Raw genomic sequence first — 118,026 nt, 5'->3', positions numbered from 1 at the left:
AACATAATATATAGTTTCCAGGTCCATCCATGTTGTCGCAAAAGGTAAGATTTTCTTTTTTTAAATGGCCCCATAGTATTCCATTGTATATATGTACCCAAGCTTTTTAATCCACTCCTCCATTGACGGACACTTGGGCTGTTTCCAGATCTTCGCTATTGTGAACAATGTTGCCATAAACATGAGGGTGCATTTCTCCTTTTGAAACAGTGCTATGGTATTCCTGCTATAGGGTATATTCCTAAAAGTGGGATAGCTGGATCAAAAGGCAGTTCAATTTTTAATTTTTTGAGGAATCTCCATACTGTTTTCCACAATGGCTGCACCAGTCTGCATTCCCACCAGCAGTGCAGGAGGGTTCCCTTTTCTCCACATCCTCGCCAGCACTTACTCTATGTTGTTTTGTTGATGAGCACCATTCTGACTGGTGTGAGATGATATCTCATTGTGGTTTTAATTTGCATTTCTCTAATGAATAGTGATGTAGGGCATTTTTTCATCTGCCTGTTGGCCATCTGTATGTACTCTTTGGAGAAGTGTCTATTCATTTCTTTTGCCCATTTTTGATTGGATTGTTTATCTTCCTGGTGTTGAGTTTTACAAGTTTTTTATAAATTTTGGTTATTAACCCCTTATCAGATGTATTGTCAAATATGGTCTCCCATTGTGTAGTTTGTCTTTTTATTCTTTTCTTATTGTCTTTAGCTGTGCAAAAGGTTTTTAGTTTGATATAGTCCCATTTGTTTATCCTGTCTTTTATTTCCCTTGCCCGTGGAGATAAATCAGCAAATATATTGCTGTGAGAGATGTCAGAGAGCTTACTGCCTGTTTTCTTCTAAGATGCTTATAATTTCACGGCTTACATTTAAGTCTTTTATCCATTTTCAGTTTATTTTTGTGAATGGTGTAAGTTGGTGGTCTAGTTTCATTTTTTTTGCAGGTAGCTGTCCAATTTTCCCAACACCATTTGTTGAAGAGGCTATCTTTACTCTATTGTATGCCCTTACCTCCTTTGTCAAATATCAGTTGTCCATAAAGGTATGGGTTTATTTCTGGGTTCTCTGTTCTGTTCCATTGATCTATATGCCTGTTCTTGTGCCAGTACCAAGCTGTTTTGAGTACAATGGCCTTGTAGTATAACTTGATATCAGGAAGTGTGATACCTCCCACTTTATTCTTTCTTTTCAAGATTGCTGAGGCTATTCATGTTCTTTTCTGGTTCCATATAAATTTTTGAAATATGTATTCTATATCTTTGAAATATGTCATTGGTATTTTAATTGGTATTGCATTGAATTTATAAATTGCTTTGGGTAATATAGACATTTTAATGATGTTTATTTTTCCTAACCATGAGCACGGTATATGCTTCCACTTGTTTGTATCTTCCTTGATTTCTTTTATCGATGTTTTATAATTATCTGAGTACAAGTCTTTAATCTCCTCGGTTAAATTTACTCCTAGATACTTTATTTTTTTGGTTGTAATAGTGAAGGGGATTGTTTCCTTAATTTCTCTTTCTGACAGCTCATTGTTGGGGTACAAAAATGCTTCTGATTTCTGAGTATTAATTTTATATCCTGCCACCTTGCTGAATTCAGTCTGGTAGTTTTTTGACTGAGACTTTAGGGTTTTCAATATACAATATCATATCATCTGCAAATAATGATAGTTTTACTTCTTTTCCAACTTGGATGCCTTTTATTTCTTCTTCTTGTCTGATTGCTTTGGCTAGGACTTCCAGAACTATGTTGAATAAGAGTGGTGAAAGGGGGCACCCCTGCCTTGTTCCTGATCTTAAGGGGATAGCTTTTAATTTTTGCCCATTGAGTACGATGTTGGCTGTGGGTTTGTCATAGATGGCCTTTATCATGTTGAGGTATGTTTTCTGTATTCCCACTTTGCTGAGAGTTTTGATCATGAATGGGTGCTGGATTTTATCAAATGCTTTTCCTGCATCTATTGAAATTATCATGTAGTTTTTTTCCTTCTTTTTGTTTATGTGATGAATCACGATTGATTTGCAAATATTGTACCAGCCTTGCCTTCCCAGAATAAATCCCACTTGATCATGGTGTATATATTTTTTAAATATATTGCTGGATCCGGTTGGCTAATATTTTATTGAGTATTTTAGCATCTAAATTCATCAGGGATATTGGCCTATAATTTTCTTTTTTTGTGTTGTCATTGCCTGGTTTTGGAATCAGAATTATGATCGCCTCATAAAAGGAGCTTGGAAGTCTTCCTTCCTTTTGAATTTTTGGAAATAGCTTGAGAAGGATAGGAGTTAGTTCTTCTTTGAATATTTGGTAGAATTCACTTGTGAAGCCATCGGGCCCCAGGCTTCTGTTTGTTGGGAGTTTTTTTTTTATAACTGTTTCAATCTTATTTGTTGTAATCAGTCTGTTTAGGTTTTTTGATTCTTTCTGATTGATTTTTAAAATATTATGTTTCAAGAAATTTGTCCATTTCATCTAGATTGTCTAATTTTTTGGCATACAATTCTTCATAGTATTTTCTTACAATCCTTTGTATTTCTGTTGTGTCAGTTGTTATTTCTCCACTCTCATTTCTAATTTTATTTATTTGAGTCCTCTCTTTTTTTCTTAGTGAGTCTGGTTAAAGGTTCCTTGATCTTGTTTACCTTTTCAAAGAACCATGTCCTGGTTTCATTGATCCTCTGTATTGTTTTTTTAGCCTCTATGTCATTTATTTCCACTCTGATCTTTATTATTTCCTTCTACTACCTCTGGGCTTTACTTGCTGTTCTTTTTCTCGTTCTTTTAGATGCAGAGTTAAGTTGTTTATTTGAAGTTTTTCTTGCTTCTTAAGGTATGCCTGTAATGCTATGAACTTCCCTCTCAGTACTGCTTTTGCTGTGTCCCATAAATTTTGAGTTGTTGTATGCTCATTATCATTTGTTTCTAGGAATTTTTTAATTTCTTCTTTGATCTCATTGTTAACCCATTCGTTATTTGATAACATGCTATTTAGTTTCCAAGTGTTTGAGTATTTTTCAGTTTTTCTGTTGTGGTTGATTTCTAGTTTCATGCCATTGTGATCAGAGAAAATGCTTGATATGATTTCAATCTTCTTAAATTTGTTGAGACCGCTTTTGTGCCCTAACATATGGTCTATCCTAGAGAATATACCATGAGCACTTGAAAAGAATGTATATTCTGCTGCTTTAGGGTGAAAGGTTCTGAAAATATCTACTAAATCGAGTTGATCTAGTGTGTCCTTTAGTCTGCTGTTTCTTTCTTAATTTTCTTTCTTGAGGATCTATCTAGTGATGTTAGTGGGGTATTGAAATCTCCTACTATTATAGTATTCTGTTGATCTCGCCCTTTATATCCATCAAAGTCTGCTTTATATATTTAGGTACTCCTATGTTAGGTGCATAGATATTTATAATGGTTATATCTTCCTATTGGATTGCTCCCTTTATCATTATGTAGTGACCTTCTTTATTTTTTACTATAGCCTTTGTTTTAAAGTCCATTTTGTCTGATGTAAGTATTGCTACCCCAGCTTTTTTTTCATTTCTGTTTGCATGAAATATTTTTTTTCCATCCTTTTACCTTCAGTCTATGTGCATCTTTTGTTTTAAGGTGTGTCTCTTATAGACAGCATATGTATGGGTCCTGTTTTCTTATCCATGCAGCTACCCTATGTCTTTTGATTGGATCATTTAATCCATTTACATTTAAGGTTATTATTGATATGTAGTTGTTTATTGCCATTTTATTCTTTAAAGCTGTATTCCTCTTTTGCTATATTCTTTTCCCACTTTGATCTGTTTACAACAGGCCTCTTAACATTTCTTGTACCATTGGTTTGGTTTTCCTTGAGATTTTTTTGTCTTGGAAGCTTTTTATTTCTCCTTCAATTTTAAACGATAGCCTTGCTGGATAAAGTAGTCTTGGTTGTAGGCTCTTGTTCTACATTACTTTGAATATTTCTTGCCATTCCCTTCTGGCCTCAGCTGTTTCTGTTGAGAAGTTGGATGTTATCCTTATGGGGGCTCCTTTGTAGGTGATAGCCTTTTTTTCTCTAGCAGATTTTAATATTTTCTCTTTTATCTCTTAGCTTTGGTATTTAATTATGATGTGTCTTGGTATAGATTTCTTTGGGTTTCTCTTTAATGGAATTAATTCTCTGTGCTTCTTGAACTTGTGTGACTTTTTTCTGCATCAATTTAGGGAAGTTTTCAGCTATGCTTTGATTGAACAAAATCTCTATCCCTTGTTCTTTCTCTTCTTCTTCAGGAACCCCTATGATGCAGATGTCATTTCTTTTTATGTTGTCACAGAGTTCTCTTAGAGTTTCCTCAAACTTTTTGAGTCTCTTTTCTTTTTGCTGCTCTGCTTCCATGTCTTCGTTTATCTTGTCATCTAACTCGCTGATTTGATCCTCAGCTTCATCCATCCTGCTTTTAATTTCTTCCATTGTGGTCTTCATTTTTGATATCGTATTTGTCATTTCTGATTGAGTCTTTTTTATTATTTCAATATCCTTTTTTATACTTGCTATCTCTTTATTTAGTTGTTTGTTATTATCATCTATTGTTGTTCTAAGATCTTTGAGCATCCTAACAATCATTATTTTAAACTCTACATCTGGTAATTTGGTTATATCTGACTCATTCAAGTCCTTTTCTGGGGATTTCTCTTGATTCAATTGGGTTGCATTTCTCTGCCTTCCCATTTTGTCTATGTATAAGAAGGGTTTGGTCTCTGTGTTCCCTAGGTGTAGTCTGTCTGCAGGCCCACCACCCCCTCTGCCGCTGCCTTGGGTATTCAAGTATGGGCATTGCCGGCACTGGCCGGCTCTGACTGTTGCTCCGGTTTCCACCTCTCCTCTATGAGAGAGGCTTTGTTCATGTGCCCGGGTCTACAAGCCTCAGCCTTTACCCCGCCACCGCAGGTGGGGCTGCACACTATACCCGGGCCACAAACCTGAGTACTGTGGGCAGGGGTGAGCAGCTTTGCTCAGCTGCGGGTCTCCACCTATTCCCAGGCTTTTTCCCCGCCCCCATGGATGGAGCTGTGCTCACACGTCAGGCTGCAAGTCCCAGCTCAGTGAGCTGTGCAGGGCTGCGTGCCCACACTCAGCTGTGGGTCTCTGCAGATCCCAGGCTTTCACCTTTCCCCTGTGGGCAGGATTGCAGGCAGGCCCTCAGCCAGTCAGACCACTTTTGTGTGCCCCTTCTGCCCCTGCCGGACAAGACTGAGCTCATGCCAGGCCTCAGTCATGGCTGGCCTGTCTTCAGCCCCTGCCGACAGGACCACGCTTCTGCGTCTTGCCACCTCCTACCTTCCGGTGAGCCCCCAGCAGTGTGGTTGGGGGCATTGCACCTCAGACCCTAGCACTCAATACTATATTCCTTAAGGCTCCCTCCTTCTAAGCAATTCTGTTCTGAGTGCCATGGAAGAGCTTGTTTGGCTGGTGTCCTGCTTCCCTTTGCTGGTATTGCTGGTTCCAGGGGAAATATTCACTTCAGATTTGGGGAGTGACTCAGCCCAGGGGTTAGGGTGGCTGTCCCTCAAAGTGTTTATGCCTGTGCCTCCTAGATTACACTCTCTTCTTGCTACTCTGGTCTTCTCCTCTCTCCCCATCCCCCAGAGCCCCGGGCGAGTGGTTGTGAAAGAGGTTTTCTGTGCAATCCCTTTAAGAAGAATCCTGGGTCTGAGAAATCTGTCTCTTTCTCACAAACAGTATCCTGACTTGTTTCACAGCTAAATACTGTCCATACGCTTCTTCTAGGATCTGGGGCTGCAGGCTGGGGCTTTGTTCTTGAGGCCCAGGACCTCCTCTCTCCATTAAACTCTCTTCCCACCACGGGAGTCTCTCCGGGCTGCCGTTTTCTCTGAAGAGCTGGGAAGCCCTCTCCACATTTCTGCTTTTCCTACCAGGCTCTGTGTGGCTTCTTTGGTGTTCCTTGGTTAAAGAGTCCTCTTAATTTAGTCCAAAGTTGGTTTTTCCAGATGATGGTTCTTAAAATTAAATTGTAATCCACTTTGGTTCTGGGAAGTGGAAGTTGGTACATCCGCCTACTCCATCACCATCTTGCCGCTCTCTCTGAAGGAAACTTTTGGGGTCGGCCAGCAGTGTGTGGGTTCCTGACTTTGTGCAGGAAGGATTTCACAACACAGTCCAGGTGATTCTGAGAGGATGTCTGTAAAGCCAGTATCTTCAGCCACCATCACAGCCGCCTGGCCCATGCAGGTCACACTTGATTCGGACAGATGGTAATGAAACAATGGAGCCAAGAACTAGTGGGCCATTAGCTTCAATCCTAGATTGCACCCAGCAGGCAAGAAATACACACAGTGGGAAAACACTTCCCTTTCCATTCAGGGCTCCCAAAGTCACTGACTTATCTGAGTTTCCTAGAATCAAAGGTTTCTACCTCACCAGCCTTACTCACCTCTATTCCCCATCTCATTCTGTATGCACAAAATCTGCATAAATTGGCTTCTCCTTCAGTAGTCCACCATCTTGGCTGCTTCTCCTTTCCTCCATGTGGCCTTTCTCTGCTCTCTTCCAGCATGGGCTCCTCTGCCCCATTTTATAGTATAGAAATCAAAACTTTTAATCCAATATACAAATAAGGAAGTCTCTGATACAAAGTCACTTATCTGAGGCATAATTGGGATTCCTCATGAGAGTGCACAACCCCCTATCAAGCAGCAGTCAAGGGTGTGAGGAAAAGCTTAGTTTTAAAACTAAGCCTTAAGCTATAACAACCATGCATGTTTACAGCCTGTTCCCCATACCCAGTGTAAACTATAAGCGAGCAAACATATACATATTTGCAAACTTATTTGACCCACATTCCACCACTTTTGCTTGCTTACAATCTAAAGCACAGGTATTCCTGCACAAGGAAATTAGGCACATTACACAAATTGCAACAACAGCACAAATCATACAGTTTCAACAATTACAAAGGTACATTTCACCAGTCTCTGAGCACTTTGCCAAAAGCGCAAAATGTTCTCTGACTTCTTTCTAGCCATGGGAAAAGCTTCCCAGGGCAGGAGGAGGGCCTCCAACAAAGCCGCCCTCTATCCCCATTAGGGTATTTCACATTGTCCAAAATCCATAAGTCCATTCCACAAAGGAGCCAGTGCCCACTCTGGTCATAGTCCAGGAATCAGTCCACGCACATGGGGCCTCAGCCACCTCCTTCATCCCTGCCATCCTGGCAGGTCTTACACTGTCCCAAAGAGGAGCATGTGGCAATGGCAGTCAGCATTTCCATCTCTGCTCCAGAGAGCATGATGCACCCACCCCTTTGTTCCAAAATCACAGACCCACCAGGGGCATAGTAGGTACTCCTTGCTGCTGGGCTCTCACCTTCTGGAGACTGCAGATCACAACTCCAGCCCAATTCTCCTCATCCTTCAAAGAGGAACTGAAAACATCAGTTTCCGCTGATGGGCCCCTGGCCTCAGTCCCGGCCTCCTGCCGCTGCTGGCTCTTCACAGCATCCAGGGCAATTTGCAACTCATGAACTTGTGATTCCTTCTCCAGAGGCTGCTCCATTTCCAAGCGAATTTCACGAACCTGGTTGGCCTCCTTCTCTGGTGCTTGCTCCAGCTCCAGGGTTGGCATCTCTTTCTCCCATGTTTGCTCCAGCTCCTTCTACTGCTTGGTTTGCAGGTCCCGGGCAGCCTCTTTCACAGAGCTCTCGGTTTCCTCACCCATGCTGTAAAAGTCAGCCAGCCTACAATCCCCAAAAGGACAGCCATGGGGAACCATAACAGCAGCCAGTCCTCTACTCCACCGCTCAAAGGTGATGGTGGCTCCATACTCATCTGTATTGAATTCTGCCACAGACTATGCCAAATGTAAAGCCAGTAGCCAGGGCCACCATCACAGCCGCCTTCTGCTCCATGGGCCTTGCAACCCCAGCCCCAGCCTTAGCCCCATTTTTATAGTGTAGAGATCAAAACCTTTAATCCAATATATAAATTAAAAAGTCTCTAATACAAAGTCACTTATCTGAGGCATAAATAGGATTCCTCATGAGAGTGCACCACCCCCTATCACGCAGCAGTCAAGGGTGTGGGGAAAAGCTTAGTTTTAAAACTAAGCCTTAGGCTATAATGACCCTGCATGCTTACAGCCTGTCTCCCACACCCAGTGCAAACTATAAACGAGCCAACATATTTATCATATTTACAAACTTATTTGACCCACAATGTCTATTAAAGCTGGGGTCAGGGAAACAAGGAGGGCTTGCGGTGGAAGAAACAATGGGAGAGACTTAGGCAGGGCTGCTTTACAGGCTCTGAGCAATGCCGGGACTAACGTAAGCTTTGATATGGGCTAAACCAGGATGCAGAACATCTGGGTTTTGGGTGTTATGCTGGGTTTATTGAAGACAAGACTGGACTTTTTAACTTGGCGGGACAAATGGAGCCAAGACACAGAGTACCTGTGAGCAACCTTCTATTTTAACCTCATATAAATCTTACTGCAATAGCCTAAGCTTCTTAAAAAAAAAAATTAAGATTAAAAAGTGAGCCAAGGCAGGGCTGCTGTCAGGTCACAGGAGAGTCTGAGAATGGGGGACTTGGGGACAGGCTCAGGGGACTAGCCCCCATCGAGCTCTTGCTGTCTTCTGATCCCCTGGTCGCAAGTCTCATGAACTTAGAGCTTAGGACAAAGACAGGTTACTCAGAAAAGGAGACCCAAGGAGGGCACACACTGGCTTCCCTGTCTCGAGTGCTCTTCTCCACTTTCTAAAGGTGGGGTTTTACGGGGAGGTCTTGGAGGGATCTCAATAGGGTCTTCATCAGCTGTCCCAGGTGAGTCCTTTCAGGGCTGTGGTCTCCGCGAATTGGTCAGAGCCGTGGCAGGGGGTCATGAGTCACTGCAGCTGGCACCGCTGCCTGGCCCACCTGGTTCTGCTGCTTTTCTAGGCCTGGAGCTAAAACCCAGGGCTGGCTGACACGTTATCTCCGGGGAGGAAAGGGCAGGGGAGGGTCTGGATGCCATGAGCAGGGAAATGCTGGGGAGGAGAGGCCACGCTGGGGGTGAGGTCTGGCACCGGTTCTGCCATTGTTCGGACCTGGGCTTTCTGTCCTGGTGACCTGGTTCTGGCTGGAGACTGCTCGGCCAGTTTTGTCAGCCCTCTGTCTGTTTCCCCGTTTCACCTGCCAAGGACTTTTCCTAGCACCACCATCACCGGCGCACAACCAGATCACATTTCCTGGCCTTCTTTGCAATTAGACTTGCCTTGCGGTTAAATTCTTTCTTCCAGTGGAATGTGAGTGCAAATACGGAGTGCCACACCCAGGCCTAGCCCAGGGCCCCGGGCCCCCACGGCCACTGCTCCATGCTCCTCTCCCCTCCAGCTGACTGCAATCAATGCCCACGACATTTGACACCAGGAGGTAAAGGTGGCAAAGCCACCACCATGTGGAACAGGGATCAGTAACCTCTGGCCCATGTGCCAAATCCAACCCAACACCTATTTTTAAAGTAAAGTTTTATTGAAACCCAGCTCTGCTCATTTTCCTGGTATCGTCTCTGCTGCCCTTGCTACAATGGCAGAGTTGAGTGGTTGCCATAGAGCCCCTATGACCCAAAAAGCCTAAAACACTCTTCTGTGAAGAGCTGGCTCTTCACAGAATAAAGTCTGCCAACCTCCTGGTAGATCCCTGAGTGACCATATGGAGAAGAGCCACCTGGTTGACCCGAACAGCACCCCGGTTCTTTTCATATGCAAAAAATAAACCGCTGAAATCCTGGGGCTGTTGCTACCATCACTTACCCTAATTTCACAATACATGCTTACATAGCAGGAGCTAAACAGGGAGGTTGCACGTGATGGTCCGATGGAGATGGCACGAATGCCAGCTGTGTGTGCCATGTCAGATGACCATTTATGCCCGTGGAGGGAGCAGCTCTCTTCCCCAGGACCTAACCTCAGTCCAAAATTTCCTACAAGGGCTCTGTCTCAGCAAGTCCTAGGGCCAGATCGTCCCCAGGGAGTTACCATTGAATTACAACATAGCATCAAGTTCCTTGAGATTTGTGAACAGAAAGTGATTTATGCCCAATAATCTGACTGTCAAAAGGAAACATTCTCTGAAGCTCAATGAATTGGCCGCAGTCACATTAAACCTCAAGCCAGTCAATGCCTGGCCGCCCAACTAGTGATCATGGTGGTGAGCAAGGTGTCTCTGCCCTTATATTACTGACCACTCGCAATCTACTTTTCTCATTGAAAAAATTATTTTCGGGTACACACTGTTGTAAATCAACTAGAGGTGTTATTACTTATATTTTCACATCCACTTTTTATTTTTAACATCACTTTAATTGTTAAAAATGCAATGACACACTTTTCCATGCCTCCCTTTATTCGTAGCAAGTTATACAGGTCTTCCATTTATGGGAATAATATAACATTTTCTTTTTGAATGAGGGGTATTAAAGAGAATTACCCATTGAAAGAAAACTGCTAATAATAGTACAGATGGTATGCTGATATGGCAAAATAAAAAAGTGTAATGGTAGCATGAGAATAACCGAGGTTCCAGAAACTTACCTGTGTCTAGGCTGCGCTGGAAAATGTCGTGGAAATCTAGAGTCAAAGAATTTTGAGTGCACGAGAGATCACCTGTCCTGTAGCTCCTGTCTGCTTCTTCTTCTTCTTTTTTCTTTTCCTTTTGTGACAGAGACAGAGAGAGAGACAGAGAGAGGGACAGACAGACAGGAAGGGAGAGAGATGAGAAACATCAATTCTTTGTTGTGGCACCTTAGTTGTTCATTGACTGCTTTCTCATATATGCCTTGACTAGGGGGCTACTACAGAGTGAGTGACCTCTTGCTCGACCCAGCGACCTTGGGCTCAAGCTGGTGAGTGTTGCTCAAACCAGATGAGCCCACACTCAAGCTGGCGACCTCGGGGTTTCAAACCTGTATCCTCAGTGTCCCAGTTTGATGCTCTATCCACTGCGCCACCACCTGGTCAGGCCCCGTCTGCTTCTTACCACTACCTTTCCAGAAAGAAACCCCTAATTTCAACCACTGGGCTTCCCAACCTCTGGTCTCCTGGTGTGCTGCTCTCCACCATGACATCTATGCCGATTAACGCCATGATGAATGGCCCGAGCCGAGGGAAGGGCCCAGGGGGACACGGACTCACCCTTGTCCAGGGCTTGCTGGAGTCCATGCTCTCCATATCCCAGCTGAGTAAGTTGATGGAGATGGAGAGGTTGGGGAGCGGATGTGGAGCCCCCAGGGGCGTCTTCTCTTCTAGGACCTGCCCGACCACTTGGGAATTAAGGCCAGTTCCTGGGATTTTACTCTCCAGGTCATCTCTTTCCGCCTGGGAAACCTTGGGGAGTTGCCCAAAGGAGAAGCCACATTCCCCCAATCAAGTGCCACTGAAACAGCAAGCTCTGTATCGCTGACAGCTAACGTGACACAAGGGGACTGTGCACGTGAGCAAAGCTGAGGTCTGGCTTCGGGCGTGGGGGACTGCACCCTCACCCGTCACTTCTGTAGAGTGGCCGTGAGCCAGGAACGGGCTTCCCGGCTGCAGCCAGCCACCGTGAGGTCTGCAGGGGGCTGCCTCCGTATGCAGAACAGGTTGGTGTCACAAACAGGCGTGTGATTGAACAGTGGGGTCGGAAGAATAATTCATCTTCAAATTCTCTGTTTTGCTAATACAGCACCCTATTATCTTTATAAGCTAATAATAGCCAGGACTGTGTTTCCAGGTTACAAAGGCCAGTGCATGTGTGTTTGTGTTGTGATGGTATGTGTGTGTGATGTGTAAGTGATTAGAAATAGCCTCTTTGCTTAGACAACAACCCAGTTGTCTCATGTGGATAGACTAGAGATGTGGGTGCTCTTTATGACCCGAGTGTCTTTCTTAGACAGAAGGGAGGACTCAGGCCCAGGGCAGTTTTTAGAGAAGCGCTCATTTCTGGGGACTGACTCTCACGCTGTCACAAAGTCCACACCCCAGGAAGTTAAAGGACTTGTCCTAAATTCCCTGGTTAGGCTGCTGTGGGACTAGGACTTGCTCATGAAGTTTTCAGGCTGGTTCTGAGGGTCGTCAGACCAGAGCTTTGCCTTGTGTACAGGCACCTGCTTGTGTCAGCCTTGGGACGTTCAGTGCGTAGTAAGAGTGATGTCCCCAAGGGAGAAAACCTTATGTAACAAAGTTGTTTTGACAACTCCCGGCTAATGGTAATCTGAGCGCTCTGGCTGGTTCAGTGAAAAGGGGCGTGGCCTCGAGGCCCCAATAGCCGGCCTGAGCAAACTTTAGAAGAAGCTGTGCTTTTCTGCTGGCTCCTGATTAGGCTAAAAGGTGGCAGAGGCAAGAACGGGGGTGGCCAGGAGCTGAGAGGCGGACTGCACAGTCCCTCAGAGCCGCACAGAGACTTGCAGGCCCTCCAGGGGTTGCTGTCCCTCCACGATGTGGTTCTGCGTTCTGGTCCTGGCTTCTCTCGCCACTTCCAAGGCGTGGGGTGAGTCCTTCCGAAACACAGACCGTGGGGGCACATTTGGAAATCCGTGTCTGGTGACTGCTAGGGCGCCAAAGCGGGGTCACACACAAGGCTTGCTGAGTTTCATAGGAAATTTATTTATGCATCTTTGAACGGATGGGCTGAGATCCTCCTAGCCTCATCCTACGTAGGACTGAGTTTGGCTGTATTTCTCTCTGTCACCTGTAGCGGCGGACCAGTCGGGGGAGGGCGTGCTGAGGAACAGAACGCTCAGATAAGAGGTGGACTGGAGCAGGCACGGGCAGGCTGCCCCAGGGCCTGGCGGATTGCTCAGGTGGAGAGCTGTGGGACGGCCCCGGAGTGCCGAGTCACCTCAAGTTCAACCTGGCTGGTTGTGGGTTTTGGTAGAGGGCCTAGGACCCGGACCGAACTTTCCAGCCTTTTGTTGTTGAAGGAAAAGGAGCAAAAGTTTCTTCTTCCAAAGCTACTTCCTGCTGGCGAGGGTCTTTGAAGCATTTAGGGGGAGGGGATGGATGGGAGTCAGCTGGTTGTCCATGTCGGTCCTCTGAGGACCCTGCTCGGGTCCGGCATGAAGTAGGGGACTGAAGCAGGGCTTGACGTAGCCTAATCTCTCTGGTGGATTGGTTTGTAAATGCCCTAAGGCGGTCCTGGAGAAAAGAAGAGGGGGAGGGTCCCCCCCTGGCGTGCAAGACAGGGTCCAAAAATTAAAGCGAGGAAGAGGAGGGTTACAGGACCTGTGGGGGGTAGCCGTGCATTCCAGTTGGTTTTGTCTAACCCCGGGTCCCAGGTGTTGGACTGATGTCAGCCTGTCGGGATGCGGTCCCTCGGGGAAGAGACCCGACCTCAGTGGTCTGGTGGAGGGAGGCCACGGCACACCCAGCTGCTCACATTCTCTGGTGTGTGAGGAGCTGCCACGGATGACCAGGTGTGGTCCGCATCAAGCACGGGTCGGTCTGGGATGTGGGGAAAAGAGAGGCGCTCTGAAATAAAGAATGTCCGAACACGGACGGGCGGTGTCTTGGTCAGGCAGAGGCCAGGACAGCGGCAGGACTCGGTTTGGTGCTTTTGGCCAGGGTGACATGTAGAGGCGACAGGAAAGGCTTGAGTTCGGGAAGGAGGGCGAGTCCGTGTCGCTTGGTGAGACAGCGAGTCAGAAAGGTTGTGGGGGGAAAGAAGCTGTGGTTGGCTGAGCGTTTTGCTGTCTTGGGTGAGGAGGGCGGCTGCTGCTGGAGCCCGCAGGCGGGTCGGCCATCCCTTCACAGGAATCTCAAGCTGGTTGAATCAGTAGGTCAGGACTTGCAGGTTTGGCCCTAGATCAGGGGTCGGGAAACTTTTTGGCTGAGAGAGCCACGGACGCCACATGTTTTAAAATGTAATTCCGTGAGAGCCATACAACGACCCGCGTACATTACGCATGATCCAATAAAAATTTGGTGTTGACCCGGAGGACAGCTGTGATTGGCTCCAGCCACCCGCATCCATGAACATGAGCGGTAGGAAATGAATGGATTGTAATGCATGAGAATGTTTTATACTTTTAACATTACTATTTTTTTTTTTTTTTATTAAAGATTTGTCTGCAAGCCAGATGCAGCCATCAAAAGAGCCACATCTGGCTCGCAAGCCATAGGTTCCCGACCCCTGCCTAGATCTTGTCCTCAGAGGCTGCAGCTATTCCCTGCCTTTCATCAGGAAGGGCTTGGTGAGATCGGGGAGAGAAAGGGCGGGAGCTGAGACTAGGGCTTGATGGAGTTTTTTAAGGGTGGAGAAATACTTAAGGTGGGATCTAGGGACCCGGATAAGGGGCCCTTAGTCGCCTGATAGAGGGGCTTAGGTAGGAGGCCAAAGCCGGGAAATCCAGATCCAAAACTAACCTGCAAGTCTGAGGAAAGACGGAAGTTCTCGTTTTTGAGGAGGAAATGAGGTTTATTTCTGGGTCAGTTGCTGCCGCTCTGTGTTGAGGAGTGATAGTGAGTCCTCAGTAAGTGAGTTGGGGAATTGAAATTTGGGCCTTTTTAGGGGAAACTGTAACCCTTTTTTCAGCTAGGAGGATGAGAAGGGCGATGGTGTGTTGTTGTGATAACTGACAAGCGGGCTGCAGAGAAAGAGCTCGTCTACATGTTGGAGAAGCACACCAGGGTTTAGACCTGAAGCAGAGAGGTCAGAGGCCGGGGCTTGGCCCAGGAAGTGGGGGCTGTCTCGGAAGCCCCGAGGGAGGACTGTCTAAGTGAGATGGCGAGACTAGTGAGATGAGATCGCTCCAGGTAAAAGCAAACAGGTTTAGAGAGTCTGGGTGTAGGGGGTGGTGAAGACAGCGTCCTGAAGATCCAGGACTGTGAAGTGGGCAGTACTGGGGGGGGGGGGGGTGAAGGATAAGATAGCGTAGGGATTGGGAACAACCAGGTGGACGGGGAGAACCACCTGACTAATAACCCTCAGGTCCCGAACTAGGTGATAGGAACCCTCTGGTTCTTTGGTAAAATGTGAGCGTGGTCTGGTGGGTTGGTAGGCTCCAGGAGGTATTGTATGAGCAATAAGGGGCTGTAGGCCCTTCCGGCTCTCTAGGGAGGAGGAGTCTCATGGCTGACACGGGTATGAAGGAGGGTCTTTTAATGGAATTTGTACTGGGAGATGGTGGCGGGCTACCGATGGTGGCGGGGTGGGTGTGTCCCTGACTAGCGGATAATCTGGGGAGGAGCTAATGAGAACTCTTCATGTTCCGGGGTCCTGAGGAGGAGGAGGAGAGAGAGAGGGGTCTGAATTGAAGAGCTGAGGTGTTAGTATAAGGGAGGCTCTGAATTTGGACCAACTATCTCATCCTAGGGTGGGGGCTGGACAGCTGGGAATAATGAGGGGAGAGTGGGTAAAGGGGTGGCTGCCTAGACAACAGAGGAGGTGGGGGTGATCAGTGGGATGGAGGGAAGACTGTGGGCCCCAGTAATCAAGGTGGAGGAAAGAGACAGTGGCCCCCAAAATTTAGAGAGTGCCAAATTAGTGGTCCCCATATTTGATAGGAAAAAAATGGCCTTAGCTGCGACCTGCAGAGTTATCTGAGGCTCTGCTGTTGGGATGGTGATGTGGAGGCCTGTGTCCAGGCAGGGCCCCTTTGGTCTTCTTCCCCCGGGGCACTGCTGCATCCAGGCCCCTGCTGGGGAGAGGCCGGGGCTGGGGAGGGGCAGCCCCTCACCGCACCGCCATGAGGGGCTCCTGGACAGTCTGACTCCCAATGGCCCGCACCACCCCCGAGAGGGCCGGGGGCCGGGGGCCTGGGATTGGGACCGGAGTGGCTCCAGTTGTCTCCTGTCTGCACTTAAAGCAAGCTTCTGGGGGAGGGTCGGAAAGTCCCCGCTGAGGTTTTGGGGGCCTTTAGGGTCTTTTTGTGGTTTTACTCTCTGGGAGACCACCTTGGCCTGGGTGTGTGCTCTGCTCTGTTCCTCTTCCCGATTATTGAAGTTAGAATTCTCCTCCTGATGTCCCTTTTTACCGAAGTATTTTCCAGCTTCTCTGTAATAAAAAAGGCCGAAGTTAGGTGAACTAAAATTTACCTCGCAATTAGTGTTTCAGTATTACGTGTTATTTCAAAATATCTAGACAGTCAATAATTACTGTCAAAACTCACTAATTTAGAAAGGGACAGCAGATGTAAGCAGATAGATCTGCTCAGATGGCTACGATATTTTTCTCTTTTTTTTTTTTTGCATTTTTCTGAAGCTGGAAACAGGGAGAGACAGTCAGACAGACTCCCGCATGCACCCGACCGGGATCCACCCGGCACGCCCACCAGGGGGCGATGCTCTGCCCACCAGGGGGCGATGCTCTGCCCCTCCGGGGCGTCGCTCTGTTGCGACCAGAGCCACTCTAGCGCCTGAGGCAGAAGCCACAGAGCCATCCCCAGCGCCCGGGCCATCTTTGCTCCAATGGAGCCTTGGCTGCTGGAGGGGAAGAGAGAGACAGAGAGGAAGGAGCGGCGGAGGGGTGGAGAAGCAAATGGGCGCTTCTCCTGTGTGCCCTGGCTGGGAATTGAACCCGGGTCCTCCGCACGCTAGGCCAACGCTCTACCGCTAAGCCAACCGGCCAGGGCAATTTTTTTCTCTTTTAAATAAGATTTACCTTCCAAAAACTTGCATTTAAAAAAATGATGGCATAGATAAGATGAGATGGGCTTTGAGGTCCTGTAAAACTTGACTCATGAAACAAGGACAGTTGTCTTTAATACCTCAAGGACTGGGTTGCCACCCAAATGTGGGCAAAGTACTTACGAATTCATTCACCCATGTTAGGAGTATTTCTATCTGGATATATTTTTCTTTCAGGCTGTGTAGCAATTACACAGAGATCTGCACAGCTTAGGGTCCTGCCCAAGAGCCATAAAGCCTTGGGTATACGGCCCAGGACTGGAAAAACAGGTCCCGCTTCAAGTTGATCAGTCAGCTAGAGTAGGGCCGCATGGACTTGGGTGGAACCGAGATTAAGCCACTTATTTTAAAACAAAGTTCAAGACACAAAGTTCAAACAAATGAATATCTGCAAACTAGGTCCTCCAGAAGGAGGGACTGAGACACACAGCTCTTAGAACTGAGCTCACACCAACCAGTAGTGCAAATGACCTTTACAGGGACAGATGACACAAAGCCTAGGCCGCAGAGAGAGCATTCCCAGCGTGCAAAGAACCGCAAGAATTGCAGACAGACAGAGGGATGGATGAGAGCTCTCAAACCAAAATGAACTACATACAAACAAGTCAACTACAGTACAGAGACAGGGGCATGACACGCCAATAAAACCTGTTAAGCCTAATAGCAGAGTTGCAAACTTGGCCCTTATGGGATTAAGGGTGAGGTTGGTGATTGACTATGATCCCCGGAAGAGGCTCTCGATGGGCAGGTATCCCCAATGAGAGCCAAGCCACCTGGAGAGAGAGGGGAGTTCCTTAGGTCAGATGTCCCCGAGCCTAAGGAGTCCCAAGCCCGGAGGAGGATGAGTCCTCCATCCCAGCACTGGGAGAGAGCAAATGGGAAGACATGGCAGAAGGGATCATAGGGTACTCACTGGAATTGATGACCGGTGTGGACAGAGAAATCAGCAACGGAGAAGAGATATTCCCATATCTGGCGTCCTCCTTGGCTGGCTTGGGAGGGTCACGAGGGAAGAAGCAGGTGTAGATTGGGCCCATGACCCTGAGCAGGATTTGGAGGTAAGCCTGAGGTGGTCAGACACCGGGGTGCTGCTCACATGGGACCCTACCAGGTTTCGGCACCAAATGTTAGGTCGCCAAGGGGGTGGGGACCACACAAAGCTTGATGAGTTTTATAGGAAATTTATTCATGCACCTGCACACAGATGGGCTGAGACCTTCGTGGCCTCATCCGAGATAGCACTGAGTTTGGCTGTATTTCTCTCCACAGGCAGGAAACCTCTATCACCTATGGCAGTTAAACAATGGGGGGGGGGTGCTAAGTGATGGGGGGTGACTAACGGGCAGGCTGCCCCAGGGCCGGGCGGAGGAGAGGTGTCAGTCAGGATTGCTCAGGTGGAGAGCTGTGGGACTGCCCCCATGTGCCGAGTCACCTCAAGTTCAACCTGGCTGGTTGAGGCTTTTGGTAGGGGGCCCTGGACCCAGACCGACCGAACAGTAACAAGGTGGGGGAGATGCCTACAGGGCCAAGGTGTGACCGGTGCATGACCGGCAAGTCCCCAAACAGTCCCCAAGCCCTCAGGAGACGCAGGGGTGATGAACACTGGAGACCACACTGCCCACTGCCTGCACTGGGACCACCCGCTAACCGCGTGCCCCATGGACTAGGACTTTTAGGAGCTCAGTTTACTTCCCCACTTGCTTATGAGTCCAGATATGGCCAAATCGTGGCGAGTGGCTTAGCACAATATTAATACTGCCTCAGAGGGCGTGTGTTCCAGACGCAGCTCCGCGCTTGGTAGCTGGGTGTCCTTGGGCAAGGCATTTGATTTTCGGTGCCTCCTTCTCCCCTCTCTAAAATGGGGGGGGGTGCAGCAGTATTGCCTCCCTCCTGAGGCTCTTGTGAGGATGAAATGGGTTGTTTGTTTTCTAAAGAGCACAATGTCCTGGATGAAGGAAGGGCCATGGAAGAGTCCATAAATAAAGGGGCGGTTTTGAGGTAGAGCATATTCATAGCGTATTCATGGGAAGGCCAACCGATCCAGAGCCACTGTCATTGAAAACACAGCTCGTTCCTCCCAGTTCCCAAGAGGAGAGAGGGGGCCACACCACCGTGGTGGCCACAAGGTGGAGCGCTGGGTGAGTCGGGAAGCAGAGGAAGAACAGAGGAATTGTGGGACAAGAGCCTTTATAGTGGTTGCAGGGTAAGCAGGTTTAAGATATGCAAATAGGCCATTTCAATGGCCTTTGTCAGGTACCTGTCCTTGGAGGGATTAGGGCAGGATGATAGTAGCTTGGGGTGTGAGAGCCAGAGAACAGTGTTTGTATGTGGAAGGGAGGGGTGAGCAGTCACAGATTCTGGCGGCCGGAAGGGCAGCTTCGTGACTGTCGCTAGGGATTGGTTAACTCGGGCGGGGGTGGTGGCGGGGAGCCAGTCCCTGCAGAGTCAGCAATACCTCAGTGTCAGTCAGTGCATCAGAGTGCAGAGAATAAAGGACACGGTTAACACAAGGGACCTTAGAACACATCCAGGCCATTTTATAGATGCAGAAACTGACACTCAGAGAGGGACAGGCGCTAAGATTGTGCTCTGGGACCTTGTGAACTGAACTGAAGGGGTCCGTTTGCCTGTGTGCGTCTAAGCCCAATGAAACTGAAACGGGTGTTTGTAGCCAGGAAGGTAAAGGTTTATCAAGGGGATGGCGCCATGCCCAGAGTCACAGGTCGCTCATGCTCCGAGACCTGGCTCCCCAATGGCTTCCAGGGCATGGGTTATATAAGGGGAAAAAATCATTAGTCATGGTGACTGAGAGAGTCAGGGTCATGGTCTCTCCTGATTGGTGAGCACTAGGGTAGGGGCCGTTGATCCTTGCATTTGGTCTTCACGTCAGCCATGGAGTGACTCTGCCCAATTTCACAAGGATTTGTTCTGTGGGATCATTCTGCTTTCCTGGGTCCGGAGCTGAAACACAACTAAGGCCAAGACATTATGTTTGGTTTGATTGAAGACTCTGTCTCATTAGTCCCAGGACCATGTCCCTAAGACTTCTGGATGCTGACCAAGAACCCCGTTGTCCTGAGGGATTAATGATTAAGCACGGGGAGAGGGAGGGAGGTGAGTCAGGGCACTGGGTGAGGCTAGGTTGAGTCAAAGGGGAAAAAAAGGCCAGATTAAAGAAAATAAGGTTTCTGCGTGGTTGTACTCTCTCTGGCTCCTGGATCCACAGGGCGGCGGCCATCAGTGCCCCGGCAGCCCAGGCCCCGTGTAGATCTTCCCTTCTTCCTGTGGTGTACACTCTGAGAGGCCTGGGACGGTGCTCAGGGCAGCGTTAGAAGGGAGCCAGGTTAGGAGTGGAATATTCCCCACCTGCTGGCTGTCCCCTGGCAGGACCGTCCCATTTCCCTCTTTAGAAAGTCCATCCTGGTCCTGTCTGATGGCTCAATGGATAGAGCGTCAACCCAGAGTATGGATGACCCAGGTTTGATTCCTGTTCAGGGCACACAGGAGAAGTGACCATCTGCTTCTCCCCTTCTGTCTTCCCTTTCTCTTCCTCTTCCGGTCCCACAGCCAATGGCTCCATTGGTTTAAGCATGGCTCCAGGTGCTGAGGATAGCTCCATCAGAGCACAGCAGCTTCAGGCTCTAAAAATAGCTCAGAACTCAAGCATCGGCCCCTGATGCAGTTGCCAGGTGGGTCCCGGATGGGGCGCATGCGGGAGTCTGCCTCATTATCTCCCCTCCTCTCACCTAAGAAAAAAGAAAAGTCCATCCTGGCTGCCTCCATTTCCTCGGTTTCCTCATCTGTAAAATGGGCATATTAATGTCCACCTAGCAAGGCTCGTGGGAAGATTCATTGAACCAGAATGCCCATCTGGGACATAGGAAGTGCTCCACACATAGACATTGCATTACCCTGTCTGGTAACTGCTGCTGCTACCATTATTGTGTAGGGCTCCCAACCCACCCACCCACCCTTTTCACCTTTCCCAGTTAGGGGGCCTGTGCACTTCATGTCTCTTGAAAGTTATTACTGACTTCACAGAGGCTAGGCTTTTATCAAGGCTGGTTTCTTCTCAGACTTGCCCCCCCCTCCCCGCTTTGAAGCACTTGGTGCTCACCGCCACCCCACCCCCAGCACGGTGCCTCCTCCCACTGCTCTGATGGCTCTTAGTCTCAGCTGCAGCTTTCCCGAGATGTCTCCTCCTCTCTCGCACACTGGCCTCCTCAGTGACGTCACATACATCCGTGGTTTGCACCATCCTCTTCAGGTAGATGATTCCGCCCTGCCCCCTCACCCGGCCCCCTCTGGTCTTAAAGGGCCCACTTCCGGTGGCATCTTCTCGCCCAGATGTTTCCTGACCTCCCCTTTGCACCTGTCTGAAACGGACCTTACTCAGCATCACAAGTCAACTCTTTGATCTTCCCCTTTCCCTTCCGTGTCCCACATCTGGTCAGGGACCAAGCGCGTCTTCGAAGTTCCTTATAGACATCACTGGATTTACTCATAGAAGGATCCTTCTCATTATAAAAAAGAATCTCTGTTCAATGCAGAAAACGTGGAAAGCCACCTGCAATGACTCCGCCCCTTGATACCTTGATGTGCACACTTCCCAGGAAGTCCGTCTCGCTGCTCGTTGTAATAATCAGCAACCGCAGCGAAGGAGGACCGCCTGAATGGCCCCGGGGTGGGGTTGTCTGTTCAGGGCACCGGACGCGGATGCTGTGCGGCACCTGCGTCTGCGTGCGGTGTCTCCAGTGCCACCGGTCGTCTTCTGAAAGACCAAATCTGGGTTCTTCTTCTTTGTTGTTCTGGCTCCACGCTTTGAAGGAGATGTTGGCTTTTTGACCGTATCTGAAGGGGAGCGATTGGGAGGATGAGAGGCTAGAAACCGTTTCTGAAGGAGCGTGCTTGAACCACCGGGCCTCCTGGGGATGGACGGAAGGAGTGTGAGGCTGGGCACGATCGGGTGTCTGGAAGCTCGGGGTGGTCCCTGGCAGGTGGAACCAGGCTTGATATAGAAGCGGCAGGGAGGTAAACTCAGCTCCGTGAGGAAGAACCGTCTGCTCCAGAGGATGGAACAGGCAGGAATCTGATGCCTGCCCCCTCTCAGCGACCCTGGTCAGCGCCACCTGAAGAAGCCCTTCAAGCTGACCCTGTGCTCTCCTGCCTCTAGAGCCGTTCACTGCTGCTCACTTACCCACTCAGCGGAGCCCAACCCCCTCGCTTGGCCTGCGACAGCCTCCCAGGCATGAACCGCTCCTATTCCGAGGTGGTTTTCCAGGCCCCATAGATCCCTCTGGCCCAACCGGTCATTCTGTCTTCCTCGGGCAGGTCTTGCGTTGTGGTGTCTCAGTTCGCCTTGGCACATTCTTGTCTCAGCTTTAAACCTCTGTACCCCCTGTTCCGTCTCCTCTTGTCCAGTCCTCCCCACTGAAAGTGCCAGCACCCAGGTCACCGCCTCCATGATGCCACCAGTCAGCGGGCCTTGCTCCCTCTTCTACCTCAGGACACCGGCCACGGTCCTCTTCCTTCCCAGCAGTGTGGTCAGGTGTGTACGTGGCTCATTCTCCCTCTGAGGTCCCGACGTCTGAGAAGAGGGGCCGCCTCCTGTTCACCCCGTCACCCGGCGCGCTGCTCAGCGCCGGACTCGGGTGGGTAAGGGTCTGCAGGGGCTCCTGAGAGCGGGCACTGGGGGTCTCGTGCACGCCCGGCAGCGCCCCTTGCGCTGATGTTTCCTTTGATGCTCTTCTACCTCCAGTCCCCCTTTGCTCCTGAGGAGAACCCTGTGAGTCAGAAAGGACAGTCCCCACCTCATCTCCTCTTCTTGCCTAAGAAGACACGGAGGCCTAAGAGTTGAGGGGGACTCATTCAGGGTCACAGGTGGCCAGACCCTCCTGAACTCGAGTTCAAACCTTTCCCCGCTGACGTGTCCTCGTTTTTCTCTCGACGTCCGCAGGGCACCCACCTCCGCCGCCTGTTGTGGACACCGTGCAGGGCAAAGTCCTGGGGAAGTATGTCAGCGTCGAAGGATTTGCACAGCCTGTGGCCCTTTTCCTGGGAGTCCCCTTTGCCAAGCCTCCCCTGGGAACCCTGAGGTTTGCCCCTCCACAGCCTGCAGCACCGTGGAGCTTCGTGAAGAACACCACCTCTTACCCTCCTATGTAAGCCTTGGCGTCTCCGTGGGGTGCTTGCCTCCAAGGCAGGCAGGAAGCTGCCGCGGCAAGCCTCTGAGCGGCTTATCCAGCGTTCTGAAACCCCTAAGATCCGACAGGCCCTTGAGAACATTCCAGAGCCCTTTGTTCAACAATATTTATTCAACAGATATTTATTGAGCACCTACTATGGGCCGGGCATGTTCTAGGTTCCTGGGCCCCATTAGTGAATGAGACATTTCAACCTTCATGGAGCTTTCGGTCTAACAGGGAGAGTTAGACAATACACAAGATGCAAATTAATAAGTAAATTATGTGGTATGTTAGAAAATGATAACATTTATATAGAAATTTGATTTTCTGAAAAAACAATTGAAATGTTGAGCAGGTGACGGGAATCAGAAGTAACGATTCTATTTATTGTCCTGTCTGGAACTTAGCCGTATTGGGGGAGTGGGTGGGCCAGGGGGCGTGTGGGTGGGAGTGCGGTGGGGTGTTGACCCTGCACATCTCACTTCCCAGGTGTGTCTAGCTACCTGGTCGCAAGCAGAGCAATGGTTGGTGTGCCCCAGAGACTTCCGTTCTCTCTCTCTCTTTTTTTTTACAGGGACAGAGAGAGAGAGTCAGAGAGAGGGATAGACAGGGACAGACAGCCAGGAACAAAGAGAGATGAGAAGCATCAATCATTAGTTTTTCGTTGCAACACCTTAGTTGTTCATTGATTGCTTTCTCATATGTGCCTTGACCGGGGGCCTTCAGCAGACCAAGTAACCCTTTGCTCAAGCCAGCGACCCTGGGTCCAAGCTGGTGAGCTTTTTGCTCAAACCAGATGAGCCCGCGCTCAAGCTGGTGACCTCGGGGTCTCGAACCTGGGTCCTCCTCATCCCAGTCCAACATTCTATCCACTGTGCCACCGCCTGGTCAGGCGAGAGCCTTCCGTTCTCTTCTCCTTTCCCTTCTCTCGTCTTATCTTCTCTTTCTCTTACCCCCTTCTTCCTCCCTCTCTCTTCCTTCTTCCCCATCCCTCTCTCTTTCCCTCCCTTCCTTTCTTCTTTCTTTTCAAAATAATATTCCGTTTTTATTTTCCAACTGCCAATGTAATGCCTGCTTATTACAGACAAGTTAGGTAGCACAGGTAAGTAAACGTAAGGAAATGAAAGTCAGATATGACTCCATCACCTAGAGAGAGCGGCTGGGCAGATTTTAAATAGTTTTTTCCCGTTTCTTTGTTTTTTTTTTTTTGTATTTTTCTGAAGCTGGAAATGGGGAGAGACAGTCAGACAGACTCCCGCATGTGCCCGACCGGGATCCACCGGGCACGCCCACCAGGGGCCATGCTCTGCCCACCAGGGGGCGATGCTCTGCCCCTCCGGGGCGTCGCTCCGCCACGACCAGAGCCACTCTAGCGCCTGGGGCAGAGGCCAAGGAGCCATCCCCAGCGCCCGGGCCATCTTTGCTCCAATGCAGCCTTGGCTGCGGGAGGGGAAGAGCGAGACAGAGAGGAAGGAGGGGGGGGGGGTAGAGAAGCAAATGGGCGCTTCTCCTGTGTGCCCTGGCTGGGAATTGAACCCGGGTCCCCCGCACGCCAGGCCGACGCTCTACCACTGAGCCAACTGGCCAGGGCTTTTCCCGTTTCTTATCTGTTGCATATTTTCTCCCTTAAAAATAGAAGCACAGTACACAGATTGTTTGGATGCCAGCGTTGCTCATTTATAAGTAGTTTGTCATGAACATCATTCTATGTCATTAAATGTCATAGCCTGACATTTAATAGCTGTGTTACATTGGGTGTTAGACCGTAGTTTATTTACCCTGTCTTTTTTTGGGGGGAGGGTCTTAAGTTGTTCTTGATGTTTTTGATAATATAAACAGCCTGTCCCTAAATCTTGACACACATTTATGAATACTTCTGGATAAGTTCTAATTGACGAGATTTCTGTGTCAAAGAGTATGCACCTTTTCTTAAATGTTCCTCTAGAAATGTTCCAGCCACACTATTTCCATTGACATATGAAAACCTTCCTTCACCAAGTCTACAGCAATGCTTAGGGTTACTAAGAAAATGGCGTTTGGCTATTAAATAGGCAAAATAATTATGGCTATTATTAACACCTTAACTTATTAATTACTCAATTCTGATTAACATGATCAATGTCATTAATAATAATAATTATATATGATTTTGCTATTTATTCTGCAACTGAATACTAGTGAGGACCTCTTTTTCCCTTTTTTTTTGACATTTGAATTTGAATTTCTTCTTTATAGGAATATTACATCTCTTGCTCTTGGTCGGTACTGGGTACATTGAGACACAGAGATGTTGTTCATAATGGCCTTGAAAATATAAGCACTGTGTAGTATGGCTCTTACTGGTTGTGTGACCTCAGGCAGGTTTTATAGCCCCTCTGTGCCTCTGTATTCTCATCTCTAAAATGGGGATAATAATAGAACTGGTGTCATGGGGCTGCTGTGAGGACGAAATGAATTAGGACCTAAGGAGTCCTCTGCACCAGGCACACTGGGAGGACTCGATGGATGTCACCAGTTGCCATCTGTGCTGGCTCCTCACAGTCTGTTACCAGGGCAAGCCAAGGCGCTTGCCTGGGATGGACGGGTTGATGATAGAATCCTAGCATGTCAGCGCAGCGAGGTCCTTCCAGAAAGCACGCCCCTCACTTAGACCTGGCAGACTGGGGCCCGGAGCACCCAAGGTCACCCAGCAAATCAGTTCTCCTGACATTGCCCTACAAATATTTCACCCCTGACCTGTCACGGGCCCCAAATGTCTGCTGCCATTTGAGTGACTTCTGATGGTTAATGGGAGTCTCCTGTGGACTAGACCACCTGGTTTACCTGGTGGAGGAACATGATCACCCTGCACCCACCATGGGAGCCCCGCCGAGAACAGGGCTGCTCCCCGGGCACGCGGACTGTCATCTCCCAGGAGGGGCAGCGGCCAGGCAGCGTCCTGTCCTTGACCCAGAGCACCAGAAGGCTCCAGGACGGGGAGCAGAGCCAGGCCTTCTCACTGTGTGTGGTCCCGGGAGATTTTAGTGAACCCTCCCCCCCAGCCCGATAGCTTCCTGTCCACTCCAGCGCCTTCCCTGTGGTAAGAACCTCTGCCCAGGCCTCGAGCTCTTGGTCCAAGACCAGCCTGAGCACAGCAAACGGCTCTGTCTTAGCTCTGGTTGAACCTCAGGACTTGTCCCTTCTCCCTGCCCCTCCCAGGTGCTCCCAGGACACGGTGACAGCCCAGGCGATCTCAGAGATATTTTTCAACAATTGGGACCCCGTTCCTCTCACATTTTCTGAGGACTGCCTGTACCTGAACATTTACACTCCCGCTGACTTGACGAAGAAGAGCAGGCTGCCAGTAAGTGGCGCGTCCCGGCATCGGAGAGAACCTTCTGGAGTCGACCAGGGAGGAGGAAGGCAGCGTGGGGTGGAGTGTCACCATCATGGCTTTCTCAGGGGTCCAGGGCTTCCCTTACCCAGCACAGCCGGGCCGCGTGACCGCAGGAGCACAAGTTGTCCATACCTTGACCCAGCCTCCGCTCCGGGGTGATGGATCGCAGTCCCTCTGCCTGGTGGTGGACAGAGGCCAGAGGTTTAGGGGGAACAGGTGCTCTGGGAAACCACAGGCAGGAGAACCTCTATTAGGGACACAGGCTCTGGGACTACAGGCTCTGGGTTTTTGGGGGGGTTTTTTTGTATTTTTTTTTCTGAAGCTGGAAACGGGAGAGACAGTCAGACAGACTCCCGCATGCGCCCGACCGGGATCCACCTGGCACGCCCACCAGGGGCGACGCTCTGCCCACCAGGGGGCGATGCTCTGCCCCTCCGGGGCATCGCTCTGCCGCAACCAGAGCCACTCTAGCGCCTGGGGCAGAGGCCAAGGAGCCATCCCCAGCGCCCGGGCCATCTTTGCTCCAATGGAGCCTTGGCTGCGGGTGGGGAAGAGAGAGACAGAGAGGAAGGGGGGGGGTGTGGAGAAGCAAATGGGCGCTTCTCCTGTGTGCCCTGGCCGGGAATCAAACCCTGGTCCCCCGCACGCCAGGCTGACGCTCTACCGCTGAGCCAACCGGCCAGGGCCTAGGCTCTGGGTTTTAATCCTGGCTCCACCTTGGTTAAGTGCCTCAGTCTTCCTGTCTCTGAAATGGGCCAACAGTAGTCTACCACATGGAGGGTTTATTTTAAAGTGCTTAGAACAATATTTGGCCCATCGTTCTTGTTAAGAGGTTTTAATTTTTTTCATTAACAAAATAATCATGGAATTGTTATTTTAGCCACTCTCACTTCCCTGCAAAGTGAGCTCTTTAAATGCGAGAGCCATTCATTACAACTTCTTGCATCCACGCTCATCCTTAATTCTTATTGATGAAATTCTCTAAGTTTTAAGATCATGTTAGCCAAATGATTGAAGACTTCTTGGAGGAGGTGGCTTTTAGACTGGGCTTTGGAGGATGGTGGGGTTTGGGGATGCAGAGGAGGGAGAGGAAAGGATGTTAAGAAGTCCTGCTGGGGGCACGTATGCTTCTTGAGATAACCATTCAGGCGCACGAGAGACTAATTAACCACCCAGGAGGTGACCAGGCTGCCACAGAAGGGCTGCCACAGGCAGAGTGTACCGAGCTGGGCGTGGGGTCCAGGCATGAGGACGACAGGTGGGTTTGGGAGAGGGTGACAGCCTCAGCCCGGGCTGTTTCCATGACGGTGTTCTCGGCCTGCTCGAAGTTTCCTGGGCGCTGATGAACTTCGGAGAATGGCGTCCTTGAGACATGGTCAGGAAGTGGGTGACCAAACCAGACAGCGTCTTGGAGTCCTTCCCACGTGCGCTTCCTGTAACCAGCGTGGCTCTCTCCTTCCTGTCCAGGTGATGGTGTGGATCCACGGAGGTGGCCTGGTGTTAGGCGGAGCATCGATCTATAACGGGATGGTCCTCTCTGCCCATGAAAATGTGGTGGTGGTGACCATTCAGTACCGCCTGGGCCTCTGGGGATTCTTCAGGTAAGAGATTGGGCTCTCCTCACTGCACATGGGCCCCCCGAAGAGGGGGTGCTAGCACCCCGCTCTGGTCATGTCAGCCGCTAAGGAGATCTGCGCCAAGTTCTCCAGTAAGACATCCAGATCCCTTCAGAACTGCACTCCTCGACCGCCTCACTCCCCAGCCACACTGCTCCACTGGCCTCTGAGCTTTTGCCTGTGTCATTCCCTCTGCCTGGAATGCCTCTTCTAGCTGACGCACTCCTATTCATCCTGTAAGGCCCAACTCAAACATTACCTTCTCTGAAACACTCACCTCCGTTTTCCCTGTGCTGCCACAGTGCATGGCACACCTCGGAAATGACAGCCAGCGGCACGGCAGTTAGAGCAGCAGTTGAAACCTCTTACGTCTCGTCTCGTGGGGAAGTAAGGAAGGGCAGGCTGAGGGCGGGAGCCCCTGGATGCTTACGGCTGACGGGACGTGTGGCTGGAGCTGCGAGGCCTTCAGAGCGTCTGACTGCAGTGGACAGCCCTCCCTGGGGGGGTGTCGGGGTCACTCACCCCGTTTCCTTCTGCATTTGGCATATGCTGAGTCAAGGCTAGAGCCTCCTCCACCGAGTCTCTGTGGAGACAGGAACCAGGTTTCCTTAGGACACAGTGACCAGTAGAGTTTAGAAGTGCGCCGGCCCCAGGACTTCTGACCCTGAGATGGCGGATGGGCGGGCTGGAGGTGGTGTGGGGGTCTCCCTGGAAAGACCCGCTGGGCTGGAGGAGGGTTATCCCGGGCGAGTGGAGTCCCAGGATGCCTCGGCTGCACTGAGACGCCGCCTGTCTCTCACCTCTGGCCCCCTTCCCTGCTCCCTGTGACGTTAAAGCTGCCCCATCTGCTCTTCACGCTTTCTCATCTTCCGGTCTCACCTCTGCCCACACCAGTCACACTTCTGCTCTGACCAAGCCCCTGGGCTGTCCTGGGCGAGGTCACTAGTGACACCCCAGCTCGTGCCCCAACCTGGGCAGCAGCCACACGTGGTCCCTCACACTTCTGCTCTGACCAAGCCCCTGGGCTGTCCTGGGCGAGGTCACTAGTGACACCACAGCTCGTGCCCCAACCTGGGCAGCAGCCACACGTGGTCCCTCACACCTTTGAAGTGCTTCCTTCTCTTGGCTCCTGGCCACCTCCAACCTCAGGGACTGTTCCTCCTCAGGACTCTCTCTGTGTCCCTGCTGGTTCCCTGAGTGACCTCAGGGGGCCTTTTCACACTTCCTATTTTTAGCCCCACCTTATCCTTTGAAACTCAAATGCACAAAATTAACTATTTCCTGCCACCTCCACCCCGCATCTAAAGAGCACCTCACACGTCACATGGAGACTGAACCCTTGACTCTTGCCCCAGCAGCACTCATTTCCCACAGCGCCCCCTGCTGGGCCACTGGCAGGTCCATCCTTCCCTTGCTCAGCATAAGAGCCTTGGGGTCATGCTGGATTCACATGGGCAAATCCTCTTGGCTCTACCTTTAATACGCGTTCAGAATCCACCTACTTCTCACCACCTTCCTTGCACCCACCCTACTCAGAGCCTTCTGACACGTGTCTCTCGCCTCGGTTGTTGTGATAACCAGTTACTTTTATACCATGTCCGATCCAGACAGTAGCCAGAGTGATCATTTAAGACAAACAGAATCATGTCATTCCCAGCTTCTCACATTACTTATAATGGCACCGAAGTGCTGACAGAAACCTACAGGGCACTCTCTAGCTGCATGTTCTATCCTCACACTTTCATTCACTGGACCCCAGGGCCTTTGCACTTGCTGTTTCTGTTGCCTGGAATTCCCTTCTTTGGGTATTTGCAAGGCTCTTGTGCTCATTCATTCAGACCTCTACTCAAGTGCTGCAGCCTCAAAGAGGCTTCCCCTGGCATGTGATCTGAAATAAGACCCCCACCCCACACCCTTTCCCGTACCCTGTTTTATTTTGCCTGAAAGCACCTTCACTACCTGGTGCTAAATTCTAAGCGTATCTGTGTATTTGTTTTTGACCTACTGTGTGAGCTCTGTGTAGTTAGAGATTTTGCCTAGTTTGTACTCAGATGTGCTTCTGGCTCTGAGAACAGTGGTTGACCCATGACAAATGCTCAGTAAGTAGACGCCAGATGAATGAATGTTGAGCCCTAAACAGAACCGTGCTATAGGAATGGAAGGCTGGTGAGAGGCTCCCGTCGGGGCTGGGGAAGCTCCGCTCGTTCCGGAAGGCTCACCCAGGGCCCCAGCCCCTCCTGTGGTCCCGGAAACCCTGCCATGATGACTGCCCCACCCTCACACCTCTCTCTCACTCACAGCACAGGGGATGAACACAGCCGTGGGAACTGGGGTCACTTAGACCAGGTGGCTGCCCTGCGCTGGGTCCAGGAGAACATTGCCAACTTTGGAGGCAACCCAGGCTCCGTGACCATCTTTGGAGAGTCAGCAGGAAGTGCAAGTGTCTCTGTCCTTGTAAGTGTTCCTGGCCCCAATGTGGCCGCCTCTGGGACCCCTCTGAGACCAGCGGGTCTAGCCATGGTCACCTTTCCTAGCAAGACCTGGATTCGAGGCTGGCCCTCCTCTGCACAGAATCAGATGATGGAGAGCTGATGACCAAACTCTCCTTGGCCCCCAGGAAGCGCAGGGCTCAGCTAGCCTCCTGGCGCCGTAATGACCTGCAGCATTCTTCCTCGGCTAACTTGGATGAGTTCTCTCTCTCTCTCCTTCCTAATCATTTTCACCTGAGGACTCACCTCACTTCCCTTGGGGAGTAGGGGTGGGCATAAATGACGAAGAAGAGGAGGCAACCCTGAGAGCTGGGCAGAGTGTCACTGTTTAGGTTAAAGTCAGGTCGACATGTCAAGAGGACATGAGCACTAAGAATAAGTCAGGGAAGGCAGCCATCTCTGCAAATGAGGGAGAGAGCTGGGTGGGGAGAGCAGGCGAGCGGGAGGAGGGGAGCGGCAAGGTGGGATGGGGGTGTGGGCGGGACAAGGGCCATGGGACACAGACACACCTGGGAGCCTGGTGTCGGGCTGGAGCCAGGGGAGACTTGGAGGGCAGCAAAGATGGAGAGCCAGATTAGGAGGTGCTGGGAGCTGGCGAGAACCCCGCCCACTGCCTCATGGTATTAGCTAAGTGCTCAGTGGAAACTTTTTATATATTGTAAAGTGGGGGAAAATGAAAAGTGCCAGTAAACCCAAACAAGAAAAAAGGGTCACCCGCAATCTCATTACCCAGGGACTAGTCACCATGGGCATTCTGACACTTACTTTTCTAGTCCTTTTATCGATGATTCACCTTATCATTCATTTACCTATCTATTTATTTAGCCAATCTGTTTATGATTCTATTAAACAAAAGCCTTCCTTAACATTTACTACATAAATATTTTCCTAACCATTAAGTACTCTTCCATAATTTTAGTTTTTACTAAACATTCTATGGTAAGAATTGGAAATAGCTTATACACCTGCTGTCATCGTTCAAAACCTCGAGTAATTTCCAGTTTTTCCCACTATAATTAGTACGAGCACTCCTAAAAATCATCATGCCTCCGTGATCATTTTTCTTAGGGTAACGGGAATGGAGACTTAGAACTGTATCTTTAAGAGGTTTCTTAGGAATTGCTAGACTGTCTTTCAAATACTTCTGATTGTTATAATCAGCGCTTGCCGCACACTTCCTGTTCCGTTCCTTACTCTGTGTACTCAGCTTTCACCAGCGAGGTTTTCTTGGGGGGCGGGGGTGAACCTTAGGGTCAGCCTGGGGGACAGGCCATGCAAGGACCTGTCCTGTCCACAGAGCCCACTGTTTCCAGGGGAATGGGCCAGGGCAGAGCCAGGAAAACTCTTGATGAAGACCCCCTCCCCATGAGCCTAAACTCTCTTCCTCTCCACTCCCCTCCCAGATGCTATCTCCCCTGGCCAAGGATCTCTTCCACCGGGCCATCTCTGAGAGTGGCGTGGTCCTCACTAGTGCCCTGTTCACGGAAGACGTTAAGCCCATGGTTCAGGTAGGTTTCATACGGGACAGCACTTACAGCCTTTGCTCTGCTGTCCTGGAGTTCTCAGGGGCCCCCACAGCCATAGGATCCAGCGGACATGCTCAAAGAACCTCGGAGGAATGGCTGAGCCGAAGAGCGAGGATGTGTCTCGCCTTCCTCCCCAACTTACTGCTGAGCACACTAAGCAAGTGACCCGGGCAGGGCTGGGACTCGAGCTCACGACTCTGGACTGCCAACACGGTCCGTGTCCACTGACCACACTCCCCGCAGTGTGCCCAGGGGGTGCCGGGCCAGAGCGTGGGGAGTCGACCGCCTTTGTGTCTCCTCTCCCTGAGGGCCCGAGTTCTGGTGCCCCTCCCCTGGCAGCATATGGACCTGCACTGGTTCCTTCCCGGGGCCTTGTGACTGGGCTGGGTTCTGGTAGAATTTACCTTTTGATTCATTTGTTCACTCAACAAATAGTTTTGATGTAGACAGATATCCAACAACCTCAGAAAACTTCCATTCTAATGGAGGAGATAGGTTAATGATTACATAATCACACAATTATAAAATATCAACGGTGACAAGAGCAATGAGGAGAGGTCCTTCATGTCATAACAGAATTCGCAAGGAGCACTTAGTCCAGTGTGTAGGGGCAGTTTTATCAGGAAAGACTTCCTGAAGAAAGGGATCAATAGACTGAGGTCATAAGGATGAGCAGTAATTTACTTGGTGAGGAAGGAATGTTCTAGGAAGCCGGAACAACATGTGCAAATGCCCTGTGGTTGGAGAAAGTGAGAGAGAGTGAGGAAGGCTGATGTGGCCAGAGCAGAAAGAGCACAGGGAAGCTGGAGTGAGCTGAGGATGGGGACCCTGGCAGGGGCCATGCTGCATAGGACCCTGGTGGGGACTGTGTCTTTATTTGGAGACTGTTAGGGATCTGAGGAAGGGAGAGCAACCAGGTGGGGTGGGGAGTGGGGCTCTGCTGATGGATGTCCCCTGCAGTTGGGGATGGGGAGCTTTGAGGTTGGCTATGAGACTGGTTTTGCAGAGCGGTGGGGGCAGCAGCCAGACTTAAAGGGGCTAGCAAGTAGGAGAGGAGGCAATGAAGACACCAAGAATTTTGAGAGTGTTTATCGGAACCCTTTGGTTGTAAACAACAGAAGTCCACTTGACCAGGCTGAAGTCAAGAAAGGGGGACTTTATTTAAAGGAAACGGGTGACAGCGATGGGGCTGGATTTCACTATTGAACAGGAACTAAAAATTGGTAAAATGGAGGAAACTTAAGATTTTTATTCTTGCTCTTGCACACCCTCCCCCCATGTATTTCTCATTCTTCTCTCTCCATGTCTCTCCGTATGGAGCACTGGTTCTGTGTCAGACTCTCGTAGGCTCTGGGGAGCCCGTGCGTCCTCTCCGCGGCCGGCCCCTCCGCTGTGGAGCCCTCTCCTCACTTTTCAGCTCCTCCTCTGACCCCACTTTGCAATTCTTGCGAGAGGCAAAATGCCAGTGAGAGGCTGTGCCCAGTTTGGAAACCAGCCAGTGTGGTTCTGGGTGCCCCTCTCTAGACGTTCGGCTTTGAGATCATTGTGCCCATTTTGAGAGAGACAAGGTCACTGAGACAGGTCATGTAGTGGGCGTGATGGAGCCTCAGGGCCCACACGTGCTGGTCTGGGGGACTTGCTGCCTCTCCCGCTGCCTTGAGAAGTTGAGGTTGGGGTAGAACCTCTCCTATTGATTGACAGAAGGTATAAATAAGGCCCCTGAGTCCTGCTGCCACCTGTGATCTCTGCAGAAAGTTGCTGCCCTCTCTGGGTGTAAGGCCACCACCTCGGCTGTCCTTGTGCACTGCCTGCGCCAGAAGTCAGAGGCAGAGCTCATCGAGATGTCTCAGAAGATGGTAAGTGCACCCATTCTCGGGGCCACACGGGTCCTCCTGCCCCCCGCCCTATGAACTTGACCCCAGATGTCATCACTGGGACAGTGTCTCACCTCTCAGGAGTAATGTCACCTCTCCAGCTGAATGGGGGGTTGCTTTTTCTTTTTCATTATGAAATATCTCAACTATTAGCAAAGTCAAAAACTACCATCATGGTCGATAGTGGAATCAACCCCCCGCCTTTGTCAAAATTTACTATTTTGTCATCCTTGTTTTCAGAGATAGCTTAAAGAAAGAAACGTTATCTAGTTCCAGAGGTGACTACCATCTTGAATTTGGGGGATGGGGATGTTAAAGAACAAACATTTGCAGAAGGGTTATCAAATTTATCTTTGTTAATTTAGAAATGATCAATTATAACTCAGTGGTGGCCCATTTTTTTTCAGATGTTCTGAGACCCTGCCTCAGTTGTGATCTTAGGATTACCATGTATCCACCCATCCATTCATCATCATATTATCTATTGATCGACAAATACATTCAATTCTTCAATATCCTTTTATCATTCTAATGTTAATCTATCCATAACCTTCATTCATCTATTATCAATCATTCATGCATCATCTCGCCTCTATATATCTTCACTCCATCATTTATCCCTCTAAAATCAATGATCCATCCATCACATATTATGCTCCTTACCACCCATCTATTCATTTAGACATCCAGTACACGTATGCTCCATGTATTAACCAAAGTCATCCATTTATCTAACTATTCAACCATCCATCCATTCCACCCATCCATCCATCTATCCATCCCATCCATCCATCCATCTATCCATCTATCCATCTATCCATCCCATCCATTCCATCCATCTATCCATTCTACCCATCCACCCATCTATCCATCCCATCCATTCCATCCATCCATCCATCCATCCATCCATCCATCTATCCATCCATCCATCCATTCCACCCATCCATCCATCTATCCATCCCATCTATCCATCCATCCACCCATCCACCCATCCACCTATCCAGCCATCCACCCATTCCATCTATTCATCTATCCATCCATCCATCCATCCATTATCCATCCATCCATCCATTCCACCCATCCATCCATCTATCCATCCCATCCATCCATCCACCCATCCATCCATCCATCCATCCATCCATCCATCCATCCATTCATTCCATCTATCCATCCATCCACCCATCCACCCATCCATCCATCTATCCATCCCATCTATCCATCCATCCACCCATCCAGCCATCCACCCATTCCATCTATTCATCCAGCCATCCATCCACCCACCCACCAGTGTGGTGAGAGTACAGAGAAGAGGCTCATTCATTATAGTCAGCAGGGATGCCTAACAGAGAAGGTAACATTTGAGGATTGATGGATAGCTATGACATGGGTCATCACAGGGAAGTTACAATAGGACAGAGAATAGAGCATCTAGGGCCAATGGGAACTATTTCCTTTTTGTGTGGGAAGGGTATGAAAGTGATCCCAAAAGTAACCTGAGTTCCTCGACCAGCTGTCTGGACCCTGGGCCCCAGAGGCAGGCCTCCACTCTGAACCCCACTCTCCATGGGTTGAGTCCAGGGCGGTCTTAGGGCTCGGATCCCGTTCCTCAGGCTTACATCAGGTGACCAGTGTATTCAAAGATGGACAACAGCTATTCTCTGATACACTTATCTCATGAGGCACAAGAGGACCCAGCTTACAAGGCTGTCAGGGGAGACCTGGTGACTTTGGGAAAATCTAGAAAACCTACAGCCCGTGTTACCCTTCTGAGATTTTCTGACATCATGTGGAAATCTTTCCATGTTTATCCACCCTCCCCAACACACACGTGTGCACGCACACACACACGCATCATGCACACCTGGCTGATAGAGCTGCAACCCATAACGGAAGGACTGTACTGGTTAGTTTCTGCCTGCCGGTCAGACCTGTTAGCTGCTGTGTAGTGTTCCAGTCAGTGACTCAACACAAAGAGAGGCAGGGGGTGGGGTGACTGTCAGCGAGGTTGAATGAGTCAGGCCTTTCTGCTGCAAGATGAGAAAACTCTTTGCAAAGTATCTTGAGCAGAAAGAGGGACGTGCTGTTAGAGAATCTTCAGGTAACTGACACATTCAGGAGTAGGTGGCTTCAGGCATGGGTGATCCAGGTGCACGTCTTACTGAGAGCCTGTCCCTACCCCTCAGGTTTTCACCTCGCAGTGCTGGTTCGACCCTCAGCCAGGTGTCCCCCTGGGGAGGTGAAAGACAACAGCAGCACTCTGAACATACATCTTATCTGCTTAGCCACCCCCTTTCCCAGTGATTCTAGCGGTAGTTTTGCAGCAAGCTGTTAGCCTGACATGAGCGCCATGCGCATTCAGGAACTAGTCTCTGTGCTTTGGAAGACGGGGTACCCCAGGTCTCATGGAGTGAGATTGGGGATGAGGAGGGGTCCCCCAAAAGAAAATTAGGATGCTGTTGCCCCGGGGGATACAAGAAGGGGAAATGTACAGAGGGTGGGGCGGGCACGAACAGCAGACATCTTCTCCAGGACCCCCACCCCCAGCCCCCGCCCAGCCTGTGCCCCTGCCCAGGGTTGGCAGTGCCCCGCCCACTTCCTCCTGGCCCAGCCAGGGTGGCACCAGTGGGGAGAATCTGATACTGTTGGCATGCAGCTGACCATGATCGCCTTTTCTCCAGGGAGACCCCTCACCCACATCCCCTGCCTTTGTTTTCACAGAATTTTTTCATCCTGGATTTCCATGGAGACCCCAGAGAGGTAAGGACATTTGGTTTCTTGATTACAGGTTTTATATTTTGACTCCTTCAAGTTCCTGTTAAAGGTGAATAAAATAACGCTCCCTGTGGACCCGTAGAAACTGCTGACACCCAGGGCGGGCTGGGACTTGCCTGGGTAGCACAGCCAGGGGGACCAGATGTAGGACTGGAACGTGCTGGAACCCGGTCCTGTGGCTCCCGATCCAGTGCTCCTAGTCATCCACTCCATCATCAAACTCTTTGGGGCCCATCCTACACCCCTTCTTTTTTTTTTACAGGAACAGAGAGAGAGTCAGATAGAGGGATAGATAGGGGCAGACAGACAGGAATGGAGAGAGATGAGAAAGCATCAATCATCAGTTTTTCATTGCAACACTGTAGTTTTTCATTGATTGCTTTCTCATATGTGCCATGACCGCGGGCCTTCAGCAGACTGAGTAACCCCTCGCTCGAGCCAATGACCTTGGGTCCAAGCTGGTGAGCTTTTTTGCTCAAACCAGATGAGCCCATGCTCAAGTTGGCTATCTTGGGGTCTCGAACCTGGGTCCTTCCGCATCCCAGTCCAACGCTCTATCCACTGCACCACCACCTGGTCAGGCAACCCCTTCTTGTTTTCACTTCCTGCTCCCAAAAGTGCTCCGGTGGGAGGAGGCTGGACTACAAACTCCCACCCCGGGCAGGTGGACGTAACTGGGTAGGGGTTCCTCAGAAGCCTTCACTGAGGAGCCCAGCTCTCCCACGAGGCCGCAGGGTCGATGAGCCACACGAGGCAGGCTCAGCAGAGAGGGAGCCCGGAACCTCAGTCCTGGGGACAGCACAGCGCCCTCCCCTTCTCCGTCCAGCCTCGCCTCCTCCCTCCTCCCAGGTTCCGAGGGCATTGCCTCTCCAAGGTCTCAGAGACGAGGAGACTGAGGCACACACAGGTGACATTGCTTTCCCAAGCTACGTAAAGGGCAGAGCCCGGTTCAGATCCCGATCTGTGACCAGAGGCACACAGGAACCGAACCCTGCACTTCCTCTGGGAGCGGCAACGCCGCGCTCACTAACTCAGCATCCGCAGTGACTTTACAGAAAGTCACCACCAGCAGTCATGAGAAGGGACTGGAGAGAGAAAGAGAGAAAAAGATACATGTAGCTATACGTGCCCTTCAAATTGAAAAAATACATAAAATATAAATATTAACATAATATTTTTATATATTTCAAGCTGAGGGAGGCTGCCCCCATCACCGGCTTACGGCTCATCCTCTGGGGACTAGTTCTGCCCTCTGGGGTCACAGACTCAGCCCCTTTGTTAGGACCCTGAGCTCTGTGGCGGCGGCTGGCAGGCACACGGGTGTGTGCGGCTGGCCTTGTGCTCAGACGGGCTGCGAGGGGGCCGTGGGTGTGACCGGTAGAGGGCCCGCTCACTGTTCCGTCCTCCTGCCCAGAGCCAGCCCTTCCTGCCCGCCGTGCTTGATGGAGTGCTCCTGCCGAAGTCACCCACGGAGCTGCTGGCGGAAAAGCAACTCAACCCCGTTCCCTACATCGTCGGAATCAACAAGCAGGAGTTTGGCTGGCTCCTACCAATGGTGAGCGTGTGCAGACCTCCTGGGCTCCCCGGGCGCCCATCCCATCCACCTCCCGTCTCCCGTCTCCTCTCGGGCTCTCCTCCTTCTCCAGACCCCCAGCTGGGTCCAGGGCAGCTGTCCCCTTCGCAGGAGTTGACGTTTCCATGGAAACATTCTCTGGGACAGCCCGACTGACACCGGCTGGTGAAACCCTGGGGAGCCCTTCTCCCAAACTCTCTGTCTCCAATCCAAGAAAGAACCCTGAATTGTAGGTGGTGGGAGGGCCTGTAGAGAGAGAATTATTGTGCGGATGGGAAAACCAGGGCCTGGGAAGGGCGAGGAGCTCGGGAGTCCGTGGAGTGAGACCAGGGCTCGGCAGCCTCGCCCCACCCCGCCCCGTCCCTCAGGCTCCATGCGTCGGTTTCTCAGTGGTTTCTCCTTACGTTCCCACGCATGCTCTTAGTCATTTATTAGGAAGAGTCAGGGGAGCTTGTGTTCTCTTGCAGTGAAAAGTTAAGATGGGCTTTCCCTTCTGTCAAAGACAAAGAAAGCTGAACACTAATTGAAGCGGGAAAGACAGGTTTTATTCAGTTATACCACGGCAGTGGGACAAGATCCAGTGTGAACTCAACTGGAACCCTGGAGCCAGTAAAGGCTGGATGTGCAGGGGAGTTGTCCATGTGACTAGGCCACCCGCGTTTGTTGAGTGGCGTTTAGCTGGGGGAGAAGCCAACCTGTCCCTTGAGTTTGTCACGAGGCAGTGGTGTGAGTGAAGCCCGGGGCCCACTTTGCTGGTAGGCAGTTCTCTTCCTACAGGGACGAGGAGAGAGAGAGAGAGCAAGAAATGTCCCCTGAATGTTTGCACTTTAGGGGGATGGCTCTCGGTATCCTTGACCAAACCGTTTGGGTGGTAGATTTACACCTCCAAGGACAGAGACAGATTCATAATGGCAGACAGCTCTAAGAGGGGCTTCAGGGACCTAGCTGCCTGTCACCAGGCTTTGGGACAAGCAGTAAATTCTCCTGGCAGCCCAGAGCTTTCTCAGGGAGCTGGGCTCCGTCATCTTAGGGACCCAGCCGAAGCTGCTCGGAGCCACGTTAGAGCTTGGTCAAGGCTCTTAGTGCAGAGGGTTGGATGGCAGCGTTTTGTGCTCAGTTCTGCAGCTCTCACTTGTATGGTTTTAAAGCACCAAAGCCACAGTGGCAGGATTTAGGGCTTCCTCCGTCATGTACGATGGGTGGGACTGCTTGTGAGGTTTGTGTCATCTTCCCCAGAGCTCTGTCCTTCAACACCAGCTTGCATCATCTTGCAAAAGGGCTGGGACAGCTTCTCTTAACCTTTACTTTATCTTCTTCGCACTTCTTGAGTTTTGGATATGTCTATTTCATTCATTGATCTTGCCCAACTTGTCAAAGACCCTGCCCTTCCAGACGTGACAAGCCGTCCCCCAGCCTGCAGTGGTTGGGTTGGTCGGTCAGTTTGGTTCTTCCTGTTGATTCCCAACGATTTCACAACTGCCGAACCGTTGTTTTCATAGATGATGGGTTACTCGATGACAGAAGACAAGCTGGACCAGAAGACGGCCACGTCGCTCCTGTGGAAGTCCTACCCCCTCGTTGTAAGGGTCTAGGGAATCCCGGGAACTGGCTGATACCAAGGAGGGACGGGACTGACCCAAATCACTGGGCGATTAAATCGCAGAGTGAAGACTAGGGCCAGAGGGTTTCTCCACATTTTTTTGCCTTTCCCACCTTGCCACCGGGGAAGGGAGGGGCTTGCACAGGACGTGAAAGCTTGACCGTAAACACAAGCCTTCCTCACTGGTTGGAGAAGCTGTGTCACTCATGGGAGGGGGGCATGTCTTCACTTTCACTTTTCTTTAAAGTTTTCTATGCATTTGAGAAAGAGAGACAGAGGTGGGGGAAGGAGAGAGAGAGACAGAGGAGCATTAACTCATTGTTCCACTTAGTTGTGCACTCATTGATTGCTTCTTGTCTGTGCCCTGCCTGGGGGTAGACCCCAGGTCATCAGCCACCCCCCCATGGCCCTGAGCCACCTTCACTCCTGATCTATTCCAGAAACTCCCCGAGGAACTGACCCCGGTAGCCACCGAGAAGTATTTAGGAGGGACAGACGACCCTGTCAAAAAGAAACAGCTGTTCTTGGATATGCTGGGAGATGTGGTATTTGGTGTCCCCTCTGTGATTATGGCCCGTGGCTGCAGAGGTGAGTCCCAGAGGTTGGACAGGAAGGGTCACCCCCCCCCCCCAACTCAGCTCTCTGTCCTGCTCAACCCTCAGCATAGACGTATATGTGCACACTGCTGCCAGCCAGCCCTCCTTGGTCATTTCCACACGGGTGGGGGGGGGGGGCACTGTCCTATTCTGGGATCTGCCAGAAGCAGACTCTGAGAAAGGAATCCAAACACAACTAGTTTATTGAGAGGTGACCCCAGAAAACACCAAACACCAGGCGGGAGTGGAGACGTGGCCCAGGAAGAGAGGGAGCTGAGCGTGCCGCACGGGCGGGGCTGGGGTGCCCGGGAATCCGGCGGAGCACGTGTCCCGGGGCGCTCATCCTCCCACACGCGAATCTCTGGGGAACGGCTGTTCCCACGGGCTTGTTCACTCCCTGGAGCTCTGTCCCTGTGGACAGAGTGGTCTCTGCTGGCCCAAGACCTCAGGCCAAGAGCCGCAGACGCTGGGGTCGTCAGGCTGGGGTGCCCAGAAGCAGGGCTATGGTGGGGCACCGACAGCACCTGCCCCAGGGGCCCCTCACCTGCAGGTCTGATGGTCTGGGGCCTCGAGGGCTCATCTTGGATAATGTGCCTTAGAAGGGTTCCAGGGGCAGAGCCAACTGTAAATGAGACTGTTAACCAGCGGAGCTGGGGAAAGGGTGAAACCCAGCTTAGGCTCAGAGGGTCGCCCAGGACCACGAAAGCTGAAAGGGGTGAGAAGTGGGAGGCGTGGGCGCAAGTGGTCTGGAGAGTGTGCATGCCTGTGGTTGGCTTTCGTCCGTCCCTCTGTGTGCTGGGTCTCCCATGGTCCCTGTCATTGACCCGCGCTGGTGTGGGTGGGGTCTGAGGCCAGGCACGGAGGAGCTCACCGAAAGAGGAGGTGTTCTCTCCAGGCCCCCCCTTTTCTAGGACCCTCCTTCAGCTGGTCTGCAAGCCGGGAAACGGTTCTGCGGTCCAGGGCGCTCTCTCTGACCGTGCTGGGAGGGTTGGGAAGTTGTCGACCTTCTAAGCACGAAAAAAAGCTGCCTGTGGCATTGCCAAGTGCTCAGTCCAGTAGCATACATTCTGGTTGCTCTTCTTCCTCTCGAGGGCGCTGCTGAGCGGGGCAGAGCTGTTCTTTCATGGACGTGGTCTTGCCTCTTGCTTCATGTCTAATCTGGGGAACCCCCTTCTGTGTTATTTGCTGGCCCCAACCTGGACGTGTGTTTTTTATCTGGTATTTCTTGGCTTTGACTTCACATTTTATTTTGTCTTTGGTTTTTTTTTTGTTTTTTTTTTGGCCAGTACTACACAGATTATATATATATATATTTGTCTCACTCTCTTTTTGATAAAAAAATAACTTTTTTTTTTCTTTGTGAGAGAGAGGGACAGATAGGGACAGACAGACAGGAAGGGAGAGAGATGAGAAGCATCAATTCTTCGTTGGGGCACCTTAGTTGTTCACTGATTGCTTTCTCATATGTGCCTTGACCAGGGGGCTACAGCAGACTGAGTGACCCCTTGCTTGAGCCAGCGACCTTGGGCTCAAGCTGGTGAGTCCTTGCTCAAACCACATGAGCCCACACTCAAGCCGGCGACAAAACTTTTCTGAATATAAAATTAATAGCTTACAGTTGTAAAAGTTTTGAAAATATAGGATCACATAAAAAGACTAAATATCACTCCTAATGCCTTTTCCTAGAACTATCTGCTATAAATTTTGATATATTTTCTTAAATAATCTTTCTATCTCTTACATATAATTTAAAAATTAGTTTCATATTGTTTTTGTTCCTAGAACACTATGTTGTAGGCATTTCCTCAATGCCAATAAAACATCATGATAAACATCCATTATTCTTTAAAAAAAATTTTTAATGTTTATTATATTGATTTTAAAGAACAAGAAAGGGAGAGAGAGAGAGAGAGAGAGAGAGAGAGAGAGAAAAGAACATCAATCTTATCCTGTGTGCCCTGACCAGGGATTGAACCAACAACCTCTGTGCTTTGGGATGATGCTCTAACCAACTGAGCTATCCAGCCAGGGCTAAAACACCCATTATTTCATGGATTAAATTTTACTTTAGCCTTTCTGTCTCATTGGATATTAAGGCTTCCTGTTCTTATTTTGATGCTACCCAAAACAAAACAAAACAAAAAACCACCAAAAACTTTTTGCTTAGTCATGTGTGCATACATCTTTAACCAAGTCTCTACTAATTTCCTGAGGACTGGTTATTAGAGATGAAATTAACCAATCTGGGCCACAGGAGCAATTCTGAGTTCTTGACATAGATTGTGAAATTGGTTTTCAGTGTATCAGAGTATGGATTTCTAAAGTATCTCCCTTGGTTTACTAAGATCGAAAAAATAAATAAAAATAATGGTGCCAATTTTATAAGCCTTTTCTCACCCGCAAAAGAATATCACACTGTTACAGTTTGCATATTCCGGGATAACTGTCTTCCTCCCTCTGCTTCCCTTCGCGTTCCTAATTCTTGTTTTCCAAATCCATGCCCTGCTTTCCTTCAGACTTGTGTTGTGATTGGAGGGATTTTACACGTCTCGGTGGTTTAAGGCAGAGGTGAAGAAGAGGAGTAATAATAATATCAGCATCCTCCTGCCAAAATTAAGTTTTCTCATTCACACTAGTTCTTTCCTTCATGGTTGGGTCCTGGGTTCCTGTCTAGAACCGCCGAGCGGCAGAGGCGAGGTTAAAGCCGGCCAGCTGGCGGGTTCTTCTCCTGGAGAGGAAGCCGCTCAGCCCAGGGGACTCTGGAACCACAGGAGGAGTGCTGCGTCCCAACAGCACCCGTTGCTAATCGAATAAGTTATTCTATGTCCTCCAGCTGGGATGGCAGGCCTCGTTAAACTAGTTTGCACGTGAACATTTAATGATGTAAGAAACGATCCGCAGTCGTTACAAAATAACACGTATAATATTATCCCAATTTTATTTCAATACAAGGGCTATGTGCTGAAATATTAACAGTGGTTTCTCTGAGTGGTGAGATTATAAGTGATTTTCTTTTGGTTCATTTTTCTTTTTTTCTGCATTTTTCATTTTTTTTTTTTACTCTCCCCAAGGGGTACCTACTGGGCTGCAGTCACTCCTCAAAGGCATGCAGAGCAGTCTGTTAGCAGTGAAATACACTACACTGTATACACACCGGTCCCTCTGCGCGACTGCATCGGGAGGCAAGGGTTTTATGTGGATTGGCCGAATGCCCCTGTCGTGATAGTTATTTTGAATGGGTCGACCCAAGATTTCATCATTCATTCATTCATTCATTCATTCAACAAACGCCTGGCTCAACTCAAGTTTGTTCCACCTCCACCAACTCCACACCCTTCATCAAGTCACGGAACTTGTCAGAAACTCCGTTTCTCTGTGACACGGGTGCCTGGCGCACAGGGACGCTGTCCAGCACACGGCCAGCACTCACCATGGGCACCCGCTGTTGATAGTGTTGATGTTTCGTGCTCAGGACCCGGGTGTGCCACTAGTTCCCTGAGTGCTCAGGGCTGCCCGGAGACCTCGATACCCTGCGGGCGTGTGTCCGGCGCAATGAACCGTGTGTCAATCGTGTCTCCTCAGATGGCGGCGCCCGCTCCTACATGTATGAGTTTCAGTATCGCCCGAGCTTCTTATCAGACTTGAAACCCAAGACGGTGATAGCCGACCACGGGGACGAGCTCTTCTCCGTCCTCGGGGCTCCACTCTTAAAAGGTGAGGGCCCTACAAGCGTGGCGCTGGGAGGTCTGGGGTCCAGGCTTGGTTTGGTGGCCTTGGGCGGGTTCCTCCTTCCCTCCAGGTCTTAGTGTCCCGAACTCACTGTAACAGGTTGAACGACAAAGGTCCCCGCCTTCCTCTTGCTCTGACGTGCATGATGGGGAATGTGAGACTCCAGACCTGGGCGTCGATAAGACAGGGCCCTGCTCAAGGGCCCTCGGGGCCATATCCTGAGTGGAGGCCTCCTCAGGGCCATTGCAGCTCTGTTATTTTTCAGAGTCTGAGGAATTGTGGGTGGGTGACAGAGATTGAGAACACAGCCGGAAAAGGACAGCCCTGGGAGGTGGGGTGGCTGTAGCGGAAGCCCTGGGTGTGGCGTTGTGACTCTGAAGGGGGAGGGGTGGGTGGGCATAAAACAAGGGCATCAGCCTGTGCGCTGACTACGGCGCTCCGCCGAGTCCTCCGTCAGTCACTCCCCAGCCTCAAGTGCACACACGTTACCCAGCATCTTTCTAAAATACAACTTTGGACTCAGGATGTCTGGAGTAAGGGCTCAGATTCTGAATTTCTAACAAGCACCTGAGTGATGTGGGTGCTGCTGACCCGTGAGCACACCTTGGTGGCAAAGGCTTTTTCTCTTCCTGCCTCCAGAGGGCGCCTCAGAAGAGGAGGTCAAGCTCAGCAAGATGGTGATGAAATACTGGGGCAACTTTGCTCGGACCGGGTGAGTGGGAATGGAGCACGGTCAGTCGGGTTGGGGCAGGGCCTGTCTGTCGGGAGGGGCAGCTGCTAATACTTACTGGTCAAAGTCCTGGCCCTGAGACCTCTGACAGAGCTCTAGAAAAAGGGACAGACTGCCCAGGAGATGGTGAGGCCCCTGTCTCTAGAGGTGTACGAGCCTTTGGGAGCGATGAAGCCGGGGGTGAGGGGTGGGGGGGCGAGTCCCTTTAAAACCTGAGAGTTGTGGGGACCTTACAGTGGCTTTGGAGCATTTCTATTTGATATTTTCTGTTCCCAGGAACCCCAACGGGGAGGGGCTGCCCCAGTGGCCCGTGTACGACCAGAAGGAAGGATACCTGCAGATTGGCGTCCCCACCCAGGCAGGCCAGAAGCTGAAAGACCAGGAAGTGGCTTTCTGGACCGACCTCTTCTCCAAGGCGGCCGCCAAGAAGTCCCACCGAACAGAACACACTGAGCTGTGATCGGCAGGCCCAGGCGGCCTCTGAGATCGGAGCGGGGTGGGGGCGGGCACTTAGAGCAATCCTACAGAAGGTGTTTGCGGGCCAAAGAAGAGTCTCGTTGTCTGCTGGGAGTGGGCGGAGGCCACGGAGAGGGAATTTCTGTACCTGTGGCCTCAGTCTTGGAAATAATGTTCTTTTGGTGACCAAGTCGGTGTCTGTGTCTGGGGTTGGAGACGAATCCATCCTCCCAGCGGGAGAAGGGTGCGGAGAGGGGCACCGTGGGCAGGAAGGTGTCTCTGGCGGGTGGTTGGGGTGTTCCCACTGTCACCCATCATGGGCATCTCCCCTCGGCACCGTGACCTGCCCCACGGAGAAAGGCCTCAGGTGGAGACTTTCACAGGTGTCTGCAGAGAGGACCCAGCAGTGTGTGTGGGAGCAGGGGGCACAGCGGGCACGGGAGCCAGGCACGGAGAGTGTCTACTACCCAATTCAAGCGAGAAGGGCCCCAGGGCGGGCTCCTGACCACCTCTGCGTATGGACAAAGGGAGGTCCAGAGAGGGCAAGGAACTGGCTCCAAGTCACCCAGAACCCAATTGTCCCAACGACCGGAACCAGACCAAGGCCTCTTCATTCCTGAGACAGGTTTTTCCCACCGCGCGGCTCGGCCATCCTCAGACTAGCGCCCTCCATGCAGGAATACCGTCCTACTCCTGACCACACCCTCCTCCGCTGCTCCCCACACCCGCCAAGCTCAGGCTGCGGAACCAACTCTTTCTAACACACATTTCCCCTCATTCCAGGCCGCTGTGAGGGGGCTGAGGCTTTGAGCAGGGGAGTAGGGGAGGGGCCGCCCTCCGGGAACCCTCCCTCCATCTGGTGGTAGTCAACACACACACACACACACACACACAACTTGTAGGGGAGGGGCCGCCCTCCGGGAACCCTCCCTCCATCTGGTGGTAGTCAACACACACACACACACACACACACGGGAACCCTCCCTCCATCTGGTGGTAGTCAACACACACACACACACACACACACACACACACGGGAACCCTCCCTCCATCTGGTGGTAGTCAACACACACACACACACACACACACGGGAACCCTCCCTCCATCTGGTGGTAGTCAACACACACACACACACACACACACACACACACACACGGGAACCCTCCCTCCATCTGGTGGTAGTCAGCACACACACACACACACACACACACACACACACACACACACACACGGGAACCCTCCCTCCATCTGGTGGTAGTCAACACACACACACACACACACACACACACACACACACACACACACACACACACACACACACACACACACACACACCCACCCCACCCCACCCCTCCCAACTTGTAGGAGTATCTAACTATCTCCCATCCCTGGCCAGAGGCACCGTTTGGCAGATGGTGGTTCTCTGCTGCCCTCTTGTGGGCAGTGTCTGTATAGCCACACCTGCTCCAGGGAGGGAGCCAAGGCCGCAACCCAACGGCAGAGCCGATGCCTGTGCGGACACATCCAGGAACAGCACTCAGACTGCTCTCTTGCAGATTCTAGAGTCGTAACCATGCAGGGGCTGCTGGGGCGAGAGCTCCCCAAATTTCATTCCTTCTCCAAACCGAGATTAAACGCCTTCTGGCCCACGTAGCCTCTCCAGCCCCCGAGACAGAACTAACCGCCTAGCGCCTGGGAGGTGCTCAGAGCAGACCATTCACACAGCATTTCCCTGCAAAGGCTCTGCCCTTGGCCTGTCGCTGGGCTGGGCTGAGACTCCTAACTGGTCTCCCTGGCTCCATTCTGCACCCGACGGGCCAGAGTGACCCACGTGAGTGGCCACCGTTGTGTTCACCCCTCCGTATGCCTGCTCCTTTGCCATGGGGTTTTGGCTGCGCTCATTCAGAGTCTGGGCCGGCCTCTTGACTTCTCTGACAATGAAACAGGGCGAGAGCGATGGATGGTGTGCCAGCCTTCGGAGCCCTGGTTTGGGGAAGTGAGGACGGTCAGGTAGGCTCTGAGAGGTTCCTGGAGCCCAGACCCCTAGCCCCGGCTTCCGTCTCCCTCTTCCTGGCCGCGGAAGTGTGTGGTGCTGCCACCTGGTGGCCATTCTGTTTTGTTCAGCTTCTTCCACTGAGGACTAAGGTGCTGTTGTCAGCCGGGAGAACGGGAGCGGCCACCGGAGGTGGGCAGAACGCTGGCTCAGCAGCCCTACCTACCCGCTCAGCCAGCTTCGAGGTGCCTCTGTGAATGCCAACCCCTGGTCTGTCTGTCCTCACTCTGCCAGGCCTCAGTCCTTAACCTGAGCCCCAGAGTAACTGGTCTCAGCCCACAGGACTGGGAAGCCCTTATCTATGGCCACTCAGACCATGGTTCTCTCTACAAGGAACCCCATTGTCAGCGGGTGATGGAACCAGGCATGCGGGGAAGCCAAGGGAAGGGAGGCAATGACCAGCCGTCCCAATATCCTCTTCCTAAAATAGCCCTGATTCTGCCCCAGGCAGCAATGTTCCCAGTAACCAAGTCTGGAGGTTGCCAGGTGACGTGAATCCTGCAGACAGGACGTAGACAGACACCTGGGTGGGGTTCTGAGGAAGCTGCTCTTCTCCAGAGGGAAAGACAGAGGGACTCCGCTGGCCTCTGCCTTTTCCCCTTTCTCTTTACTTCTGCTCTTCCTGCCTGAGCGGTGGGCTCGATGTCTGCAGGCGGCTTAGCCATTCTCTCTCTCTGAGCACAATAGTCACATGCGCTGGGTGTCGGGACCGTAAGCTAGGAGGATTCGAATCCCTGGGGACTTTCTGAAGCGTCTCCAGGGCCACCCCGGGCTTCCGGGCACGTGCCGGTGGAGGCCCTCACTAAGGTTCTTCCCTGGGGTCTAGGCTGGCTTGTCCCCCTGACATATGGATGCACCATCGTTCTACTTCTCGATGGGGAGCCCGGGTGGAACCTCTATCTGGCATAAAAAACCAGAGGGCATGGGATTGGGCTGTGTTTGCAGGAAGCCTGGGAAGGTGTTTTCCCTGGGAGACAGGCGACCTCTGTTCAGATGAACTTTCTCTTACTCTGTGACCCAGGGTAAGCCATTGGTATTCTAGCACACAGGAGGCACACAATGTATATATGCACATATATATGTATATTTACATGTGTATATGTGTATGCACAGATTACATACGTAAAAATAAATATAATAAAGAGGGTGCTGGTACTAGTTGAGGACCCATGGCCCGAGCAACGGGGCCGTGTTAGGCCGTTGTGTCTGGGGCTCAGGAAGATGGCATATCAGAGTGGCTAAGAATACAGACTGGAACCGGACTTCCAGGGTTCAAATCCCAGGCTCACCAACTAGGAAGTTGTGTCACTTGTTTGTGTCTCAGCCCCCTCCCCCACATTGTAATGGGGACAGTAATGCTGCCTCGATGAGACAGGTCTGTCGGGGGACTCGATGAGACAGCTGTGTGGGGCCCTGGGAAGAGGCCCTGGCGCAGGGGAAGCCGGGTGTTGGCTGGTGACGCGGCAGCCCCCTGCACTGGCCTTGTCCAAGGTGCTGATGCCCCTCGGCCCTCAGCCCTGCGAACCCCTAGCTCGCGAGACTGGCATGGCCTCACTCTCTTTGAACAAAGCCAGCTACTCCCTGAACGCTGTTTCCCTTCCAGTTCCACGCCTCCAGTGGGGGCCCTAGAAGTTTCATTGTCAAGCTAATTGCCGCGACCAGCTCAGCTGTGGGCGTGCACGAGAGGAAGGCGCTGCAAGACTTAAGAAAAATACACACAAGACACAACACACAGAAAAGATGGGTGCGGAGACTCCCAGACTCAAGGACTGAGAGCCCAGATCTCTGCGGCCTCATCATGTTTATCGGTCTCTTTGCTCATCAAGCAAGTTAGCAGAGCCTGGGTCAAATTAGTCTACAGTGGATTCAGGTGCAGAGAAAGATGACCAACCTGTGCCCCCCAGGCATGGAGGGAAATGGGTGCAGGGACCAGCTGCTTCCGGTAAACAATCACAGTGGTGCTTGCCGGGCAGCGTTCTGCCCCCGCAGGACTTGGCTTTCCAAAGTCCACACACAAGACCTGTCTCAAGACTGCAGTTTCATCTCTCAGCCATTTTCCTGCACTAATGATTCTGATCTTCCTCTTCTCGTCTTCTCTGACACTTCCTCTTTGTGCAGGTGCCCTTGAAATGTCAGCGTGGCAATGTCCTCACTCATCTCTGATGTGGGCGTGCCCAGATGCCAGCCCTGCCCCCTCCCGTTTCTCCAGGGATAGGGCATTGTTATCATCAAGTGAGGGGAGATGGGGGTCCAATGGCAACTGTCAGGGGAGTGGGGGGGGGCTGTGAGAACAGACACCTCGCAGGGACCTGGAAATGAGCTCGGGCTGGGCAGCGGGCAGGTGCCTTGTTGGGCCGACCGTGGCCTTCACGTCCGCCCCGGGCCCCCAGCACACGGGCTGGGCTGCTTCTGGCCTCTCCACTCTGGACTCTGAGTCTGCCCATCCTAGGCTGGGACCCTGGATAGAGCCTGAGGCCGCAGGGACTGTGGGGGTGGGCTGGGCGGGAAGGGGGGGTCTGGCCGCTCCATGAAGCCGTTCTCTGCTGCAGAGACTGGCTCTGTGGCTCCTGGGTATGTCCGGGCCATGACCCTTGCTGGGGTCTTCTTTGGGGACAGAGATGACCTTCCTGGATTTTCTGCAACCCGGCCCCTTGCCTTCACGCCCCCCAGACCCGAGGCTGAGGGAGGCAGCAGCGTATAAACAGGCGGCCGGAGGCCAGTTAGCTGCCAGCTCTTTCAGATGGCTCTGGTCACCACACTTCGGTCTCCTCCTCCTCCTCCTCCTCCTCCTCCTCCTCCTCCTCCTCCTCCTCTTCTTCCTCCTCCTCCCCCTCCTCCTCCTCCCCCCTCCTCCTCCCCCTCCTCCTCCTCCTCCTCCCCCTCCTCCTCCTCCTCCTCCTCCTTCTCTTCTTCCTCCTCCTCCCCCTCCTCCTCCTCCCCCCTCCTCCTCCCTCTCCTCCTCCTCCTCCTCCTCCTCCTCCTCCTCCTCCTCCTCGTCACAGCCTGAGATGCGGCCCAGCCGGAGAAGCCTCCCCCTGGCCAGTAGCCTGATGTGGGCAGCTGCGTCCCGCGGGAGGTGGGCTGCCGCTTAGCAAGGCCCATGGAGGCTGGCTGGTATTTCCCGAAGCCTGAACTTCCTGCCCAAGTGCTCACATGCCTCAGGCCTGGGGAGACTCAGAGCTGGCTACGGGACCCAAGTTCAAATCTCAGGGACACCGTCCCTGGGCTACCTTTGAAATGGGCTGACGTGGGTAAGAGGGAGGGGCAACAGACATTTCATAGCTGACAGGTACTAACCATATGCTAATGAGCTGTGTAAGCAGGTTCTATTCTGAATACGATACGAACCGCTCATCCTCCCCATGACCCCATGAGGTGGTCACTCTGGCCTTTCCCATGTAGCGACGACACCCTGAGGCAGGTAAGTGCCTTGCCCACGTTTTCACGCTGTGAGTGATGGGACCCGCTCGGACCCAGGCACTGTGTGTGGCCCCAGAGAGGCTGCTCTGTGTCTGACCGTCCTGACAACTTCCCCACGTGCTCTTATTCCCACCCTTCAGAAATAAGAAAGCCTCACAGGTCTTTTTTTTGTGACTTTCTCCAAGATTCCACAGCAGCAAGTGGTAGAAGGAGGGTTCAGCCAGGTCTCGTCTGACTGCAGACCCTTTGTTCTTCCTACAGAACCAGGGCAGACCGCAACCCAAAGTCCAGCTGCAGCCTCCTCCCAGCTGTTTGGTAAATACAGCTGCTTCCACGCTCCAGCGGCAGAGGGAGGTGGTTGCGACGGAGAGAGACCTGTGTAGAAAGCGTTAGCTGAACCCTGCGTGGAATCTGCAGGATAAACGGAAGGCAGCAACTCCCACGCATACCTCTCAGTGTCTGCCTAGAAAGGCAGTCATTCACATCTTAGTATGAATTGATCCATCTTCACTGTGCGAGCTCCCTGAGAGTATCTCAGAGTCAAACAGAGAAGGGACTTTACAGAATCACCTAGTCCAACCCCTTCAGTCTGCTGACAGGGAAACCTAGATGTAAGCTTCAACAATGCCTTTTTCAATATAACTCAGTCACGATATCAGAGCAGCTGGCCTCCCATGGGCTCAGGGAGTCCAAAACACTCCCCTAGCCTTGACTCCTAATAGCGTTGACCCATGCAGACTGACCTTGACTGTTCTATTTGTGATCTTCCCAGTCCCCTGCAACAAGCCCTCACTTGATGTCCAAGTCTTCAGAGCCCTGCTGTCCTTTCCAATGGCTCTGGGACACCCGAGGACTTAACTGACCCCATCTACCCACCTCATTTCCAATCATAGTGATGGGAGCAGGCACTTTGTCCCCCAGGGGCCCTGTGACCTTGGGTGGGTCACTTCTCAGACCCAGCCCTCAATTTCCTCATCTGTCCATTGGGCAAATTGGTCTTGGGGCTGCCTAGCTTGCAGGATAATTGTCAGGAAAACAAAGGATATATTTGACGTGGGATGGATTAAAGTAAAAGTCAGTGTAATCTGAGGAGATAGGGGAATTCAGTCCTAGAAATGTAAAAGCAAAGTGAGGTACCCCACCTGGTGTCATCTGGTGTCTACTTTCCCTTTAAATATAAGTGTGTCGATCTCAGAGCTAGGATTATAGATTTAAACCCCTTCAGTCTCCTGCAAAGAGTTATTTGTGTGAAAGGTGGGCCTCTATGACCAGAAGCTCTTCTGTGCTAGCTGGGGGCTGATCATAGTAGACAAGCCTATATAATTCGTAGCATTTTACCTTCATGGCAGAAAGAACTCCACTAGCAGACACACGGCACAGGAACACCCTTTATTATTCTGTACAGTCCTTTTTCCATGAAGAGAACAGCTTGTAAAATGAATCCACACCAAACGCAGACATCCGCATGACATTGGGACGGTCCGTGACACAGAGAGGGCCCCACTGAAACTGGTCCTTATTTACACAGAAGTGGAGAAACAGAGCGGGGAGGGCGGGCATCCCAAGAGCAAGTCCACATGCACCAGTCGTGTGGTGACTTCTGGATTGTGGCAATAGCTCTGCTGCAAACCCACAGACCCGGGGTCCTGGGACCTACAAGGTCACGGCAATGTGTTTCCTTCAAAATCCTCAAAACAAAAGGGTTGAATTTTATTTTTTTTAAATACTGAGCATTTCTGACATCAGCTGAAGATATATTGGAGAATGAGAAAGTACTAAATGTCTCCCCCCCCCCAAAAAAAATGTCCCCCCTCCTAACATTCTGGAGGCCAGAAATCTGACATTTGTCTGGTCAATAGGTTATTAGTCACCAGAGCATTCTGGAAAGTCCTATCGTAAACGATGTGCTTCCTCCATTAGAAACTTAGCACAAGAACCTTGTCAGGAAGACATGACATTTTTTTTTCACTGGATTGGACTTCAATGATCTGATCCAACCTGCTCTCACAGGCAAAGAACTCTGAAGTTCAGAGAGGTGAAACCATTCTCCCCAGGAGCCCCACTCGTCAGCCACAACTCTAAAATGCTGTGCTGTGTCCACCACATCACACTCCTTCTCTGTTCTCCCTCCCATGGCTTCCACAGGAAATAAATGAAATGAGCGACTTCTTAGGTAAGAATGTTTCAGTCTCACAGGATCGCAGGGCTGCAAAACGGATCCTCTGTAGACAGACTGGCTCCCACCCGGGCCGGAATTCTCTCTGAGAATTAAGGCAGTTTGGGGGGTTTTTCTTCAGCGGGATATTTCTCAAGCCTTGGCCACTCCCTTCTCCTTTATTCATTTGCATTTAGAATGAAGACCAGCTGACAGGTGCATGCTAATTAACCAGACCTGGAGTAGATGTTAACATGATGGTCTTAAACCGACATTGTACATTTTGTGGAAAATAATAATTCTTTTAAAATCTTGTAAAATGTCAAACACGTCATATACAGTAAGTACACAGGAGCACCCTCTTCCCTGGGAACCTCGCCATCAAAAAAAGGGGGTGGCACAAGAAAGAAGTCAAGCATTACTTATGATAAAGCACACCACATGAAGCTGGAAGGTGAACCCAGAGGTCTCCCAGCACCACCTCCATGAGAACTTCCAAGGGCTTCCGGGGAGCCCTGGGCTTGGGGCCAGCTCCCCCCAGCACAGGCTCAGGAGCCAACTTCCGCCAAGGCAGCACCAGTGCCTCGGTTTGATGTTGCTTCAGCTAGCACCGCATCGCCCATTCGCCTTTGGGACAAATGTCCCGAGACAGGAGGGCCACCTGCAGGGAAAGAACCGCGCTCTCTCAGAAGTGCGTCTCTGTTCTAACACACTCGGGCCTTTCTGGTCCTCACTCGCGCACTCCAGCGCACTCCAGCCGAGGGGACGCAGCGAGCACCCACTGCTCCACAGCGCTTCTTCCCACGCGGAGAGAGCAGCTGAGGCATATCCTTCCCGGAAACCAGCTAGAGGAGAAGAAATGACACCCTCTCCCCTCTTCCCTCCTTCCAGCGCCCTGTCCTTTGCTCAGAAACAGTCCTTGACCCCTTGACTGCGTGTCTGTTTATTTGTGAGAACAGCCCCGGTTGGATGGACCAACCCTATAGGGCCGGGAATTTCCAAGTGCTCGGGGCTGTTGGGGGGGGTCTGACTGTAGGATCCTACTGGATGCCTGCGTGGCTGAGAATCTGAAACGCTGAGCCTTGGTTTTCTCACCTGGGAAATGGGGAGACAGAAGCCAGCCCTGCCGCCTTCGCTGGGCGGATGGGAGGCAATGTGGGTGAACGTACTTTGCAAAAGAAATCGTAACAGCTAGGGAGGAACGGGCCCTCCTGGGAGGATTTGAAGTCGCGTAGGGATCCGTCAGTGATGGGTCACCTCTGGTCTCCCAGACCCCACACTGGTGTCCCACTCCTGCCGTTTGGGCTGCCTCAGACTTTGAGCTGGAGTTTTTATATGGGAAGCTCAGAGGCCTCCTGGTTTCCCTCTTCCCTCTAAAGAAGGACCCAGAGACCCTGACTCAGCAGAACACCGCTCCCTACACTCCCAGTGTAAGTGAAGTGGCCTCTTCCCCCCCCCCCCGCCCCATTCTGCAACAAGGCCTCCCACAGTCACAATAAGAACCCACATGTCTCGATTTCCAACGCAGGTGCCAGAGATTCAAACCAGAAACAGAAACCCCAAACAGATGCCGCCAATTTAACCAATCTATGGGTCATTTCTCTGAATGAGCTGAAACTAAGCACCACCACCACCACCAGAGGGCACCACTTGCGAGTTCCTGTCTGAAGTCAAACTAGAGACGTTCCCTGCAACCTGCAACCTGTTCCATCAACTCAGCACACTGTCCCCTCAACCTGCGTGACCAGGTTGCTACGTGCTTGCTTCCACCCTGCCCTCCGTGTGCCAAGTTCAGTCCCTGATGAGAGGCAAAGGGACTGTTCAGAGACAGCTCCCCATCGACCGAGCCCCCTGGGCCATGCTGGGTGGGATTTCCAAGGAAGGGCCTTTTAGGTATCCGTGAGCAATACATACATAAACGGACAGCCTGTCCGGCTGCCCTTGGGCATCCACCGGCCCGTGAGGACAGCAGCGAGTCCATAGTAAAGATGCTTGTCTGGCCTCACTGGGTTCCCGACCCAAGCCGCCCAGGAAGGTCTCGGGAGCCACAGACGGGCTTCTGGGCTCCACGGGCCTCACAGAGCGAGGCCGCCTGTGGCCCCTAAGAGCCTGTCTGGCCCGGCTGTAGAAGCTGCCCCGTAGGGCTCATCTGCACTGTTCCCCGGGACACCCACGGCTCTGAACCACCAGACTGCCAGAAGCTGGAAGACTGTTCCAGGACACACAGATCAGACTCAGAGTGGCCAGAGTGAAAGTCACTAGGAAAGCATCTCTCCGTGGACCTCGTGACAGGGACACGCAAGCCAGGCCACGGTTCGGACACCAGAGGGCTGATGGAAGAAGGGGGCGGAAGCGGAGTATGTGGGTACACCACCCCCAAATTCAGCCAGGCTTTTCATTGGCGTTTGGTTGGTGGTGTCCGGCCCATAGCAACACCCACCCTCTGAGTAGCTGAACGAACCGGCCAGGCGGAGGGTTTCTTCTGTGGTCCCGGGCACGAGCACGAGCACGAGCACGAGCACGAGCACGAGCACGAGCACGAGCAGACGGGGCGGGGGGCGGGGCGTTCTGCTCGAGCCGTGCGCTCCGCGTGGGCCGGCTGTCGCCTTGGGCGAGAAGTCCCGCCAACAGAAGAGGTCCGGCAAAAGTCTCACGTGTTCTGTCCCCTCCTCTCCCCTTCTCCCTCGAGGCTCACCAATCCGAGCTCCGTTCCCCAGGCCCGACGAACAGAGTGTGAAGGAAAACCAGACCACGAAATCATTTGCAACTGGGACTAGAGGGAGGGGGGTCGGGAAGAACATCAGCCGGGAGAGGAACCCTAGATCGTGTCCAGGGGGAGCGAAGCAGACGCCTGTGACCTGACGTCGGCGCACGGGGCTCCTCCTCGGGGCCAGGTTCAGATGGCCAGCCAGTGCTGCAGCTGCAGGAAAGACAGTCAGGCCTTAGCACTGGGGGTGGGGAGGGCGGGGGCCCGCCGAGAAGGGCGGCAAGAAGCAGAGCAGAGACAGAAGACACCTCCCTTCAAAGACCCCGGAGAACATGCAAGCTGATTCCCTAATGGCCACCGAGGCCCAAAAGGGCAGAGGGGCTTCCCAAAGTCACACAGCGAGCCGGAAACAGGGAGATCCCCGGGAACCTCCCCTACCCCTGCCTTGGATGTGCTAAAGGGGAATGAGAGCTAGGACTGGGGTCCACATGTTGCTGAGGTACCCAAAGCGCTTCCTTCGAGATCAGAAACTCTAGCTTGGTGACACTAGGCGGTGACAAGTCAGAGTGGGAGAATAGAGCTCAACAATGTCTGGGCATTTGGCATCCTGGGACCAAATTGCAGAGACTGCAGAGAGGCCGGTGGAAGCTGGCAGAAGGCAGAAGACAGGCCCCACCTCCCACCCCTAACACCTGACCCCCGTGAGCCGCGGCCCACTGATGCTCTGGGTTTCTGGTGAGTGGCTGCAGTCCTGCCTTGGGCATCCAGCACACAGCCCGGGAGCAGCTAAGGCCCTCCCGGGGACCCCCACCCCCGGGGTCCGGGCTGCACCCACCTGGAACTGCCTGACATCCCTCTGGGCCACCAGGTGGTGCTCATTCTCCGGTGTGAGGCCGTAAGCCAGTCTCTGTGAGAGGTTGGAGAAAGGGGTTCAGCTAGGCCCAGGGACACCCTCCCAGCGGCCCAGCAGGTACCCCCAGATGAGGACCACCTGCTGTTTGGTCCTGAAGTCCCACATGGCCAGCGCACGAGGTCCATACTAGACACTACCCTGGCTGGTTCACTTTGCTGCGGTCAGAGCCTGGGCGTCTGGAACGGAGGAGACGCACACAGTCTCCGCTGGAGGGCGCATTCAGCTCATGGAAGGGGCGGGCTTGAATGAATGCACGCACGGGCACGTTTAACAGCCCGGTGTGAGCCCTGCTGTGGAGGACAGGCCCGGGTTGCAGGGGACACAGCGGATGGGACTGGCCCTGCCCGGAGTCAGGGCAGGCCTCCTTGGGGCACAGACACGGGTGGGACTCAGGGACGGCGTCTGGAACCTTCTGCCCTAAGTCCTTGTGCGGCTCACTCCCTGACTGGCCCCTCATTAGAAAGTGAGCCCAGGAGGTGTCATCTGCGCCCAGAAGAGTGCCCGGGCCCTGCACACATGCAGCGATCTGTCACATAGTGGGAAGGAAATCTTTCTCTTACAAAGTAAGGATGTAAGGAAAGGACGGTCACCGGTATTTATAACAGACGGGGCATTTTAACAACCGAAGAGGAGGAAAGACACCCTTTTAGGGCAGAGGCCGCTATTTCCCGTGTTTGGGTGCGTACGCAGCAGGGAGGAGAAGGAGCTCTGGTTTAGGCTGACCAGGTCCAGGCTCAGGAAAGAGGCAGGGGAACACCAAGATACAGTGAGCTTGGACGGGGAGAGCTGGGGCATCCGGGGACACGACAGACCTTACAGGGACAACCCTTACGTGGAAGGACCCCAGTGAAGGCTGCCTAACTCATCCTTAGAGGACTGGAGGGCTGAGCGTCCCCTTCTCACATAAATAAGTACCAGCAGGAATAGCAGCAGGAATGTATTTGTCATTGTGCTGGAGACGTATGACACAGTGGCCGGGGACGTGTGCTGAATGTCTGCCCCATGCCAGTCACTGTGCTAGGCACTCTCTATTTCCTCCACGGTCCATAGTATTGTCCCCATGTTACACATGTGAAAATTGAGGTTCAAGGGGATACATTACCCTGCCAATGCGGTGTGTCTGTCTGACCCTTGTGTCCCTGTCCTGTTTCCCCTCCCACCTGGCATGCCCACCCCACCGCCCTGCCCCGGGCCGGAGCTCACCTCCCACAGGGAGCCGGGCGTGCTCAGGAACTTGTAGACGATGTAGGCGGGCACCAGGGTCATGGAGGACAGCGCGATGCCCCAGCCGACCCAGTTGGCCCAGAGCGGGAAGATGTAGTCATCGTAGGTGAGCGGCTTGAAGTTGATGATGCTCACCACCACCACAAACTGGGGGCGGGGGCGGGGGCGGAAGGAAGGAAGGTGGGGAGACAAAAGAGAGGAATGAGGGAAGGAGAGAAGCAGAGAAATCAGGATTGGGGAGCGCAGCGTGCGAGAAGGATTACAGGGAGCAGAGAAAACAGAGGAGGAGAGAAAGGAGGAAAGGAGAAGGAACTCAAGAAGTAAATGATAACAAAAAAGGGGACAGAGACGTGGGGAGCGAGAAGAGGGAAAGAAGAATGAGAAGGTGACCTTGGAGCTGGGCTGAGTGGTGGCACACGCAGCCGCTTGGGGACCTGGCCCCAGCTGGAAACCCCACTGGGGTGGAAGTCCACCACGCTGTCAACAAGCCTGAGCGTCCCGAGTGTCCTGTCCTCATGACAGGTCTCTGCATCCCCGAACCTCCTCCCCTAGTGAGCGACTGTGCCCATCCCACCCCCACCCGGGGACACAGCCCCTCGCCCAGGCCGCCCCGCCCACAGGCTACGCACCAGGAGGAAGGCGGGGCTGACAAACTTCCAGCACAGCCTCCAGTACAGGCCCGGCTTGAACCCCATCATCTGCTGGATGTCATTGCTGAACCTGTCCACACCTGCACACACACACAGGCAGGCCTGTCACTGTGGCCCCACAGAGCCCCGGGCCGCCACCTGCCGCCCACCCACCAGGATCTGGACCCAGGGAGGGAGCAGACATGACACCTGGGTCTTATTCCTGCGGTCGGGCACTTGGCTGGCGCAGAACAAGAGAGGGGACACTCTCACAGAGAGTGAGTCGCCCTAAGTCATTTCTCAGAGGGACACGGGGCTCGGGGAGGGGAGGGCGCTTGCCCCAGGTTACCCCGCCAGGTCAGCCTGGGTTCCCCTCTCGTTGGCGCTCTTACACAAGGAGGCGGCGGAGACGGTGCTTCCCTGACTCGGTCCCACCCGGGAATCTCTCTCTGATTCACAGGGAAGCCCGAGAACAGGACTGACCCTTAGCCGGGACACGGGCTGGGGTGGGGGGACAAACAGTGACAGCACCTTTGACCCTCGGTGTCCCCTGAGCCCCGTCCAGCTCCAGAATAAGGTGCCAGATAAAACACAGGACTCCGGTGGCATTGGAATTTCAGAGAGACAGTGCCGTTTCTGGACATCCCGGGCAAGATTTGGGACAGACTTCCACGGGAACCACGATGCGCTCTTTATCTAAAGTTTAAGTTTAGCCGGGCATCTCGGAGCCTGTGTGCCGAGTCTGGCGGCCCTGCCTGGAGCGACCTGCGCGGCTCGGGGAGCAGCGGCTTCCCCCTCAGGCTCCTCTGTAGGAGCGGACGCCGGAGGCCTGTGGGGTCTTTGCACCCCCCCCGCCCCGTTTGAGGGGGTTCATGCGAAGATGAGCTGGGAGCTGGGGGGGGGGGAGCTGTGCCTGACGAGGAATCGGCTCAACTCTGGGACCGGAAAGGGAAGCCCCTTCGTTCTGCGGGTGAAAAGTCTCCAGGAGCACAGGGGGCCGAGGCTATCCCGGTGCCCGGGGCCCGGCAGGTACCGTAAAACCAGGAGACGCCGATGGCTTCCATGAGCACGGCGAACAGGATGGAGGTCCCCGCTGCGAAGGTGTCCAGCAGGGTCAGCACGTATATCCCCCCCTGGGGCGCAGAGGGAGAAAGCCTGAGGCCGTGGCCGCTGGCAACGGCCACGGGCAGCTACATCCCTCACAACGTTCCTGCCCTCTGTCCCCTGTCCCACTCGCTCGGAACCCCAGCCGGAGGACGTGGGGGACAGGGACTTGGTGCTGTGGTGCTGATGGTACCTGCCTGCCTTCTGACAAGGGCCTTCCGGGGGGCCGGGGTCTGAGGGTGGGGGCCGCAGCCAGTAAAGAGCGAGATGGTGTCAAAGGGACTTTGGCTGCCTCTCGCACCACCAGGCTTGCCTGGGGGTCCTCAGGCTCAGGGGTGGGAGGGAGAGGACAGTGGGGTGTAACCCTTGGGGATCAGGCCACAAGGTTGAGGGTGTCCAGTCCCACCTGGAGCTCATGCCAGCTCCGAGGCTGGGAACATCTGACCGGCTTGAAAAGCAGCCCCACAAGCCCCAGGGCCCGGAGCTGAGCGCCCCCACCTTGGTGATGCAGAACAGGGCCAGAAGGAAGGTTCCCACGGTGACGCCAAAGGTGAAGAGTTTCCGGTGTCGCTTCAGGATCTGGAAGTCGTCGGCCAGGCCCGTGATGACGGCCTCCATGCCTCCCATCTGGAGGGGACCAGGAAGGGGGGACAGTCTCAGGCTCTGCCCCTCAGACCTCCCTCTCTGCAGAAAGCGGCCCCTACTGCCTCCCTCCCCAGCCTCGCACCCCGCTTCTGCCCCGTTCTCACCCAAACTCGGGGCTCAGAAACTACAGGGGGAGGGTGAAGAGTGGCCTCTGTCTCCCCCTGGTCAACAGGCACCTGTGTCTGCCCCCTCACTCAGCCCATGGGTTCTGATGAGCCCACAGGAGAGTGAAAGGCGTATATAATGTCCGACGCCCCCGTGTGATGTGTTCACACTTAAACGGAGTCTTCCGGAAGCAGCCACCACAAGGGGGGCGTCCAGCACTGAACTTCAGGCCGCAGCTCCGACAAGGACTCTGTCCGCTTTCCTTGTTGTCCGGCGGAGGGGTCGCCTCCGGCTCCACTCTCTGTGCGTCAGGGTCTCCCAGCGCACAGCTACGGGCACATTGATTCTATATGGCCTCGTATGCATAATAATCATGTGTTTGCCCGAATGACACCCCGAGCTTGGGACGGCGGACGGGAGGAACGCAGGCCAGCCACGCTCGGCCACGAGGTGCCTGTCTCTCCCCTGGGCTGGCTGGCCTTGCTCGGCCAAGTCAGGGTCCTTCCCAGGGGCCCGGAAGCAGCCTCCCGATCCTTCTCAACACACTGCTCCCGGCAGGTGTCCCCGCGGGAAGGGCGAGAAGGGCGGGAGGGGAGCCTGTCTGCCAGCCGGCTCTCAGACTCCTCGCCAACTTCCAGGCGTGAGGTCCTGAAGGTGGACGCAGGCACGTTAGAGCAGCCAGAAACCTAACCTCACACGTGGCTGACAGACACGGTTCTAACACAGGGACGAGGCTCCCGTGCTTCCGTTAGGTTGTCGGTAATGAACTCAGCGGGGCGGGGGCCTGGCTCAGAGGAGGAGCGCCTGCCCTCTCTGGGCTCAGGGTTCCCCGTCTGCATGGGCAGGGGGCCGGGCTGCTGGGCTGGCTTCTCTGCGGTCCCTCCGATGTGCATTTCCGTGACGCCAATGGGCTTCCATTGGTCCTTGGCTTTGGCCTATGTCTTGCCCTTCTGGAGATGACTACTAACCAGGAATTTGAATGGCAGGGAACTTTAGGCTGAGTGCTGTGTGTGTGTGTCTGTGTGTGTGTGTCTGTGTGTGTGTCTGTGTGTCTGTGTGTGTGTGTCTGTGTGTGTGTGTCTGTGTGTCTGTCTGTGTCTGTGTGTGTGTGTCTGTGTGTGTGTGTCTGTGTGTGTGTCTGTGTGTGTGTCTGTGTGTCTGTGTGTGTACGTGTGTGTGTGTCTATGTGTGTGTCTGTGTGTGTGTCTGTATGTGTGTGTCTGTGTGTGTGTCTGTGTGTGTGTCTGTGTGTCTGTCTGTGTCTGTGTGTGTGTCTGTGTGTGTGTGTCTGTGTGTGTGTGTGTGTCTGTGTGTGTGTCTGTGTGTGTCTGTGTCTGTGTGTCTGTGTGTGTGTGTGTCTGTGTGTGTGTGTCTGTGTGTGTGTCTGTGTGTGTGTCTGTGTGTGTGTGTCTGTGTGTGTCTGTGTGTGTCTATGTGTGTGTGTCTGTCTGTGTGTGTGCATGTGTGTGTCTGTATGTGTGTGTCTGTCTGTGTCTGTGTCTGTGTGTGTCTGTGTGTCTGTGTGTGTGTCTGTGTGTGTCTGTGTGTGTCTGTGTCTGTGTGTGTCTGTGTGTCTGTGTGTGTGTCTGTGTGTGTCTGTGTGTTTGTGTCTGTGTGTGTGTGTCTGTGTGTCTGTGTGTTTGTGTCTGTGTGTGTGTGTCTGTGTGTGTGCGTGTCTGTGTGTGTGTGTGTCTGTGTGTCTGTGTGTGTGTGTGTGTGTGTCGGGGGCGCGTATCCTGAGCCGGCTCGTCAGGGTCACTCACCGAGCTGTCAATTCCCAGAGCCAGGAGCATGATGAAGAACACAATGGCCCAGAACGTGGACCCCGACAGGGTGGAAATGGCTTCTGGGTACAGGATGAAGACCAGGCCGGCTCCTGAAAGAAAGGTCAAGGGCCCCATCGATGGCTGGGACTGCTGGTCTGAGCTGCAGGTCGTAGGAGAGCATCGTGAGGCTCGGTCAGCCCCAGGCCAGCCCGTGGCACCTGGTGAGTCACGGGTGGGCAGAGGAACCAAGGGCCTGAAGCTGACAGACGAAGCCAACTCCATCCAGCTCACACTTCCCCCACGCGCCAAAGAGGCGGGCCTCCGGCAGCCAGACCGGGGAGCAGCGCCTCGCCCACCCGGACGGGCTGCAGGCTGCATGCTGCAGACCCTGCTCCTGCACCCCGGGAGGGGTCCTCTTACTCCACAAACTCCTTGGGCAGCCCCTCCCCAGGTCTCAGCTTCTCTGTGGCCACGACAATACGGGAAATAGCAGGGCAGGACACAGGCTCTGGAGTTGGCCTAGTGGTCAGCTGGGTGACCTTGGACAACTTAGCCCGAGTCTCAGCTCTCTCCTCTTTAAAGTGGGTCTGTTCACACTCTCAGCCGTGAGCACTAATGGAAGGCGTGTCAAGTGCTCAGCACAGGGGTCAGTGCAGAGGACAGGCTCCAAGGTCGGTCCTGCTTAGCCGGACTCGGCGGAAGGTTCTGTCACATCCGCAGGGCCCAGGACTGCCCGGAATTCCCACCGACAGGACTCAGAGCAAGTGCATCACGTGGGCGGTTTGGAAACCTCGGGTGCAGCCCCCATAGAGCTGGGCGGCCGTGAGCGAGGCAGGTTCCTCCGCCCTCTCTCCCTCAGCGGGCCGGGTCTGCCCACCCACCTTCCGTGGCGACATCTTCAATGTTGACCTTGTGCTCGTGGGCCATGTAGCCGAGGATGGAGAAGATGGCAAACCCGGAGACGAAGCTGGTGACGCAGTTGATGGTGCTGGTGAGCAAGGCGTCCCTGGGGGAAGGAATCACCGTTAGTCCAAGTCGCCTGCCTCTCTTTGCCCCTGCTCGTTGACCTCCGGACAGCCTGTGGGGTCCGCGGCTCCCAGTGCCTCCAGGGTCCTGCTGGCCCACGGACCCCAGCGCCCTGCCACACTGGGGTGAGACCCTGCAGGTGCAGGACATAGGTCAGTCGCTTCCGGAAGGGATACTCTGAGACCAGAGTCCGGTATCAAATTCCTGTTGGGAGCCTGAGTCACCTGCCTCCTTCTTCAACCAGCCTCCACGGCTTCCCAGTTTTCTCAGCTTCTCAGCCAGGTGTCTAAGCGCTTTGCTGAGATGACCCAACCCTCCTTCCAGGCTCACGGTCCGTGAGTCCCCAGGATGCAGTCCCCTTGCTGACCCTCAGGTAACTCCCCTCCCTGGCTCTGCTCCAGCTGCCCCCACCGAGTGTGCTGTCTGTTCCGTGTCTGCCTGTCACAGTCCTAACTCCCCTCCGTAGCCCACCTGAAACTCCCCTCCCTGCCCTGGCTGACCCCCTACCGGACGGCTGATCACCCACTTCCTTAGCCTTCCTGCAGCCTGGCCCACTGGTACACACGCATCCTACTCTGTCTCATACCACAGGGGTGGCGACCCTGTCTTCAGCTTTGACAGAGTGATGGAGGCGGGCCCGACGTGTGCCCGTGCACAGACTTCCCAGTCTGCCAGCCAGGCCCTCGCTGCTCATGCGACCAGCCTGGGCATCCCACCCTGGCCTGGCTGGGCATCGGATGGACAGACAGACAGCACGGTCTGCTCGGAAAGCCACAGACTGTCCTCTGTCCCAGCTACCCAGCCCCAGCGGCTCCCACTTTCCCAGCCCCCCTGCCGGCATGTTTCAGGGGTGAAGCCCCCCCCTGAGCCGAAGGGGGCTCACCAGGACCCCCACAGGCCACACCGGCGTTCACGGAGCACCCAGGATGGCCACTCCGCCTCGCTCCATAGCGGAGGGGACCCGAGAGGAGAGGCTGACCCGCCCCAGACCCGAGCCCTCTCTCCCAGCCCCGCGAGCCTCCCTCCCCAGGCCCCCGCGCTTCCCAGAGCCTCGAGAAGGGTCTCACCGGTAGCAGTTGTTGTCAAATTTGTTGTAACTGGCAAATGCAATCAACACTCCAAATCCAGCCCCCAAGGAAAAGAATATCTGAGTCGCAGCGTCAATCCATACCTGAGACGAGGAGACAAAAGCTGTCACCCTCTGCTTCCCCAAGAATGGGACCATCTCACCACTCCAGAAGGGCTGCCCCCACCCCCCACCCCACAACCAGGGATGCTCTGAGACCCCAGGAAGCGAGGTCTGAACCAGGGATGGCAGCAGCCCACCCCCCACAGAAGCCTGGGGTCTCTCCAGCATCTCCTGGTCCCGGTGGTCCTGAGTAAGCTCACCCTGGAGGCACTTACTGGCTCAACTTGATGTCCCGACTGTCAGAGAAACTTAGAAAACTGACCGTCCCAGGCTACGCAGATGGCGTGACGGCAAAGGCTTGCGGCCATGTTGGAGTTACGGGGACGACTTCTTGAGAAAGGGACATGTTTCCTAGCCGCTCCTACCAGCCCACACGGCGGTGACTCTGGGGTTCCCCCGGGGTTTTTACTGAGTCCATCTTTTGAGTGATGACAGCAGTGGCTGGGCGCCTGAGGGTCTGAGCCCCTGCCCGAGCTCCCCGCCTCCTGGTCTGGTCCTGGTTAATTTCATGTCCCTGTACATGTTCCCTCATCCGCGGCGTGGAGATAATTACACCCGGCCCACCCCAGGGAAGAGCTGCTATTCGGACATGTGAGGTCTCTGTCACCTCCCCACTCACATGATCCCAGGCTTCCCCTCCTCCCTAAGCCCAGGGCGGGACTAGCACCCCGAGGGAGGAAGCTGGGTCTGTTCCGTGCGTGCGGGGGGCACCCTGGCTCCCTGCTCCGTTTCCACTCCCCGGGAAGACTTGGGCTGGTTAAGCCGTTGCAGAGCAAACAGAGGTCTGACCTGTCGAGCGGTTTACGAGGCTGATTCACGCCTTGCGCTCTGTTATCTTCCTGACAGTTACTAAGGATATAGGTTTTTCTCACGGTTACTGAGCTATATAACCCTGTGGGGTGTTGGGACGTTGTAACTCTGGGAGGGTGCGCAGTGGGAGGGGTCCCTCCGAGTCCTGTGTTGCCAGAGTCATTGTGGGTTCAAAGAGAGTGTGAAGAAGCCTTTGGGGACAGTGAGGGATGATGCTGAAGTGTTGTCACCGAGGTGGGACTGAGGGAGGAGGCCGGAGAGCATGTTGGCCATGAATTGAAGATGCTCAAGGCCCTAGAACCTACACGCTTGTCGCTGCTCCCAACCTAACCCCACTGCTTGGAATTCCGCTCCAAATTCACCGCCTTTCATTGTGATCTGTGTCTCTGGGGGCTGTGGGGGGGGCAGTTCGTGGGGCCCACGTCTCCCTGTACTTGACGTTGTCCCTCTGCTGTCGTCACGGGATGGTGGCAAAGGCCAGCGTTGGGGACTAGAGAGTGGAAATAGGACCGGGGTGCCTGGGGCGGGTTGGGGGGCTGTGGCACAGGGCAGGAGTAAAACCCAGGACCGAGTACTGCTCCCCTTGAAAGGAGGGGTCTACAGAGGTCACCGAAGGGCACCACAGAATCCCGGGCCAGCCGAGCTGGAGGGGCTCGCGGAGACCCACAGGCGCAGGTCAAACCGGCACAGGCCGGGCACAGAGGCCGCAGCCCAGGCTGGGAACCACAGAATCCCGGGCCAGCCGAGCTGGAGGGGCTCGCGGAGACCCACAGGCGCAGGTCAAACCGGCACAGGCTGGGCACGGAGGCCGCAGCCCAGGCTGGGAGGGTCGTCTCCGGCCGTGCAGCCAGTTTGGGACAGAACCAGGGCCAGAGTGCTATCACCACCTGCCCCAAGAACCCTCCGCAGCCCCGGCCGTCAGGGGGGCGGGCACGGGGCACTGACCGTGGCCTCTTTGAGGCGGTAGAAGTCGATGTGCAGGTAGGCGTTGATGCCGTTGGAGGCGCCGGGCAGCGTGATGCCGTGGACCAGGAGCACGAACAGCACGAGGTACGGCAGCGTGGCCGTGATCCACACGACCTGTCGGGGACAAGCTCACCCTGAGAGCCCGGCTCTGCCCCTGGTGGGGGAGGCACCCAGCCCGCCCACACCTTCCTGCGCACAGTGCACAGGCCTCCAGCTCCATCTCCAGGCCGGGTCCCGGGCCCAACTCCAGCACAGTGAACAGACAGGCCACACCTGGCGCGGCGCAGCACCGCGTGGGAGAGGCAGCCACTCTGGGCACAGGGCTGCCATCCGAGCTAAGGGCACGGGGACAAACACAGGTTCTCACAGCACCTGACACCTCCCCCTCTACAGGCCGCCTCTCCTGACCATTCAAGTTGCCCAGGAAGAGCTAAGCACACCACTTTATGCCACTTCCTTACCCTCCCTCCCTCCCTCCCTTCCTTCCTCACTCCCTCCCTCTTTCCCTTCCTCCCTCCCCACATCCACCCCTCCCTTCCTCTATCCACCCCACCAGCATCCCTCCCTTCCTCCCTTCATCCATTCATACTTCCCTCCCTTCATCCATCCATCCATCCATCCATCCATCCATCCATCCATCCATCCCTCTCCTCTCCCTCTCCCTTACTCTCATTCAAGCACATCCTCCTAAGTTTGCTGCCCAAGCAGGGACTTGGCTGGGCAGAAAGCAGAACCCTGGCCTTTCTCCGTCAGGGTGGGGATGTCCGTGGGGCTTAGACAAAGTGCATTGTCCACAAACCCATAAAGGAAGGACTGCTCCCAGACCAGAGAGAGACTCCCCCATCCCGCCCACAGTGGAGGAACAGAGAAGGGGGGAGCGTGTGTGGGCTTCCTCGCTGTCCCTTCTCACGCCCTTTACCGCGCGCTGAAACACTCTGCATCCTTCTAGATAAAAATGTCAAAGTTCAGGTCCTTTCTTGGAGCTCCTGATTTCATTGGTCCGGGGTGGGGCTCGCACCTTAGTGTGTTTTAAAAGCTCCCCCTGATGACGAGCCTGTGCAGTCAAGGTGAACAGTCACTGACTGGTGGGCAGATGCGGCCACGCGCAGGTGCAGCCGGGAGGCGGACGGGGCCCTGGAGGAAACATGCTCGGGGCTGGAATTCCCAGACCAAGGCAGACTCAGCTGCAACACTACAGGCCACGGGACAGATGGCCCCTCCTCTCAAAGGCCTGACACTAGGCAGGCCGAGAATCTTTACACATTTGTAAGGAGAAAATGGAATCCCTGAAACGTGGCTGAGGGTCAAGTTCTTTGCCAGCCTAGAGAGACAGGGGCTCAACACAAAATACTGAGATGTAGACAGTAGAGTCATACGTTTTCCATAATTACGTTTAAGGGCTGGGATGTGTCCTCCTCTCTCTTTCCCACCAGATCATGAATGAGCTCCTTAGAGGGAAAACATTCATTGTTTTCAAATTTCTATCCTCAGCACATGGGACTCATGGATGCTTTAAAAAACATTTGATGAATAGGAGGATGATTGCACAGTTAGATAGATGAATGATTGGGCTGATGGACTGATGAATGAACGAGAGGATGGACGGACAGACAGATGATTGAACGGTTGGGCGGAGGATGAATGGGATGGCTAGATGGATGACGGGATGGTTGGATATATCGTCTGGTAAGTGATTAAATGGATAGGTGGATGGTTAGGCGAGTTCACGGTTGAGTGGGTAGATAAATGAATGAGTAGGTCAGTGACAGATCAGAGGGGTAGTGGATAACTAAGTCAGTCACAGAGTGAATGAAAGAATAAGTGAGTAAATGAACAAGTGAGTCAGGGAGTAATCAGATGTAGAGTGGGTAGCCATATTTCTGAGGGAATCAGTAAAGGAATCAGGCTCTTATATTTCATGTTATCCAATTGCTCCTCCATCTCTCCCTTGTTACTTGGGGAGGATCTTTGCAGATATGGGCTTTAGATTTCCATTTTCTTCCAGGAGCTTAGGAACAAGAAGGACAAATTGCCCAAAACAAATGAGGAGGAACACATGCCCTAGAAAGTGAAGTCATTGCATCTGGATGACCCCGCATCCATCCCAGATTCATCCCTCCGAATTGGGACGAACGGGCCTAACTCCTCAGTGACAAGCACAAGCAGGAGCCTCAGCCGTCCTTGTTGGGTCCTAACTGCTGTGTTCCCCTATAACTTAAATCAACAGCTGCAGGTTCACTCCCAGCCCAGCAGGGCACCCAAACACACCACTCTGCCCATCAACAAACAGCCTCACCTGGTCTGCCCCTAGGCATCTCCCGTGGGGTCTGGAGGCCGCCCTGCACTGGCCATGCCTGAGACTCCAACACGGATCCAATTTCCCCCAGGAACACACCAGGGCATGACTGAGCTGACCCTGACTGTGGTCAAGCATCAAGAAAGGGGAGTTTGTTTTGTTCATACACATGTGTTCAAACTAAACCATTTAAGTGTCGTTGAAAGGTCTCAGAATTGATGGCAGGAGTGAGTTCCGCTGCCTAAGATCTTGTGTCGAAGGGGAGGCTGCCTTGGTCCTTGGCCAATAGCTTGCTCATGCTCACATGGGCCCTGCATGCACACTGGGTGATGAGAAGGGCCCCTGGGGTTGTGTCAGCTCTACCCCGAACTTCTCTGCTCTCAAGTTTTCAACTCGCAGCGCGTCTCTGGCCATGAGAAGCCAGGCTTGGTCTATCTTGGAGCGTGAGATGAGAAGAACAGTGACAAGCCCATTGGTTTTGGCACGTGTCATCAATCCTCAAAAAAAGACACTGCTTTCTATCACCTGAAATCCAAATTCTTCTCCCTTGTGTTTCTGTGGACACAGAATTTGCAGGGTCCCACGTGCCAAACTCAATGGCTGACAATGTCAGTGAGGAAGATCTCGGGTCCATAAAAGGAAGAGCTTTTTCTGCCTGACCTGTGATGGTGCAGTGTTTAGAGTGTCGACCTGGAACACCGAGGTCACCGGTTCAAAATCTCAGGCTTGCCCAGTCAAGGCGCATAGGAGAAGCACTACTATAAATGGATGCTTCCTGCTTCCCTCTTCTCTCCCCACCCCTGTCTCCTCTTGCTCTAAAATCAACAAAAAATAAAATCTCTGAAAGAAAGAGTTTTCTAGTGAATAGAGCTCTCTCAAGAGGAGATGAGCTGTCCGGGGAGGTGCTGAGGCCCCTTTCATTATGAGGATCTGGTCATGAGGCAAAGGCCCGCCCAGGTCAAGGTGAGGCCCATGGACCAGGGGCGTCAGCAGCACTCAGGAGCAGGTCAGAAGTGCGATTCTCACCTCATCCCCGCAGGGTCACGCTCTCGGGGAGGGACCAGGAATCTGAGTTGGAACAAGCGCCCCATGTGATCCTCACGAGCATTAATGGTGGCAAAGCAACTGCTCGAGGTCACCTCCAAGGTCTTCTCTCACACAGAGATGACACAAACTGCCTTCATCCAACTGCCAATGATTCATGATGTGTGTCATCTTCAGAACGGGGTTTGAGGGCCGTTCGCATGAACAGCAAAGCCGTACTGAGATCAATGGGGTGAGGGGGACACACCGGTGTGACCAAAGAAACCAATGAGCTGCAAATATTTTAGCCCATTTGTCGCTCAGATGCCAATGACACTGTACATTATTACTGGGTCCAGTGAGTCACTAAAACAAGCCGGGACCAGCTTCTGCTGAAATATTAGTGAGGAGACTTGGCTAGAATTATTGACTTGAAGTCAAAAGTGAACAGAAAGATCTTTGTATTTAAATATTCTAGAACTCAGGTGTACTTCGAATTGGTCCAGCTTTCTCTCTCCCTGACCCTACCCACTTGGCCAGGACTCGAGTGATGTCTTGTCTCGTCCCATCCCCCAATTGGCCCAAAGCCCGCAGTGAGGAGGGCAGGGTGTGGTGGTTGGCCCTGGCCAGTTCTGTTGTCTTGCTTTGTCTCCAGGCATAAAGAAGCCCAAGGTTTCCGGGAGCTTAGTTCCACGTGCAAACAAACAGAGCAGGTGGGCGCCCGAGCCTGCACCGTCCCGGGAGCTTAGTTCCACGTGCAAACAAACAGAGCAGGTGGGCGCCCGAGCCTGCACCGTCCCGGGAGCTTAGTTCCACGTGCAAACAGACAGAGCAGGTGGGCGCCCGAGCCTGCACCGTCCCTCCAGCCCCGCAGAAAGTTGGCGCGGTTTGAAAACCACTGAGCGCCGGCGGGGGGGCTGGTGACAGGGACACAGTGTGACAAGGATCATTTATCGAGTAATTTTCACCTGCCAGCTGTGCACTGAAGACCTCTCACTCCATCCTCCCAATAGCCCTGGAGACCGGCACAATCAACACTTGTTGTCACTTTGCAGGTGAGGACACTGACGCTTAGGGCGCACCATGGATCCTGAGGTCACCTCATAGGAAAGGATGATGTCTGGAATGCAACCCAGGTGGTCTGGCCACCAGTCGCTCGCTCTATGGTATATCTGAGGCCTGGGTTCAAGTCCTGGCCATACTAAAGATTGCTCTGAAGCCCTGTTCCTCTCTAGGGCTCAGTTTCCCCATTTCTACAAGCATGCGAGCGGCCCCTGAGTATCTTCCAGGCCCATGTGTAGGTGTAGCTCACTGGACTTGTAGCGACTGAGGGCCGGTTCGGCCGAGGACTGTGAGATGCAGGAGGAAGGTGGGACTCCAGATGGCAAATGTTGGTGTGTGCACCCTTGTCCGGCTCCCTGGGGGCTAACTCCTGACTCAGACCTCCGCTCTCTACCCTGAGGCGGGCCGTGGGTCAAAGTTACAGCGTGTGTGGCCTGGGGATGATTGCGTGGGTGGGTGGGTGGGTGGGTGGATGGTGAATGGATGATGAATGGGTGGATGGATGGGTGGATGGATGGGTAGATGGATGGATGGATGGTGAATGGATGATGTATGGATGGATGGATGGGTGGGTGGATGGATGGATGAATGGATGATGGATGGATGGATGGATGGTGAATGGATGATGTATGGATGGATGAAAGGGTGGATAGATAGGTGGATGGATGGATGGATGGTGAATGGATGATGTATGGATGGATGGATGGGTGGGTGGGTGGGTGGATGGATGGGTGGATGGATGGATGGATGAATGAGTGGATGGATGGATGGATGGTGAATGGATGATGTATGGATGGATGAAAGGGTGGATGGATGGGTGGATGGATGGGTGGATGGATGGATGGATGAATGAGTGGATGGATGGATGGATGGATGGATGGTGAATGGATGATGTATGGATGGATGAAAGGGTGGATGGATGGGTGGATGGATGATGGATGGATGGATGGATATATAGTTGGGTAGATGGTTAAGTAGGTAGATGTATGGTGCCCTTTCCCTGGTTCAGACTGCACCCCGCCCCACACCATTCCAGCTGAGGACAGTGGAGTCGCACATCTTCCAAGCACAGAGCTCTCACGCACCAAGCTGGGAAGTGTGAACATTTGCAATTCATTTCAGGCACCCCGTGGCTTTGGACGCCTGCTAAGGAAACTCTGTCCTGTCCTAGATACAATCTGGAAGAAATAAGCAAAACTCTTGTTTTTCTCCTGGGCCAGTCTATAAAAACAATTAGAGGCAGGGCACAAGAATGTCCTACATGAAGTCCCTCCCCAGCGACCGGGGGACTTGCGCAAACGTGGGCCATGGCTCCTGTTGACGTGTGTCTGCCTGGGAGGTCTCTCCAGTGCAACATTCCTGCCCTGCCCCGCGTTGCTCCCCCAGCAGGGGCGAGAACTCCTCCAAAGACCTCGGCACAGAGAAGCCAGCAGGCGCAGCTCCTGTCTTTAACACCCCGTCCCTGCAGACAACTCGGGCTCCGCTCTGGCCAAGTGACAAACCAGGCAGGGCAGGCTCTGTCCTTCTGGCGAAGGCTGGAGGGCACATATCTCAGAGTGTCCCTTCCCGGGCCAGCAGCCGTGAGGCTCACACATCTTCCGTTCTGACACCCGCAGAGGGCGGGAGAGCCGTGCTCCCAATGCCTGAGGAAGCGCAGGGAGGCTGGCCGAGGCTGGGCTCCCGCACCTCTGTGCCTCGGCCCAGGCTGTTCCTCCCAATGAAAACCTCTCCCTTCCGCCCTGTCTCTACCGGAGCCTGTCCTTAGAGACCCAGCCTAGATGCCACCTTCTCCACGGTCTCCATGGACCCTCTTAGTTGAAGGAACTTCCTTCTTCCACTAATGTGACCTCTCACATTTCTGTGACCACGAGGCCTCCTGGGATGAACCACCTGCTATACTGAAACAAGAGACACACACACATACAGACACTATGACCAAAACGCAGATCCCACGAGGCAGTTCTGACTTTACACTATCTGCCATGCACTGTTACTACCTAGCCTGTTTTGTTTTTAAAAAATTGTTTGTGGAGACCCACTAAATGGACTTAATGACAGTTTCATAACCCACAGTTTGTTCTCCTGCCAAAGTGCAACCTGACTACCTGATGTGAAATTGTCTCCCAAGTAAAGGTAAGTATAAAAAAGCCCCTTGGCTGGGTAGCTCAGTTGGTTAGAGCATCATCCTGACATGCCAAGGTTGCGAGTTGTATCCCCAGTCGGGGCACATACAAGAATCAACCAATGAATGCATGAATAACTGGAACAACAAGTCAATGTCTCTCTCCTCTCTTTCTTCCTTCCTCTTTTCTAAAAATCAATCAATAAAAAAAAATTTTTAAAGCAAGATATGTAATAGTGTGTCACCATTTATATTTACTCAGTAATGTGTATTAATAGTTTGTGACTATTAATGTTTACTTAAAGGGGGACACACATATATGTCTGGATAGAGAATCAAGAAACTAATGACATAGGTTGACCCCCACCTGTCTATAATACACATGGACTCTACAGCAACTGAAGAAAGAATTTGTCTTTTTATTCTTTGCCTCACTAGTCCTGGCATCAAGCTTGGCTCATAGTAGGTGTCCATAAATGTTTAATTAGTTAGACTGGATTCAATAGAACATTTATGGAAGGTCCAAAAATTTATTTACTCACCCATTATTTTTCTTTTCTTCCTACCTTCTCTCATTAATCTTTCAATAAATATTTACTGAAGACCCGCCATGCGCCAGATGCTGGGGTAGTGGTGGTCCTAGCTGGGCTCTGCTCTCTTCCAGAATTCCTCCCTGACTTACACTCTATCTGGGCTCTTCCTTGGGACAGACACTGTGTCTCTGACATGCTCCCTGAGAGAGTTCATCTCCGTGGGCTGCTGTCCCCTGCCTCTACCCTTGCTCCCAGTGGCATGACCAAGAGCTCGAGGTGTACCAGAGAGAACCCCGACACACCCCACTTTCCAACAGCATTGTTTATCTAATGAATCTTCTCACACACTCATGCCTACTTGAGGGCTGCCTTGTGACTCCCAGGGAACCCACCCCGGCGTGGAATCCCCTCCCACCAGGCTGATCTTGGCCACCAGGACAATAACAAAGATGCAAGCAGAGACCGGAAGGGACACTTTGCACATCAGGGCATGTCTGCTCAGAACACACACTTGGAACTCGGCCACCATGCTCGGAGAAGCCCAAGCCACAGGCAGAGGCTATGTGGAAACACCACAAAGTGCTCCGGGTGACAGTGCCAGTTGAGGTTCATGCCAGTACCAAATGTCATCGTGTCCGCCATCTGGTACAAGCCAGCCTAGTCATGCTCCCTGTGAGGTATACCCAGGCAACATCACATAGAGTGGAAGAACCACCCAGCTGATCCCAGTCAACCCACAAAATCGAGAGCAATAATAGAATGATGGGTATTTTAAATGGTTGGAGTGTCTTGGTTACCCAGCTATAGCTAACCAAAGCACTAGGAAAAACAGCTCCCAGCTACATCCTCTGTAGTGCAGTCCAGTTTCACATGGATCCCATCTGTCCAAATGGGGTGGCCCTCCTTGTGATAACCCTCGGCCTAAGAATCAACAGGGGCCATGACCTGAGTTTACTCCACCCAAGGGGTTGGCTGGATGGGGAGGTGACAGGTTCAGCATGCCAGCTCTGGCCAGGCCCTCCTAAGTTATCTAACTCCCCACTCTTCTCTCCAGGCAGCCTTGACCCTTGGAGGCACTCAGCACTGTGTCAGAGGAATTGCAAAGCCCCAGGGCACGTAGATATATATCTTCTGGAACATTCTTTTTTTACTGAAAGATTCATAAAGGGGAATGACTGGTTTTATAGTAAAGCAATGGTTATGTTCCAAAGTAGGAGGGAACATTTGCATAAAGTTTTGGGTCAACATTTAAGTTATAGCAAACATGGTGTCAATAGGTTGCTTTTTGTGGCAGGGTTCCGAAAGGCTTTTCCCTAAGGCCCTTGGGTGTTCCCATTCCCAGGTATCTTAAGGGAGCTCCGATGGGAAAGGGTGAGCCCCCTGGTCCACACCCTGCTGCTGTTGGAACCTGGGTTCGGGGCAGGGAAGGGACTGCCCCAGGTCTCCCAGGGAGACAGCGGGGGAGTTGGGAGCCCACCCGGGCTCTGTGCATCCAGCGATACCTTTTCTTTTCACCAGCTAACAGCTACAGCTAGAAAAAAATTAAATTATTTCTTTTAGGCCCATCTCCCAACGGACAGAGAAGCAGGGCGTTACCTTGCCTGACGTTTTCACCCCTTTCCAGAGGCTGAAGAACAGGATGACCACAACGAGCATCAGACAGAGCAGGAGCTGCCACTGCGGCAGGCCGATGTCGTGGATCCCGCCGCTCTCGTGAAGGTGCAGGACGCCGCGCCTGCCAGGACAGGGGAGGGGCCGCCGGTCAGCGCGAGCGGATGACCAAGGCCTTGACCTCGGGCCAGTCCCCGAAGGTGCGAGGTGATGGAGACGGATCTGGGCGGCGGGGCCACAGCCCGGCATCCTCCGGGACGGCTGTCTGCATCACGGCCCATGCCTGGGACCGCCCTCCCCAGAGCCAAGTCACCAGGGGGGAAGACTTCCCACTCAGGGCTGCTTCTCCAACGGCAACAAAAATCTCCTGAGCACCTCCTGCCTGTGTGGTTCTGGGGTGGTGAGTAAGAGGAAAGTTCCTGTCCTCATAGTCTAGAACGGCAGGGCTCAACAGGAGTGTGGGGGGGGGACTTCACCGCCCCCCCCCCCAGGTGACATTGCAACATTTGGCAATGTCTGGGATGTCTCGGATTGTCACCCTTGGGGAGGGGGTGGTGTTACTGGCATCTAGAGAATAAAGACTAGGGACATCCTACAATGTGTGGGACAGCCTCCGGCAACAAAGGGTGATCTGGTTCCAAACTCCCATGTTGCTGAGGTTACGAATCCCTGGTCCAGAGACTGAGACGAGAGATAACATGTCCCCTCTTTGGGAATAGCTGCTAAAGTTGCAGGTATGCACATCTTGTGCCCTCGCAATTCCGCTCCTGGGCGTTTACCCAATAGAAATGTGGACATTTGTTCCCTAAAAAACATGTTCTAGAACAGCGGTTCTCAACCTGTGGGTCACGACCCCGGCGGGGGTCGCCTAAAGCTATCGGAAAATACATATTTATTATACAATACATTTTTTAATAAAATGTGTATTTTATGGCTTTAGGCGACCCCTGTGTTTTGGTCGTTCGACCCCCGCCGGGGTCGCGACCCACAGGTTGAGAACCGCTGTCCTAGAACGTCCATGGCAGTGTTATTCATAATAACCCCAACTGTAAGACACTCAACTAGATAAATTTTGATACAGGCATAAAATGGAATGCTCCACAGCAATACGAGCTCTATGGATGAATCCCTCACACATAATTTCATGAGAAAGAAGTCAAAACCAGAAAGAGTGCTTCCTGTCCGGTTCCATTCGCATGAAGTACAACAGATGAGATCGGGCGTGTTCAGGGTGGTATGGCCATAGACCACATGAAGTACAACAACAGGAGATACTGACCTGAGAGGTTGGCAGTCAGGAAAGGTGCACCCCAGGGGGCAGCGGGGACAGTGACGGGGAGGGGACACGGTGGGGACTTTCGGGATACCAGTCAGTTATGTTTTTCGGTCTGGGTGTTTGTGACACGGCTGTGTTCAGTGCGTGGCATCTGTTGATCTGTCACTTAATGACATTCACTTCTCTGTGCTAGGTTATCCTTCCACAAAAACAAACAGTAAATATTCGTGGGGTTTGGGAATATCAGGGCCCTCCAATGATCTACCGTGAACCGTAGGGAAGAGAACTTGTAAACAAAGTAACAGTTGCTTATGAGAAGCTAGAAAGTTTGTTAGGATCTAACCAAGGTCCAAAAGAGGCCAACTGATAAACTCTTAGGCAAGGTCCCGGGGTGGGAGGTTCCCACCCCAATTCCACACCCTTGTGTAATAAAGCAGAGCCCCCCCCGAAGGCAGGAACTGTGAGTGAGGGGTTCCCCACTACTCCCTCTTCCTGCCTGGTGGGGGTTTCTGTCCTAGCACTGGAGGTATTATATCCACAATTACAGTGACATCTGACAAGGGTTGGGATGACCAGGGAGCTGCACAGCATCCAGAACCGTCTCTGCCCAGTCCTCTGCCCCTCACATCACAGAGGCTGCAGTCGCTGCAACCTTCCCAACACCCTTCCAGCCCCAGCTCCACTGTCGTCACCTCCTCCGGGAGGCCCCCATGATCACTCCTGATACAAATCTGCTAACGCCTTCCGTTCTGTGGCCCTTGGCTCATTTCCCGAGCAGGGCCTGCTCCCGCAAGGTCAGGGCCGCCTGCGCCCGAGGCTCTCCCGAGATGAGGAGGGAGATTTCTAACAACCTTTCTTGCTAGAAAAACAATGAGCCCAGGACGACAGGGGAACCGAGCAGGGAAGAGGGTCAGTCTCCCTCTCTTGCTTCTCTTAGCAACTCCTCTCTTGACTTGTCAACCCCTCGTCCTTCCCATCTGGTCCTCTCCTACTGTCCAGGGCGACTGTCCACTCCCCGTGTGGAAGCCTCACTTCCTGAGCCTCACTGTACGGGGCCGGCTCTCAGCTGGGGGTCCGTCCCGAAGGCGCCTGGGGAATCCGTCCGTACCGGTGTTAACGGCAAACATGGTTAGTACAGCGTGCGTCCCTGGCCTGCTTTCACCCGAAAGGACACGTTGGTGGCAATATTTTACACGCTGCATTGGATACGCTCAAGGATAGTCATTCTCTCCCTTCCCCCTTCTCTCTCTCTCTCTCTCTCATCCCTTCTCTTCCCTCCTTTCATACCCACATCCCCAAAGAGAAATATGGGGTCAGGACAATGTAATTTGGAAGCCTATCAACAAGAACAGTGTTCTCACTGGAAGTCTTTTAAAGAAAAAATGACTGATATCTGGGTCCTGCTGTCAACCAATTGAATTAGAAGCCTTGGGGGACGGGGCCCTGGGCACCAGCGTCTCTTAATTCCACAGGCGGGAGGGAGGGAGGCGGTTCCGGGCAGTCACGGCCGAGACCCGTCAGACCAGAGGCCCGCCCCGCTGACAGGTTTTCTTTAGAGCAAACTGAAGCCTTCCAGAAACTGCCTTGACTTTCCTGGCAAAATAAAATAGGTTTTCTGTTCCAACGTGGGGGAGAAGGGGCCAAAGAGGCTCGTGAAAAGTGGGCTTGAACTGTTTTGGAAGCTTGGGTGCCAGCTGAGCCCCCAGACCCAGAGGCAGAGGGCTGCCCTCGGTGGGAAGCGTGCATCAGACCCCGGGAGACTCTAGACTTGCGAGGAAAACGCACGCCCAAGCCTGGAAACTAGCTCATCCTTGGGTGGGAGTTGAAATGTGTCCCCGTTGGCCCGGCCCCCAGTTACAGTGTGGCTCAAATCCTGGCACCGATTCCATAAACCCTTCCTGTGCATCGCTGGTGCCAGGCGGGATGCTGGTGCCAGGCGGGATGCTGGTGCCAGGCGGGGCTCTGACATGGCTGTGGACAAGCCGGTGGTGGCTCCAGACACGGGAAGCTCCCAGGCCAGAGCTCAGTCACTGGTGCAGGAGTTTGGAGGTAACAGGTGGAATTGTAACCATCCAAGTCAGTGATCAATGCCGATGATAATGACTATAACTGGACAATGATACGAGTAGAAAATCCAGGCCAAGGAAATGACCAGGTGTGAGATGGGGTACTTGCTATGTCGGAATACACTCTTAGATGCCTGGAACTTGTTTTAGAAATGAAATAAGGTCTCTAAAATCAAGTGTCTGAACTGGGAGGGAGGAAGACGGTTTGTTCGATTTGGGCCTATATAGAAAGGAACCCGTGTACGGAGATTTACTATGGCAGGGAGGCTGCTGAGAAGGCCACAGTGAATACCTTACTGGGGGAAAGTGAGTTTGAAACAAGGTCATAAAAATACAGAGTTAAGAAACTGGAAACTCTGCAAAGCAAAATTTAGTCTGGGACACTCCCCATTTGGGGCTTTTTTCCTCCTCACTCCCGTGGCTCTCACAAGGGGGAACTCACAGAACAGGAGACAGTGCCTAGAACCCAGGAGACACCTGACAAATGGATACTGTAACTATTATGACTGAGTCCCCACTTTCCAGAGCAGCAGGCATCTGCAAGGAGCTAAGGAGTGCCCAGAGAACTGCCCCAGGAAGTCAGCCGGGTGGGCTCCGTGGAGGAGGGGGCCTTCTCTGCCGGCCTGTGGGAGCACAGGTGAGTTGGGAGGTGGTGCACTGGTGCGGTCCAGGGAGAGATGGGGAGAGGGAGATGTGGACAGGCATACTAGTCTGCAAGTGAGCATTCATGAATGACTGAGCAGAGCTGTGTGGGGGAGCAAGACCCCCCAAAGACCCTCATCCCTTCTCCTAGATGGACCCCCTCCCCGCAGCCCCCAGGCCAGATGTTATGACTTTAATTGACTCACCCTGCCTCAGTTTCCCCGTGCAGTCCATCTGTGTGTGTGGCCCCTACTAGTCCTATCTCTTGGTCAGCTTCCCCCACTCCCTCCCTCATGGCTTCATCCCAGGCCACACCCACATTCTCTTCCTCCAGGACTACTGAAAAGCCCCCCACTGCCCCATGACACGACCCTGGGCTCTTCGCTCCGTCTGCCCCTTAAGAAGCATCTGAAGCTCTGTCCGAGCCTTGTCCCTCGCCTGCCCTGAAGACCTCAGGAACTCTATATCACCTAAGACAGTGGTTCTCGCTGGGGGCAACGCTGCCCTGCTTCCCGGGGACGTGTGGCAACGTCCGGAGCCCCCCGCCCCCAACATAAAATTATCCAGCCGCAAATGTCAAAAGTCTGGCGGTTGTGAAATCCTGGTCCAAAGTACAAATACGTAAGCCTTTCAGAATCTGAGGCCCCGAGTCCAGTGTCCCCTGCCTCACCACACCCTGCCCGTGGCTCTGGCAGCAGACAGACGGTTGTCATTCCCTAATCACATGAAGCTCTCGTCGCCCCGGGCCTTGGAACCCTGCTGCTTCCTGCCTAGCACACTGGTTCTCAGCCACCAGTCCACGGTCGGTCTGCCAGAAATTTCAAGCTGGTCCGTGAAAGAGTTACCCACCCTGATGTATGAAGACGAAGGACCCGATGATCTTAGCCAGATTCGCTTATGCTCAGGGTGATTTCCGCCCTAGCGGTCCCCGAAATCATTCTCCTACTTTCACCAGCCCACAGGTATAAAAAGGTTGCAAACCACTGGCCTACAACACACTTCCCAGCCCAATTTGTCTGCTTGGCAAATTTCTCATCCTGCTTGTCTCAACTAAAAAATGATGTACTGGCTTAGGCCTCTTTCCTCTGGGGAGAGAGAAAGAAAGAGAGAGAGAGAGAGAGAGAGAAACATATCTATAAAAACAGAGAACCAGCCCTGGCCGGTTGGCTCAGCAGTAGAGCGTCGGCCTGGTGTGCGGGGGACCCGGGTTCGATTTCCGGCCCAGGCACATAGGAGAAGCGCCCATTTGCTTCTCCACCCCCTCCTCCTTCCTCTCTGTCTCTCTCTTCCCCTCCCGCAGCCAAGGCTCCATTGGAGCAAAGATGGCCCGGGGGATGGCTCCTTGGCCTCTGCCCCAGGCACTAGAGTGGCTCTGGCCGCGGCAGAGCAACGCCCCGGAGGGGCAGAGCATCACCCCCTGGTGGGCAGAGCATCGCCCCCTGGTGGGCGTGCCGGGTGGATCCCGGTCCGGGCGCATGCGGGAGTCTGTCTGACCGTCTCTCTCTGTTTCCAGCTTCAGAAAAAAAAAACACAAAACAAAACAGAGAACCAGAATCAGGTACTGAGCCCGTCTGACTTAGTTCTGCTTGTTCCCATAGCTTTACGGGCAAAGCGTTGAATGTCTCTAGCGTCCAGTCTGACAGCTGACTGCCCCCTAACAGACCCAGGGGCCCCCCGTGTGCAGGCGAAGTCCGCCTGCAGGGCGGCAGCGGGTGTTGAGAGATTGCCTGGGTGGAAAGGCCAGACTCCCCGAGCGGATTCCCAGGAGAAGGAATGCAACCCAGCCTCCTCTCCCCGGCAGGCCGGGGCTTGGGGGCTAACACACATCCTTGTGGTTGCCGGCATTTTCCAGAAACTTAACGCAATCATCGTGGAGCGTACGTTCCAGGCTTTCCGAAGCCCGCGGGCCAAACGGGCTTCCTTTCTCACTTGGCACCGAGCGCAGGGAGCTGGCAGTAGGGTGGAGGGGGCAGTTCTCTTCCCCACCAGGATCGGGCAGGGGGTACAGGTTCTCCACCGCCAGGGCGTGTGCGCCAAGGGTGCCCCTTCTACAGATAAAGTTACAGGCCATTAGGGTTTCTTTCTTTCACACCGCTGGCCGTTTGGCTTCAGGCCCGGGGCCTGAGGAGAACAGCGGTTCTGTTCCCTTGAACAATATGTGCGATCCAGCAGCTTAAATGAGTACAAGATGGCGACAGCCCTGGCCAGCAGGCTCTGAGGAAGGAGCCGTGGCTCAGCTCTCCAGGGCTGGCACGCGTAGTCCTGCTTGGGGGGTCCCCAGACTGCGACGGGGCGCAGAAGCATTTGGATAGCGGGGCCGTGCATCATTGAAAGAAACACCCAGAAGCAGCTCAGGACTTGGGGACTTCGAAGCCCTCGAAAGCAGGGTTCAGGTGAGAAGGAGATGCATGGGATGGACTCCTGCCTACCCGGAGACAGACCCGTGTCTGGGGGCAGAGCCCGGACTCAGACAACCTGGGTTCTCATCCCAGCTCCGCCTCTTACCTAAAAACCCAGCCGCCATGTTCTGATCTGTAAAATTGGAATCATTTCCACCAACGCAAACTGCAAAGACTAAGTGGGACTTGGCTGGGTCGCTGGGAAGCTTGGGCGAGGGGAGGCTTCGAGGGGAGCGGAGGGAGCTCTGTCGAGGAGAGAGCTGCTAGGCTGAGCCTAGACTTCTGCTCCCCGCCCCAGCCCCCAGCCCCTCCTGCCCGGGGTTTGAGGACGTCCTCTTTGCCCACTACCTCCTGCTCACAGCTGAGCCCAGAGAAAGTTTAGGGCTGTAATGAAAGTAAGCAGTGTCTCAAAACCCAATTCACTCCCCCCTCCTGCGGGGCGTCTCTGCTGGGGCAGACCGGCTGCTCATTAAGACGTCAGAGGAGGAATCAGACAATCACTAGACTAGAGGTGAGGCTATCACTTTCCATTCTGATGTGTGAGGACAAGGGTTGCCAAGAGCCAGAGGAGAAATCAGGCCTTTCCCTCTACCGGGGGGGAGGACACAGGGGCCAGTGCGGAACCAGCGACGTGTATGAGCAGCACCGTCTCCGCCCGGTCCAAACCACACTCATAAACTGGGAAGGCCCAAAGCCTCTACGCCCAAGCCCTCCAAAGGTTCTGGGATTTTCTGTGGCAACGTTTCTCGAGAGAAAACAAGGGGAGGCTGTGGATTTTCTGGGACGTGGCACTGTGGGATGCCAGCCTGACCCCAGCAAGAATCTCATGCGGCCTCAGATGGGACAGTGCAGTGGCCAAGCCAGGGGCTCTCAACCTGGATTGGTGAATAGAATCTTGGAGGGACCATTCATTCAAGTCCCCCTGGCTGACTTCATCCGTGCTCATGACATCTCCTCATAGGGGCCCTCCCTGATTAACTTTGCTCCCACAATCAATCATTTTCCACCACCTCCCTGGTTTGAGTTTCTTACCAGCACTTCCACTCCCTACAACGTGTTTTATTTCCTGAATGGCACGTCCACTCTCTAAAACAGGGGTCCCTAAACTTTTTACATAGGGGGCCAGTTCACTGTCTCTCAGACCGTTGGAGGGCCGGACTATAAAAAAAACTATGAACAAATTCCTATGCACACTGTACATATCTTATTTTAAAGTAAAAAAACAAAACAGGAACAAATCCAATATTTAAAATAAAGAACAAGTAAATTTAAATAAACAAACTGACCAGTATTTCAATGGGAACTATGCTCCTCTCACTGACCACCAATGAAAGAGGTGCCCCTTCCGGAAGTGCAGTGGGGGCCGGATAAATGGCCTCAGGGGGCCGCAGTTTGAGGACCCCTGCTCTAAAACATTCCCGCTTCATTACCTGTTTGCTGGGGTGTCGTCTCCCCACCCCCCACTCCCCTGCACCAGAACACAGGCTCCGCCGGCTGCCTTGTGTACGGCTGTGTCCTCAACTCCCAGCCCAGGGTCCGTACACGCGGCACATAGTGACCGGACCAGCGTGCCCCCCTCCTCCCCTGGGGCGTTCCTGGGCGTCTGGCTTGGGTCCTGGCCAGCACGGGTCTCAGGGCCGGTGCGAACAGGAAGACGGGTGCAGGACTTACTCATAAAACTCCGCCGCCGGGGTGAACTTGTACTTGGAGTACTTGGTGTGGTTGCCCAGCATGGAGGCGTTGAGGAGCTTGGGGTCGGTGCAGTTGGGGCTGTTCCAGGCGTGGCCGCAGTCGGTCCAGGGCAGGCGGAAGGTGAAGGAGGAGAAGAGGTAGTAGAGGGACCAGGCGATGATGACGTTGTAGTAGAAGCCCACGTAGAGGGCGATGAGGATCACCGCGTAGCCGACGCCTGGGTGGGGGGCGAAGGGGTTGAGCAGGGCTTCCCCAGGCCCAGCCTGGAGCCAGCTCTCCTGGGGGGTGATGCCAGCCACTGCCCTGCCCAACCCACACCTTCCTTTTTATGCAGCAGACTGTCAGGACTCCACCTCCGTCTCCTGGGCACCCGCCATCCCTCTGCCCGAGGACTTTCTCTTGCCACTGGAGGCCCCTCTGCCCATGAATTAGGCAGGTCAGGCATGCCGGGACCTTGATGTCCCCAGGGAACAGCAGGGTCAGGCACTAGAGCATCCCCGCTCCCCGGCCCCTGGCCCACGGTGGAACCGGCTTCTGGCTGCCTCCTCTTTGTGAGCCCCCCACCGTGTTTCCCGGGATCACCTCTCCCCATGACTCCTTGCACTGAAACCCTTGTCTCAGGACCTGCTTCGGGGGAACCCCAACCCAGCTCCCGCTGATCAGAACTTCAGCCCCCCGGTGTTCTCTGGCTCCTATTCTCATCCACCGGCTTTGTGAGCCAACCTCCTCTTCCTGGATGGAGCAGGAGCTCCTTTAGGGCTAATTCTGTGGCTTTTGCCTACGGTAGCCGTATTTTTTGCCTGCTCCGCGTTGCTTTAAGAGAGCAGCAGCAGGTGTTCTTATCAGGTAAGGTTTGAAGGAGGCGGATGCTTCACTTCCTTCATGGAGCTGTAGACACATGACTCAGGCCTGGCCAATCAGGGCTCTGCTTCCTTGTAGCCACAGTGACTGGTGTAGATGAGCATATGACTCAAGTAAAACCAGTAAGAGTCCTTTCTGGGACCTTAAATAAATGTCTGATAACATAAGAAGGGTTTGTTTTATTTTATCATTGTTAAACTTGGTAGGATTGACTCTTGTTGCTGATGGCTGGCTTTGCTATAGCATCTGAGGAAAATATGCCCAAGACTGATGCCAACATGGATGAAAACAGACTTCAGAAGGAAGGGCCGGGTGAGATTCCAGATAACGTTAGTCTGGAACCCGGAGCAAGCGGTACCTGAAGCCAGCCAGAAATTTCTGGGCCTCACTATAGCAGAAGCCAATAAATTCTCTTTTATCTTCGAACCACTTCAAGTAGGATTTCTGGAGATAAAAAATAATTTCTAACTAATACACTAATGTCTTAGCAGCCTTTTGTGCCAAGTGCATCGGAGGTACTCAGGGGACACATGTCTGCTGAGAAGAGGCTCAGAAGAGCCACACTGGTGCTCAGTGCCATCTGGGCCCAGCTCCCTAAACAGTGCTCAGGAGGTGCTAATTCTTAGCCCGTGCCTTGTTCACAACTCCAGACGGGCCAAGAAAGGGCAGGGGCTATCTATGGCCACTTCCTCCAGATGTGCCCTAAGTTCCAAATGCAAGCAGGTTTCCTGTTATATCCCAGCTGCAATCAATTAGTTGTGGCTGTTGTATTAAGGATTGTTAGGCAGCTTGCTGGCTGAGCTCGGAAAGGTCTGTGATCAATTCATCATGTCTGCCGCGGGAGCAAGTGAGGGGAGACTGGTGGTGTGCGTGCTGAGTACCCCTGACGCTTCTGTATTTCCCTACAGGCAGCAGACACCCTCTGGTCACTCAGCTGCAGAGCCTGGACTGGGAAGTCGGGTTTCCAGACCTTCTAGGCTACAGCTACTTGGGAAACACCAAATGCTCTCTCCACGTCACTTCGAATGGTGGACGCGCTTGAATCCCCCCAGAGAGCTGGTCTACCTCAGATCCCAAAGGTGGGCTCTGAGACCCATGCTTGACCTTTGACTCCCCCAGACTCATCCCTTACCTTTGAAGAGTGGGCAGATCTTCCAGACTGTGGCCGCCCCTTCCCGGTTGTACTGGCCCAGAGCCAGCTCCATGTAGAAGAGAGGCATCCCGGCGATGATGAGGAATAGTGTGTACGGGATCAGGAAGGCACCTGGAGGACAGAGAGGCGGAGTGTGACCCCCCCCCCGGACCCCTGCCCAGCCTGGGCCCCTGCCCTGCAGAGCGCTGGGGTCCACGTCGACCAAAGCTGCGAGGGTCCTCCCTCCTCCGATCATCCGCCACCTCCCGGTGGGTAGTGTGGTAGGTAAACAGCAGACACGAAACAATCAGAGCAAATAATCATCACAGTAATAGGAAGACTCGTAGGAGTAGTAGTAGTAGTCATAACAATAAGGTTCTGTGATCCAAGTTAGTACAACGTGGGTTAAAGAAATGGATACAACCTTGCAGGGTCCCCCTAGCCCTCGACCACAGGCACACACTGAGAAGCACCAGGAGGAGTCCACACCGAACTTACCTAGACACAGACCTCTCCTTTCCTGACCCCTCGCTCTGGGGAAGGCAAATGGCCCATACCCTTCCTTTTATAGGTAAGAACATTGAGACCAGAGAGGGAGGGACAGTGAGTGCCCAAAGTGACACATGATTGAGTTTCTCATTTTGCTCATATCTCAATCTTCCTAAGGTCACATGGGCTTTCCCAAACAGTCTCACTGGAGTCTTCTTAGTCTCACAACATAAGCAGACAGGGTCCTACGTCCCCCTGGGGGAAACTGAGGGCAGAGAAAGGGCCTCATCTGTCCTGTTTGCACCCCTGGTAAGGGACAGAAGAAGCAGGATTCGAATCAGGGCAGTTGAAGGAAAACAGATGTTGGAATAAAGAAGCCAAAGGCTCAAGTCTGTGGCCAGCGAAGGTGCCCACTCAGAGCATCACAGAGACTAGAGGAGGCCCTGAGCCATGGGCAGCGACTGATCCCGGGGAGAGTGCCTGGTGGAATTAGACACATCTGAGTGCCAGAGATCATTCTCAGTGTGCCCAGCAGCCTGGGGGAGCTTAGCGGACGCTGACTGTGCAAAGTGACTCACTGGGACACATGCCCATCAGCCAGGCCACAGGCCTGACCAACACAGAACGCCAGCTCCTTTTTCTGACGTGGCCAGATGTGGCCAGGTCAGATGTATACTCTTCCCGCCGTTGGCCTTTGGCTGAGACGCCGTAACCTTGGAAACCAAACACTCTCTGGCCTGTCCACACCAGGGAAGTGCAGAAACGGGGAAATAGTTCACCATGGCAACGTTAGCAAGATAACGTCCCCTACTGTGTTCTGGGGGACTTCGCATGCAATGTCTCATTCAAACTTCACAACAACCTGGACGTGCAAAGGTTCATACCACCTCCACTTGACAGATGTGAAAACTGAGGCTCCAAGCTCGCCGAGAGCCGCGGCCCTCACCTGACACCCAGGGTGGAATTCCCCCAGCTCCTCAGACTGTCAGTTCTCCACTTCCTTCCCAGGAAAGACACGTCTACTGGGGACAAAGGATGAAGTATCCCCAGGGGCTCTGAGACCCGCTTCTCCCTGGAGCAGGAGAGGGACGGGCAGGGTGGGCAGCAGGGAGGAGACCACCGGGAACTGAGCTCGGCCTGTGTATCCGGCAGGGCTCTGGGCTCCGGACACCTGGGAGCCCATCTGCGCTCCCCAGAGATCGCCTGATGTAGCGTCTGCTGCGCTCATTCTACAGAGGAGGGAACTGAGGAGGAATTGCGTGTCGTGACCACGCCCACCCAGCGGGTAAGTGATGGATCTGGGATTCAGACCCAGGAATGCCGGAGCTCCAGAGCCCTGCTCAGTGTATTCTGCAGATTCCAGAATATTCCAGCCTAGATGAAAGGCAGGGTCTCCCTCTCCACGTTTCCTGCCTTCACTGTCCACCCCTGTCTCTCTCCCACACGGAGAGGGCTGGTCTGGTGCCTGAACCACCTCTGCCCGCGCTGCTGGCGGTGATGGGGGGTGGGGGTTGTGAGGCTGGTGATGCTAACGGAGGTAGGCGGCGGCGGCGGCGGTGGGCTTGGTGAAAACAACAAGGACCATTCATGGAGCATCTGTACCTGCCAAGCCACACACGTAAGCTCTGACATCATTATTCATCTGGAAACATCCCCGAGAGATCATTACCGCTAATCCCCCTTAGCTGATGAAAGCCAGGCTGAGAAAGGTCAAGGTGCTTGTCCAAACGAGTAAGGAGGCAGGTTGGCTTCCAACCTGGATCTGTCTGAGCCCCGTTCTGCTTTATGGCCGCCTCGTTACGCCCGCTGGGGGCCTGGAGCCAGGATGTAGGAAAAATACATGGATTGAACTATCTAAGGGGCCAGACGTTGGAAGTCAGTGGCCCAGGGGACTGCGGGGAAGGGAGAGCCAGGAGTCGCGGCTCAGGTCTTAGCACTGGGGCCAGTCCACGTTCTTTCCACAAGGAAGGAAGAAAAAAGCCAACATCAGCCAATTAACCAGGCGTCTCACAACGGTCAGTTTTCTCAGCCCTGAAACTCTGGGGAGCACTGCCAACGGGTTTGTAAATTGTTCCAGCTGAAGTGCATCCCTCGTGTGCCGGCTGGTAGTCCCAGCCAAGGCAGGGAAACGACAGGTCTGCACAAGCCTGAGGCCCTCCTCTCTGAGGGCATGTGGGCCGGCCAAGGCTCCAGGTGGAAACGGGCCGAGAACGCGCGAGAATGATGAAACGGCCGAGTATGAATGGAAACCAGAAAGCTGCCCGGCAGCGGCAGCCCGTGGGTCTGTTTCTGGACAAGGACACCGAGCAGCAAGCTGGCCCACGCCCCCTTGCAGAAAGATCTGGAGGAAGCCTAGGGCAGAGCTGAGAGTCAGAAAGGGGTTTCAGGGCTGACAGGTCAGCTGAGGATGCCTCTCTCGGAAACAGCCCTGCAGCAGCTCCCGGGACACTGAGGCTGGACTGCAGGCTCACTCTCTAGAGGTGACTGCCTTGCAAGGCCTGTAGCTGCCACCTCCCACCGCCCTGCTGTAGGCCCCGCGTGGTGGTGCCTGCCACCACCAGCCTCACCCGGGGCCTGAGAGCCGACAGACTCGATCCTGGCTCTCTGGGTGCTCGGCTGTGCAGGTGCCGGGTGACTGAGAGGAACACAGGGTGGGCGCAGATGCCGGGTGACCAAGAGGAACACAGGGTGGGCGCAGGTGCCGGGTGACCGAGAGGAACACAGGCTGGGCGCAGGAGCTGGGTGACCGAGAGGAACACAGGGTGGGCACAAGTGCCGGGTGACCGAGAGGAACGCAGGCTGTGCAGGTGCCGGGTGACCGAGAGGAACACAGGGTGGGCGCAGGTGCTGGGTGACCGAGAGGAACGCAGGCTGTGCAGGTGCCGGGTGACCGAGAGGAACGCAGGCTGTGCAGGTGCCGGGTGACCGAGAGGAACACAGGCTGTGCAGGTGCCGGGTGACCGAGAGGAACACAGGGTGGGCGCAGGTGGCGGGTGACCGAGAGGAACGCAGACTGGGCACAGGAGCTGGGTGACCGAGAGGAACACAGGCTGTGCAGGTGCTGGGTGACCGAGAGGAACACAGGCTATGCAGGTGCCGGGTGACCGAGAGGAACGCAGACTGGGCACAGGAGCTGGGTGACCGAGAGGAACACAGGCTATGCAGGTGCCGGGTGACCGAGAGGAACACAGCCTGGGCACAGGTGCCGGGTGACCGAGAGGAACACGGCCTGGGCACAGGTGCCGGGTGACCGAGAGGAACACGGCCTGGGCACAGGTGCCGGGTGACCGAGAGGAACACAGCCTGGGCACAGGTGCCGGGTGACCGAGAGGAACACAGGCTGTGCAAGTGCCAGGTGACTGAGAGGAACACAGGCTGGGCACAGACCCCCCAGAGAGTCTCAGCTCCTGGGAGTCCCCACCACGCAGACAAGTGCATGAATGCACACCTGTACCTACTCATGCCCAAGGACACATGCTTCTGCACACTGACGTGCTCACACAAATGCACGAGGAAAACACCTGCTAACTGTGACAAGGAGTCTGACTGGCGACCTCTGGATGAACTCAGTAAGGACAGAGTCTGCCCATCACCTCTAGTCCAGCACACTCTGCCTGAACCCCACTATGAGCGAGGAACCCTCCTGGTCACAGAGGGCTTCTGGCATCCTCTGTGCAAATGCCGAGCCCCCAGGAAGGGAAGCCCAGTGGTTTCCAGGTTCTGGGTGGGGTGTGCTGGAGCAGACCCTAGGTAGGTGAGGAGGACCCCAGGAGAGGGGCGGGAATGCCTGCAGGAGGGGGCGCAGCAGGAGGCAGTATGGCCCAGGCTGGGGGGAGCTGAGGGGAGCAGGAGGGGGTGTGGCCAGGGAGGGGCTGCAGGCAGAGGAGGAGGGTCCCCTGAGACCTCGCTGGACCAGCTCCCCGGACTGTCGAGGGCCTGGCTCCACACACTGAACTCCAGCCACACCCCGATGTACTGAGGACGAAACCCCACAGAACCGGGCTCTTGCTTCCCGTACCTTTCACCCAAGTCCCCACAAAATCTCGGTCGGTGCCCAGGGGAGCCGGGTCTGTCCCTCCTCCCCAGACCTCCCCAGGGCACAGTGAATGTCAAGTGCAGAGGGACAGTAAGACAACAATGGAGGACACAGCTGCTCCCAGCAGGCCGGCGGGGCCCCTGCGGGCCGGGGACACGGGCACACACTGAGGTCCACGCTGCACGTGTCCACAGAATTCAAGAGGACCCGTCAGGCTGCAGCTGCTCGTGAGACACGGGCTACCGTCCTCCCTCGGTAACCAGACCTTTGCAATGGTGGCAGGGTCAAGTTCAAGCTTGGCGCCCTCAGCTCTCGCTGCTCTGCCCTGGAAAGTGGTAAGCACAGGGGAGCCCCGTTTTCCCCACCTCAGCCCAGGCCAAGCCGGCCAGGACTCCTGTGCCCACACGTCTGAGCTCGGGGCACAGTCTGCAGACAGCGACCCGGCCTCCCCTCAGGCTGCGGTGGAGCCAGTGTCCCATCCGGTCCGTGTTACAGAAGGGGGGACCAGGTGAAAGGCCCACACAGACCCAGAGAGGGTGGGGTGCCCGGGCAGGACTCCCGAAGCCCCATCACCCGCAGCGTGACTGGGGGTGGGAGGCAGTGTCCCGGGTGGGCAGGCCCGCTCAGCCCTGACCCCAGTGAGGAGAGGAGGGGGACAGAACGGGGCTCTCCACGACCCAGGGCAGGGCCCCCGTGACACAGTGAGAAAGATGTTTATTTGCCCTCTGCGTTACCGACACAGAACTCCTGAAATCCTTCTCATCTCCCGAGGGATGGGGATAACGAAAGCGTCTGACGCAGAGCCCCTAGATTCCTTGGAATCGAAGTGAAGTCACTTGGTGGGCTCCTGGGTGACGATTAGTCACCAGAAAGACCAAGCCACAGTGAGAAGTTAGGAGCTCTCAGCTGCCCCCCCCCCCTCACATCCTGTGGGGACAGAGCAGGGCTGACGACAGAGTTAGTACTTGGCCAGGCCTCGGTGACGGAGCCGCCACACCCACCCCCCTTCCCCGAACTGCAGAGTTTGGAGAACGCCCAGGTGGGTGAACACGCTCAGGCGCCAGCAGTTGGTGCAGCCCCGCTCCCTGGGAGCAGCAGCTCCCGTGCCTTGGGTCCTCCAGACCTCGCCCTCTGCACCTCTGTATCTGGCTGCTCACCTGCAACCTTTCTAACAAACAGGTGAACGTGAACACGTGTTTCCCGGGGTTCCGTGAGCTGTTGGAGCAAATGGCCGAATCTGAGGACAGGACGGTGGGGAGTTCTGACTGACAACTGGTTAGTCAGAAGCACAGGTGACAACGTGGGGTCTGGTACCCTCTCCCCCCCCCCCCCCGCCCCCGCACTTGACAGGGACCAGCCAGGAGTCTCCACACAAGTTCCTGCTGCTCTAAGAAGGAACGCCACACAGAAGGACGGCTGGCGTGTCTGGGCCCACACACGGGGCTGCTCCCTCACGTTCATTTCCAGTCCTTCCAGCTGAGCTCTGGGCCTTAGCCTGGGGCCCAGGAATAGCCCGGCAAGGGAACACCATGTCCCTGAGGGTCTGGACCCCCCCCACACCCCTCCTCTAAGGAGGGCAATGGGGTGGGACCCGGGGAAATGAGTGTTGGGGCCACCCTTCTGCGGGTGACAGTCCCCCCTCTGCTGTCGACTTTGCAGGGTCTGCACCAGATTTTGATTAATAAAGTGGGGCTTCCCCTATGGCTGTTCGAAGGTTCTGCTCTCCCACCTCCTCTGTCCTGGTCTCTTTAAAAGAAACAAACTAGAAGGAGTCTGGGACGCTCATGACAGGAAAACACAACCCACAAAGAACAGAGGAGGACCTCACCTCCCTCGTTTGGGATGTAATACCTCCAATAATAAGATCTACACCGACATTAACTTTTAGGTCACTTACCACAGACTATGGGCTCCCTAAAGGTAAGCAAGAATTGCCTTTTGCTCATCTTGATGTTCCTGGCATGTGATGGGCACTTTGTAAATACTTTTTTGGTTAAATAAGTGAATGCCAGCCATGACTTACACACAGCTGATGAGAGCCCTGGGTCCTCCACTCATGCTTAGGCCAGGTGACCGAGAGGAACGCAAGCCAGGAACACCTCCCAGAGAGTCTCAGTGACCTAATCCCTACTTAGGAAGTTGGACTGGGGACCGCAGGGCAGGGTATAACATTCATCGCTGTGAAATCCTGTCTTGCTGGACACGGCCCCTATATAGATCTTCCGGCCAGCTCAGAGTAATGGGCCAAATCATGCTGATGACCTCAGCCTAACGTCTCCACTTCAGCCCCCAGTCAGTGCCTCATTCCTGCAAACTTGTCAGCCGAAATGTCACACCCGCTGGCTGGCTCATGGACATCTGAGCTGAACTTGGCTTCCCAAGCTTAGGGTGTAGACAGCACCCTTAGAGCCAGGCCAGATGTGCGGGCACGAAGTTTGCCAACTCCTGCCCTCTGTCCCAGCCACCCCCTCCTAACCCAGCCTCAAAGACCCAGCTACTTTGGCCAAGAGAGTCCCTCAAGGGTCGTGGGTACTTCAGCTCTAGAGCTTACCTGGAGAAGGGGGGACCCCATTTGGGACCCAGAGGCACATGGGACCCCATTTGGGTGCCATGACTGTGAGGAGAATGTTAAACCCCCTTCTCCAGGGGAGGAAACCACAGGGAGACAAGGTCAGCTGTTGGAACACGGAGCGAGGTCTCTCCATTCTCTAGTCCCCGGGCCCACGCGTGACTACTTCCATTGACTTCCCTTCATCAATTTCCTCTCAGAGTCAGCTCTGCTCCCTCCAAAACCAGGACCCTGAACTATTCCTGGGTCTAACCTGCAGTCAGCAATCACTGACTAATAGCAATAACAGTAACGACTCCATTATTGAGCTCCTATGATGCGCTGGGCACTGTTTCAAGTGCTTTGCACACATTTTCTGTAACATCACGTCACCCTGCAGGAAGGTACAGCCATTCTTCTTTTATGCACAGGGAAACTGAGGTGCAGGGACCGCACTTTCTGGAAACGTCAGGCCTGAATTCAAACCCAGGACTGTCAACCCAAAGAGCTGCCTCAGCATGACACGTCTCAAATAGAAGCAGCCATTTGCAAAGGACAATTCACAGTGGCATCTCCCCCGGCAGGGAGGCAGCATGGGGCCCACTCCCTGGGAACCAGCACCCTGCCAGGCCCAAGAACACAGGTGCATCGGGGAGTCTGGAACCCTGGAAATGGCCTCACTGCCTGGCATCGCCTCCCGGTTTGAGGTTCTGAATAAAGCCCTGGGATTTTCGAGACTGGCTTTCCCCACCGGAAGCCTCCCACACCCATGTACCCCAGCAGCTGGCCTACGGGCAGATGACCTTTCCCAACCCTTCGTTCAGGAGACATTAGCCGGCGGCCTAAACTATCAGCACCTTCATCGCTTCAAAACAGCCTCGGATCTGGGACAGCATGAAAGACTAGACTTGGAGGTCACCGTGTTAATTCTGGCACCAGAAGAACACATGGGCTGTCAAATAGCAGGGCAGAGGTGAGTCCTGGCTTGACAGAGCTTAGGGGTCACCTCAGCTGACCTCCCGCTGCATCAGGGAACATGGGATCAGAGAAGGACTGTGCCATGCCCAGGGTAACAGAGCTGGGATTCAAACTCCAGCCTTTCGGCTGCTTCCACAAAGCCGGGATCCCCATCCGCCAGCCCTCGGGCCCATCTCTGGGGCTAACTTCAAAATGACTGGGTGAGAACTGATGTACCAGGAGCAACTTGGAGGTCTCGGCAGGGATGGAGCCCAGAAGGGTCCCGCTGGGCATCCCCCCGCGGGGTGAGGAGGGAGTTAGAAAAGGAGCTGCCTCCAACTCTGAAGTGGGGCTGACCTGCTGCGTTGCACCGACCATGGACACCCTACAGAAATGGGAATTCACTGGCAAGACTTCCCCGCCTCTGGTGTCCAGGTTCTCCATGGCTGGGCCTCAACTTGCCTCTCCACCCTTATCTCTCCCAGCCGGCCCTTCAGCCCGCACTCGCAGTCTCTCAGGTGATCCCACGTGCATTCTGGAACAACAAGATTATCTCCTTTTCTCCCTCCAGGCTTGTCCATCCCTCCCCATCCCAAGGAACTGAGCTCCACCGCAGCCCAGGGCCTCCAGTCTTCCCCGAGCAGCCCCTCCTCAGGCCTTGAGAGCCCTTGTCACCTCCCCCACCCATTTCACAGGTTGTTATCATGACAATGTTGAGCGGAGCAGCAGCCGCCTTGTAGAAGGCCATCCTCCGTGCCAGGTTCCCCAATCCTCCGTGCCAGGCTCCCCATGGGCACATTCAGTCCTCACAACAAGCCTCTGAGCTGAACACGGTTATTTCCATTTGACAGATGAGGAAACCGAGGCAAACAGTGTCACCCAAAGTCACACAGCTGGAAGTCGGAATCCAGGCTCCTGATCTCCCGGCTGCCAGACACTCCCTCTACCCCTACCCCACAGCCTACGTGCCTCACTTGTTAACTACCACCAGGGGCCCTGCCATTTCTGGAGACGCACTAAATCTCTGAGGGCTCAGGCCACTTCACGAAGGTGTTCGTTCTGCAGAAACTTCTTGGGCACCTTCTGCCACATTCCTAGGATCTACGCCTTATCTTGGGCATTAGAAATACAGGGATGAAAAACCACAGTCTCGGCTTTCCCGGTGCCCCAGCTTTCTCAGGAGACAGGCCCACGAAGAGACAAATGACCAGACAACTCGGGGTGGGCTGTGTGCGGGGTTAGCAAGCCCGAGCGGGGAGGCTTCCGGACAACTTGGCTTAAAGGCCAGAACCATGGACAGATTTGCTCCGTTCTGTGCCCTAAGCACCTGCTATGTCGCCTTGCACAGAGCAGGCACTCCCTATCTGTGCTGGTGGCAATGGCCAGGTGCGCACGCGGTGCTGGTGAAAGCTCCAGGTATCCATCTAGCTGATGAGTCCAGCTGGCCATCTGGGACGCTTTCGGTTTCAACACTTAGTCTTAAAACAATGAAAATGACTGGTGGCGTGTGGCAATGGAGCCCCCAGGTGACTAGCGCTCTTGGCAGGCACACAGGGTGCTTAATCCCTGGGTGACCGCAGCAGAGCCTAGCTTTGGGCCTCACACTGAAAAGAACCTGTTCAATATCGCTGCTTATTGATGGAGCCTTCTGCTATCTCAGACCGGCAGTTTCCTATGGCCACTGAGGACATGCTGGATGGCACGGCCTACCTAGGGCCTCTTAGTCTGGCTGCTCATCATCTCCCCATTAAATAACATTGAATCTGTATTTCCTACCTTCTTGGGTCTGAAGAGCCAGAATGTTTAAACCTGACCTGAAGCCCTTGAGAAGCTGCAACAGCCAAACGTGGAAAAGTCACCTCTGTCTGAACCCTTTATCCCATTTCTCACCCAAAGCACAAAGCAAGTGTCTATTATACACTGTATTATACAAACAGCTGGGTCTCGGGTCCCCACGCCCAGTTCCAAACCCTCTGACCCCCTGGAGTCCGGAGCCAGAGTCCCTGCCAAGCAGGATGGTCCAGGGCGTGGAGAGGTTTCCAGAACTGGGCCCCCTTCACCTACTTCTGCCTCTAGGTCATTTTCCCCAGGGCTCTCTTCAGGGCCCCTTACTTCATCTCAGCCACAGGGGTGGGGCTGAGTGGTTTGGGCCCCCAGGAGCACAGGTCCTGAGAAATGAGTGAGGGCTTTAGGACCCAGTAGCCTATCCCCTGGGCTGCTTCCCCCAGGGCTCTGCCTCCAGGTTGGGCTGTAGCTGGTCCCTAGGCTCTCATCCCAGGGCAAGGAGGTATGTCACCCAGCAGGACCAGGAAGGAGAGAGCCTGGCTGCTATTTCCAGGACCATGTCCCCCTCCATCCTGCCGTGTGGCCTGGACCCCAGCAGGTGGAGGCTCTGTCCCAATTCGCCAGGCCTCCTGCCTCCAGGATCAGGCCAGTTCTTGGGATCTCCTGGCCAATCTCTCCTAGGCTGTGCCCTCTGGACCAGACCCTCCAGCAAAACCTCAGCAACTGCAGGTGGGGTTCTCTCTGACACCAGCTTCTCTCTGTGTGTCTCTGTCCCAAGAGCGCAGGGCTTCCCAAGTGCCGTCAGGAAGCCCAAAGGACCAGACCCTCCAGCAAAACCTCAGCAACTGCAGGTGGGGTTCTCTCTGACACCAGCTTCTCTCTGTGTGTCTCTGTCCCAAGAGCGCAGGGCTTTCCAAGTGCCGTCAGGAAGCCCAAATCCTCTATCAAGCTTGGAGTGCTGGTTAAGGGACACTGTATGCCAGGTTGTCACCTCTTGTGCACTCCTGCCACTGTTTCCAGAGCTCTCCAAATCTCTCCCTCCCTCCCTGTGAACCATGAAAAGTCAGAGGTCCTCACCCAGCCTGGTGCCGGATTCCCTCCTTCCACCTATGTGCCTATCTATCACTGTCCAAGTTCATGCCTCAATTTCCCTCTTCCACCAGGGACGTGTGCTTTCTCCCTGCGCCCTGTCCAGTCCCTTCCTGCACCCCAGACTTGCCAGTGTGATCCCGCTCCTTCGTGTGTATCCCAGCTCCTCTCCCAGACACTGCTGCCGGCAGGTAGCGTCCCAAATCCAAACCCCCAGCCCATCAGGGGGACTCACCGCCGCCGTTCTTGTAGCAGAGGTAGGGGAAGCGCCACACGTTGGCCAGGTCCACCGCGAAGCCGACCACCGACAGCAGGAAGTCGATCTTCTTGCCCCAGGTCTCCCGGGGCTGCTCGTCGCTCCCGCGGGACGCCAGGAGGCACTGGACGCCGTTGCGCTCTTTCACCACCAACAGCTCCGCCGCTTTGCGCGGCCGCAGGGACTGCGCGGACTCTGGGTCCGCCTCGGGCTGCACCTGCGGGTTCATCCGCGCCAGATGCATGGGTGCGGCTGGCGGGAGGGACGTCACCGGTACTGGGAACACGCCGAAGCTCTGTTTGGATTAAAGGAAAAGATATGGTCACTGGGCCATTCCGGTCTGGTCGTGCCTCCAGGAATCGCCCGAGATCGCCGGGGATACCTCGGTCAGCGCGCGCTGAACAGACGCAGGGTTCCCAGAAAAGGGCGTGTGTCTGTTGGAACAATTTGGAAACAGAGGTAGTGGCGCGCCGGCTTGTGACGGAACTTAGAGGCGGAGACCGCTCCCGCCCACCCCGTAGATTCAGCTCGGGACCTGGCAGCCCTTCCCTCATTTGACCGCTCCTTCCCGGTCTTAAAACGACGAGGTTTGCGAAGCCAGGGTTTCCCAGGCAGCGACCCGCCCGGTGTAGAGGGTTGCCCTCTCCCCCCAGCTCGGGTCTGCACCACCTCCAACAGCCCCAGAAGTCTCCCGGGACACGTACATCTCTGCACGTCAAACTCGCTGGCACTCCAGCTCTGCGCGCCCCAAACTCGCCGGTCTCCCCGGCTCATCTAGCCCGGTCCCGCGCGCAGGGCACACTCACATGTCCGGCAGCAACAGGATCTCGGATGTCGTGCGCCCTGCGCGCCCGGGACTTGCCTCACTTCGCCTCGCTAGGGCCAACTTCCACCGCGTGGCGCTCGGGCACAGCCCGACGAGCGCTGGGGGCGCGGGGCGGCCGGCGGGGCGCCGGCTGGCTGGTTCTGGCCGCGCTGGGCAGGGGCCAGGCTGGTAATGTAGCCTGCGCCCCAGGTAACGCGCCGATTGCATTAGCCCAGCGCCGGGCCGCTCCGTCTGGAGCCTGTTAGCGCTAATGGAGAGTGACAGCGAGGCCGGGGAGGGGCGGGGGCGCGGCGCGGGCTCTGCAGGTGGCGGGAGCCCGGCGCCCCGCGAGTCGCGGGATCTGGGCCCGCTTCCCCTCTCTAGCACGCACCGAGGTATTAGACGCAGCTCTCAGGGCACCTGGCTCTGGCCTCCGACCATGGCAAGAGAAAGGGACTCCCAGAACTAGGAGCTGAGTCGCTTCTGACTTCTGAGCGGGGCCGGGGGTGGGGGTGGGGGGCTGGAGAAGACCGGAGAGAACAAATGGCTCGGTTCAATACCAGCTCTGTCACTGTGGCAGACGTCTTGAACTACCCTGCTCGAGTTCCAATATCAACAGCACAGGAACGTTCAGCCCAGTTCCTAGGACGGCAAGGCGGTGCTGGCAGGCCGTGGGGTGGGTTTTATTTGGCTGGCTTGGGTGGAAAGGGCACAGCCCAGCCCTGACTCCTGCATCTCTGGCTATGAGCAGGCTAGGGAGCCATTGGAGATTGCGACCTCTGCTTCCGAGGATGAGAACTATTATTCACGCGTCTAGTCAGTCCTGCGGTCACCGCTTCACTCACTCACTTCTGCATATGTCTGCTGTGCCCCAGGCGCTGCCCCAGGCTCTGCGGACACATGGGGGAACAATCTCCTCAACAATCCCCGACATGGTGGAGTTTACATTCCGTCAGGGGGAGAGGGGGGAAACAAGAGACATAAATAAATACATTATCTGGGGAAAAGGCAGAGCCTGGAAAGGGAATGGGGGGTGGTGGGAAGAGAGGGGGTGCTGTTTGGTCAGGGAACCTGAGAAAGGGGCATTTGAACAAGTAAAGGGGTGAGCCACTTAGATCTGTTGTTATTCATTCACTCACTCACGCATTCGCCTATTGGTTACTTATCCACTCATCACACGGATGCTGATCACCTGTAATATACCTGAACCTTGCTGGCTAGCAGGGCCGTGGAAATGGGAATCCCTGCCCTCAAAGAGCGAACAGCTCAGGGTATAAAGAGTCAATCACAACCGAGTGTGGGCAGGATTGGTTGTGACCACGGGGGGGGGGGGGTAGAAATTGGGTGGACCTGAGCCAGCAGGTAAGGGTCGGAGTGGTGATCCAGGAAGGCTTCCTGGAGGTGAGAGCACTTAAGCAGATGGGCATGAGTATGGATAAGTCCAGGCCTGCTGACCTTTAAACATTCCAAGCTCAGACCCACCCCAGGATCTTTACACTTGCTGTTTCCTCTGCCCGATCTCAAATACACCCTCGCTCTCTACAACGTCACCCTATTGTATCCCCTTCATGACGTCACTATCCAAATTTGTGTTTGTTTATTTTTTGTCTCCGTCTTGGGTGGTGGATGAGCTCCATGAAGGCAGGGATTTGGACTGTCCTACGTGCATTGTATTGTTAGTACCTAACACATACCAAGGCACCAATTAGGATGTAAAATAAATGAATTAATGGGGCTGCAGGGGGAGTGTTTAGAGCATTTTTCACCAGAGGGACCAGGATGACAAATGTCCACTGCAAAGGATGCAGAGAGGAGAGGAAGGGGAAGCCAGTGAGGCGCTGGGTCTGTTCTGGCCTCTGGGGGCTGACGACTGAGGGAAGAAGGTCAGGGAAAGGAATGAGCGGAGGTTCCAGGAGGAGAGCCTGGGACCACCAGCTCCCACCATCAAGACTGTTCATCTTCACTGACCCAGGGATGACTTTGGTGGACCTGTGAGCAAAACAGGAACGGGATCATAGTTCATTTTTCAGGTCAGGAACCTGTGGCCCTGAGGGTTCAAAAGACCTGTCTGAAGTCCCACAGGTTGGAAGCGACACAGTAGAGATGAAAACCCAGATCTCGTCTCCCAGTCCTTGTCCGTTCCACCAGTTTAAGGATGAACACAGACTCTCTCTAGTAATCACATTCCCCTGCTGTCCACGCCCCGCCCCATCCACTGGTTCTAAAACTCTCACCTCTGAACGCTCTGTGAAGCCCTGGCAATCCCACTGTGGCTGCATCCCCTTGGAAGACCCCGTCACCTGTCACAGCCCTCCAGCTGGTCACCCATGACCAGTGTCTCACCAGCTACATGATATCCACTGGCAGCCAGAGCTCTTTTTAAAATTCATCTGATCCCGTAAAAGTCCTCCAAGAGACAGCAACACATCAATGTGATTTAATTAACTCTCGGTTTGAGGTCATTTCATTTGCTTCTTTCTACTTCTCTTTATCTGCCAACTTTTCGACAATGAGCATTTGATACTCGAGCAATCAGAAAAAGATAACCCACAATTTTTTAAAACCTACCAGTCTTTCTAAAGATAATATCTAAACACCTTCAGCAATTCAGACAAGATTCTTCCTATTTAACTACATCTCTAGATATTTTAATTCTTTCCTTATTCTTCCTGCACACCCTTCTCCACCTCCAAAATATGCTTTGTTCTCTAGCAACATGGGGGATACTCTACCTCTAATAGTTTCCTGGATAACTTGTGCCTTTTGATACCTCTGGATTTTGTAGTATGCACTTTTCATCTTCCTATTGTCTATCTGGAGAACTCTTATTCATCCTCCAAAACTTCAGATGTCACCACCTCTGTAAAGCCTTCCCTGATAGCCACCTCCCACAACAGAGTCAACTCCTTTATACCGCTTTGTATTTTTATCTGTGTGACTTCCCCGCCAACAGAAAGACAGTGCCTATGTCCTGTTACTTAGCCATGTTTCCGAAATATGCACAAAACAGCACTAAGAAATCTCAGTTGTTGGTTGGGTTTGGGGTCTTTGGTTGAGGGGGTTAATGTTGGATTCTTCCAGAAGTAGAACCTGGATCAAAGAATTGAATTGCAATAGTTTATTGAGGAGGCAGCCCCTGGTAGCCCTGGTGGAGAAGTGGGGAGGTTTGGCAAGAAGGGAAGGACACCAGTAGAGGGGACATCAAGGAGCAGTTTCAGCTGTGGAAAGCTGGTGTCAGTCCTGCTGGGGACCTGTGCAAGACGGTATAACTCTGGCCACGGCTGTCCCATTCCCGGGTGAGGGAGCTGGATGTTTGGTCCACTCGGGCTGTTCCCAGTGTGCACACCTGCTTGGTTAGTGTGTGGGCTGAACACACTTCTGTCACCAGAAGAAAGCTTTCTGCAGAAGGACTAGCTGTAGGAAGCTGATGGGCCCAGTCTGCATTGGCAGGACCGGTGAATGACAATGATGAGGGGTGTGGGCGGGGCTCTGGGAGTGTTTGCTACAGGGATAGAGCAGGCATCCCTCCCCCTGCCCCCCCCCTCACACACACACTCACACACACACACACACACACTCAGAGGGCCCATCGGCATGTCCTGAGAGTCCCACCTTGTGGTTTTGGAGACTTCTGGGAGACAGCAGGGAGGCCACCAGGCTGGGGCTGGGCTGAGGGGAAGGCGTCTCCCCCCATCTCTAGTCCAGAATCCCCGCTCACCGCTCCGAGAGTGTGGGGCCATGTGGCTTCTCTCTGTGCCCTGCATCCTGCCCCTCCAGGTGGCCTGAGGGCACGCGGTGGGCAGGCGGCTAGAGCGTTATCAGAGCTAATGTGATCTCTGTGGAGGCGTCACTTCCACTTACCGTGGCACGTGGTGACACAGGCCATGGGCCAAGGCAATGGCTGGTGCTCTCAGACCTCTGGCCCTCTCCCCACGGACGCCAAGACCCTGACACACGGCGGCTGGGCTGGGGGACATTTGGGGTCCAAAGGGCTGTGTCCTGAGGATATGCTCAGAACTTGTACCCCCATTGCACTGGTGGGGAAACTGAGGCCAGGGAGGAGGAGAGGTGTGCTCGTATATTTGTTTCCTTCCTTTCTCTTCATTCTTTTTCTTGTTTTTGTTTTTTTTGGATCAGGGGGCAACAGACCTATATGTCCTTGCAGCTGACCTGCCCTGGGACCATTGGTCATTGCAAATAGCACACAAGTCCCCTAAATAAAAGACCCCCATAAGCTGAAATTAGTCTCCTTCATCCACATCCCTCTAAAGCTTCCAGGGATTGTCAAGTCTTCCAACCCACTCAGCTGTGGCTCAGTCCTCAGACTGCCCTCTGCTGAGCTCCCTACCCCAACTGACCGCCATCGCGTGAGGACCCCGAGGCATGGCTGGGCTGCGTTGAATTTACTCGCTCATCTGAATCAGCCACGGGAGGACTTTGGATTTTATTCTGAATGAAATGAGAGACACTGGAAGGAGAGATGGATAGGACTAAACTTGTTGCCGAAAGGTCAGACGCTAGCATTAAAAAACTTCTGCCCATCACTGACATTCACATTTACATCCTCAGCCTGGATCCAGCTACAGACTGGACATCTCTACGTGGGTCCCAAAGGCACCTGGGACTCATCCCGTCCCAGGTGGATTTCTTGACCTCCCCTCCTGCCTCGCCCACACACCTGCTCCTCCTGCCTCCCTCATTCCAGCTGACGGCATGCCCCTTCCTGTCCCTCAGGACAGAGCCTTGGAATGGGCCGTGACTCTTCTTCTTACAAAAGGTGTAAACGCATCCTTGCGATGACGCACTGATGCAAGCCCAGCCGAGCCTCTGGGCCCCGTGGGATGACGATGCAGCAGGGACAGAGGCCCTGGGGAGAAGAGAACCGGCGTGGCAGGTGGTGTGGCGGAAAGGGCACGGGGCTGGGAGTCAGCACCCCAGATCCTGATCCCTCCCTGCTGCTTTTGGTCTTCGGGGGCAGGGCCGCGTCCGTCAGCAACATGGGGAAGGACCACGGGAAGAAGAAAGACAGACAAGAGGAGCTGGGGAAGGAGATGGAAGGGAGGGGTCTCAGGCAAAGAGACGCAGGCTCCTGGAAGAGAAGGGCCCCCTCCCTTCTCCGTGTTAGCCCCCAAAATACAGCCTTTGGCCTTAAGGGGATCATAGGAGTTATGGTGACAGGACTCACATCTGGGTCCCTCTCCAGGAAAGAGGGGGCTGTAGTCAGCTGGCCCTTTGAGAGAGCCAACGACCGGGCTGGGATCTCCGAGCGGGGCTGGACCGCGGACATCTCCGTGCCCCAGTGTACTCTGCTAGGAGACCCGGCGCTCCTTAGATGAGCGGACGACACGAGGTCTCTCCCAGAAATACGCACATCCACCTCGCATATTTGAATTCAGTGTAACAATTCACACATATAAGAAAAAGTATACAAGACATGTATGAACAGTTAAAACACTGTTAATAATACAAACTCACAAGAACCCCTTTCCCGGAATAAGAAACAGCGCGTTCCCAATCCCCCACGAGACCCCACGGGCCCCTCCCTCCACGCACCCCTTCACCCCCGCCCCCCACTGCAAGGGAACCATCATCCTGAAGTCAGCAAACTCTCATTTCTTTACAGCATAATCCCCTGTGACTACGTTCCTAACAACACATTGTTTAGTTTTGTCGGCTGAACTTCATATAAAAGGAGTCACACTACTGATATTGTTCTGTGACTTCTTTGGCTGAATGGAACATTCTGGAGATTCACCCAGGATGGTGGAGTTCGCTGCAGTTCCAGTTTCCTTGCACACGTGGGTTTGTTTCTGGACTCCTCTTCCTGCTCCATTGGTCTATTTGGCTGTGCCTGAGCAATAAATATCACATTGTCTTCATCGACCTTGCTTTCGAGGTACAGACGTCTAGTCAACAGATGGGTGCATTCTGAGGTCCAAGGTACAGCATAGTGAGTAGAGTTCACAGTACTGGATTGTAGATTCGAAAGTTGCCGAGAGTAGATCTTATGGTAATCGTATCACAATGTACGTGGATATCAAATCATCAGGTAGTACACTTGAAATATATAGAGTTTTATGAGTCAACTGTACCTCAGTAAAGCTGGGAAAATAGACAAACACTACTTTCTACTAAGTTTTCCTACCCCAGGGGGAAAGACAGCGTAGCTCTTTTTCTTTGGAAATGTCTTGGCAAGGTTCCTTCCTACAGATTTCAGCCAGCTTGCTGAGTTCCATGAAAAATCCCTTTGGAATTTCCACTGTGATTACATTGAATCTATAGCTCAATTAAGGGAAAACTAACGTTCTCACAGCGTTCAGTCTCCCTCCTACCCAAGAACACAGTACATAACTCCATGTGCTTGCCTTCTTAAATGTACACAAAATTTTAAATAGAGTTTTAGGGGATTTGCAGATTCTTGCATGAAATCCATCACTAAATCCTTTAAAATGACTGCCTGCTAAGCTCTGAGCTCTTTTTTTTTTTTTATTCCCCAAGGCATACTTCCCAATGGCTTGTCCAGTAATAAACAGGGGCCCAAGTGATACTTACAGCCACCTTCCCACCCCTTCCCGCTTATCTCACTGGCCTCTGATATCTGAGCCTAGGAAACTGACCAAGTTCAGCTTTTTCTGCAGCCTGCAGAACAAGGGCTAAAAGCATAGGCTTTAGAGCCTCTCTGCCTGAATGTGTATCCTACTAGCTGTGAAATCTTGGCCAAGTTCTCCTACTCAGTTTCCTCATCTGTACAATGGGTAGAATGGTGGTGATAACAGTATCTACTCCATAGACTCCTCGAGAGGATCCAATGAAAAACCACATGTAAAGCACTCAGGACAGTGCCTGGGTTATAGCACATGTGTTACTTCTTCTTCTTGTTTCCAAAAGTTTCACCTCTCTCTCTGTCTGTGGGAGGCAGGAGCTTCTGCAGAATTTTCAGTGAGGTTTACAAATTCCAAGAGTGAGATAAAATAAATACTGGTTGCCATGACGATTATGAGTGTGGCCTGGGGAGTTAAAAGAAAAAAAAAGGCCTGATTTCACCATTGACCCGCCAGGTGACCTTGCGCTTCTGAGCCTCAGTTTCCCCGCCTGTAAAAGGGGGATAGTATATTAGTTAAGATAATCAGTGGGAAAGGCTTTGGTAACACCATAGGAAGGGACCCATTTATCAAGGCTTCGTAATAACAATTGAGGTCCTATCCTCGAAGGTCACAGCTTCTTCTTAGAGAACCTTTGCCTCTTCGCCTTCCCTGGCTCACGCCATTCTAGCTCATTGTTTAAGTTCAGGCTGCTGGGCCCCACCCCAGAAATTTGAATTTGGAAGATCTGCAATGAGAATCAGGAATCTGCACATTTTGCAGCATGTTCAAGTCCTGTTTAAATAAAACAATCCCAGTAGCGGTGACTTAACCTTTCGTAAGCTCGGAACCAGGTTGAGAGTGGCCGTAACGATTTGCACTTGGCTTTGCCCAACCTAAGCGCCCTCTTTCCCAGTGCCCAGTGCCGTGGCTTCTCCCCTTATGCTCTGACCAGACTTAGCAAAAAACAAGGCACAGCCCCTTCCCGGCTGCCCTGCGTTCTCTCGGGGAGGCGAGAACGGGCGCCCTCTAGGGCACGGAAGGGAGAGAGGCTGCTGTGTGCTCACTGTCTCAGGGACAGTCCTGGAGGTACCAGGAGCAGCTGGAAACCCCCCAGAGCAGGCGTGTGGATCGGGGCAGGAGGGGATGGAGATGGGAATTGCACCCTCATCAGCGTGATCGTTGTGAAGCCTGACAGGCTTGTCTACAAGGAGGCCAAACGCTGGAAGAGACTGCTTCCCGCAGGAGCTGGTGGTCGTCCCCAGGAACCAGCGGCTTGGGGATGGCGGCAGGGGCAGTGGTCCACACTCCGGGGACCTCGCGCAGAGAGCGCCTGCCTGAGACCCGTCCTGGCGAAGCCCGCCCCCTCCTGCTTCTGTACCTGGGGCCCCTGGGATGCAAAGCAGGTCTCTGAGGGCACTCTCTATGGTGAATGCCATCACCCTCCCTTTCTCATTTCTTAGGAGACCCCGACCCCTTGGCCTCCCTCACGTGAGGAGCAGACATAGTGACACTCAGCCTCCATACTAACTGCTTGGGGCTTCCCACCCTGGCTGTGTCCCTCACCAGCTGTGTTACGTTGGGCTGACGCGCGCCTCAGTTTCTGCTCCTGTTCCGGGGGGCTCACCCTCGTCCCCGTCTCCTGGGGTGGCTGTAAGGCTCGACTGCGTCGTGACCATGCAGCAGTTCAGCAGTGGGTGGCACGCGCTGCACACAGCACGGATACTTGCTGTCCTTCGGCGGTCCTTCCATTCACTGAGCCTGTGCGGTTCCGGACACAGCACAGATACTTGCTATCCTTCCGCGGTCCTTCCGTTCACTGAGCCGGTGCCGGTTCCGGACACAGCACAGATATTTCTTATCCTTCGGCGGTCCTTCCGTTCACTGAGGCTGTGCCGGTTCCGGACACAGCACAGATACATGCTGTCCTTCGGCGGTCCTTCCGTTCACTGAGCCGGTGCCGGTTCCGGACACAGCACAGACACTTGCTGTCCTTCGGCGGTCCTTCCGTTCACTGAGCCGGTGCCGGTTCCGGACACAGCACAGACACTTGCTGTCCTTCGGCGGTCCTTCCATTCACTGAGCCGGTGCCGGTTCCGGGAGTCACGCTGAGCATGACGCCATGCAACCTTCACTACGATTATCTCCATTTTCACAGGCTGAAGACGGAATGCTGACAGTGATTAAATGTCTTGTCTTGCCCAGGGTCACCCACCCCACTCCAGATGACACCTCTTCTCCCCCCAGGCCCCCAAACCACCCAGAAGCCAGGAGTGCCAGAGCTCAGCGGGACCTCGCCGCCCTCCCCTGAAGTGGAGCCGCGCAGCAGGTCGATGAGATGGCCGGTGGTTTAAGACCTCACAGGCCTCACAAGCATTTAATGGCTTTGAGTCCTTCAGGGAGAAAGGACGACCCCACTTCCATGTCCTTTGGACCCTGATTATTGAAGAAGCAAGTCTCAGTCGGGTCTAACCTGTCTGCAGTGCCTTTCTCTCCTTTACAAGTCATTTCAACAGCAGAAAGCCAGGCCTGGGGACAGAGTCTTCAGCCCACATTTGAATAACAGCATTTTCTTCTGGTCGCATGTATTTTCACATGTACCGTCTAGTGATGGCATGTGATACTGCTTTTTGATTTACAATAGTGACATAAAGGCTGTTTCATTATTTATTACCTTTAACTTTAGGATTTAAAAACTATGAAATAGTTCAGACTTAGGTAAAAATATAGACAATTATATAACAAACAACTAGCTGGCTTAAGACACGAGAACATGGTTGAGATCACCTGCGTATCTCTGCTCAGTTCCATTCCTCTCCCTTCCGACCTCCCCAGGCCAGACATCATCCTTAGAGTCGGCTGATTATTCCCAACCTGTATGCATGTATTATATGTTTTCATCAGATATATATGTGTGTGTGTGTGTGTTCCCAAGATTATCTTTTATGAGTGTGTGTGTCTACGAGGCCTAACACACACAGAGAAGTACACTGATCATCGTGTACTTTTTAACTTGTAAATACACCCATATAAGCACCACCAAGGCCATTAAAAAATGACCAGCACCACAGAAGTCCCCCTTGGACTCTCCCTCCCCCTGCCCCGCCCCATCAACATCTCCTTCTTCCTCCCCAGAGGAAATCACATCCAGACCTCTGTGGCATCCACTCGGTCGGCCTGTCTAAACAATAGAAAGCATCATTTCGCGCATATTTGCAGTTTATACAAACGGTGTCATTCTGCATGGAGCTTTCCGCGAGTGTTCTTGAGATTTTTCCATGTTGATCCTTGGGCTTCCTTTTTAAAACAAACGTATTTAATTAAGAGGAGCGAGTTGATTTAAAGGAAATGTCGAGTGTGTACTAAGTAAGACAAGCAGCGTCGAGGAAACGGTGGACCCAACTCCACCACCTCCCCTGGTGGCAGGTGGGAAGCTGAGGCCAGAGAGCGTAAGAGCCGTACCCCCAGGTCACTCTGCACGTTGGCGGCTCAGTTCAGGCCAGGGCCCCAGCCCCAAATGCCTGAACTCAGGGATCTTTGCCACCCCGTCACGTTGGCAAGAAAATGACCCCCCCCCCCCGCACACACACACACACACACACACACACCACTCTTCACAGCGAGAGATGTGAGCTCTAGTTCCTGGCCAGGGTAAGTCCTTAACCCTGAGCTACAGAAAGTCAACCGTTCTGGTTGAGTTGACTGTTTTAGAATGAAGCCCAGGACGGGAGCGGTGTGCTGTTGGGGGCACGGAGACAGCTGTCCAGCCTTCAAAGTTATGACAAGTCTTCCACTTGGCAGCCCACCTCGGTGACCTATATTTTAATATGTGCTATTAGATTATTGCTAATGAGACATCTTAGGGATAAAAGAATTATGTTCGCTGCCCAGGCTGTGGTAAAAGTACAATTGAATTAAGGGCTGAAATCGTTTAGGACTCTGCTAGACAACCTGTCCCCCAGGCTGGGCCTGAATGGAGATATTAAGCTTTGGAAATTACACAGAGGAAAAAAAAAAAAAGTATAATTGATCTAAGGTAACTTCACTCGTCTAATTAAATAATGTGATTGTTCCAGGCAGAAAAGATCGGGACAAGGAGCCGGACGGAAAAGGCTCGCTATCTGCAAACAAAGTTATAAGTAAAAGCCCCGGGGAACTGACTTTTTCTTGCCGAGCTGAGCGCTGCCTCAGTCGCCCCATCCTCTCCCCCCCTCCCCCCATGATCTGAGGGCACCTGATTGTTAGCAGGCAATGGGTCTCATCTGGGTGTCACAGAACCTGACGTTTGGCAGGGACCCCCCAGTCCCCATTCTCATTGTGCCCTACCCCAAACCGGAGCCTATGTGCCTCCCCTTGCCCACCCCCAGTGTGGGGAGCCCCCCAAGGCAGGCTGTCCAGTGTCTTCACTCTTGGTTACAAGAGATTTCTCTGGGGAAGGGGGAGTGCGGGGGGGGGGGGGGCAGCCGCGTGTGTAGCCCGTGTCTACACGCAGGCGTCCGCTCTCGGGAGCACAGAGGCCCCCGCACAATCCCGCTTCCCGGGAACCAGCCTCCACCCATCCCAAGCCGCCACCTGTCATGGCCCAAGTGCCAACCTCCAGCTGGTTGTTGAGTGAATGTGCTGCAGGAGACTCAAGGGCCGAAGGAGAGAAATTTTATCCCCTTCTCTGGCCTAAATATTTGCATCCCGCCAACCCTTTCATTGCTTCTCAATTATTTGGGGACAATGCTAACATGACAGGGGCTGCCATCCAGAGCCCCTCCGCCCCGCACCTGCAAGCCTGTGAGGGCAGAGGCATCTCATCTTCCATCTAGATCGCCGCCCTGCTGGCAGCTGCCCCACTCCACTCCTGTCGCCCTACCCTCAGGTGGCATGGCTGGTTGTGTGGAAGATGAAACTTGGGGGCTCTCCAGCCCCCCAACGTGCCCCCGAATATTGCTGCTTCTGAGGCCTTAAAGCCCTTAGTTAATTCTTTTAACTGTTACTCTATTTAGGCTAAAAAGCAGCTAGAATATGTAGATAGAAGAGACTTAGTCACTCCATCCTCCCTCCCTACCTCCTTCTTTTCTTTTCTTTTCTTTTCTTTTTTCTTTTTTTTTCTTTTCTTTTTTCTTCCCTCCCTCCCTCCCTCCCTCCCTCCTTCCTCCCTCCCTCCCTCCCTCCCTCCCTCCTTCCTTCCTTCCTTCCTTCCTTCCTTCCTTCCTTCCTTCCTTCCTTCCTTCCTTCCTTCCTTCCTTCCTTCCCACAAGTATTTCCTGAGCAGCTGTCAGGTATCAGGAACAGTTCTATGAGGCAGAGCCATACTGGGACACAAGACAGATGAAGTCCCTACTCAAACTCAAGCAGGGGAAAGTCTAGAAACAAATAAGCAAATAAATATCAATAGATATGGACAAGCACTGGAAGACACTACCTGAGTGATTGGCTAACTTAGAAAGCCCTGAAGGGCCCTTGGCTGGAAGCCCCCTCTGAGGCCTCCCAAGGCGAGAGGCCAGCAGATGAGAGAAGGCAGAGTGATTCAGGTCGACGGGGCTATGTCTGTGCCAGAGGAAGTGCAGAGATGGGCCGTGGCCTGATTGGCAGGCACCTTCCCGCCACATGGAGGAGGATGGTGCTTACTCTCCACGCGGTGAGAAAGCCTTTGAGGGCTTTCTTTGGCGAGCACGTGACCCAAGTTGTACTTTAAGGGTCTGTCCGGCCTCCGAGTGCAAAGCGGTGGGCAGCAGTGGAGCAGGGACCTGGTCAGGGGGCTCTAGAGTCGCCAGGAGCCACGAGGGGCGGTGAGGAGGAAGGCTGGGACCTTCCTCCCAGGCAGGAAGAGGAGGATTGGCAGGAAGGCAAAGGCCGGTTGTGATGGTGACTCTAAAGGAGCCATCTGGGGACACTTCCCGGCTCTTACAAAACACAAAGAAATATTTCAAGAGTAAATGGACATGCTTTCTTTACAGATGTGACCGTCCCGGCTCAGAGAACGGCCTGCCGTGTGCCGTCCTGCTGGGACACCCGTCTGTCTTGGGGCCGCTTTCTGTCTTCCAGTCAGACCAACTGGGTCAGTTCCAAGGGCCGGTCCCCAGAACCGGCCACCAGTGGACCTGCTCTCTGCGGGGGTCTGTGAGAAGGGCAGAACGCAGAGTTTGATTGTTCTTAAGGACAATCCTCGAACTTCACCATGTCAACCAGAAGGTGACTTATGGTATGTGAGGCAGGAGACACAGGAGATACCTCTCTTCCTCCAAAGCTGGCGACAGAGTTGAAGAGATGCCCGTATGAATGCCCAGGGAAGGTGGACATAGGCGGACGTGGAAACTCTGACTTGAGCAGCAGGAGCCGTGTCTGTGAGCTCAGGAGAGAAAGTGAACGGACCCTCGTCTTCCCTGTTGCACTCGGCACAGGATCCCGTCTGGGACCTCAGCTTTCCCGTCTGTGTAATGGGTGACCCGATGCCTGACGTTCGCTTCTGTTCCGAGACTCCCCGTCCTCACTCAGAGGCAGTGACGAGTGTGGGCTCATGGGCAGCGGAGCTGGGACTGAAGGAGACCGCTTGGAGCCAGTGGGGAGCCCTCTGCTCTTCTAACCGTGTCCGGGGCTCGGAGCTGCCCTTGTCCGGCGCGAGGGGCGAGCCAGGCGAAGGATGGCGGCCTGGCTGCCGCAGAGCAGTCTCTACCAGCGCGGATCGGCACTTCCCAGACTTCTCCTGTGGTTTTGGTCACCCGGGGTCTTTGCAAAGCCTTCATTACTTTCTAATTGTCTGGGGCAGTGGTCGGCAAACTCATTCGTCAACAGAGCCAAAAATCAACAGTACAACGATTGAAGTTTCTTTTGAGAGCCGAATTTTTTAAACTTAAACTATATAGGTAGGTACATTCCTTATCGAGGTAGCGCCCACACGTGGTATTTTGTGGAAGAGCCACACTCAAGGGCTCAAGAGCCGCATGTGGCTCGTGAGCTGCGGTTTGCTGACCACTGGTCTGGGGTATCCCTTCCTTCCCGCCTCTGTCTTCCTTTCCTTCTACCTTCAGACTTAGAAATTAGCTCAGTGACTCAGCCATTTGACTTCTTATTAATACCAGGCTCCTGGGTCCTCTCTCTGCCCGTTCTCCTTTCTGTCTCTCAGAAGCCCAGCGCGTACCCTTCCCGGAGGCCATAAGGAGACCACGGCCCAGGACCCCTGCCCCCTGCCCCTCTGTGGTGCCAGAGTTGCTGGGTGACCTTCCACTCACCACGTTTCCTCTGCTGAGAGCTCCCAGTCCCATGTCTACCCTGGAAGCAGAATTCTGACATCTCTATGTATTTTCTAATTCAACCCTCCCCCCCTCACACACACAAAACAAGACACACACCCCCCTCAACAAAGCAGGCCCATCAAACATCATGAGCTGTGGCTAATAAAGTCAACCACAAAACTTCTAGGACAGAGGAGACTCCAGAGTACATCCCAGGCAGCCCTCCTCTCTATCCCCGTCACCCCCAAACAGTAGCCGCTTAGTATGCGCTTGATTGCCTCCCGCGACGGGGTGCTTACTTCTTCCAAAGGCAACCGACTCCGCCTTTAAACCTCTCTGATGGTTAGGAAGCCCTGCTCCCTTTAAGTCCAGCTGTCAACCTGGACCTCCCACCTCTGAACTCTGGGTTCAGTCCTTGGCTCCACACAAAAGAAGTTGATTCCCTTCTTCTACCAAACAACCCTTGCCTGTATTTGAGGACAGGCATACCAAGACCCTGCCCTACCCCACTCACATTGGGTTTCCTCTTCTCTGAGTCCACCCCCCCCCAGGCCCCACGCTTTTCTGTGTGTCTTAAGAGATTGATTCCAGATCACAGCTCCCGGAATGGCCTTTGGAACCCAGCAGCTGCCCGGCAGTCAAGGCTAATAGCTAGGAGGCCACGGGGACACACTTCTCTCCCCGCCTCAGCCACTGACTTTCTCGGGCTTCCTGGATCCGGCTGGTGTCAGTTGCATCCTGGTGAAAAGTAAACATTTGCATGGCTTCACTGCGCCTGCCGCTGAGACACCTGCCTGTTCTCCGGCAGCAGGGACAGGCCACAACCATGTGTGACCACTCAGAAAGGGGCCTTGAGAGCCACGAAAGCAGTTGGTGGCCTCGTACAGCAGATGTCAGTCAGGGTGGCTGCTGGAAGGAGCTGCCTGTCACAGGGAGTCACCAACCAGTGCCTCGTGGGCCGACTCCAGGTCCCCCGTGTGGTCCTGGACCCACCCACTGCGTAACAGAAAATTCACATACACATCTGAGCCCCGGGCTTCCCATAAAGCATCGGGCGCTCTCTCTGGCCACTTGGAGCTCTGGAGTGGGCGGAGCTCTCCAGCTGACCCCAAACGCCTTACTTCTCGTCAGCGCTCCTTACCTTTCTGCCGACCTCTGTGACGTTGGACAGTTGGCCCTTCTGCTTCCTTGGCACCAGCATCATCCCCGTGGTGGCAGTGCCGTCTGGGAAGGTGTCACCATTCTGCCCCCACAGGAGCACGAGGGTTTCCCACGCGCACCCACTTCCCCAGCCAACGCTGGTCCCCTGCCCGGACTGCTTGCTACCTGCCTGAGTGTGGCCGGGTGTTTCCTGAGCAGTCAAGTGCCTTTGGCCCGCCTGCTCTTTGCACATGTCAGGCGCTCTGCTGAAGGCTCCCTGCCCACCCCCACTTCACCCATCTGCCAAACAAACGTGCGCCCCTCCATCAGCTCTGATGGGCGCCCCTTTCTCTGAGGGCAGGGTGCCCTGCAAACCTCCTCTCCTCCAGGCACCCTCAGCACCGTCCAGAGGTGGGTTTGCTTTTGTACTTTTCCCACCTGGGAAGCAGGACGAGCACAGCCCCTGCACTCGGCAGGACTTACATGTCAAGTTAGTGACCCCAGGTCCACACGGGGGGGGGGGGGTAAGAAAACAAAATCTGGTGAAGTCCTGGTTCTTGTAACTCCGGAAAGGACTTGAGAGTTTTACTGTGCGTTCACATTCAGGATGTCCTTTAATATCACCTGAATGTAAACTAGAGAGCACATGACAAAAAGTGAGGCAGGCAGGGCAGACCAGAATGAGACCTGTGGTGTGACATCCCTCGGGGAGGGAATGCCAAGAGTGGGGGGGCCTGTGGCTGAAGGTCGGGCAGCCAGACTGGGGCCACCCCAGCTCAGCACACACCCGACTCCTGGAACGTGTCCCAGGCGCCCAGGGCACATAGCCACTTGTCTCAAGGACCTGGCCCAGGATCTGGGGCCTCCACACTTTGGGGTCCAGGTGCCTTGGGAAGCACAGCCCCCAGCCCGGGCACCCAGACCAAATTCTGTGAGCACTGGGCCACAGGCTATGTATCACTTTTACAAGCGAGACCTGAGCCAGGGACTGGAGACAAAAAAAAAAAGTGTCCCTTCTGTTTTTAGGTATTTGCTCACGACAGATTACAAACTCAGAAGGTTGTCCCACCCAGCAGCACCTTCCCCAGCACACAGCTCAGGGACAAGCAGACCCCTCCTCTGCCCCCTCCCACCCCCCGCCCTGTCACAGGAGGGGCTGCAGCGGACAGACCTCGGCTCGGTGCAGCTCCCGGCCTGACCTGGAAAGGAAGAGCCCGGTTCAGGGCACTCGTGGGGACTCGTGGCGTCCCGCCTGGGCTGTGAGGAGCGATGGAGGACGCACCCCTGAGGGAAGGGACCGCTCCGGTCTCCAGGCCAGGAGAGCATCGGAGGTGGCTCTCACGGGGGCGGGGCGTTCTTCTCTCTCCCCAGGCTCTGCGGACAGGGAGTGGCAGGGCCGGCACCCCCGGCGGAGCAGGGGCAGCTGGTGTCTGTGCTGAGAGGTGGTCAGTGAGGGCAGGGGGGGCTCACGAGCAGGAGGTCTGGGCGCCAGTTCTCAGTGTCCGCTTCACAGTTCCCTCCGAAGGGCCTCGGGGCCTCGGAACCCGTGTTAAGCACCACACCTGGACATGGCCACACCTGGGCATGGCTGCGCTTTAAGGCAGTGGTTCCCAACCTTTTTTGGGGCCACGGACCGGTTTAATGTCAGAAAATATTTTCACGGACCGGCCTTTAGGGTGGGACGGATAAATGTATCACGTGACCGAGACAAGTGTCAAGACTGAGTCTTAGACAGATGTAACAGAGGGAATCTGGTCATTTTTTAAAAATAAAACATCGTTCAGACTTAAATATAAATAAAACGGAAAAAATGTAAGTTATTTATTCTTTCTCTGAGTATCGGTACCAAATGGCCCATGGACTGGTACCGGTCTGCGGCCCGGGGGTTGGGGACCACTGCTTTAAGGAACCGGGGAATCCCACCCTCCACTCCTAGGCAGAGAGGTCTGGGGACAGGGCAGCTGCCCTGAGGAGTGAGCAACTGGGACAGTGGCTCAGAGGGAGAGATGGCCGGTGACCAGCAGGGCACATCTGTGGGATGTGGGAGTGTGTTCTGGGATTTATCAGAAAAGGCTGTGTGTCCTTCAGCCTCATCACAGACAGGGGCTGTTCATCGCTCCAGAAGATGAAGTCTCACACGGACATCACGGTTCACCAGCCTGGGACGAGGACTGGAGCAGGGGTGGTTTCATCGGGGAGGCAACCCCAGGAAGCAGGAGTGAAGACATAGGACAGGTGCCACGGGAGGGAGGGAGGGAAGGACGACGTCGGGGGTGTTGTCAGGGATGTGCTCGGTCCTGCCAGTTCCTCTCACTTCCTCTGAGAGGCTCCTGTACGGAGTGCCGCCCAGCATTGTCCCCCGCCCAATGGAAGGCAGGAGATTGGTCCAGCAGCCCTATCCCCCCGAGAGGTTGGGGGGGCTACCTCTCAGGGCATCAGTTTCCAGGCTGCACACGGGCCGGGAGGCTTGGGGGAGGACGTAGAAAGGTATGCCGCGCCCTCTTGAGGTCGGGCGCTACCGGCAAACGGTGAGTCTGAGCCCACCGAGAACTTTCCACGGGGGCTGAAGTCAGAGGTGGGTTGAGTGGTCGTGATGGCAACTCCCAAAAGTGTCTCTAGAGCTGGGCATGATATCCAGGGCGGCAGCCGGTGGAGGCCAGTGTTTGTTTCTCCATTCTCTCTCTCTCAGACACACACACACACACTTTGGTCTGAACAGCCTCAGAAAACTCTCAGTGACAGTGTGTAGAAGAAGTAATATCCCCATTTCACAGATGAGGAAACTGAGTCCCAGGGAGGGCAAAGCATGTGACGGTAACTTATGTCTGGATGGACACGGGGACCAGAACCTAAGTATCCTGACCCCGGCATTCTTTCCCCTGCATCACGGACCTCCTTAGAGGAAGGTCAGCCGCCGCCAACATGGGGGCCAGGGTGGGGACATCTCGAGCCCTAGGATGGGCACTTTCTGCATTCTTTCCGGTGCTGCAGCCTCTTCCGCAACATGCAGAAACCCCCTCTGCACCTCCTCCTCCCCACCCCAAAGTGTGCACAGAAGCCCTGGCCCCACGCCCCGCTATCAAGCTCTCCAGAAATAAACAAGGCTTTCCCTTCCATCCCCAGAACATTCAATCTCCCCTCTCCGGGCTGACCCCACCCTGGGGAGCCATGAGTCATTGCCGTCACTGCACTGGGGCTGGGTGACCTCCGCAGGAACAAATCCATAAACGCACAGACAATGGCTGAGGAAGTGGGGGCCTCTGATGTGGCCCGAGGGCTGCCACGTGAGGGCTCCGGGCAGAGGGGGTCTCTCCGCAAGGTGGTACGGCCACTGCTACCCTGATGTGTGCCCTGAGCCCTCTCCCATCCCTTCTCCTCCGCTCTCTCCTGGGGCCCCGTGTGCTCATCTATTGCTGATGGGAACGTAAATTGGTAGAGGGATTTGGGGGGACAACGTTTTGCAGTTCCTTATAAAACTAAACCCGCAGCTACTCCGTGACCTAGCAATTCCACTCCTCAGTATTTGCTCAAGAGAGGTGAAAATATAATACATGACAAACGCTGCCTTGCGTGGCAAAGGGGAGTTCAGGCTGCAGATGGAACCAAAGTGGTGAATCAACGGACCTTAAAATAAATAGATCACCCTGGACCACCCACTGGGAAAAGGGAGGCAGAAAAAAAGGTCAGAATGTTGTGATATGAAAAAGAAAATTCTGTTTTTGCTAGCTTTGATATAGATCAAGGAGCCGGTCTCTCTGATGGGGACAGGAGTCACAAACCAAAGAATGGTGATAGGTTCTTGAAGCTGCAAAAGGCAAAATGTATCCTCCCAGGAAGTGCCTCGAAGGAGCAAATGCAGCCTTGCTGGCACCCTGACTTCAGCCCAGTGAGACCAGTGACCAGAATAAAGTAACACATTTGAATTGTTTAAGCCGCTACGTTTTTGGTAATTGGCTATAGAAGCAACAGGAAACTAATATGGAATGAACTGAATTACACAAAAATATTTGCTATTATTAAGCCATCCCTGCATTCCTGGAATAAATCCCTTTGATCACGGGTTAGTGTTTTATCTTCTTGTTTGTGTGTGTATATGTGTCTGAGTTTGTGTGTGTGTTTTATCCTTTCACCTTTTTCATCCAGTCCCACAACCTCCTCCCCCTCTGACAGTTATCAACCTGTTCTCTATCTCTGAATCTGTTTTTATTTTGTTTTTCAGTGTATTTTGTTAATGAGATTCTACAGATGAGTAAAATCACGTGGTAAGTGTCTTTCCCTGACTGGCTTATTTCACTTAGCATAATGTTCTCCAGGTCCACCCAAACTGTTGCAAAGGGAAAGGAGTTCCATCTTTTTGTTGTTATAGCTGAGTAGTATTGTGTCAATGTAACCACAGCTTTCTTATCCACTCATCTACTGATGGACACCTGGGCTGCTCCCAAATCTTGGCTACTGTAAATATGCTGCAAGGAACACAGGAGGACAGAGTCTTTCAAATTAGTGTTTCCATTTTCCTCAGATACATTCTCAGAAGTGAAATTGCTGATTCATAAGGCAGTTCTATTTTTAAATTTTTAGCTAAGTCCATATTACTTTTCACAGTGGTGGCACTAACCTGCATTCCCACCAAGAGTGCCTGAGGGGAGGGTTCCCATTGCCCCACATTCTCGCCAACACGTGTTCTTTGTAGACTTATTGATGACAGCCATTATGCCAGGTATGAGGTGAAATCTCATTGTGGTTTTAATTTGCATTATTTTTTTGATGATTAGTGACATTGAGCATCTTTCCATATGTCTACTAGCCATCTGTATGTCCTCTTTTTTTTTTTTCTAAAGATTTTATTTATTCATTATAGAGAAGGGAGAGAGAGAGAGAGAGAGAGAGAGAAGGGGGGGAGGAGCAGAAAGCATCAACTCCCATATGTGCCTTGACTAGGCAAGCCAGGGTTTTGAACCGGCAACCTCAGGGTTTTCAGGTTGACACTTTATCCACTGCGCCACCACAGGTCAGGCTGTATGTCCTCTTTGGACAAGTGCCCATTCAGGTCTTTTGCCCATTTTTTAATGGGATTGTCTATTTTTGTGGTGTTGAGTTTCATAAGTTCTTTATACATTTTGGATATTAACTCCTTATCAGATTTATCATTGGTGAATATATTCTCCCATTCAGTGGGTTGTCTTTTCATTTTGTTAATGGTTTCCTTTGCTGTGCAAAACTTTTTAGTTTGATGTAGTCCCATTTGTTTATTTTTTCTTTTGTTTCCCTTGCCTGAGGCAGTATGTCAGAAAAAATATTGCTATGAGAAATGTCTGAGATTTTACTGCTTATGTTTTCTTCTAGGATTTTTATGGTTTTGAGCCTAAAATTTAAGACTTAAATCCATTTTGAGTTTATTCTTGTGTATGGTGTAAGAAAGTGGCCGAGTTTAATTTTTTTGCACATCTGTCCAATTTTTCCAACACCATTTATTGAACAGACTAATTTTACACCATTGTATACTCTTGCCTCATTTGTCAAATATTAATTAACCATAATGGTGTGGATTTATTTCTGGGCTCTTTATTCTGTTCCATTGATCTGTATTTCTGTTTTTATATCAGTACCATGCTGTTTTGATTACTATGGCCTTGTAGTATAGTTTGATATCAGGTTGCATTATTCCTCCAACTTTGTTCTTCTATCTCGAGATTGTTATAGTTATTTATGGTCTTTTGTGGATCCATATAAATTTTTGAAATATTTGTTCTAGTTTTGTGAAATACACCATTGGTATCTTGATAGGAACTGCACTGAATCTGTAGATTGCTTTGGTAGTATGGACATTTTAATGATGTTAAGTCTTTTTATCCATTCACATGGTATATGCTTCTACTTATTTGTAACTTCTTCATTTTCCATCTTCACTGTCTTATAATTTTCCAAGTACAGGTCTTTTACATCCTTGGTTTAATTTATTCCTAGGTTTCTATTTTATTTTATTTTATTTTTTGAAGCAATTGTAAATAGGATTGTTTTCTTAGTTTTCCTTTTTGATAGTTCACTATTGGTGTATAAAAATGCAACTGACTTTTGGATATTTATTTTGTATCCTGCAACTTTACTAAATTCACTGATCACTTTTAGTAGTTTTTTAGGGGGGGAAATCTTAGGATTGTCTATCCACAGTATCACGTTATCTGCAAATAATGACAGTTTTATTTCTTCCTGTCCAATTTGGGTGCCTTTCATTTCTTTTTCAGGTCTGATTGCTGTGGCGAGGACTTCCAGTACTATGCTGGATAAGGGTGCGAAAGTAGACATCTATATCGTGTTCCTGATCTTAAGGGAAATGCTTGTAATCATCAGATTTATTAGATTTTTTTCTTTAAAATATTCACTTGATCTAAATTTTTTTTTTCCTTTTTATTAAACTTATTGAGGTAACACTGGTTAACAAAATCATACAGGTTTCACAGAATGTATTTCATGGTCGTGTGATTTTTAAATTCTTTCTCCATCCATAGCTGTGCCACTTTCAGATTCTTAA

The 118,026-nt window shown here is 53.4% G+C and overlaps 2 protein-coding genes across 5 annotated transcripts; one reads left to right on the top strand and one right to left on the bottom strand.

The window, feature by feature from the left end:
• Window positions 1-12,316: 12,316 nt before the first annotated feature.
• Window positions 12,317-45,351, top strand: CES1 (carboxylesterase 1). Its single transcript, XM_066350255.1, has 14 exons — window positions 12,317-12,503; window positions 22,596-22,800; window positions 26,023-26,167; window positions 27,668-27,801; window positions 30,117-30,270; window positions 31,709-31,813; window positions 33,583-33,687; window positions 36,424-36,462; window positions 37,892-38,032; window positions 39,550-39,630; window positions 40,091-40,238; window positions 43,829-43,960; window positions 44,615-44,687; window positions 44,982-45,351. Exons 1-14 carry the CDS (start codon window positions 12,452-12,454, stop codon window positions 45,163-45,165), a joined length of 1,698 nt encoding a protein of 565 aa, XP_066206352.1. The 5' UTR covers window positions 12,317-12,451; the 3' UTR covers window positions 45,166-45,351.
• Window positions 45,352-53,300: 7,949 nt separating this feature from the next.
• Window positions 53,301-111,658, bottom strand: SLC6A2 (solute carrier family 6 member 2). Of its 4 annotated transcripts, none has more exons than XM_066349458.1 (15): window positions 111,499-111,658; window positions 95,728-96,043; window positions 84,589-84,720; window positions 82,575-82,812; window positions 74,506-74,644; window positions 65,853-65,987; window positions 63,976-64,079; window positions 62,764-62,888; window positions 61,880-61,992; window positions 59,865-59,993; window positions 59,296-59,395; window positions 58,263-58,363; window positions 57,613-57,780; window positions 56,332-56,403; window positions 53,301-55,709 (listed from the first exon to the last, which is right to left on the bottom strand). In XM_066349458.1, exons 1-15 carry the CDS (start codon window positions 111,559-111,561, stop codon window positions 55,686-55,688), a joined length of 1,959 nt encoding a protein of 652 aa, XP_066205555.1. In that variant the 5' UTR covers window positions 111,562-111,658; the 3' UTR covers window positions 53,301-55,685. The 4 variants fall into 4 exon arrangements, with proteins under 4 accessions (XP_066205555.1, XP_066205556.1, XP_066205557.1 ...); XM_066349459.1 differs by lacking the exon at window positions 111,499-111,658 and adding an exon at window positions 96,945-97,027; XM_066349460.1 differs by lacking the exon at window positions 111,499-111,658 and adding an exon at window positions 96,555-96,675.
• Between the last annotated feature and the right edge of the window lie 6,368 nt (window positions 111,659-118,026).

The sequence above is a fragment of the Saccopteryx leptura genome, chromosome 9 (genome assembly GCF_036850995.1).
Source record: "Saccopteryx leptura isolate mSacLep1 chromosome 9, mSacLep1_pri_phased_curated, whole genome shotgun sequence".
NCBI lineage: Eukaryota > Metazoa > Chordata > Mammalia > Chiroptera > Emballonuridae > Saccopteryx > Saccopteryx leptura.
Note: the sequence above shows the minus strand (reverse complement) of the source record. Positions and strands in the feature narration are given on the sequence as shown.

Excerpts from the sequence above, each read along its gene's own strand:
- SLC6A2 (XM_066349458.1), bottom strand. The coding sequence starts at position 111,561 with ATGATGCTGGTGCCAAGGAAGCAGAAGGGCCAACTGTCCAACGTCACA. Across the intron at positions 96,044-111,498 it reads TCACAGAGGTCGGCAGAAAG|AGCTTCGGCGTGTTCCCAGT; the intron begins GTAAGGAGCGCT and ends TAATCCAAACAG. Across the intron at positions 64,080-65,852 it reads ACCGCCTCAAAGAGGCCACG|GTATGGATTGACGCTGCGAC; the intron begins GTCAGTGCCCCG and ends TCCTCGTCTCAG.
- CES1 (XM_066350255.1), top strand. The coding sequence starts at position 12,452 with ATGTGGTTCTGCGTTCTGGTCCTGGCTTCTCTCGCCACTTCCAAGGCG. Across the intron at positions 22,801-26,022 it reads ACCACCTCTTACCCTCCTAT|GTGCTCCCAGGACACGGTGA; the intron begins GTAAGCCTTGGC and ends TGCCCCTCCCAG. Across the intron at positions 43,961-44,614 it reads CGGGGCTCCACTCTTAAAAG|AGGGCGCCTCAGAAGAGGAG; the intron begins GTGAGGGCCCTA and ends TCCTGCCTCCAG.